Source organism: Loxodonta africana, chromosome 2, assembly GCF_030014295.1.
Source record: "Loxodonta africana isolate mLoxAfr1 chromosome 2, mLoxAfr1.hap2, whole genome shotgun sequence".
In the NCBI taxonomy this organism is placed as follows: Eukaryota; Metazoa; Chordata; class Mammalia; order Proboscidea; family Elephantidae; genus Loxodonta; species Loxodonta africana.
The window spans coordinates 1,159,731-1,296,877 of NC_087343.1; the positions used below are offsets into that span (position 1 = coordinate 1,159,731).

General features: G+C 54.8%; 1 protein-coding gene and 1 long non-coding RNA gene across 10 annotated transcripts; one reads left to right on the forward strand and one right to left on the reverse strand.

The window, feature by feature from the left end:
• Positions 1–2,941: 2,941 nt before the first annotated feature.
• Positions 2,942–78,959, reverse strand: SLC12A7 (solute carrier family 12 member 7). Of its 9 annotated transcripts, none has more exons than XM_064270358.1 (26): positions 78,771–78,959; positions 45,821–45,945; positions 45,235–45,357; positions 43,595–43,741; positions 43,303–43,335; positions 41,410–41,464; positions 38,678–38,808; positions 36,906–37,147; positions 35,566–35,777; positions 34,556–34,723; positions 33,778–33,876; positions 32,360–32,417; positions 31,347–31,521; positions 30,452–30,570; positions 30,161–30,259; positions 29,349–29,468; positions 27,575–27,679; positions 26,366–26,534; positions 23,285–23,480; positions 22,897–23,066; positions 21,888–22,019; positions 15,699–15,806; positions 12,806–12,984; positions 12,120–12,134; positions 5,773–5,906; positions 2,942–4,844 (listed from the first exon to the last, which is right to left on the reverse strand). In XM_064270358.1, exons 1-26 carry the CDS (start codon positions 78,922–78,924, stop codon positions 4,753–4,755), a joined length of 3,360 nt encoding a protein of 1,119 aa, XP_064126428.1. In that variant the 5' UTR covers positions 78,925–78,959; the 3' UTR covers positions 2,942–4,752. The 9 variants fall into 9 exon arrangements, with proteins under 9 accessions (XP_064126428.1, XP_064126421.1, XP_064126440.1 ...); XM_064270351.1 differs by having other exon boundaries at positions 45,821–45,948; XM_064270370.1 differs by lacking the exon at positions 43,303–43,335 and having other exon boundaries at positions 45,821–45,948.
• A 21,193-nt stretch (positions 78,960–100,152) lies between these two features.
• On the forward strand, positions 100,153–115,236 carry LOC111749945 (uncharacterized). The gene is made up of 3 exons (XR_010318247.1): positions 100,153–101,132; positions 112,265–112,416; positions 113,502–115,236. It is a non-coding gene; the product is annotated as an uncharacterized LOC111749945 (long non-coding RNA).
• The last annotated feature ends 21,911 nt before the right edge of the window (positions 115,237–137,147 follow it).

A 137,147-nucleotide genomic window follows, 5' to 3' on the forward strand; every position in this document is an offset into this window, starting at 1 on the left:
AAAAGAGGTCAGATGCTGCTGCCACGTCATTCTTACAGTTTGTCAATTTTGTTGATCTTTTCAAAGACGCAACTTTTGGTTTTGTTGATTTTCTCTGTTGTTTTTCTATCCTGTATTTCATTTATTTCTACTCTGTTGTTGTTAGGTGCCGTTGAGTCAGTTCCAACTCATACTGACCCTATGTACAACAGAACGAAACACTGCCCAGTCCTGTGGATCCTCACAATCATTGTTATGCTTGAGCCCATTGTTGCAGCCACTATCAGTCCATCTCATCGAGGGTCTTCCTCTTTTTCAATGACCCTCTACCTTACCAAGCATGATGTCCTTCTCCAGGGACTGATCCCTCCTGATAACATGTCCGACGTATGTGAGACAGAGTCTTGCCATCCTTGCTTCTAAAGAGAATTCTGACTGTGCTTCTTTCAAGACAGATTTGTTTGTTCTTTTGGCAGTCCATGGTATATTCAATATCCTTTGCCAACATCATAATTCAACGTTGTCCATTCTTCTTTGGTCTTCCTTACTCATTGTCCAGCTTTTGCATGCATATGAGGTGATTGAAAACACCATGGCTTGGGTCAGGCACAGTTTAGTCTTCAAGGTGACACCTTTGCTTTTTAACACTTTAAAGAGGTCTTTTGCAGCAGATTTACCCAATGCAATGCATCATTTGATTTCTTGACTGCTGCTTCCATGGGTGTTAATTGTGGACCCAAGTAAAATGAAATCCTTGACAACTTCATTTTTTTTTTCGTTTATCATGATGTTGCTTATTGGTCCAGTTGTGCAGATTTTGTTTTATGTTGAGGCGTAATCCATACTGAAGACTTTAGTCTGTGATCTTCATCACTAAGTGCTTTGAGTTCTCTTCACTTTCAGAAAACTCCAGTCTTTATTATTTCCATCTTTTTCCTTGTTTTGCCTCCAGTTTGCTTTTCTTTTTCAAGTTTTTTGAGGTGGGATATTAAGTTGTAGGGTTCTTTGTTTTTAATATAGGCATTTACAGCTATAATTTTCCCTCTGAGCACAGCATTAGCTGCTTCCCGTAAGTTTTGGTATGCTGTTTCCATTTTCATTCATCTCAAAGTATTTTCTGACTTTACTTATAATTTATCCTTTGACACATTGGTTATTTAGGAGTGTGTTAATTTCCACGTTTATGAACTCCCCAAATTTCCTTGATGTTGATTACTAATTTAATCCCGTTGTGACTGTAAAACATACTTTGCATGATTTCTATCCTTTTAAATGTATTGAGGCTTATTCTATGGCCTAATATATGATCTATCCTGGAGAATGTTCCAAGTGCACTTGAGAATGTTCTGCTGTTGTTGGGTGGAGTGTTCTACAGATGTTTGTTAGGTTTAGCTGGTTTAGTGTTGTTTAAGTCTTCTAGTTTCCTGTTGATCTGCCTAGTTGATCTATCCATTAGTGAAAATGGAGTATTGAAATTCCCAAGTATTATTGTAGAATTATTTCTCCCTTAAATTGTCAGTGTTTGCCTCATGTATTTGAGGGCTCTGTTGTTAGGAGCATATGTGTTTATAATTGTTATGTCTTCCTGATGGACTGAACCTTTTATTTTTATAAAATGATTTTGTCTCTAGTAACAGTTTTTGTCTTACATGGTAGCTTTCTAACGCCATTGTTTTCAGGCCCATCCTGTCTCTCCCACTAGGTCTTTGAGGTCATACCTGTGACCACAGGCCCACTGTAGGACTCTACATCTATATCAAAGACCACATCTCTGCCACACTCACCAACAGCAGCTTGAAACCAGGGCTTCAGGATCCTCTGAAGTCACACTGGTCCCTGGAATTGGGTGTATTTAGCCCTGCCAGGTGGTAGACTCAGAACAATATCCACCTAGAGCTGGGATGTCAGGCTTCCCCAGCAAGGTTCTGGGGAGAGTAAGGGGAAGTGATGGCCCCAAGTCTGTGGAGTTCTGTGCTGCAGCCCTAGGACCCACAACCCAGGAAAGGAGCCCTAAGGGAGGACCTGGGTAGTGGTAAGGGTGTGGAGGGGCGAGAAGGATGCCCCCATAAAACTTCTCTTAATCTAAAAGGGTTTAAAGTGTGAGTCTGCAAGTGCATGTGTGGTTCTCAGGCTTTAATTAAGACATGCTGTTCCGAATCCTTGAGGGAAAGCAGGGCCCTCGTGGTCTCCTCGTGGCATCAGGAGAGCCCTAGGGTGACAGGGCAGAGCAGCGGGACAAAGCAACAATAGGAGGTCCCCTCTAATGATAGGTTCCTTTGGTGCTTCCACCCTTACATAATATAAATCACAGATTACATCACTTCAGCCAACAGTAGTATGAAGCGATTATGCTGCAATCTACACACGGGGGTGTTATAAATTGTGTTCCCCCAAAACGTGTCAGAATCCTAATCCCTGCACCTGTGGATGTGATCCTGTTTGGAAATAGGGATTTATTTTGTTACGTTAATGAGGGCATGCCAGAGTAGGGTGGGTCCTAAACCTAACCACTACTGAGTTATAAAAACACCAGACTAAACACCAGACTAGACACACACGGGGCGGGGGGGGGCGGGTGGGAGGGAGATAGATGCCGTGTGAGGATTGTCAACAGCCAAGAGACCCCGAGGATCACCCAGGCTACCAGTGAGGCAGGAATGGACACAGCCGAGGCCCTGGTTTGGACTTTTAGTCTCCAGAACTATGAGAAAATAAGCTCTTGTTCTTTAAAGCCACCCATTTGTGGTATTTTGGGTCAGGTGGCAATAGAAAACTAAAACACAGGGTACAGGACAGATTCCTGTTGCTTAAGGAACCTTTTGTTTTGTTTTTATTTTTTCACTTCTCTTACCCAATTCACACAATGATTCTGTAGCCATCTGAGCTGTAGCTGAACAGACCCGAAAGAAACTCAAGAGGGAATTTCTATGCTGAATGAGGCACACTGTATTCTTCAACATACTCAGGCTTCATACAGTTTTATTCTTCAACTAAAAAAATCATACAAAGACAAAGACCCTATAAAAGGAAAACATGGAATCAATCTTGAATGGCTGAGGTGACTGGTTACAAAACGGTTTTCAATGTACAAAGAACCCACAGTGCTTGCACATGCAAAGAACTGCAAAGCAGTGCAGGCCCAGCCACGTGTAGTCACACATGGTGTGGAGCGCTCAGATTCAGCCTAACTGTGCCCACGTGTCAGGATAGCTAATCAGTCTTGTGAACAGGATTCATGACAGGAGAAGCCCCGTCACTGGAGCTACTTTCCTAAAAGCTGGTGCTAACGCTGCACGCTACGGGGTTTGTGCTTAGATGCTCTCCTCTTGGCACCCGACCCTCACGGGGTGGCCAGCCCAGACACAGGAGGGAACATGTGAGAGGTACATTCACTGCTCAGCTCCTGCTGAGATGCCCGGCCAGCCGTGGGGTCTGCCCACACTCCAGCATCACTCCCCCAGCCGGGAGCCCCGTAATGTGCTCCTCGCAGCCTCTCCTCTGCCCTTCTGCAGCTTCTTCAGTTGCCCAGGACTGCTGTCCTGGGGGGTGGATGCTCTGCCTGAACCCCTGCTCAGCTCCTCAGAAAGGTCTGGAAGCACGGGTTTAGCCCTTGCCTGACCTACATCCAGGGGGCAGCCGATGCGGTGGGCCCCGTTTGTAGCAACAATCTCTATGGATGACTTAGTTATCACTGACACTCCCCCCCGGATGTTTAAATAAATAAATAAGTCATACAGAAAGGGGACTTAATGACTGCAGACATCTAGTCTGCAGCTGACTGACCTAGACAGCAGGAAGGCTGAAGGTGAAGTGCACACTTGACCCACACCAGAGCCTAAGACACAGCCATTCCACGTCTGCGAGGTGTGCATGGAGGAGAGCTAGACACAGACCCCATGAGCACCCAGGGCTGGGCTGCGTGTGTGGAGACACCTGCGGATACACAAATGGTGTAGAAGCACCCCCTCACTCCGGCTGGGGCAGGGTGTCGGATCCCCAGGGGAGCAGAGTGTTCGGGGCTGAGGGGGTCATCCCACCACCATGTCCACGAGGAAATACTTGCCGTTTCTTACAGGATGTGCTCTGGGTCCAGCACCTTCCCCTCCATTCGGGTTTTCAAATGGGAAAGAGCCCATGCATAGCAGACGGCCTGGCTATGGTGCAGGCAGAGCCCACAGACGTTCCCACAGCAGAGCCCAGACTGGACAGGAAGGCGTCCAGAACAAGTGGCCCCCCGCCCCCATGCTCTAGAACAAGTGGGCTGGCCCAGGAGTGCCTCTCCTGCATGGAGGGTGTAGTCTGTGAGCAAGGATGTCCCAAGGAGGGTGCGCTGACCCCGCAGCCCAGCCGGGGACAGCTCGCTGCTGTCACGGACGGAAACAAAGGGGGCATTCAGAGGGACAGGGCTGCGTGGGACTGAGGGACCTGTTCAGAGCCTCAACCACGGCAGCTGCTTCAACTTCAGTGAGTGAGCCTGACTGCTCCGGGAGGACATGCTGCCCCTTGAGCACTCTGGGCTGGGTGAGATGGAAATGGGACCAAAACAACCACATGGCCCAGCCAAGGGAGGTTCAGTTCTGGGATGGTGCAACTGTGCGGGCTTGGTGGTGCCACCCATCCTCTGCACTGTGGTCAGTGGGGTCTGGAAGCCCCCTGGTGAGGGACAGCAGAGCTCAGGAAATGCTTTGGTGGGAGCCAGGCTAGGTGGTCAGTGTCGTCCGGGGAGATAGGGCTGCTGCCCGTCCCTCCACACCCACACCCTGCACCCATGAGTTAGGAGTAGATGGTGATGACCTCCCGGCCGCCACCCCGGACCAGGAGGACACGATTCAGGCCCTCAGTCAAGACCTCGAGGAACTCCATGTCTGGGTGAAAGTTAAGGCATAGCTGCTCCACATGGGGGTGGGGGAATGGGGGGGACCCACAGGGGAGTGAGGACAACAGTCGGGGACCATCTGGGAAGACCATCTATGGAGATTGTCCAGGAAAACCCTCTGGGGAGACTGACCATGGATACCATCCAGGGAAACCCTTTGGAGAGACCATCTTGGGGAACCCTCTTGGGGGACTGGCCAAGGGAGGGAGAGCTACCCTTACCCCTACCCTGGGCACCCTGCCTGCTCTGACACACAGCCTGAGGCCAGGCTTGGGAGGCCAAGCTGTCCCCACCCGGGCTAAGGCTGCTATGAGGGGTGTCACCACTGGCCCTCAGGCATTAGTGGGTGACTATCCCATTGCAGCCCCACTACCGTCCTTCACCCCTGGCTCCTCCATGCTCTTTCCTGAAGGCAGCCAGGTCCCCAAGGCCCCCCGACATGGGCCTACTCCCTCCTCCAACCTGAGTGTTTCCGCCACCTCCTTCACCCCCACCCCAATGCTGACACCCCAAGTTACCTGTGGGCCATCCCCCAGAACCTGCCAAGCTCAACCCTGGCGCTCCAAAAGTCAACATCCTGTCTCCAAACACCAAGATGGGGAACCCTCCCCCACTCCTAGGATCTCATTCTAACCAGACACGTGGGGCCAGGCAGTCAGCAGGGACAGGGTCCCACCCCACCTCCCCCACACCTGTCTTCCCATCTCCCCCCATGTCTGTGGAAGTGGGTGCTACGACCACACAGCCTGGCCACAGCTGGCCTTGTCCCCCTCATCCTGAATCTCCTCATGCCCGTTCCAGCTCTGGGGTCCCCATCTGAGCACAGAAACCTGAGTTCGGAGCCACTCACCCACCCACCCCAGGGGAACGGGAAGCAGAGCCACGCTTACAGGGGCACAGCAACACCAGAAAGATACAGTTCTCGTCACCCTGCCGGTTCTTAGGGGGTCCTGGCATGTTGAGTAGCACCAGCTGGGCGTCCTGGGACTTGTTGAGGACGACCTCGTTGAGCTTCACAGCCGTGTGCATCCTCCTGACGTTAGACTGGTTCCTGCGGGAAGGGACACGTGTCACTGGGGCACCACGCTCAACAGGCACACGTGACCACCAGCACCACGCTTACTGGCCACGCTCAGTGGGCACACACGACCAGCGCCACGCTCAGTGGGCACACACGACCAGCGCCACGCTCAGTGGGCACACACGACCAGCGCCACGCTCAGTGGGCACACACGACCAGCGCCACGCTCAGTGGGCACACACGACCAGCGCCACGCTCGCGCTGGCACACACGACCAGCGCCACGCTCAGTGGGCACACACGACCAGCGCCACGCTCAGTGGGCACACACGACCAGCGCCACGCTCACGCTGGCACACACGACCAGCGCCACGCTCGCGCTGGCACACACGACCAGCGCCACGCTCGCGCTGGCACACACGACCAGCGCCACGCTCAGTGGGCACACACGACCAGCGCCACGCTCAGTGGGCACACACGACCAGTGCCACGCTCATGCTGGCACACGACCAGCGCCACGCTCGTGCTGGCACACACGACCAGCGTGACACTCAATGGGCACACACAACCAGCACCACACTCAATGGGTACACACAACCAGAACCTCACTCACTGGTACACATGACCAGCACCACACTCACACTGGCACACACGACCAGCACCACGCTCACAGGCACACACGACCAGCACCATGCTCACAGACACACATGACCAGCACCATGCTCACACCAGCACCATGCTCCTGCCGGCACTGGACTCATGCCAGCACCCTTGACGAGCACCCACTCACAAGGGCACTGTGCTGACACCATACCTGTGCTAATACCACACACTTTCCACCCTGCACACACTAACACCATGTTTACTACCACCGCATGTTCTAACACCACCCACGTGCCAATACCCTGCACACCAGTGCTGTGTGCTCCAACACCGTGCTCACTAACACCACGCACTAACAGCACACACTAACACCACATGTTCTAACACCACCCCGCGTGCCACTACCCTGCACACCAATGCTGTGTGCTCCAACACCGTGCTCACTAACACCACGCACTAACAGCACACACTAACACCACGTGTGCTACCACATGTTCTACCACCCGCATGCCAATACCCTGCACACCAATGCTGTGTGCTCCAACACCGTGCTCACTAACACCACGCACTAACAGCACACACTAACACCACGTGTGCTACCACCGCATGTTCTAACACCACCCGCGTGCCAATACCCTGCACACCAATGCTGTGTGCTCCAACACCGTGCTCACTAACACCACGCACTAACAGCACACACTAACACCACGTGTGCTACCACCACATGTTCTAACACCACCCGCGTGCCAATAACCTGCACACCAATGCTGTGTGCTCCAACACCATGCTCACTAACACCACGCACTAACAGCACACACTAACGCCACGTGTGTGCTAACACCGCATGTTCTAACACCACCCGCGTGCCAATACCCTGCACACCAATGCTGTGTGCTCCAACGCCACATTCACTAACATTACACACTAACACACACTAACTCCATGTGTGTGCTAACACATGTTCTAACACCACCCGCGTGCCAATACCCTGCACACCAATGCTGTGTGCTCCAACACCGTGCTCACTAACACCACGCACTAACAGCACACACTAACACCATGTGTGCTACCACATGTTCTACCACCCGCATGCCAATACCCTGCACACCAATGCTGTGTGCTCCAACACCGTGCTCACTAACACCACGCACTAACAGCACACACTAACACCACGTGTGCTACCACCGCATGTTCTAACACCACCCGCGTGCCAATACCCTGCACACCAATGCTGTGTGCTCCAACACCGTGCTCACTAACACCACGCACTAACAGCACACACTAACACCACGTGTGCTACCACCACATGTTCTAACACCACCCGCGTGCCAATACCCTGCACACCAATGCTGTGTGCTCCAACACCGTGCTCACTAACACCACGCACTAACAGCACACACTAACACCACGTGTGTGCTAACACCACATGTTCTAACACCACCCGCGTGCCAATACCCTGCACACCAATGCTGTGTGCTCCAACACCGTGCTCACTAACACCACGCACTAACAGCACACACTAACACCACGTGTGCTACCACCACATGTTCTAACACCACCCGCGTGCCAATAACCTGCACACCAATGCTGTGTGCTCCAACACCGTGCTCACTAACACCACGCACTAACAGCACACACTAACACCACGTGTGCTACCACCACATGTTCTAACACCACCCGCGTGCCAATACCCTGCACACCAATGCTGTGTGCTCCAACACCGTGCTCACTAACACCACGCACTAACAGCACACACTAACGCCACGTGTGTGCTAACACCACATGTTCTAACACCACCCGCGTGCCAATACCCTGCACACCAATGCTGTGTGCTCCAACACCGTGCTCACTAACACCACGCACTAACAGCACACACTAACGCCACGTGTGTGCTAACACCGCATGTTCTAACACCACCCGCGTGCCAATACCCTGCACACCAATGCTGTGTGCTCCAACGCCACATTCACTAACATTACACACTAACACACACTAACTCCATGTGTGTGCTAACACATGTTCTAACACCACCCGCGTGCCAATACCCTGCACACCAATGCTGTGTGCTCCAACACCGTGCTCACTAACACCACGCACTAACAGCACACACTAACACCATGTGTGCTACCACATGTTCTACCACCCGCATGCCAATACCCTGCACACCAATGCTGTGTGCTCCAACACCGTGCTCACTAACACCACGCACTAACAGCACACACTAACACCACGTGTGCTACCACCGCATGTTCTAACACCACCCGCGTGCCAATACCCTGCACACCAATGCTGTGTGCTCCAACACCGTGCTCACTAACACCACGCACTAACAGCACACACTAACACCACGTGTGCTACCACCACATGTTCTAACACCACCCGCGTGCCAATACCCTGCACACCAATGCTGTGTGCTCCAACACCGTGCTCACTAACACCACGCACTAACAGCACACACTAACACCACGTGTGTGCTAACACCACATGTTCTAACACCACCCGCGTGCCAATACCCTGCACACCAATGCTGTGTGCTCCAACACCGTGCTCACTAACACCACGCACTAACAGCACACACTAACACCACGTGTGCTACCACCACATGTTCTAACACCACCCGCGTGCCAATAACCTGCACACCGATGCTGTGTGCTCCAACACCGTGCTCACTAACACCACGCACTAACAGCACACACTAACACCACGTGTGCTACCACCACATGTTCTAACACCACCCGCGTGCCAATACCCTGCACACCAATGCTGTGTGCTCCAACACCGTGCTCACTAACACCACGCACTAACAGCACACACTAACACCACGTGTGTGCTAACACCACATGTTCTAACACCACCCGCGTGCCAATACCCTGCACACCAATGCTGTGTGCTCCAACACCGTGCTCACTAACACCACGCACTAACAGCACACACTAACACCACGTGTGCTACCACCACATGTTCTAACACCACCCGCGTGCCAATACCCTGCACACCAATGCTGTGTGCTCCAACACCGTGCTCACTAACACCACGCACTAACAGCACACACTAACGCCACGTGTGTGCTAACACCACATGTTCTAACACCACCCGCGTGCCAATACCCTGCACACCAATGCTGTGTGCTCCAACACCGTGCTCACTAACACCACGCACTAACAGCACACACTAACGCCACGTGTGTGCTAACACCACATGTTCTAACACCACCCGCGTGCCAATACCCTGCACACCAATGCTGTGTGCTCCAACGCCACATTCACTAACATCACACACTAACACACACTAACTCCATGTGTGTGCTAACACATGTTCTAACACCACCCGCGTGCCAATACCCTGCACACTAATGCTGTGTGCTCCAACACCGTGCTCACTAACAACACGCATTAACAGCACACACTAACGCCAAGTGTGTGCTAACACCACCCGCATGCCAATACCCTGCACACTAATGCTGTGTGCTCCAACACCGTGTTCACTAACACCACACACTAACAGCACACACTAATGCCAAGTGTGTGCTAACACATGTTCTAATACCACCCGCGTGCCAATACCCTGCACACTAATGCTGTGTGCTCCAACACCGTGTTCACTAACACCACACACTAACAGCACACACTAATGCCAAGTGTGTGCTAACACATGTTCTAACACCACCCGCGTGCCAATACCCTGTACACCAATGCTGTGTGCTCCAACGCCACGTTCACTAACACCAAGCACTAACAGCACACACTAATGCCAAGTGTGTGCTAACACATGTTCTAATACCACCCACGTGCCAATACCCTGGACACTAATGCTGTGTGCTCCAACACCATGTTCACTAACACCACACTCTCTCTAACCACCACGTGCCCTAATCAGTGCTAACGAGCACAGGCGGTACCCTAACCTGACCGAATCCCGCGCTCATCTGTTAAAAGGGCTGTGCAAAAACAAGTCAGAATTCAAATGGACTCCCCAGCCCCGAAGACCCACAGAGCCACAGCTTTGCATGCCACTTCACGGGCAGGCCAGGGACCATCTATCTGGCAGTGAAAAGACCGTCAACAGTTTAGCATCTAGAATTGTCACAGCTGCCAGCGTCTACATAGCAGGTCTCCCACAGGCAGACGGGGCTTCCAGGCGGGTGCAGCACCCTGCATCTCCCAACCACTTGCCCGTGGTCACTTGTCCAGCCAGGCCCACACTGAGGCACCAATGCTCCAAGCAGCACACGGGGTCAGGCCCAGAGCGGCCAGCATCCTCCTGCATGAGAATGCCCCAGCACACCCTGAGTCTCAGGTCACACGCCCCACAGAGCCCCGGCCAGTTCACAGAGCTGCAGCCCCACTCACTGCCCTAGGGGAGGTCACCTGTGGTCAGGACAAGCAGGAAGGGGGGACAGACAGACAGATGCCATGGCACACAGGTCAGGGAGAGGGCAGCAGGAAGCCCCAAGCTCACCCTCTGATCAGCTCCATTCTTAAGTCAACTAAATCTGACGATAACCCCCAATTACCCAGGAAAGGCAGGAAAGGTGCCCTGTTTTCTCCTCCAGTTTAGTCTGGTAAGAGGGCAGCTGGGGCCTGGGTCCCCACAGCCGCGGCCAAGCACCTCACATGTGAGAGCCAGGCATGGGGCCTGGGTGAGACCACAAAACAATACGCTGGGACAAACACAACTCTTGAAAAGTGTGTGTGTGATACAAAGGCTCTGTCGGGACCCAGAGAGGGAGAGGCTCACCTACAACTTTAAAGCCAGAGGTTTGGGTCTAGACAGACTCTGGGTTCTGAGACAGCACCCCCGGAGCACAGCCCGAGGCCGCCAGCAGCCCCCTGAGCCCAGAAAGCAGAGAATCCAGGCACTCATTCCCAGACAGCCAGGTCTACGAGCCACGAGACAAGGAAGACATCTGCAAACATGGCGTGTCTGTGGAGAAGAGCTTACGAAACAGGCTCCTCTTTGTGTCCCTGCCCCGTGAGGGGCACAGCCCAGATTGGGGTAGTGGGGGAGACAAAGGGACAGAGACAGGGACAGGAACTGCCTCTAACAATGGCAGGGCCTCCCAGAGACACTCCCTCTTCCCTGCCCAGGCCTGGCACACGTGACCCCCTGGCCATGACTCCCCTCCTGGTGATCCCACTGACCAAGTGACTCCCCCAGCTGTGTGACCCCCTGGCTGTGACTCCCCCGGCCACGGACCTGCTGGCGCTGACCCCCACAAGGAGCTCAGACCCAAGCCACCTCCTGCTTGGGCCCAACCTCACAGGAATCCACACCTTTTCACAGAGTCTAAGAAAGCACAGTGTCCCAGAGGACAGGGCTTCGCAGGAGACGGTGGCACTGCCGAACCAGGCCTCGAGTCAGCTCAGAACGAGGCGTCCCCCAGGACTAAACGCTTCTGCTCTAAGGGGTGCGACGGATGGGCTAGCACGCACAGAAGCGCAGGGCCCCCCAGCAGAGGTGGATGCCAGGGTGTTCCGAGAACACTCTGGGTGGGGGGTGAGCACACGGCACACTGACACGGCAGCACGGTGGCGGGCGCTCCGCCAGGCTCACAGACATGCGCACACAGGCACACACACGCAGTCACAGGAAGCATGCAGGAGCAGGTAGGAGACAGGCACGGGAAAAGCAAGTGACTTACAGGTTTCCCCATTCACTAGGCGGGAGGAGAAAAGAACAGAGAGCATGTCACTGAGGAAGCACGTGGCATCTTGAACCACTGTGGGGTGCCCGCTGCCCTCTGTGACCCCGCAGGGGCCCCTCCGCACAGGCTCTCACCCACAGACTGAGGAAGCCCCCCAGCCCTCCCAGATATCCTGGCTAATGTGATGGCAGGTCTCTCGGGCCACCCCAGGGGGCGAGCCAAGAAGGTGTGTGATGCGTGATTGAGCGGGACCCCTGCAGCCTCGTCTACATGCCCCTGTGGGGTCCCTGGTGGTCTCCAGGTCCTTGACACCAAGTCAGCAGGGGATTGGGAAGCCTGCATAACCAGTGGTCCGCACTGAGTCCTACATCCACCTAGCAGCCCTAGGATCCTCAGTGCCACCATGTGGAGAGGGAGCCAAGTCAACGAGGGGATGAGGAAGCCTGGAGTATTGGGGGTCAGTGCTGGGGCCCTATGTCCACCTACAGCCTGGCTCTCAAGATGGGACAGCATCTCACCATCAACTACTGTAGACTCACCAACAAAACAGAGGGGAACCACCTGGTGGGACCTGACCACTGCTGCCGGCTCTGGGGCCAGTGTGACCCAGGGTGCACGCCTGTGGCTCTCTAGGGGCGCGGGTGTGTCCATTAATCCCCCTATAACACCCAACCAGCACTCACGGCTTCAGGCTGAAGATGTCCTTGAAGCCCCCCACGCTAGCATCCTTGACCTTGTGCTTCTCGGACACTAGCTTCTCCTTGGTCCAGGTCATCTGCACCCTGTCTGGCGTGGGTGGGGCTTGGGTCTTGGCGGCCACCGCAGAGTGGGATGCTGTATTCCGGTCGTGAATGAGCTGGGCCTGGTAAGGACAAGCGGCCATGGGAGGGAGTCAATGCAGGCAGCACCCCCAAATTTAGCACACTGGCCCTTCCCCCCAACTACCTCCCTGTGCAGAAAGTGACAGGCCAGCAGGCGTGAGAGGCCGCTGGCTGCAGAGCCCAGGGCCCATCTGTGTCCTCCACCTGTTCCTGCTTCTCCTCACCCAGGTGCTCAGGAAAGAACACACAAGGCATTCCAGCTACAGAAAGCCCCAGGGAAAGGGCCCAGAGCCAGAAACGGTGTGAGCACCTGACACATCATCTCTCAAAGGTCTCTGCACTGGCAGCAGCAAGATCAACCTGCCACATAAAACCCAGGCCAGCCTGCCCACCGACCCATTCGGCCACTCACTCACCCACTCGTTCTACCTTACTCACGCACTCTCTCTCACTCACTCACTCACTCACTCACTCGTCTCACATTCTCTCTCACTCACCCACTTGTTCTACCTTGTCTCACTCTCTGTCTCACACTTTCCCTCCCTCTCACTCACTCACTCTCTCTCTCACTCACACTCACTCTTATTCTCACACTCACACTTACTCATTGTCTCACTCACACTCAGTCTCACTCTCACTCTCTCACTCTCACACTCTCTCTCTCACTCTCACTCACACTCATTGTCTCACACTCTCAGTCTCTCTCACTCAGTCTCTCACTCTCATACTGTCTCACTCTCACTCATACTCATTTTCTCACACTCTCAGTCTCACTCTCACTCACAGTCTCTCACTCTCACACTGTCTCTTACTCTCACTCTCACACTGTCTCTCACTCTCACACTGTCTCTCACTCTCACACACACTCACTCATTGTCTCACAGTCTCAGTCTCTCACTCTCACTCACTCTCAGTCTCTCACTCTCACACTCTTACTCTCACTCTCACACTCACTGTCACTCACAGTCTCTCACTCTCACTCACTCTCTCACTCAGTCACTGCTCATTCATTCACTCATTCCCTGAGCAGGAGGCAAGCCCATGTTGGGCGTGCAGTAAGCGCCATGGAGAGCACAAACATCTGGGATGGGGCCGGTGGGCATTATACAGGCAATAAGGAAGCTGAATGCAGGGAGGGCGGGATCCCGTCAATGAGAGTCAGAGGGGGAGAGGTAGTGGGTACTCTGGCCACCATCGTCCCTCCTGGAAGGCACTGCCCCCATCCCCTGCACCCACAGGGCAGCAGCCTCACTAGCACTCTCTGCTACTGACAGTGGCAGCGTGAGGTCCAGACCAAAGTGTCCTCGTGATCCTCTATACGACAGACCCCACCTGCACTCACTGCTTCCAACGATGTCTCCGCCTCCTGCACTGTGTGGGTGCAGGTGTCTCCCTCCCCTGCACCTTTCTCCTGCTCGTTCTTGAGTACATCGGAGGGTCTGCAGACTTCTCCCCCCTGCCCCCGGTACCTCTCATTCTTGGACAAACTGTACATGGTGTACACTGGGGGTCTGCAGGTGTTCTTGCCCTGCCACACCTCTCATTCTTAGACACCCTATACATGGTGCACACTGGGGGTCTGCAGGCCCCCCCACACCTCTCCTTCTTAGACACCCTGGACATGGTGCACACTGGGGGTCTGCAGGTGTCCCTCCCCACACTTCTTCTTAGACACCCTGTACATGGTGCACACCGGGGGTCTGCAGCCCCCCACCTCCCCTTCTTAGACACCCTGTACACGGTGCACACTGGGGGTCTGCAGGCCCCCCCCACCTCTCCTTCTTAGACACCCTGTACATGGTGCACACTGGGGATCTGCAGGTGTCCCTCCCCACACTTCTCGTTCTTAGACACCCTGTACATGGTGCACATTGGGGGTCTACAGGCCCCCCCCCACTTCTCGTTCTTAGACACCCTGTACATGGTGCACACTGGGGGTCTACAGGCCCCCCCACACCTCTCCTTCTTAGACACCCTGGACATGGTGCACACTGGGGGTCTGCAGGTGTCCCTCCCCACACTTCTTCTTAGACACCCTGTACATGGTGCACACCGGGGGTCTGCAGCCCCCCACCTCCCCTTCTTAGACACCCTGTACATGGTGCACACTGGGGGTCTGCAGGCCCCCCCCACCTCTCCTTCTTAGACACCCTGTACATGGTGCACACTGGGGATCTGCAGGTGTCCCTCCCCACACTTCTCGTTCTTAGACACCCTGTACATGGTGCACATTGGGGGTCTACAGGCCCCCCCCCACTTCTCGTTCTTAGACACCCTGTACATGGTGCACACTGGGGGTCTACAGGCCCCCCCACACCTCTCCTTCTTAGACACCCTGTACATGGTGCACACTGGGAGTCTGTAGCCCCCCACCAACACCTCTCCTTCTTAGGCATGCTGTACATGGTGCATGCACACTGGGGGTCTGCAGGCCCCCCCACCTCTCCTTCTTAGACACCCTGGACATGGTACACACTGGGGGTCTGCAGATGTCCCCCTCCCCCCACACCTCTCCTTAGACACCCTGGACATCTGCAGGTGTCCCCCCTCCCACACCTCTCCTTCTTAGACACCCTGGACATGGTGCACACTGGGAGTCTACAGGTGTCCTCCCCCCACACCTCTCGTTCCCGTTCGTTCTTGGACATGGTGCACACTGGGCGTCTGCAAGTGTCCCCCTCCCCCCACACCTCTCCTTCTTAGACATCCTGGACATGGTGCACACTGGGCGTCTGCAGGCGTCCTCCCCCCACACCTCTCGTTCCCGTTCGTTCTTGGACAGCTGCATCTGTTTCAGCATCTGGGACCTCTGCTCCATCATCAGCGTCTTTTCGTAGGTGAACGCAGAAATGTCGTTTTCAACCTAGAATGTTCCAAAGCAGAGAAGTGAACATCACATTTCCCGTTCCATTCCTGTAAGGCCCTGGACAATATGAAGTATCCATGTGACCCTGGGGGCTTCTCCAGCCTTGCCCCTGCCTGTGAGTCTTCCTCGGGGCCTTTCACAGCTCTCAGCACCAGGACCGCCCATCTGGGAGGGTAAGGAAGCGTAAACGAGTGTGTGTGGAACACACAGAGGCATAAGTGACAGTGTGGTGTGTGTAGGAGGGCAAGAGTGTGCATGTGGGAGTGTGTGAGTGAGCATGTGGGTGTGTGTGGGAGGTAAAAGTGTGTGAGAGTGAATACATGAGTGAGTGTGGGAACGCCAAAGTGTGAGCATGACCCCACTTTGGTGAGTGGCATTTGGGGTCTTCAACACTAGCAAGCGGCCATCTAAGATGCATCAATTGGTCTCAACCCACTTGGAGCAAAGGAGAATGAAGAACACCAAAGACACAAGGAAAACATGAGCCTAAGAGACAGAAAGAGCCACATAAACCAGAGACTCCATCAGCCTGAGACCAGGAGAGCTAGGTGGTGCCCAACTACCACCAATGACTGCCCTGACAGGGAACACAAGAGAGGATCCCTGATGGAGCAGGAGGACCGTGGGACGCAGATCCCAAATTCTCGTAAAAAGACCAGACTTAACGGTCTGACTGAGACTAGAGGGACCCCGGAGGTCATGGTTTCCGGACTCTCTGTTAGCCCCAGACTGGAACCATTCCCAAAGCCAGCTCTTCAGACAGGGATTGGACTGGACTATAAGACAGAAAATGATACTGATGAGGAGTGAGCTTCTTGGCTCAAGTAGACACATGAGAGGAGATGAGAAGGCAGAGCGGGACAGGAGCTGGCTGAATGGATTGGGAATACAGGGTGGAGAGGAGGAGTGTGCTGTCAAATTGTAGGGAGAGCAACTAGGCTCACATAACAATGTGTGTATAAGTTTTTGTATGAGACTGACTTTATTCGTAAACTTTCACTTAAAACACAATAAATAAAAGAAGTGTGAGCATATGTGTGAGTAAGTGCAGGTGTGTCTAGGAGGGTAAGAGCAAGTGAGTGAGCATGTGGGTGCGAATGTGTGAGTAGATGTGTGTGAGCGGGTGTGTAAGCATGTGTGAGAATGTGAGTGTGAGCATGTGTGTGGGCAAATGTGAGTGTGGTTGAGAGTGTATGGTACTGAATAAAGAATGTAAGTATCTGTGTGTGTGTTGGAGGGTGTGGGCGTGTGTGTGAGCATGTGGGTGGGCAAACATCGGACTAAGGGAGCAACAAGCACAACTAAACACACTCTGCTCCCCGCCCAGGTCATCCTCCCCAGAACCCACAGACAGTAACTCACAGATGTCCCTTGAGGAGAAAACACTCTGACTGTGGACTGTGATGGACCGTGAGCTAACCCAGCAAAAGAATATGGAAGGAACACACAGAGTCACTGTATATTTTTTGGCCAACATTCAACCACTTCAGGAGGTAGCATATGATTAGGAGCGGATAGTACTGAAGGAAGAAGTCCAAGCCACGCTGAAGGCATTGGAGAAAAACAAGCATCCAGGAATTGATGGAATACCAATTGAAATGCTTCAACAAACAGATGTAATGCTGAAAGTGCTTACTCAGCTAAGTCCAGAAATTTGGAAGACAACTGCCTGACCAACCAACTGGAAGAGATCCATATTCATGCCCATGCCAAAGAAAGGTGATCCAACAGAATGCAGAAATTATCGAACAATATCATTACTATCACACGCAAGTAAAATTCTGCTGAATAATTTAAAAACAGCTGTAGCCATACATCAACGGAACAACATACAACTTCCAGAAGTTCAAGCTGGATTTGGAATGAGACATGGAATGAGGGATACCATTGCTGATGTCAGATGGATCTTGGCCAAAAGCAGAGAATACTAGAAAGATGTTTACCTATGTTTTATCAATTATGTGAAGGCATTCGGCTCTGTGGATCATAACAAATTATGGATAACGGTGAGAAGGATGGGAATTCTAGAACATTGTGCTCATGCAGAACTTGTACATGGATCAAGAGGCAGTTGTTCAGACAGAACAAGGGGATATTGCACGATTTGAAATTAGAAAAGGTGTGCATCAGAGTTGCATCCTTTCACCATACATATTCAATCGATCTGAGAAGCTGGACTATATGAACAATAACAGAGCATCAGAATTGGAGGAAGGCTTATTTAACAACCTGCGTTATGCAAATGACACAACCTTGATTGCTTTAAAGTGAAGAGGATTTGAAGCATTTACTGATGAAGATCAAAGACTATATAACCTTCAGTATGGATTGCACCTCAACATAAAGAAAACAAAAATCCTCACAACTGGACCAATGAGCAACATCATGATAAATGGAGAAAAGATTGAAGTCGTCAAGGATTCCATTTTACTTGGATCCACAATCAACACCCACGGAAGCAGGAGTCGAGAAATCAAAAGATGTATTACATTGGGCAAATCTGTTGCAAAAGAGCTCTTTAAAGTATTAAAAAGCAAAGATGTCACTTTGAGGACTAAGGTGCACCTGAGCCAAGCCATGGTATTTTCAATCACATCATATGCATGTGAAAGCTGGACAATGAAAAAGGAAGAGCGAAGACGAATTGATGCATTTGAACTGTGGTGCTGGCAAAGAATATTGAATATACCATGGACTGCCAGAAGAACTAACAAATCTGTCTTGGAGGAAGTACAGCCAATGTTCCTTAGAAGCGAGGATGGCGAGACTTCATCTTGCTTACTTTGGACGTGTCATCAGGAGGGACCCATCCCTGGAAAAGGACATCATGCTTTGTCATGGATTGAATTGTGTCCCCCAAAAATATGTGTCAACTTGGTTAGGCCACAATGCCCAGTATTATGTGGTTGTCCTCCGTTTTGTGATTGGTGTAATTTTCCTCTGTGTTGTAAATCCTAACCTGCCTGTGGTTAACGAGGCGAGATTAGATTACGTTGAAGAGAACTAGAGTGGGATGTAACATCCCTGATCCAATGTAAAGGGAGTTTCCCTGGGGTGTGGCCTGCACCACTTTTTATGGAGATAAAAGGAAAGGGAGCAGACAGTGGGGAATCCCACACTACAAAGAAAGCAGTGCTGGGAGCAGAGCGCATCCTTTGGACTCGGGGTTTCCTGCGCGGAAAAGCTCCTAGACCAGGGGAAGAAGGTGACAAGGACCTTCCTCCAGAGCCGACAGATGGAAAGCCTTTCCCTGGAGCTGATGCCCTGAATCTGGACTTCTAGCCCATTAGACTCTGAGAAAATAAATTTCTCTTTGTTAAAGCCATCCACTTGTGGTATTTCTGTCATAGCAGCACTAGATGAGTCAGACATGCTTGGTAAAGCAGAGGATCAGGGAAAAAGGGAGAGACTCTCAATGTGATGGACTGACACAGCGGCTGCACAACATGCTCAGACATACCTACAATTGTGCAGATGGTGCAAGGCCGAGCAATGATTTGTTCTGTTTTACTTAAGGTCACTATGAGTCAGAGTCGACCCGAGGACACCTAACAACACCACAATCCCATCATGTGAAGAAAAGGATATCCTCATTTCTAACCTGAAGTCATTTCATGCCTCTCCCTGCCCCTCACAGTCCAGTGCCCCCGCTCTCCACAGGGCTCTGATCCTCCTGCAGACTGGACTTTGGGCCACGTTAACACCCTGGCCGTGGCTCCCCTGACCACTGGAGCTGATGGCCAGGCCAGCCTTACCCGAGGACCAACACCCCAACAATGGGCAAGAGGGACAGGTGGAGCGAGGACCCCGCTGAAGGGCCCCAGTTCCACCTCCATTCAGGTCTGGTGTGAACCAGAAGGAAGACCCCTACTTGCTTCTCCCCGGGTGGGGTCTGATCTCATGGGGAAACCAGCTGGCACCCAAAGGCAGGGCTGTGCCAAGGGGTCAGCTCTCCTCCTGGGAGGAGATTTAATTCTGGCCCTAATGCCATGCATTTATTTCTCATTAGACCTACTTTACAACCCTTGAAATCAAGGAGAGCCATACATTTAGTCGCTTTATTGGCACCAACTATCAATGTGAAAAATTAAATAAGACCAGGGGCTTTGAAAGATAATAACATAATGACTATAAAATTGTGATACTGCCCCACAGCTTCCTGAAAATGTGGTCTTGCTGTTTGAGGCCCTTCCCTCAGTGGACGGCACGATTGCTTGCCATGTGATTTCCGTCTCCTTTGGAAGACGGGGTGCTGCGAAAAGCCCCTGAGCACTGGGGGGAAGGGCCAGTCATGCTGGTGGCTCCTTGCGTTGGACATGGGGCCGAGACATCTACGACACTTGTCTGCATCATGTCACCATTTCCAAAGTTATTTCTGTAACTTGGAAGTAATGTCACCAAGAAAATCATCAAAACCAACAATGTCCCCAGGGTGAGCTGCAGAGTGAGGCCCCCACAACCAGGAGCACGGGGGCAAATTTATAGTCTTCAAATGGCAAAGGTATGTCCCCCCAAGACACCAAACTCTAGGACCACAGAGGGACACAAAGCCCCCCAGGCAGAGCTCCCAGCGAACAAAGCTGGGACAATTTGAGCAACAAAATACCTAACATACAACCCAAGGTAGAAAATAAATACCCAGGAATCCATACTAATATATATAGGTAAACAGGGAGAAGAGACAAATCTGGCCTCTAGAAGGATTCCCGCCATCCACGTAGACACTGTCCCTCGCGGAGGTGGTGCTGACCCTCTCCCACCTCGAGCATGGGCTGCACTTGGTGACACTTCCACAGAGTGTGGGAAAGAAACGGAGTGAGTTCACAGCATCGACACCCCCTTAACCCCATGGGCACAGGTAGCACCAGCTGTGATGAGCTGATAGCCCTGATATGATGAGATGAGAAGGGAACCTACCCTCTGGGGTCTTCTTCCCACAAACCCACAATCCCAGTCTACCCCTACTATGGATTGAATGGGATCCCCAAAAAGATATCTTGAAGTCCTAACCCTTGTATCTGGGAAGGTGACCTTGTTTGGAGACAGGGTCTTTGAAGATGTTATCAGTTAACATGAGGTCACATTGGAGTAGGTGGGTCCTAATCCCATATGAGTGATGTCCTTATGAAAGAGACAAGACAGACAGACACATGGAGGAAAGACGGCCACGTGAGGATGGGTTTACTTTGCAGCTGCAAGCCCAGGAACACTGGGACCACCAGAAGCCGGGAAGGACAAGGAAGGATTTCCCCAAGGGCCATCTGAGAGAACCTGGCGCTGCATGGATTTCTGGCGTCCAGACTGAGACAATAAATTTCTGTTGTGTAATCCACCCAGTGTGCGGTGTTTTGTGATGGCGGCCCCAGGGATCTAAGGCAACCCACGGGAAAAGCATCAGGCAAACCTAAACTGAGACATTCTGCAAAATTACCTGACCTCAAAACTGTCAAGGTCAACAAAAGAAGAGGAAGTCAGAGAAGCTGTCACAGCCAGGGGGCCTGAGGAGACAGCGTGGCCCCAGTGGGATCCTGGAGGATGGACCTGGGGAGGCCGGGCGGTACACTGAGTCTCAGCGTGGTGGGCGGCTATGACTCAGGCTGGCCTCGGGTCATGACAAGCCTACCACAGTCACACACAGCGTCACCACTGGGGCGCTCTCGGTACTACCTCTCCGACTTTTCTATAAACCTAACACTTCCCAAACACACCCCCAAATCCACTGCCCTCAAGTTGATTCTGACTCATAGCAACCCTGTAGGATTTTCAAGGAGCAGCTGATGGATTTGAACTGTCAGCCTTTCAGATGGCAGCTGATCTCTTGACCACTGTGCCACCAGGGCTCCAAAATATGTCCCTGAGGGTGGGGTGGGGAATGGTTGAGCACTCGACTGCTAGCCAAAACACTGGCAGTTTGAACCCACCCAGTGGTAACTTGGAAGGCAGGCCTAGTGATTTGCTTCCGAAAGGTCATAGCCTGGAAAGCCTTACAGAGCAGTTCTACTCAGCACACGTGGGGTCGCCACAACACACCACTCACAAACATAAAGCGTTTTAGGAAGAAACCACCAGGGCTCTCACCATCTCGACCACCTCCACCTCGGCACTGATGCGTAGGTGGTATAGGAACATCTGTAAGTCCTTCTTCATCTGGATGCTGTTGTCGTCCACCTGGGCCACCGTGAAGATGCGCATGCGGCACTTCCTCCAAACCTGGGGGGAGGAGGGGCTGCAGCTGGTACCCTCAGGCCTCGGGCAGGCCCCCTCGGGCCTCGGGCCTCGGGCAGGCCCCCCCGGCCTCGGGCAGGCCCCCTCGGGCCTCGGGCCTCGGGCAGGTCCCCCCGGCCTCGGGTCTCGGGCCTCGGGCAGGCCTCAGGCAGGCCCCCTGATGTGCAGACATGTGCCCGGGACAGCCTCCCCCTGTAAGTCACAAGTGAGCACCCTGACTCCTGCTCCCCTTTGCTTCCCACCCCACTGCCCCCGCCAGCCCCTTGTGAGACTGATGTCCCCATATACACAGATGTCCCCTTGTGACACAAATCCCGTGTGATACAGACCCGTGTGACACAAACATGTCACAGGCTCCCCCATATGACAAACTCCCCATGTGACAGACCCCCTGTGATGCAGACTCTCCCCGCGTGACACAGACTCCCCCATGTGACAGACCCCCAGGTGACAGAATCCTCATGTGACAGATGCCCCCCCATTTAAGACATCCCCTGTGTGACACAGACCCCCATGACACAAACCCCCCATGTGACTCAGACCCCAGTGTGACTCAGACCCTCATGTGACTCAGATCCCCCATGTGACCCCCGTGTGGCAGACCCCCATGTGGCAGACCCCCGTGTGACTCAGACCCTGTGTGACTCAGACCCCCATGTGAATCAGATCCCCCATGTGACCCCCATGTGACAGACCCGTGTGGCAGACCCCCATGTGGCAGACCCCCGTGTGACTCAGACCCCCGTGTGGCTGACCCCGTGTGGCAGACCCCGTGTGGCTGACCCCGTGTGGCTGACCCCGTGTGGCAGACCCAAGTGTGGCTGACCCCCGTATGGCTGACCCCCGTGTGGCTGACCCCCACCTTGTGCTGGTGCAGCAGGAAGGGCAGCAGCATGAGCATGCCCCCATCGTGCACGACCCACCACACGTCGATGTTCCCGTCGCTGAAGCGCTCATGGTTCTGTGGGAACAGGTCCACATTCTTGGCCACCAGCAGGGCCTGGTGAGCTGCTGTTGTATCCCGGACAGTGTCTGTGGAGAGAGGGTGGCGCCGGCGTGTCACCAGGCAGACATAGCACAGTGCACGTAATGCACAAAGTCCTACAGAGCCCTCCCGGGGTGGGTGCTGAGGGTCCACCCACGCCACCAGCCCCTCGCCACCCAGAGGGAGACGCACTGTAGGCTTTGTCCCTCAGGCTGCCCCCACCTCAGAACCCCATGCATCTGGACAGCCATAGGGCCTCACCCACCGACAAAGTTCTTCCAGGACAAGTGGTTGTCTGCTTGCTTCCAGGACTCGGGCCAGGCCATCAGCACTGTGTTGTGCTTCATGCCCCCGAGCCCAGCTGACTGGATCAGGTGTGATGTGCCGTCCCGCAGACTGGAGGACACCACCAGCTGGCAGAAGCCCTTGGTCTTCTCCACGCCCATCAGGGATCGGATGTTCTGTAGGAGACATAGGGGGGTCAGCAGCGGGCACACGTCCTAGCACCCACCGCAAGGGGCCCAGGAGGCAGCATGGTGGAGCCACACACCATAGCCCATACCGAGAGTAAGGCAACCCAAAGATCCACAAAAAGCTGCAAGAGGTAATACAGGGTATTAGATCAACACACAGAAACCAGTTGTGTTTCTATACACCAGCAATGAATCACCTGAAAGGAAATTAGAAGACAATTCCATTTACACATCTAAAAGAATAAAATACTCAAATAAATTTAACCAGGGAAGTGAAAGACTTTTACATCAAAACCTGTAAAACATAGCTGAAACAAAATCAAAAGAGACCTAAACAAATGGAAAGACATTCTATGTTCCTGTTTGTTGTTAGATGCTGTCAAGTTGGCTACAACACATAGTGACATTATATACAACAGAAAGAAACGTTGCTTGGTCCTGTGCCATCTTCGTGATCATTGGTATCCTGGAGTCCACTGTGGCAACCACTGTCAATCTATCTCCTTGAGGGTTTGCCTTGTTTTCGTTGACCATCTACTTTACCAAACATGATGTCCTTTTCTAGCGATAAGTATTTCCTGATGACGTGTTCTTAGTCATCTACTGCTGCTATAACAGAATAGCACATGTGGATGGCTTTAACAAACAGAAGTTTATTCTCTCACAGTCTAGTAGGCTACAAATCCAAATTCAGGGTGCCAGCTCCAGGGGAAGGCTTCTTCTCTCTGTTGGCTCTGGAGGAAGGTCCTTGTCATCCATCTTCTCCTGGTCTAGGAGCTTCTCTGTGTAGGAACCCCAGGTCCAAAGGACATGCTCTGCTCCTGGCACTGCTTTCTTGGTGGTATGAGGTCCCCCCTCCTCTCTGCTCTCTTCCCTTTATCTCTTGTAATAGAAAAGGTAATGTAGGCCACACCCCAGGGAAACTCCCTTTACACTGGATCAGGGATGTGACCAGGGTAAGAGTGTTACATCTCACCCTAATCCTCTGTAACATAATCTAATCTTGCACCATTAACCACAGGCAGAGATTAGGATTTACAACACATAGGAAAATTACATCAATCACAAAATGGGAGGATGACCACACAATACTGATAATCATGGCCTAACCAAGTTGACACATATTTTGGGGGGACACAATTCAATCCATAGCACATGTCGAAAGTAAGTAAGTCAAAGTCTCACCATCCTTGCTTCTAAGGAACATTCTGGCTGTACTTCCTCCAAGACTGATTTGTTCGTTCTTCTGGTGGTCCACATTATATTCAATACTCTTCACCAACACTACAACTTGAATGTATCAATTTTTCTTCTATCTTCCTTTTTTAATTGTACAGCTTTCACATGCATATGAGGTGACTAAAAAGACCATGGCTTGGGTCAGGCACACCTTAGTCATTAAAGTGACATCTTAGAAGACTTACTGTTGTTAAGATGTCAATACTACTCAAAGCCACCTACCGATTCAACACAACCCTTACCAAAATTCCAATGGCCTTCTTTGCAGAAATGGAAAAGTCAATCCTCAAACTCATGAAATTGTAAGGGGCCCAAACAGCCAAAACAATCTTGAAAAAGAACAAAGTAGGAGGACTCACACTCCCTGATTTCAAAACTTTCTACAAAGCTACAATAATCAAAACAGTCTGGTACTGGTATAAAGATAGATATACAAATGAATGGAATAGTACTGAAAATTCAGAAGTAAACTCACATATCTAAGGTGCAATCGGTTTTTGATAAGGGGGCCAAATCCATCCAATGGGGAAAGAATGACCTCTTCAACAAATGGTGCTGAGACAACTGGATCTCCACATGGATCCCTACCTCACACCACAGACAAAAATTAACTAAAAATTGACCAATGGTCTAAATATAAGAGCTAAAACCATAACATACTCAGAAGAAAACATAGGGGATGAATTTTTATGACCTCGGATTAGGCAACGGCTTCTTAGACTTGAGACCAAAAGCACAAGCAACAAAGAAAAAAGATAGACAAAGTGGTTTTCACCAAAATTAAAACCTTTCGTGCAATGGACATTATCAAGAATGTGAAAAGACAACTTACAGAGAAAGTATTTGAAAACCATAATATCCAGAATATATAAAGAACTCCTACAACTTAACAAGGAGACAGACAACGCAATCAAAAAACGGGTAGAGGACTTGAACAGATATTTCACCCAAGAAGAAATACAAATGGCCAACAAACTTGTGAAAACATGCTCAACAGCTTCAGTCACTGTCATCGTCCCTGTTAGGTGCCTTCGAGTGGTTCCAACTCATAGCACCCTGTGTACAGCAGAAGGGGACACTGCCTAGTCCTGCGCCACCGTCACAATTGTTGCTGTGTGCGGCTGCTGTGTCAGTCCATCTTGTCGAGGGTCTTCCTCTTTTTCGCTGATCCTCTACCAAGCACGATGTCCTGGGACTGGGCCCCCCGTGACAGCATGTCTAAAGTCCGTGACACGAAGTCCCTCTGTTCTCGCTTGCAAAGAGCATTTTGGTGGTACATAGTCCAGGCAGATTTGTTAGTTATTAGGAAAATGCAAACCAAAACCACAGTTAGATACCACCTCACCCTCACTAGGATGGCCATGATTAAAAAAGCAGAAAATAAATGTTAGCGAGAACGTAGAGAAATCAGAACCCTCATCTATTGCTGGTGGGGTTGTAAAATGGTGCAGCTACTTGAACGTGCTCAACATCAGTGAATCATATGCTTAAAAATGGTTAAGATCGCAAACTTCAATATGTATGTGTGCATGTTCTTGACACATTCAAGTTGGAAAGCATGTGAGTTTGACTCCCTTGTGCAAACCACATGGGAAAACGGCCCAGCTGCTCGCCCCCCACCTCCCCCCACTGACCTCCTCGGCACACTGGGCCTCAGCACGCTTGTCCAGGTAGGTGCCCTCCAACACAGAGCCCACAATCGTCAGGCCCTTGCCGGCCTTCAGCTGGGTGGTGAAGGAGAGCAACCGCGGGTGCTTCACGGCCTGCTCTGCATCCAGGTTCAGCATCACAAGCACCTGGGGCCTGCAAGATGGCATGGGGTGGTTAGGACGGAGCGGTCAGCACGGGACAGCCAGCACAGAGCGGTCAGCACAGGGCGGCCAGCACAGAGTGGTCAGCATGGAGCAGTCAGTATGTGGCAGCTAGCACGGAGCAGTCAGCATGGGGTGGCCAGCACAGAGCAGTCAGCACAGAGTGGTCAGCACGGAGCAGTCAGCATGGGGCGGTCAGCACAGGGCAGTCAGCACAGAGCAGTCAGCATGGGGTGGCCAGCACAGAGTGGTCAGCATGGGGTGGCCAGCATGGGGCAGCCAGCACAGAGTGGTCAGCACAGGGCAGCCAGCACAGAGCAGTCAGCACGGGCCGGCACTGAGCGGTCAGCATGGGGACGGCCGGCATGGAGCAGTCAGCACAGGGCGGTCAGCATGGGGCAGCCAGCACAGAGTGGTTAGCACAGGGCAGCCAGCAGTGGTCAGCATGGGGCAGCCAGCACAGAGTGGTCAGCACAGGGCAGCCAGCACAAAGAGGCTGGCATGGGGTGGTCTGCACAGGGTAGCCAGCATGAAGTGGTCAGCATGAGGGTAGTAAGGACAGGGTGGTCAGCATGGGCGGCATCATGCCTGCATGCTCGCAATGGTGGGCAGCCAGCATGGAGCTGTGCCCGGGGGAGCCTGTGCAGGTATAGCGGTGACCCCAGCCATAGGGCATGTGGACCTGGAGGCTATCTATGCAGTGGTCGGCCCACATGCAGTATCCACAGAGGATCCCGAATTTGCCCGCTCACCGGGAGGGCACTGCCCAGTTGGGGGGCTGGAACCTTGGGGCCGTGCCCTCTGCCAAGCTCCTGGTGCCTGGCCACTCAGACACTGGTCATGCTTGGACCCCTGACCATAAGGGGTAAAGAGCCCAGAGGAAGGGTGTGGGGCCAAGTTCCCCAAGCAGCTTCTTAATAAAACGTGCCGATGGCTTCTCCAACCAGAGGCCAATGTCAGAAACTGCCATTTGCACATTTAAGGACACCAGTCGGGTCTTGGTCAACACAGGCACCCCGTGGCCACACTCACCTCCAGTTCTTAGTGTGGGGGGGGCCATGTTCCACACGGAGCAGTGCATAGCGGGCAGCGTTCAGAGAAAGGCCCCGAATGCCATCGCCCCACTCCTTCTCTGCCCTGCAAGGGGAACATCAGCGAGCTCCCACCCCAGACAGGGCACAGACCCCCACACAGGCCATGGAGCACCACACAGGACATGGAACACCACACAGGCTATAAAATACCACACAGGCCATGGAGCACCACACAGGCTACCAAACACCACACAGGCCATGGAGCACCACACAGGCCATGGAGCACCACACAGGCTACGAACCACCACACAGGATGCAGACCACCACACAGGACCCAGACCCCCACACAGGACGCAGACCACCACACAGGTCCCAGACCCCCACACAGGACATGGAGCGCCACACAGGACATGGAACACCACACGGGCTACGAAACGCCACACAGGCCATGGAGCACCACACAGGACATGGAACACCACACAGGACATGGAGCGCCACACAGGACATGGAATACCACACGGGCTACGAAACGCCACACAGGCCATGGAGCACCACACAGGTCATGGAACACCACACAGGCTACAGACCACCACACAGGCCATGGAACACCACACAGGACACCATGCAGGTCCCAGGCTGAGCTGGGTACTGCGGGTTTTCGTGATTTGTACATCAACACCTCCACAACAAGCTGTCTCATGGGTCTGTACCACTTCTGTGACAGCAGCACTTAAGTGACAGTGCCAGCAGGAATGGTGAGTCATGGGGTGGTGGGGACCACCCTGGCTGGGCTGGACAAGCCGCCTCCCCATCCCAACCCCGCAACCCATGAGGACAGGGCTCAGGTGGGGCACCTTGCCCATGTCCAGCACTCCCTCCCCATTAGGACAGGGCTCGGCTGGGCAGCTCACTCTGTCCCAGTGCCCCCACCCCCCACCTGTGAGGATGGGGCTGGCTGGGCAGCTCACCCCATCCCAGTGCCCCCACCCGTGAGGACAGGGCTGACTAGGCATTCACCCCACCCCAGTGCCCCTGCCCCCCACCCGTGACCATGGGGCTGACTGGGCACTCACTCCACCCCAGTGCCCCCACCCCCCACCTGTGACCGTGGGGCTGACTGGGCACTCACCCCACCCCAGTGCCCCCACCCGTGACCATGGGGCCGACTGGGCAGCTCACCCCACCCCAGTGCCCCCACCCCCCACCTGTGACCGTGGGGCTGACTGGGCACTCACCCCACGCCAGTCCCCCATCCGTGACCCTGGGGCCGGCTGGGCACTCACCCCACCCCAGTCCCCCACCCGTGACCATGGGGCCGGCTGGGCACTCACCCCACTCCAGTGCCCCACCCGTGACCATGAGGCCGGCTGGGCAGCTCACCCCACCCCAGTGCCCCCACCCGTGACCGTGGGGCCGACTGTGCAGCTCACCCCACCCCAGTGCCCCCACCTGTGACCATGGGGCCGGCTGGGCACTCACCCCACCCCAGTCCCCCACCCGTGACCATGGGGCCGGCTGGGCACTCACCCCACCCCAGTCCCCCACCCGTGACCCATGGGGCCGGCTGGGCACTCACCCCACCCCAGTCCCCCACCCGTGACCATGGGGCCGGCTGGGCACTCACCCCACCCCAGTGCCCCACCCGTGACCGTGAGGCCGGCTGGGCAGCTCACCCCACCCCAGTGCCCCCACCCGTGACCGTGGGGCCGGCTGGGCAGCTCACCCCACCCCAGTGCCCCCACCCGTGACCGTGGGGCCGGCTGGGCACTCACCCGCGATACTCGATGTACTTGTAGATGAGGCCGGCGATGAGCATGGCACAGAGGGCGTAGTACCAGGAGCAGATGAACATCAGGGCGAGGCACAGGCTCATCCCCAGGAAAGAGAGTGTCCTGGCGGGGAAGTGCGTGATCCCGCTGCACCCCCACCCACCCCCTCCCAGGCTGTACCCGCAGCTGCCAAGGCGGGGACGAGATGAAGACCCCGAGAACACACCCACCCTGTCTGCCAGCTCTGAGCCGGCGCCACGGGCCTCTTCCATGCCTTTACCACTGCCGACCCAGGCTGCGGTCAAGACGGCCCCTGCCCTCCACCCCCACGCCATGTCCGTGCACATACCCCACAGTCCCCCCCACCCAGTGCCCACTCCTGAGAAGGGTCTCCAGGGACCATGAGACCAAGCTGCCCAGAGCACTGTTCTCTCCTGGTGGAACAACCTTGAGGGGGCTCTCCATGTCCGGTTTGAGCACCAGCATTTGTGGGCTCAGGGGCCAGGCAGACATTCACACCTGTGAGCCCCAGCCCTTGCTTCCCACAAGAACAGGTAGAACCTCCAGACAGTCTGTCTGGAAAGGACTCAAGGGTCACTGTCCTCTGCCCTCTTGCCCAGGACAAGTCCCCCAGACTCTGGGGTGGCATGTGACGTGTGATATGAGGGGCAGGTGTGCATGACAGGAGCCACCCAGGATGTCACCAGGGACTGCACGCCTCGCCCAGAGGTCACAGGTGTGTGTGTGTACCGCGCCATCACTGGGGGTCGGGGCAGCCAAGCCCTGCGTCGTGCCCGCACCCAAGGCATCCATACCAGTGGTAGTACTTGAAGCGTGGACGCCAGTTGGGGGTACGTAGCAGGGTCTGCACGGCACAGGCCAGGTTCACGAACATGTAACACATGAGGAAGAACCTGGGGGCACAGATGTGCGTGAGCAGGGCGGGGCCCATGCCAGTACCAAAGGAGGGGTCCCAGACATGCTGGGTGGTCCTGCCCCTCCCCCTCCCTGGCCCAGCCACCTGCCCCTCCTGGCTGTCCCCAGGACCTGCACAACAATCTCCTCGTCCCCCAGCCCCCAACCCGCACCTGGGCCCTCGCACTCACATGGACAGGATGGGCGCCACGCTGTCCAGTGAAGCAATGAGGATGCCAATCTCACAAATGAGGGCGGTCAGCAGCAGGGCCCAGGTGGGCTCCCCATTGGCCTTCCCATGGCCGAACACCTACAGAAGGCTGGGTGAGCCAGCACAGGCCGGGGCCATCCCAGAGAGCACAGGGGAAGCACCCCCGTCCAGGATGGGGACGAACGGCCAGTCAGGGTCACCCTCAAGACGTCATAACAACGTAAGACAGAAACCGATACTTCAAGAAAATGTGAGCTACAGGGTGACTTTTATAAAATAAAAGGCAGGAACGACCACCATACACACCACGACTTCACCCAGCCAGGGCTGGGAAGAGAGCCTGAAGCAGAGACCCCCGCATCTTCCCGATGGAGCAAAGCACAAGGGTGGTGGGGAGCTGTCCGGCACCACCCACCCTTTGCCTCGGTTTCCTTGACCACAAATGACAGTGGCTGCATAGGCTCACCACTGAGAGGTGACCCTGCTCGCCCTCCCTGCTCGCTGCCCCAACCCCTTCTCGATGGCCCCGCCCTGGCCCCGCTGGATTTGCATAGTAACAGCACCCCAGATGCTTCCAGGGCTTTCCAAACCAGCACCAGAGGTCGAGGGCCATCCCGTGGCCGTCGAGGGCCATCCCGTGGCCGTCGAGGGCCATCCCGTGGCCGTCGAGGGCCATCCCGTGGCCGTCGAGGGCCATCCCGTGGCCGTGGCAGGCAGAGGGGGCAGCTGAGATCTTATCCATCGTCTTCCCGGCCTGCTAATCAGGCCACACGGTGCAACCCTCCCAGACCGCACCCCACAGCCACCTCCGGGAAACCAGCCCCGATCCTCTGACCCTAGGTCCTCCTGGAGCCTGTCCCACAGCTCACACCCACCTGCAGGAAGGGGATGATACCGTCACGGGCAATGGCCTGCAGCAGGCGTGGGGCCCCCGTCAGGCTCTGCAGGCCGGCGCCACAGGTAGAGAAAAAGGAGCCGATGACAATGACCCAGGGCGACGGCCAGGCCAGCATGCCGATGACCAGCTTGCCCTGCAGGGCCTCCCCAAACCTGCAGGCAGGTGACAGGTGGTCAGTGACAGCAGGATCAGCAGGTCTGAGCACCGGGTTCGGCTGCGTGGACGCAGCTCCTCAGGGGGAACAAGGGTGCCACGCTGGCCCACAAGGGCTCTGCTGAGCAGCCCATCCCACAGCCACCAGGATGCTCCCCCCAGCCTCAACTACATAGCTGACCCAGCCCTTCATCCCAGGCAGTGCAAAGGCCGGCCCCACTGCAGTATGTGGCACATTCCAGCCTTATTATGCCTCAGGGAGACTGGTGCCCAAGCCCTTGCGACCCCTTTAGAGGGGGGACCAGTCAGATACAACCCCTCTGTAACTCTCTAGAACCTTCCTGTCCCCTTTGAGCCCCTGCCTGCTCCCTACCCCACTCTGTGCCATCCTTGCCCACGGAGGTCTCAGTCTGTCTGCAGAGTGAGGCCACCAGAGTGGTCAGCTTGGTGCCCTGCCTCGGTGTCCACTCACTGGGCAGGGGACACCAGAGATACCCCATCTGCCTCCAGTTCTCAGAGCAGGCAGGGCACCAGAGGCAGAGCAGAGACCCTGGGACCCCACCCTGACTGGGGCCAGGAGGGGGGCGCAAGGAAGGGTACAGGATGGAGACCCCACCCTGCCACCCAGTGCCCTGCATACAGACCCCTCAGCACCTTCTAAAGGGCACACAGTGGGCCAAGGAAACATCGGATTTGCCTCCGGGGGACAGGAAGGGTCATGCTGGGATTTAAAATGGAAAAGGCAGTCCTGTCCTGGGATGTAACCACAAAGAAAAGGTGGGGAGGGGGGAATACACACCCTCATCAAGGGTTTCTAGAAGGTGGAAATGGACATACTTATCTCGCAGGACCACGCCTTCAATGCACGCCCCGAACAGCACTACACAGGACAGGTCTGGGCTCTCGTGAAGGAAGGAAGGAGACACTGTCTGTGGGTGTACAGGGGGTCACAGAGCACACAGACCCCCCACCCCGGTGCACTGCACGTCCTGTCCCAGGATGCCATGCTCACTGTCTGTCCTGACCCACAGAACAGGACCTGTGGTGTGGCCATAGCGAGGACCAGGCAGGACAGACAGACCACCATTTCCAAGGAAGCGAGTGCCACAGGGAAACGCAAACACCAGTGACCCTGTGTGATGTAACCAATTGTGACCGTGTGCATGTGTGTGCGTGAGTGTGCGTGTGTATAAAACCAAAATCTAAACTCTGCCATTAGTTCTGACTCATGACGGCCCCATGTGTTACAGGGTAGAATTGCCCCACAGGGTTTTCTTGGCTGTGATCCTCATGCAATCAGGTCGCCAGGCCTTCCTTCCACGGAGCCGCTTCGCTGGGTGGCTTAGATCCATCAACCCTCACGTTAGCAGATGAGTGCAAACCACCCAGGGACACAGATACACATACGTTATACAGAACATGCAGCTATGTTCTACACATAACATGATTATCTATTACATGTCATAACGTGGTGTGCCCTTGCCCTCCTGTCCCAGGATGAGTCTCTCAGACTCCAGGCTGGCAGGTTGTACACACATATACGCAGTAAAACCTGCGAAAGCCGGAACCTATCAGAAAAGGAAAACACAAATATTTTCCAGTAAAATTACTGTTAGAAAAGTGGTAAGACTACACCCTGTCAAAGGCGGAGCACTTGAGAGATACTGAAAAGCAAAGCAGTCCCGACGAGTTCCAGCTCTCACAGGTCACTGTACATGCAATAACCAATTGTGAAGAAAGGTTAGGAGTCAAGCTCAGTATCTTCCGCATTTTAACTGTTCGCATCACATGCGGGCCCAACCAAATTTTCAAGGAAAAAAATACATGTGGAATACTGTAATGGTGAACATAGGACATGAAACACTTGTTAAAACATAAAGAGTGAACCCCAACGTAAACTAGGGACTTTAGTTAGTAACAACGTATCGTTATCAGTTCCCCACTTTTACCAAACGCCTCACAGGAATCCTAGGCGTTAATGGGAGAAACTGCAGGAGCTGGTGGGTGTGTGAGAACTCTACTACCTGGGTAATTTTTCTGTAAACCTCACCCTGCTCTAGATACAGAATCTATTCAAAATAACACACACTGAGGTCAGACATGGCCGGAAGAGGCAGAGCTAAGCAACGGTGCTAATGGCAACGTGTGAGACCTCAGGCAGCATCCCTCCCCATAGTGCCCCCCTTGTTCCTGCCCCCTCCCCTGCCCTCCGCCCCTGATCCCTTGCCCGTGCCCCCTCGCTGCTGCAAGGATACATATGAAGGATGTGGTCGCAATGGCCAGGATGGTGCCTGTGGGGATAGACTTCTGAGCATCCCTGAGGTCCCCAGAGCGGTTCGAGCCTGCCATGATACCTATGGGACAGACAGTCAGCCAGCACAGCGCTCGCAAACCTAGGGCCACATGGGTTTCCAGAGAACGCTGTCCTACTGGTCAAGGCTGTGTGGGCAGAGCTACATGAAGCAGCGGGTGGCACGTGTCAGCAAGTCCCTGCCACAGTCACAGGTGACTCATGACAACAAGGTGCATGCGGGTGAGCCTACCCACAAAGCTGCTCCTAACCCGCCTCCCTGTACCCCATCAGAACCCACACGGGATGCAGAGACTCCGACTTCTCTCTCTTGAGCGAAATAGTAAAGAAAAAAGGGAACAGTGATGGGAGTGAATGCTAGAGCCAAGGGAGACAGAGAGAGACAGAAAGACACACAGAGAGAGAATACAGAGAGAACACAGAGCTAAAGAGACAGACAGAGAGGAACGAAGAGAGACACAGAGACAAAAGTAGTGAGACACACAGAGAGATACAGAGAGAACACAGAGACAGAGGAAGAAAGAGACACAAAAACAGAAGTACTGAGAGGCAGACACAGACACACAGAGACACAGAGAGAACAGGGACAGAGAGACACAGAGATACAGAGAGAACATAGAGACAGAGAGACACAGAGAGAACACAGAGACAGAGAGACACACAGGGAGATACAGAGAGAACAGACAGAGAGAGGGCGGGCGACTCGTGGAATCCCGGCTCACCGGTCACGGAGGGGAAGTAGATGCCGACCAGCAATGTGAAGTGGGTCATGATGTCGGTGAGCACGTAGGGCAAGCTGCTGGCCCTGGCCTCGCTGGACACAGAGACCGAGGGCATGCCCTTCTTCTCCACAAAGGAGCCCTTGTCCACGTACGTGCTCCACAGGTTATCTGTCAGGAACACAGCACCCAGGACCCTCCTCATGGCCCAGAACCTTCCTTCAAGGCTCCTTCTGCCCAGGTCCCCCCACGGGCCCACTGCATATCCCCATGTGAGCCCACCACAGACCCCCAGGTCACCCCACAGGCCCACCGCACATCCCCGTGTGAGCCCACCACAGACCCCCAGGTCCCCCCACAGGCCCACTGCACATCCCCGTGTGAGCCCACCACAGACCCCCAGGTCTCCCCACAGGCCCACCGCACATCCCCGTGTGAGCCCACCACAGACCCCCAGATCCCCCCACAAGCCCACTGCACATCCCCGTGTGAGCCCACCACAGACCCCCAGATCCCCTCACAAGCCCACTGCATATCCCCTGTGAGCACACCACAGACACCCTAGGACTCTCCATGGGCCCACTGCCCCCCATGAGCCCCACATGGGCCCTCCAAAGCTCCCCATGGGCCCCCCAGGTTCCTGGCTGCAGCTGCAGAAGTTGGGGGGAGCCTCCCGGAGTTTGGTAGAAGTACGGGCTCCCCAGGGACTCGGCCAGGCAAGAGGGAACCAGGCCCTAAGGACATTCTTGACAATGCACACCCAGGCCAGGGTCTCAGTGTCTCTGATGGCCCATGTGCCCACCTTCCCGTCCTGAGCCACATTCAAGACCCCCAACAGCCCTCAGGACCTACCCCCACCCCTCCCAACTCGCAGTGTCACCGATGCCCCCGCCCACCCTGATGGCCCTGCCCCCCACCACAAGGCTCATGCGAGGCCCCAGAATGCTGGCCCTCCTGGCTCACAGTGTCCTGACAGCCCTCACACCCCCCATAAGGCCCCACTGGCACCTCACCCAGGACAACGCCACTGGCCACGCCCGGGATGCCTTGGATGATGGTCAGGTTGTTCTGGATGAAGTACTCATCACAGCTGGCACTGGGCATAGAGCCATTGCAGAAGAGGCCCCAGAGGGCTGTGGTCGCAGTGCTGTTGAGGCCACCATGCACCTTGGCACAGACGTCGAAGCTGAGCCAGGACAGCGTGCGGTTCCCAAGGAGGCAGACCCTGGGGCAACAGGACACATTTCCCACTGCCCGAAACAGGCTATCATTCACAGGGTTACTTTGACCACTGCTGCCTCACCTGAGCCCAAAACCACGCACCTGCTCTCACCCGACCCCACAGTCAAGCAGCTACTCTCACCTGATGTCCACGACCACACACCTGCTGTCACCTAACCCCAAAACCACACACCTGTCACCTGACCTCCACCACCACACACCTGCTCTCACCCGACCTCCACAACCACACACCTGCTGTCACCTGACCCCACAACCACACACCTGCTGTCACCTGATCCCATAACCACGCACCTGCTGTCACCTGACCCCCCATGACCACACACCTACTCTCGCCTGACCCCTACGACCACAGACCTGCTGTCACCTGGCCCCACGACCACATACTCTCCCCTGACCCCACCATCACACGCCTGCTCACCTGACCCCCACAGCCACACACCTGCCGTCACTTGACCCCCGCAACCATGCAACTGCTGTCACCTGACCCCTCCTATGACCATGCACCTGCTGTCACCTGACCCCCATGACCACGTACCTGCTCTCACCTGACCCCCACAGCCACGTACCTGCTCTCACGTGACCCCCACGACCACGTACCTGCTCTCACCTGACCCTCACGACCATGCACCTGCTCACCTGACCCCCACAACTACACACCTGCTCTCACCTGACCCCCACGACCATGCACTTGCTCTCACCTGACCCCCACAACTATGCACTTGCTCTCACCTGACCCCCACGACCATGCACCTGCTCTCACCTGACCCCTACAACCACGCACCTGCTCTCACCTGAGCCCCAGGACAACCCCATCAGGGGCTGACGAGAGCAGTGAGGCTCAGAGAGGGCAGGTGACCCACCCAGGCCACACAGCTAGCAGCAGCGGCACAGCAGGTGGGTTTCCAGTGAAGCCAAGGCCCCCACTCCATGTGTGCTGCCCTCTTGAGCAGCGCAGGGACCCTAGCCTCAACACAAAGCCTGAGGTTACAGGAAGGAAGGGAGGGAGGGGGCAGCATGGAAGGACTTTGGCTGCCACCCCGCCCATGCATGGGGTCTTGGGACCCCCACGCTCTCAGCGAGCACCCCCAGGGGGCAGCACACAGGGACTCACGGGATGTCAGGTGGGTCGAAGGCGGTCTTGATGACACCGGCGTAGATGGCCAAGATGGAGAGAACCACACAGGCAAGGAAGACTAGAGCCAGCTTGTTGACATACTTGACGCCCACGAAGACCACCGTGGCCATGAGGACCAGCGTGCATGAACCATAGACACGCATGTTGTGAAGCATGGCGGCTGCCTCCCCGCCCGCCATGTCCGCCAGGAAGACGGCTGCATTCGGGGAGATGTAGGTCTGGGGGGTGCAGGGTGGGGCTGTGAGGGGGCTGCCTGCACCACTGACTTTCCACCAAAGGGTACGGGGGGGGCAGGGCTGTGAGGAGGCCCCTACTCCTTAACTTTCCACCGAGGGTACTGTGGGGTCCTTCTCTGATGGTCTACCTACGAGTATTGTCTGCCACTTCCAGGGCTCCCAGCACCCCAACATTGGTCACGGGTCAATTCGAGGGCAGAGAAGGAGCTAAGATGCATGCTACAGACCCTGGCACTAAAACGGGGACCAACTTCAGAGCACACCATCCACTGTTTTCTCATTTTAAAAACCCACTTTTCTCCTTACCAGGTTTAGTTCAGAGTCAGCCCCAGTGCAGCCAGAGAAGCACACTGAGGGACACTGCAGGGACCCTACTCTGGCTGTTCACATGCCATGCTAAGCATGAGGCCCAGGAGGGGACCTGTGACACGGTCATCAAAGACTGACCACAGAGGACCAAGAGAACGGCTCTGCTCACACTCCAGGGCTGGAAAGCTGTGAGCAGATGGGCAGAAGACTCCAGATACAAGCGGAAGTACGTAGCGGGGAGGCAGCAAGGCCAGGGAACTGTGAGGGCAGGCGGGCACAGCCCAGGGAGGCGTGAGACAGCCGTCCCATGGAGTGCCCTCAGTCCTGGGGGGCATGACTTCCCGAGGCTTCCTCCCTGGGCTGACCACCCAAGCTGGTGTGGGACTGTGCCTGCAGGACCCTGGAGCCCTCTAACTGCTGACCACACCGCTGAGGGTCTGACATGCCAAGTTTCAGGGGAACCTTCTTCATGGAGGGACCCTGAATACTCGTCAGCAGACAGGGTGCCAAGCACCAGAAGAACGTTTCACAAGAGGCACCGACCTGCCCCAGGCTCTTGGAGGTGGCCCCTGGGCAGCTCCATAGCCCAGTCTGCTCCAATGGGCTTGCTCAGTGCTGGCCCTCACCTCACCTGGGGACACGAGGCACACACCATGGTGCCTGCCCCTGCCATCTGCAGTCTGTGGGACACTGCGGCCAGACTGCTCGGGTACAGATAAACAGGGGACAACACAGAAGGGCCCAGAACCCCAGCTGCAGCCCCCAGCTGCCTAGAGGTCTGTTTTGTGTCAGCCCTGCCTCCAGGGACAGCTCAGACCCTGGAGGCTGAGAGAACGTGGCGCCTACAGCTCCGACCTGCCGCCCGGCCACAGCCTTGCAGACAGATGTCTACTTCTGAGCCTGTGCACAGACCCCGAGAGGCAGCCAAGCAGGGCATGCGGGGAGGGCCAGTGATGGGCTGAGGTCAGGACTGCCAGACATTCCAGCCAAACCCCAAAGCCAAGGAGGTGGACGCTGCTGCCTCTGCAGAGGGCCCCACACCACAGGTGTCTGGAGGGATGGGAGGCTCAGGGTGCACCCTGTGCCAGTGGGGAGCATCCAGGGCCTCCTTTCCATGGACAGAAAGCTACTTTTAGGATCCCCTGTCAACAGCCTGGGGACCCCGGGCCAGGCAAGGGAAATGCCCCAGCATTGCAGACTCACCAGAAATATCTCAATGGTCCCCAAAATGTACATGGCTCCCGCGAACGTGGTGCCCAAGTAGAAGCAGAGCCCCACGGCCCCTCCAAACTCGGGCCCCAGAGACCGGGAGATCATGTAGTACGAGCCTCCCGCTGTGAAAACAGAACAAGACAGGTTAGGGATGCGCAGTTCTCATGTGCTCAGAACTCACAGGACAGGCGAGCAGCTCAAACACAGGGGGGTACCCCCGCAGGACCACCACCTCCCCCAACCCCTGAAATGGGCTGAGGATATGCTTGGCAGATCTGGATTCCGACGCATCTTTAAATCCTGTGTCTACACTGAGGGCTCAAAGCAGGCACCCTCATTAGGAATGCATACACGCAGAGAGCCGTGTGGCGGGGAATCCTCATGCGGCCCCAAGAGAGTCTGCAGGGTCAGACCGACCAGCACCCCATGCTCAGCTGGTCTGGTGTGCATGGCCGGGCGCACGAGGACCCCCGGACTCCAGAGGCAGAGCCAGCCTCCTGAAACATACATTAAGGAGGCTGGTCTCCCATCCTCTCTTTCAAGGAACTCACACCAGCAAATGCCTTCCCTCCACCCTGGGGGCTGTCCACACCAGCAAATACAGACATTACTTTGTTGCAAAGTCCATAAAAAAAAGAAAAGCCCAAATAGCCACGATTTCATGGGCTCTAATTCTGCAGAAGGATGTTTACATGTGTTTTATTGACTATGCAAAGGCATTCGACTGTGTGGATCATAACAAATTACGGATAACACTGCGAAGAACGGGAATTTCAAAACACTTAATTGTGCTCATGAGGAACCTTTACATAGATCAAGAGGCAGTTGTTCGGACAGAACAAGGGGATATTGATTGGCTAAAAGTCAGGAAAGGTGTGCGTCAGGGCTGTACCCTTTTACCATATCTATTTAATCTGTATGCTGAGCAAATAATCCGAGAAACTGGATTATATGAAGAAGAACAGGGCGTTGGAGGAAGGATTGGAGGAAGACTCATTAACAACCTGCGTTATGCAGATGACACAACCCTGCTTGCTGAAAGTGAAGAGGACTTGAAGCACTTACTAATGAAGGTCAAAGACCACAGCCTTCAGTATGGATTGCACCTCAACATAAAGAAAACAAAAATCCTCACAACTGGACCAATAAGCAACATCATGATAAGGGGAGAAAAGACGGAAGTTGTCAAGGATATTATTTCACTGGGATCCACAATCAACAGCCACGGAAGCAGCAGTCAAGAAATCAAAAGAAGCATTGCATTGGGTAAACCTGCTGCAAAGGGCCTCTTTAAAGTGTTGAAGAGCAAAGATGTCACCTTGAAGACTAAGGTGCGCCTGACCCAAGCCATGGTATTTTCAATCGCATCATATGCATGTGAAAGCTGGACAATGAATAAGGAAGACCGAAGAAGAATTGATGCCTTTGAATTGTGGTGTTGGTGAAGAATTTTGAATATACCGTGGACTGCCAAAAGAATGAACAAATCTGTCTTAGAAGAAGTACAACCAGAATGCTCCTTAGAGGCAAGGGTGGCGAGACTTTATCTTACATAGTTTGGACATGTTGTCAGGAGGGATCAGTCCCTGGAGAAGGACATCATGCTTGGCAAAGTACAGGGTCAGCAGAAAAGAGGAAGACCCTCAAGGAGGTGGATCGACACAGTGGCTGCAACAGTGGGCTCAGGCATAACGATGATCGTAAGGATGGCGCAGGACTGGGCAGTGTTTCGTTCTGTTGTGCATGGAGCCACTATAAGTTGGAGCAGACTCGACGGCACCTAACAACAACAAATTCTGTGGGGCAGCCTACTCTGTCCTGTAGGGTCCGTATGAGTCAGAATTGACCAGCAATGGGTTTGGCTTTTGGCTTTTTAATGCCAGAGCCAGCCCACCAGAGAACAAGTCCCAGAGGCCTCCCCGATGCCTGGGCAGCTCCCTCCCCATTTTATCTCGCCCTCCCCAGGCAGCCCTCTCCCCCTCAGTCACTCGGATTGCGAGGCAGCTACTGCCCACTGTGGCTTTTCAATGAGTCTCAAAAGTGACTCGATTCACAAGGAGAAGGATGGCTCCGTGGGGATTAATGTCCAGTCAAAAATAAGCAAGGACTCAGGATGGAGTGCCAGTCCCTGCCAGGCGAGAAAGTACCTTGATGGCCTTTTACCAAGGTCTCATTCTAACAAGACCGCAATTTCAGAGCAGCGTCCAAGTGCAGGGAGGGCCACGGGATCATGGGGCCGATGGGAGTGCTGTGAAAAGGATCACGTGGGCACAGGAGGCTGAGGGCACTAGCACCCCACATGGGCCCCCTGCACCCTTCATGGGCAGTGTCAGAGGCTGTCAGGCAGCAGACTCAGGATTGAGGGTCATCTGGCTGGAAAGACAGTGCCCGATGATAAGGAGACATTCAACATAGGGGCAAATTTAGGTGAAAGGGGAAACTGGGAACAGGGCCTGCTTTCCAGCCTCACCTGAGCGAGGGACTCCTGTGCCCCCACGCAATGGCTTAATGTCAAGGTCATCACCATGGCAAAAGGGTACTACAGTGGGCACCCCAGGAAAGCCCAGGCAAGCACCAACACAGAGTGAAGGCCACAGGTGAGCAACCACCCTTACCTGGACAGCCCTCACCTAGACCACCTTTACCTAGGACTGCCCTTACCTGGGACTAGCCTTACCTAGGACTGCCCTTGCCTAGACCACCCGTACCCCAACCGCCCTTACCTGGGACCACACCATTGGTGGCGATGGCACTCATTGAGATGGCGGTCAGCATGGTCTGTGGAAAAATAGGCTGCACTTTAGAAGAAAAGATCCACATCCTGGAGGCTAGCACACACTTGAGGGGCCACTCGGGGCCCACCCCAGCTACAAAACAGGCTGTTGACCTCAGAAGAGCCACTGGGTGACCAGAGCTGGGGAACTGAGAACTCTCAGGGCAGCTACCCCTAGGCTCGCCATCCTTTCCCACAAGATTGCAATATTGTACCCCTGCAGGTCCCAGAACCCACTCAGCTCCTGTGAGACCCACAACACTACATCCCTACAGATCCCAGAACCCATTCAGCTCCTGTGAGACCCACAATACTACATCCCTACAGATCCCAGAACCCATTCAGCTCCTGTGAGACCCACAAGGTTGCACCCCTGCAGGACCTGGAACCCATTCAGCTCCAGTGAGACCCATAACACTGCACCCCTACAGGACCTGGAACCCATTCAACTCCTGTGAGACCCACAACACTGCACCTCTGCAGGACCTGGGACCCATTCAGCTCCAGTGAGACCCATAACACTGCACCCCTGCAGGCCCTAGAACCCACTCAGCCCCTGTGAGACCCACAACGCTGGCCAGCCCGAAACACTCACTTTCATCCAAGTGCCCACTGCCCTCCCTGTGGTGCTGGGGGGACCAGTCTAGGTGCCTGCCCTCCGGTGAGGTACAAGGGGGGGCCACCTAAGTACAAGAGGGTGCCATTCACCTCCTCAAACACCCCTGCAGAGATCTGCAGCCAGTCTGGGTATGCAGCCCCTGACATCTGGCACGACACGTTAAAATGCATTTCTGCAGAGATGGTTACAATAAAAGCTCTTGACTAATCCACAATCCGGTTTAATTAGTCAAAAGTTAACAAAAAAAAAAAGTCAGGGCCTAGTGTGGGCTTTTTTCCTTCGATCAGAAGCAGCCCATGGGGCGGAAGGGAGGGAGAGGGGTATTCACTAATTAGATAGGAGACAAGAACTATTTTAGGCAAAGGGAAAGACAACACCAAAACGAAAAGCAAAGACGTTTCCTGAATAAACCGAACACTTCAATGGCCAGAGTAGCAGGGGTAGGAGTTTGGGGACCATGGTTTCAGGGGACATCTAGGTCAACTGGCATAATAAAACCTATTAAGAAAACATTTTGGGTCCCACTTTAGTGAGTGGGGTCTGGGGTCTTAAATGCTAGCAAGCGGCCATCTAAGATGCATCAACTGGTCTCAACTCACCTGGAGCAAAGGAGAATGAAGAACACCAAAGACACAAGGTAATTATGAGCCCAAGAAACAGAAAGGGCCACATAAACCAGAGACTACAGCAGCCTGAGACCAGAAGAACTAGATGGTGCCCGGATACAACCAATGACTGTCCTGACAGGGAACACAACAGAGAACCCCTGAGGGAGCAGGAGAGCAGTGGGATGCAGACCTCAAATTCTCATAAAAAGACCAGACTTAATGGTCTGACTGAGACTAGAGGGATCCCAGAGGTCATGCCCCCCGGACCGTCTGTTAGCCCAAGACTGGAACCATTCCCAAAGCCAACTCTTCAGACAGGGATTGGACTGGACTGTAAGACAGGAAATGATACTGGTGAGGAGTGAGCTTCTTGGCTCAAGTAGACACATGAGACTATGTGTTCAGCTCCTGTCTGGAGAGGAGATGAGAAGGCAGAGGGGAACAGGAGCTGACTGAATGGGCACAGAAGTAGAGGGTGGACAGGAGTGTGCTGTCTCAGTGGGGGAGAGCAACTAGGGTCACATAACAATATGTGTATAAGTTTTTGTACGAGAGACTAACTTGATTTGTAAACTTTCACTTGAAGCACAATAAAAATAAAAGAAGCAGCTCCCACCTGGTCCCAGTGAGCGTGGCATCCATGTGCCACCTGGGGGGAGGGGGTTGCAGTCAGCTCCTGCCCCCTGGCCCTAGCCACCTGCCCCCTCACCCCCCACCCCCAGTTCCCTGCTCCGCCTGCCCCCCCGCCTCCCCACCCCTCTGTCCCGTGTTCCCCCAGCCCTCAATCCCCAGTCCCCTGTCACCCCGGCCCCCTGCCCTCAGCCCCCAGTCACCCTGGCCCCCACCCCCCGCCTCCACCCCCAGCCTTGGCCCCCAGCCCCCAGCCCCCCGCCCCCACCCCCACTGACACAGCTGCAGCACAGGGACACAATGAGCAGGGACTCGAGCACGCCGGCTACCCCGACGATCCAGGTCAGACGTAGGAAGAGGATGACACCCAGGATGTTCTGCAGGCAGGGCAGGTAGACGCCAATGAACGTGCCCATGTGCGGGGCCTGTAACAGAGAGGGAGCTGGGCTCGCGGAGACTCCAGTACCCCAGGGGCCAGACCCCTCATCGGGAGCAGTGAAAGGGCAACAGGAATGGGAGGATGTGGGGAGAGAGCACCAGGACCCCCACAGATCAGCAAGGTGGTTTCAGAAGACCATGTTCCAGACACATGGGGGCACAGTGGGCCGGGCGCCAACCGCCACCAGGGGCAGGGCGCCGACCGCCACCAGGGGCAGGGCGCCGACCGCCACCAGGGGCAGGGCGCCGACCGCCACCAGGGGCAGGGCGCCGACCGCCACCAGGGGCAGGGCGCCGACCGCCACCAGGGGCAGGGCGCCGACCGCCACCAGGGGCAGGGCGCCGACCGCCACCAGGGGCAGGGCGCTAGCCACCAGGAGCAGGGCACCAACCACCACCAGGGGCAGGGCGCCGACCGCCACCAGGGGCAGGGCGCCGACCGCCACCAGGGGCAGGGCGCCGACCGCCACCAGGGGCAGGGCGCCGACCGCCACCAGGGGCAGGGCGCTAGCCACCAGGAGCAGGGGTGCCTCGCCAGAATAGGAACAGGAGGCCGCCCCGCCATGCCCTCCCAACCAGAGGAGGGCAACTCAGGGTCAAAGGGAGACAAAGGTGAAGGGTAAGAGGAAAGCCCCGCCACTCAGAGCAACTGTGGCTCAGGGTTCTAGAGCCTTCCAGACACCACAGAGGGTACACGAGGGGCAGAGGGGAGGGGAGGCTGAAATACAGCCCTTAACATCAGTACCTGGCACAGGCTACAATGCCACAAACACAACAGGGGGCCACGAGGGATGCCACCCGAGTCCAGGGAAGATGGGCCACCACGAGGGATGCCACCCGAGTTCAGGGAAGATGGGCCACCACGAGGGATGCCACCCGAGCTCAGGGAAGATGGGCCACCACGAGGGATGCCACCCGAGCTCAGGGAAGATGGGCCACCACGAGGGATGCCACCCGAGTTCAGGGAAGATGGGCCACCACGAGGGATGCCACCCGAGTTCAGGGAAGATGGGCCACGGCTGTTTCCCTTGCTGAAGGCCCCAGACATTGGGCTTGGACCCACCCGTCCATCCAATCACACCAGGGGCCACAGTCCCAGGCAAGAGGGACACATGCCTCCCTCTCAACACCAAGGACCCACAGTCCTGGGACGTGGGTCCCCCTGAGGGGCCATGAAGCGGAGGGTAGAGGGTTAGGAAATGAGGTGCCCCCCAGCCCTGTGGGAGGACCAAGGGGTCAACTCAACTCTGACCCCTGAGACAGAGGTCTGAGTCAGGGAGAGAGTCTACACGTTTGCACTGACCTCTTGGTCCATGGCAGCCTGAGACAGGGGTCTGCACATGTTTGCTCTGACCTGAGACAGTGTCCTGAGACAGGGGTCTGCACACATTTGCTCTGACCTCCTGGTCCACGGTGGCCGTGGCAGCCAGGAGGCGCAGGTGCTGGCCCCGCCCTGTGGGAGGGCCCAGATGGGTGGTACCTTGACCTCCCTGCGCCGGCGGTCCTCATCCTCCTCATGCTCCACCACGCCCTGGCTCAGGTTGGTGTAGTTGGCCAGCTTGTTGAGCAGCGACGACACCATGGGGTTGCTGTCCATCTCCTCCTGTGTGGGGACAGGGACACTGACCACTGACAGCCAAGGGACAGTCACCCTGATCCCCAACATCAACTCTCCAGATCCACTGGGACCTCCGCCTAGCAGTGCTCCCTGCTTGTGACCATGTTAGAGAAAACCACTGGAGCCCTGGCTGCAGTCCCGAAGGTACGGGTGCTGGGCACTCAACCAGCAGGCTCAGCATTGGAGGTCAGAGGTCAGAGCTCCCAGGGGCTCCTCAAGGCTGGCGCATCCTTAGGCCAAGGGGCCCCCAGAAGGAGGTGCTGAGAGTAGGTGGCCACAGAGTGTACCGGTGCAGGACGGGCCCCCAGCCGCCAGCAGGACGGGAACCCCCAGCCGGCCAGCGCGGTCTGCCTGTGGCCACAGCCTCACTCGCTACCCTCAGTTCACCACATGGAGAAGTCGTGGTCACGCTCCCTCACTTTCCTAAATCTGGGAGGAAATACATTACCTCAAAAAGGGCCATGTTCTTTCCTTCAAAGTTCTCCTGCGCCATGTTCTTTCCTTCGAAGACACTGTCCCGCTCCACCTCCACATTGTTAATGAAAGGGCTGCTTTCCCTGGGAGTCCCATCTCCTGCTGGGAGAACAATGTGAGGTCAGCAGCAGCAGAAGAGGCTGGAAAGAAGCAAAGGCCGACGATGGGACTCAGGGAAGCAGCGCCGTCTAGGAAGCATGTCGGCCAGGCAGGGCCCGCACACCAGCCTCACCTCTGGGCCTTGCTTCAGTGGGGACTCGGCACCCAGCAGCCCCTCATTGTCAGGGAGCTCCCCACACTCCCAGCACCTCTTTTCAAGGCACATCAGATACACAGCCGGCCTGTGCCAGGTACGCAGTCAACTCTTGGTGGTCGTGTTCCATAAAATTGCAGGGAACATGGAATCAGGGAACACCGAGCCGTCGCTCAGGGAAAATACAGGGTCAGGTGCCAACGAGCCACTGGTCCCCACGATCAGGGCACAGGCACACATTACATGTAAAGACCCCTCACGGAATACGTGCTGTTGGTTCATCAGTGCTGAACTCAAGACCAACAGCACCAGAACTGCCTGGACAAAGCTGACCTCACACCGCATTTTCTCCCTGAAGTACATCACAGTCTTCTCACACTTAGGAACCCCAGGCAGCACTTCAGCACCATGCTGGGGGCACTGAAGACGCGAGACCACCAACAAAAAGCACAAACGTGAAAAACGAGGCACTAAGTAGACAGTGAAAGGGCCCTGTCTGCAGGATGAGAGGCGGGTCCTCAGCTGGGAGAGCGCACAGACAACTTGAATTTGCTCTGCTCTGCACAGGTCTGGGAGATCGACCACGACAGCCCTGAGTTTTGATTCCGGGGTCAGTTAGATTTTAGCAAGTAGACTAATTTGCAAATACGGAATCAGGAATATTGAGGGTCTGAAACATCCGGAAGCCGCTCCCCGCAACAGCATCTGAGAGACTCGAGTTCCTCGGCTTCAAAAGCCTCTGACCCAACCACAAAATCGTGAAAACCTCCTCCTTCCACAGGGGTGCACTGGCATGACCTGGGAGAGCTGGCTTCCCAGAAGGCTGAGACAGGGAAGGAGCCGGCACCCAACAACCGCTGGTGTCTGAGGCCGCAGCCTGCCTTCTCCAACCACACAAAGCCTGAGCTCCTGCAGATAAGGAACTCCTCCTGGAGCCAGGCTGGAGCAGAGGCCTGTGTCAGCCGGCTGGAAAGCCTCCCTCCCAAGACCCCGTGTCCCTGATGCACACCCCAGCCACGGCACAGGCTCACGCCCCAACGTCTGAGGTCCACACGCACAGGTGCACATGGTTCACACGGAGCCTACCGTGTCCTGCTGGACAGCAGGGACGCGCCACAGGGGCCACTGCCACCTGATGGCTGAGGGCGAGGGACCAGAAGGGGGGCTGAGGGGCTCCACTGTGTGGGCCCGAAGCACCAGCTCCTTCCTCAGTGGGTCCCAGGGATATGCAGCCCTGGAGGTGCCCCCGGAGCAGGGGCCTAACTGCAGCTCCCACCCAGAGGGCAGAACCCAGACTCACTTTGGTCCCCCCACATGTGAAATGGGGTGCAGGCCCAAGGTGCATCGGGGCCTCACAGAGCACTTACATGTGCCACACCCTGGCGCCCTCAATAGACATGGGCGAGCACCAGGGTCTCACCTCATTCACCCAGAAGTGCAGGGGAGGGTGGAGTCGGAGAGTCAGCCACCTCCCACCAACCCCACTACCCATCCCAGTGAGCACTGGAGGCCTGACCCTGGGGCTGGGCATGAACCCAGGTCCCCTCTGCTCCCCCACCATAGCAGGCTGGCCCTGTCCCATGCCCCCCATCCACAGCCCCCAGGACTTGTGCCATTCCCCAAGACACCCAGGGTCCTCTCCCCAACACTAGAGGCTGTGGGTGACTGGAAGCAATTCTGCACAAAGGCCTCATCACTCCGGCTCCTCCTACATGGAAAGGGCCAGGCAGCTGCCCCAGGGGCTGTGTCCCAGGGGTCTGAGGAGGGCCAGCCCTGGAGAAAGACGAACTTGGAGCCGCCCCCTCCCCCAAGGCTCAAGGGCCTCTTCTCCTTGAAACCAAAACTACAACTGCGCAATCAGAAACACAACTCGACTTCAAAACAGAAACTCGGTCGGACACAGAAAACGTCTGTGGATGAAACTGAGAGGCCGTATCCCGGAACCGGCCACACCCTGGGGCCCCGGTGCCCGCGGGTGGGAAGGCTGGGCCACTCTGGGGGCACCCATGATCTGACCCCACAATGGCAGGAATCCCACGGCCAAGCGCCTGGAAACCACTTGCTTGCAACAGCGGGGATGAGGGCGTCCCAGGGTGTGACATCGGTGCCACTCCACAGCAACACGGCTGGAGGGCCACCTGCTGCCCACCTCACCGAGGGGATGAGGGCGTCCCAGGGTGTGACATCGGTGCCACTCCACAGCAACACGGCTGGATGGCCACCTGCTGCCCACCTCACCGAGGGGATGAGGGCGTCCCAGGGTGTGACATCGGTGCCACTCCACAGCAACATGGCTGGATGGCCACCTGCGGCCCACCTCACCGAGGGGATGAGGGCGTCCAGGGTGTGACATCGGTGCCACTCCACAGCAACACGGCTGGATGGCCACCTGCTGCCCACCTCACCGAGGGGATGAGGGCGTCCAGGGTGTGACATCGGTGCCACTCCACAGCAACACGGCTGGAGGGCCACCTGCTGCCCACCTCACCGAGGGGATGAGGGCGTCCCAGGGTGTGACATCGGTGCCACTCCACAGCAACATGGCTGGATGGCCACCTGCGGCCCACCTCACCGAGGGGATGAGGGCGTCCAGGGTGTGACATCGGTGCCACTCCACAGCAACATGGCTGGATGGCCACCTGTGGCCCACCTCACCGAGGGGATGAGGGCGTCCAGGGTGTGACATCGGTGCCACTCCACAGCAACATGGCTGGATGGCCACCTGCGGCCCACCTCACCGAGGGGATGAGGGCGTCCAGGGTGTGACATCGGTGCCACTCCACAGCAACACGGCTGGAGGGCCACCTGCTGCCCACCTCACCGAGGGGATGAGGGCGTCCAGGGTGTGACATCGGTGCCACTCCACAGCAACACGGCTGGATGGCCACCTGCTGCCCACCTCACCGAGGGGATGAGGGCGTCCCAGGGTGTGACATCGGTGCCACTCCACAGCAACATGGCTGGATGGCCACCTGCGGCCCACCTCACCGAGGGGATGAGGGCGTCCAGGGTGTGACGTCGGTGCCACTCCACAGCAACACGGCTGGATGGCCACCTGCTGCCCACCTCACCGAGGGGATGAGGGCGTCCCAGGGTGTGACATCGGTGCCACTCCACAGCAACACGGCTGGATGGCCACCTGCTGCCCACCTCACCGAGGGGATGAGGGCGTCCCAGGGTGTGACATCGGTGCCACTCCACAGCAACACGGCTGGAGGGCCACCTGCTGCCCACCTCACCGAGGGGATGAGGGCGTCCCAGGGTGTGACATCGGTGCCACTCCACAGCAACACGGCTGGATGGCCACCTGCTGCCCACCTCACCGAGGGGATGAGGGCGTCCCAGGGTGTGACATCGGTGCCACTCCACAGCAACACGGCTGGATGGCCACCTGCTGCCCACCTCACCGAGGGGATGAGGGCGTCCCAGGGTGTGACATCTGTGCCACTCCACAGCAACACGGCTGGAGGGCCACCTGCTGCCCACCTCACCGAGGGGATGAGGGCGTCCCAGGGTGTGACATCGGTGCCACTCCACAGCAACACGGCTGGATGGCCACCTGCTGCCCACCTCACCGAGGGGATGAGGGCGTCCCAGGGTGTGACATCGGTGCCACTCCACAGCAACATGGCTGGATGGCCACCTGCTGCCCACCTCACCGAGGGGATGAGGGCGTCCCAGGGTGTTACGTCGGTGCCACTCCACAGCAACATGGCTGGATGGCCACCTGCTGCCCACCTCACCGAGGGCACACCCGACACGCAGAAATCGCACAGCGTCCTCGTAACATGTCCAGGAGAACTGCGCGAGGGGTGGGGAGGATGAGGCCGGGACGGCTAGAGGACATGGGTGCCCCCAGACCTGGGGGCAGCGATGGGGGTCTCAGGCCACCATGCAGCACCTGTATAAGGGCTGGACAACGGCCAGCAGCCAGGCTGTCCGATGCAGGGATTTGGTCACTGCATGAGACACGCTCTACGGCTGACACAGAGACGTCCAAGCTACAAACAGCCAGCCAGCTACAAGGCAGCACGCGTGACAGGACTTTTGTTGTTAAACGTGCGTGTAAACAAGACACGAGCTAAGGGAACGCCTGAAAGAGTGAGACAGGACAGGAAACGGTCATCTCCGGGGCTGTGGCCATGCCGCAGGCTGTCTTCTCGTTGTTGTTTCATTCTCTTCAGTTACCTATTCTGGAAAAGGTCCCAGGGAAAGGGCTGTAAGGCTGGCACCTTCAGCTCAGGAAGCTGCTCCCTTCCAGCTCCCACAAATGTCACACGCTTTCCAGAACCTTCTGAGGGTGTAGATCTCAAAAGGCTGAGAAATGACCTACTGGCCGCCCACATCTCCCAGCAACTCCTGGGACGAGGCTACACAGGAGAGCTGTGTTGTCTTCAGGTAGCCTAGAGCTTCCTGCTTCCCGAATCCTGACAGATCAGGGTCGCCTCGTTGGGCAATTCTGCATCAGCTCTGACCTCAACCCAAATGTGGAGTGTGACGGCACCAACAGAGGTGCTTAGCAACATCTGGACCGCAGGCGGGTGGGGATGCCACACGGCTGGTCGGTGGGGGGACCACAGCTTCTGTCAGGACAGCCACCTGGCCCAGGCCCCTCACATGACTAACCTCAGCCGTAGCGTGGCCTGGTGTGAAGGGACACGGAGTACTCGGCCCAAAGGCCAGGTGTGAGCTCACTCTGACCCCAAGAGCATGGCAGCTAAAGCCTCCCATGTTGCAGATATAGCTCAGGGTGAACCCACTTGTCAGGGCCCAAGTCTAGAAAGTTCCGAGAAAGGCATCGCCCGTGTCAGCAACACCTCAGGGATCCAGCACCCAAGATGCTTCCTTCCAACAAAGCCCTCGGTTCCCTCCATCCCCCAGACCCCTCCCCACTTCACAGACCCAAACCCCCACTTATCTGAGGGAGAGAGGGCACCATCCACTCAGTGGTCAAACCGTGGAAGGTGCCAGCCCAGCAACTCCCACCCACGGCCGCCAGGGGACACACCCAGCAGTCACTCAGCCCTGTGGCCCTCCTCCTGCAGCCACCCTCTGCCCTGTGGACGTGCGACTCAGGGTCCCCACAGCTCAGCCAGGCAACCACTGGCCCTGGTCCTGTCTCAGATGACTTGCAGAATCCCACTGAGTGTGGGGACCAGGGCAGGGAAGCTGGGAAAACGTCCCCTCACAGGCTCTGCTTGGTGCCACAGCTCTGGGGCCTGTGACTCAGCAATAACTCAGGAGCTGCTTCTGGCTCTGAAGCCCAACCCCTCCACTTTGGAGCCACAGACGCCTCCTGAACCTCCAGACGGACCTCCAGACGGCCCACACACCAGCAGACAGGGCCCACAGTGGGCTGAAGTGTCCCCCACAATATGTACTGAAGCCCCTGCCCCCCTCCTGTGACTGTGATCCTGTCTGGACCCAGGGTTTTTGTTATGTTAGTGAAGGTGGGTCCTAAACCTAAACCCTTCCCAGTGTGTCCTCCGAAGAGCAGAGCAGGCACACCTAGGGAGGGCCAGGGAGGGTGCAGCCAAGGGGCCCCACTCAGCTCCCAACCTGAGGAAGCACACGCCTGGTCTATAGGGTGCCACCTTGTGGTGTTGTTTGTGGCAGCACCAGGAGCCTAAAGGCCGAATCTGCAACCCTGCACCACCCCGTGACCCCCGCCACCAGGGGGTACCTTCCTCCAACCCTATGGCTGACACTCAGGGTAGCAGGAGGCCAGCCAAGCCTGGGTAACAAGGCTCCGAGGTTGGAGGGTGGCCCCAGAGGAGCAGGGCAGAGAGCCAGAGCCAGAGCCAGGGACAGAGGGACACCAAGCCTGAGGGCATCTACCCACGGCCTCCCAGCTGGACCCCAGCAGGTTCCAAGGGCCCTCCTGTCCCCAGCAGAGATCCTCCATTATCCCTGTGCCCTCCGCCTCCACTCCTCAGGACAGTTGGGCCAGTCACCTGGCCCGCAGGGACATGGCATGGGCACCGTCAGGGATACCTCAGACCCCTCCGCCCTCGGCTACTGACTTCCAGGACCATCACTTTGCCCAGCCACACCTTTGTCCAGCCACACCTTCTTGGGTCACTCATGCCCAGCACTGCTCACAGGGCATGTCCTCCAAGGCTTGCAGCAGAGGGTTCAGGGGACAGGGCGTCCATCGCTGGGTGAAGGCACCTCGCCTCCTGGGTGGACCCCAACACGGGGAGGAGGTGAAGGTGGAGGCAAGCAGGAGGTGCTCAGGAGTGGAGGGGATGGGCCAGCCTAAAGGGGCTCCTGGAACTGCCCATACCTGGAACAACCTGAGTGTTGTGATGGCAGCAAAGAATTACAGCCTGCTGCATGAAGTAGGAACCCTGGTGGCTCAGTGGTTAAGAGCTTGGCTTCTAATCAAAAGGTCAGCAGTTCGAATCCACCAGCCGCTCTTTGGAAACCCTATGGAGCAGTTCTACTCTGTCCTATAGGGTCAAGAATCGACTCAATGGCAACGAATTTTTGTGGGTATGAAGTAGAGGTCCCTGGTGGTGTAAACGGTTTGTGCTTGACAACTAACCTAACGATTGTCAGTTCAAACCCACCCAGTGGCACTGCCATAGACAGGCCTGGCAATCTGGTTCCGTAAAGATTATAGCCAAGAAAACCCTATGGGCACAGTTCTACTCTGATATACATGGGGTCACCGTGAGTTGGAATCGACTTGATGGGTACCACTATGAAGAACCCAGAAGTCCACTGGGATAAGAAGTGAGTGCGTGGGAGGAAGGGCCCCTCCTCACTGATGGACCCTGTGGAACCCTGACCATCACTGCTCTGGGCAAGAGCATGCGTGTGAAATGCGGGGGTCTCGGGGCTCTTCCCCAGGAGGTCTGGTGGACACCACCTGCACAGAGGGCAGCCCGAGTCTCAGCACACCCGTGGCACGGCCCCTCAGGAGGAGACCCACATGCTGCATCCAATCACAAGGACGCTCCAGACAAACCTACCAGGGGGCAGCCCACGGGATGACCACTCTGCACACATGCTGATGTCACTAAAGACAAAGGCAGCCAAGGACACTCCAGACACAAGGGACAGAGAAAGCTCATGAACGCAGCATGTGAGCCAAAGCTGCCTTCACAAGGAATGTGATGGTGGCTGGCGGAATCCGAATCAGATCTTCAGAGTAGACGGCAGGATGCAGCAATTCACCCCGATGCTGTGGTTATGCTGCGGAGAGATGAGTGGAGACCCGCCCGTGTCTTTGTGAGATAACGCCCTACAGAGGGTCTCACCGTGCTGCGTGTCTCCAACAGGAAGTGTGTGTGCACGCGCGCACTTGTGAGAAAGAGAGAGCAAGCAGATGTGGTAAAGTGCTAACATTTGGGCAGTTTAGGCAAAAGGTAAATGGAAAGTTTTTGGACTCTTCTTGCAACTTTTCCACAAGTCTGAAGTTATGCCAAAATAAAGTTAAAAGAAAAATAACAAACGCATTCAGGTAAAGAGGAAGGGCATATAGTAGAAATGTTTACTTAAATTGTTAAATTTTCGAAGCTTGCCGGTGTCCTTTCGAGATGACACCTCAGTCAACCCCATTCCTACTGCTCCATGTATCGGGGGGACTCCTGCCCAGGGCCCTTTCTCCCGGAATAACCGTCAGTCTCTTAAACGCAACGATTAGCAGTTACTGATGAGTGTTTCCAGGTAAAGGTAAAATGAAGACAGCCAGTCTTAGACAAAGCAAACCCTGGCCAGGCCCCAGAGCCAGCCTGGGTCACCAGCACTGACCACCAGAGAAAGGAGTCCAGGCACAGCCTGGGGGTCTCCAACCTTGAACTGGCCAACTGCCCTTCAGAAGGAAGGAGACAAAACATGAGGGTCTCATAGCTCCCTTCCAGGCTCTAACCCTGCAGCACAACCTTGGACCTGGTCACCCAGCTTCTCATCTCCCAAAGGGACATGTGCTGCTCAGAGGCTGTTGTCTGAATCACAGCACTTGCCCACAGGCCACCCACCCAGCTACCACCCCAGCTACAGTCCTTCTGGGAAGCACAGTCCTACATGTTACACTCTTAGCAGCAAAGCGAAGCCATCTCTTGCCAGTAACCTGGTTTATCTTAAACTTCTCCCCGCTGCACAGGTAGAGACAATGTGCACACAGCAACTTCATTTACTTGATCCAAGGAAACAACACAGATATCTGTCCTGTAGCATCCAAAACTCATGAAGCAAGGACACAGATGCCGTCACCCCAGACCAGGAGATCGACAGCTCCACCTTCCTGACCTGGTGAGGGACACCTAATACATCACCTGACAAATGGACCCAAAGGAAACAAAGATGGACAAGGAGGCTGACCAAGCGCTACCTGGGGGAGCTGAGAAGAAAAACAGACAAAAACTAGAAACAACTTATCCAGGTTAGATGGATATTTAGTACAGTGCTGAGAAGATCGAGAAATTTGGAAAAAATCCAGGGGCGTAAGCACCGTAAGAATAAAGACCAGTATCAGATAGCTAGTCCGACCCACGGAGGGCAGAAGCTTGTCCGTCACGGGCAAACGAAACATGTGCCGCCCCACGAGGAAGATGCTGGGTGAGTTTCAGGACTTATTACCGTTTGGTTTCATCACACTGCTTATCAAAGCGGAGGAGTCCAGGAAATCGGGAAAACAGACAAAGGGGCACCAACACCCACCATTGGCATTTAGTAAACACTTCCAATCTGGGAGCTGCTAGGAATACCCTGCTCACGAAGAACCATGAGCACGAGCTCCTATCATCACAGGCCCGTCATGAACCCTTCACAAGGACACATTTTCCTCCCATGTTCTGAGAAAAGGGTTTACACTTAGTCCCTAATCACTCCTGAGCTGAGCTTTCGAATGCTGTCATTTAGTCCCTCATCAGCGCTGAGCTGGACTCTTGAATGCTGTCAGGGCCTCAGACAGGCAGCCCCGTGGGGGGACCTGGGAGCATTTCCGAGATGGGAGTCAGGGCGGAACCCCAGAAACAGATTAATGTGGGAATGGGGCTTCATCAGAGTGCTGGCCAGAAGTCAGCGTCTGTGGGCGCCCACCTCAAGCCCAACACCCCAAAGTCGGTTGGGTTACGCTGTGGGCAGGCAGCCTGTCTCCACAGTAAGTATCTGACTTAGCTCCCTATTTCTCCTCAGTGCTACTGAATTTGGGGGACTCTCACTAAAAATCAAATGCTTCTACCTGAGACCCACCCCAGTGCCCTTGAGTCGATTCCGACTCATAGCTACCCTATAGGACAGAGTAGAACTGCCCCATAGAGTTTCCAAGGAGCACCTGCCGGATTCGATCTACCTGAGACAGTCACCTGCATTTCCATAAAATGGAACACCTGGACGAGTTCCTCGTTTTAACATTGCTCTAATTACTTTTAACTCCAAACACACTCCAATGCCAGGTTCTACTTTTTAAGGAGGGCCATGGGACAACTGAGGTTTGAACAAGGAAAGCCTTGATTTAAAACGTGCCCAGGTTGGGATTCGGGAAACCAGGCCGCCCCACCAGACCCTTTCACACACAGGGTCCCACAGCCGAGCTGCTCACTGCTGGGGCTGCCCTGAACCAAGCATTGGATGGAAGATCCTTCTCACCCCCCGACCAAGGCTCCCTGCGGAACGTCCTGAGGCCTGGTTCTCCTCTTGCTGAGCCCCACCTGGGCCACTGCAAAGCCTCACCTGGGCTCATGCCCCCCTCAAGGGTCTGCTGGCTCATGGCCACTGGGGGGCTGAGGGCTGAGGACACAGCTAAGCAGGAGTCCTGGTGGGCAAGTGCAGGGGAGGCCACAGCTCTGCCCCCAGGGTGCCCCCTCAGCCTCCTTCCAGTCTCACAGTCCCAGAAGGCCTGGTGGGGTGTTGGCACTCTGCGGTGAGGCCTCTGCTGGCCTGGATGAAGGAGAGGACGGTGCTCAGCAGTGGGAGGGGCAGCCCAGATAAGATGTCACCACCACAGCCAGGAGCCTGGACCAGCACACCTGCTGGCCCAGCAGGAGTACCTGCTGGGGCAGAGACAGGCCTGGTGGGGCGGGGAGACAGGACCAGGACACCTGGTCACCAGGAGAGACAACAGACAGAAGCACCTGCTGGGGCAGAGACAGTCCCCGTGGCGGTGGGAGTAGACTGGGGGGAGGGAACAGGCCAGGGGAGGGCAGGTGGGGGAGAAGCAAGGTGGTGGGTAGGCAGGGCGGGGGGCGGGGAGGGACAGGCCAGGGGGAAGGGCAGGCAGGGGGAAGTAGGCTGAGATGGAGGGACAGTCGGGAAGGGGCAGGTGGGGGGGTGGAAGGCCAGGCTGGGTGGAGGGGTAAGCCTGGGGGGAAGGCAAGAGGAGAGGGGAGGAGTGGTTGGGGGGGCGAGGAGTGGTGGGGTGGGCATTGAGCTGGCCGGGCAACAGTTAATCTGCTCTGATGGAGGGACTGGATCCGCCTGCCCAAGGTCAGACACTGATGCAGAGACACAGCAAGAGAACACAGGTGAACCCCAGCACAACCCCACCTGCCAATCCCGTGGGGTGAACCCCAGCATGACCCCACCTGTCAGGTGAACCCCAGCACAACCTCACCTGCCAACCCCTCAGGGTGAACCCCGTTATGACCCCACCTGCCAGGTGAACCCCATTAAGACCTCACCTGCCAGGTGAACCCCAGCACAACCCCACCTGCCAATCCCAGCTCCCCGACCCCCTCCAGGATGCACTGACTTCTGACTCGCCTCCCATCCAAGGCTGTATGCCGCACAGCTCAACTCAGGCTTGAAAACCATTTCTAGCCCTGTGCACTGTGTTACAAACGCAGTCACTGCACGCAGGTTCCAGGTCAGCGACGCTGGTCTGAGAGGCCCAGTTAGCAGCCCCCTAATGCACGCCTTTGCCACATTTAATGAAAACCCAGTGAAGCAACTGTGTCCAAACCACTCCCTCCTGGCTGCTCTGGTGGGGGTCACCTCCCCACTCTCCCAGGCGCTACACACTTACACTGCTCATAGGTAAACCATAGAGAGGTCGGTGGTGCTCCCCTGGTGTTCCTAAGGTCTGGGACACTGAGCCTTGAAGAAGCACACACACACACACACACAGGTAAACAAGCATACGCACACACATGCATCCCCTGCACAACAGGGTGGAAGATCTCCACGACACCGCTCGGTGGCCTCCATGCATGACCTGGGAGTACTGAATGAAGAATGATGCTTTCACAAAACAAACAGTTCACGGGGACAATGCAAACAGTGTGCTATGGACTGAATCACATCCCACAAAAGATCCACTGCCATCCAGACCCCCGTCCCTATTGGAAATAAAAGACCCTAAGTTAACATGGCTTCCTCTTTTCCGCTGACCTTCTACTTTACCAAACATGATGCCCTTCTCCAGAGACTGATCCCTCCTGACAACATATCTAAAGTATGTAAGACACAATCTCACCACCCCTGCGGAAAAGAGGACGACCATCAATGAGGAGGACTGACACAGTGGCTACAATAATGGGCCCAAGCATAACAACGATTGTAAGGATGGCTCAGGACCCAGCAGTGTTTCCTTCTGCTATGCACAGGGTACCTATGACTCGGAACCAACTCAACGGCACCTAACAGCAACAACTTAACATGTGCTCACTCATCTATGGCAAGAAATTTTAAAGACAGCTACCTGGGCAACTGACTGGAAGAGATCCATATTTATCCCTATTCCAAAGAAAGGTGATCTAACGAATGCAGAAATTGTCGAACAATATCATTAATATCACACACAAAGTAAAATTTGGCTGAAGACCATTCAAAAACGGCTGAAGCAGTATATCAACAGAGAACTGCCAGAAATTCAGGCCTGTTTCAGAAGAGGACGTGGAACCAGGGATATCATTGCTGATGTCAGATGAATCCTGGCTGAAAGAAGAGAATACCAGAAGGATGTTCACTGGTGTTTTATTGACTATGCAAAGGCATTCAACTGGATCATAAAAAATTATGGATAACACTGCAAAAAATGGGACTTCCAGAACCTTTAACCGTGTTCATGAGGACCCTTTACATAGATCAAGAGGCAGTCGCTGGACAGGAAAAACCAGATACTGCATGGTTTAAAGTCAGGAAAGGTGTGCATCAGGGTTGTATCCCTTCACCATACCTATTCGATCTGTATGCTGACCAAATAATCCGAGAAGCTGGACTATATGAAGAAGAACAGGGCATCAGGATTGGAGGAAGACTCATTAACAACCTGCATTATGCAGATAACATAACCTTGCTTGCTGCAAGTGAAGAGGACTTGAAGCTCTTAATGATGAAGATCAAAGACCACAGCCTTCAGTATGGATTGCACCTCAACGTAAAGAAAACAAAAATCCTCACAACTGGACCAATTAGCAACATCATGATAAACAGAGAAAAGACTGACGTTGTCAAGGATTTCATTTTACTTGGATCCACAATCAACACCCATGGAAGCAGGAGTCGAGAAATAAAACACATTGCATTGAGCAAATCTGCTGCAAAGGACATCTTTAAAGTCTTGAAAAGCAAAGATGTCACCTTGAAGACTAAGGTGCACCTGACCCAAGCCATGGTATTTTCAATCACATCATGTGCATGTGAAAGCTGGACCATGAATAAGGAAGACCAAAGCTGAGGAATAATTGACACCTTTGAATTGTGGTATTGGAGAAGGATATCAAATATACCAGGGACTGAAATGAACAAATCTCTCTTGGAAGAAGTATAGCTAGAATGCTGTTTAGAAGCAAGGATGGCGAGACTAAGTCTCGCATAGTTTGTACGTGTTATCAGGAGGGAGCAGTCCCTGGAGAAGGACAACATGCTTGGTAAAGAGCGCAAGCAAAAAAAGAGGAAGACCCTCAATGAGATGGGTTGACACAGTGGCTGCAACGAAGGGCTCAAGCATAACGACTGTGAGGATGGCGCAGGACCGGGCAGCGTTTCGTTCTGTTGCACATAGGGTCGCTATGACTTGGAACTGAGAAGACAGCACCTAACAACAACAAGATGTTAACACGAGAAGTCCCTGGGTAGTACAAACAATGAACACGCTCAGTGGTTAATCAAAAGGTTGGGGGTCCAGTTCACCCAGGGTGCCTCAGAAGAAAGGCCTGGCTGTTTCCAAAAAATCAGCCACCAGAAACCCTATGGAGCACACTTCTACTCTGACACACACAGGGTTACCCTGAGTCAGGGTCAACTTGGTCAAGTTAACATGAGGTCATACTGGAGCAGGCTGGGTCCTAAACCCATATAAACGGTGTCCTTTTAAAGCAGAAGAGACATAGAGACCCACAAAGCCCAGTCGGAGTTCTGCTGCAGCAATGAGCCTGGGGCCACCAGAAGCTGAGACAAGAAAGGACCTTCTCCCGGAGCAAACAGAGAAAACCGGCTCTGCGGACACCCTGATCTCAGGTTCCCAATCTCCAAAACTGCGAAAATAAATATCTCCCATTTTAAGGCCTCAGGACACCAATCCAGGGCATAACAGCCTCCAGGTGCAAGCCAACGCGAGTGCCCAGTGGCTGCCTCCACCCGATGCCCCTGGTGGTGCCATGGACACCACAGTCTGGGTCAGAACACAGCCAAGAAGGCTGCTCGGGGCCAAGGAGGCACCAATCGCAGGAGGCGGCACAAGCACACATGCTGAGGAGGGGGTGGCCATGGGCAGCAAGGGCCCAAGAAGTACATCCCAACCTGAGGGGCTGCGGGGCTGTGACTCCCAGAACCACTTCTGCTAGTTGTTGTTGTTAGGTGCCGTCGAGTCGGTTCCAACTCATAGCGACCCTATGCACAACAGAACGAACCACTGCCAGGTCCTGAGCCATCCTTATAATCGTTGCTGTGCTTGAGCTCATTGTTGCCGCCACTGTATCAATCCACCTCGTTGAGGGTCTTCCTCTTTTCCACTGACCCTGTACTCTGCCCAGCATGATGTCCTTCTCCAGGGACTGATCCCTTCTGACGTGTCCAAAGTATGTAAGACGCAGTCTCGCCATCCTTGCTTCTAAGGAGCATTCTGGTTATACTTCTTCCAAGACAGATTTGTTCGTTCTTTTGGCAGTCCATGGTATATACAACATTCTTCGCCGACACCACAACCCAAAGGCGTCAATTCTTCTTCGGTCTTCCTTATTCATTGTCCAGCTTTCACATGCATATGATGTGATTGAAAATACCATGGCTTGGGTCAGGCACACCTTAGTTTTCAAGGTGACATCTTTGCTCTTCAACACTTTAAAGAGGTCCTTTGCAGCAGATTTGCTCAATGCAATGCGTCTTTTGATTTCTTGACTGCTGCTTCCATGGCTGTTGATTGTGGATCCAAGCAAAATGAAATCCTTGGCAACTTCAGTCTTTTCTCTGTTTATCATGATGTTGCTCATTGGTCCACTTGTGAGGATTTTTGTTTTCTTTATGTAGAGGTGTAATCCATACTGAAGGCTGTAGTCTTTGATCTTCATTAGTAAGTGCTTCAAGTCCTCTTTACTTTCAGCAAGCAAGGTTGTGTCATTTGCATAATGCAGGTTGTTAGTGGGTCTTCCTCCAATCCTGATGCCCCATTCTTCATATAGTCCAGCTTCTCGGATTATTTGGTCAGCATACAGATCGAATAGGTATGGTGAAAGGATACAACCCTGATGCACACCTTTCCTGACTTTAAACCATGCAGTATCCCCTTGTTCTGTACGAACAACTGCCTCTTGATCTATGTAAAGACTCCTCATGAGCACAATTAAGTGTTCTGGAATTCCCATTCTTCACAGTGTTATCCATAGTTTGTTATGATCCACACAGTCGAATGCCTTAGCATAGTCAATAAAACACAGGTAAACATCCTTCTGGTATTCTCTGCTTTCAGCCAGGATTCATCTGACATCAGCAATGATATCCCTGGTTCCACGTCCTCTTCTGAAACTGGCCTGAATTTCTGGCAATTACCTGTCGATATACTGCTGCAGCCGTTTTTGAATGGTCTTCAGCAGAATTTTGCTTGTGTGTGATATTAATAATATTGTTCTATAATTTCCACATTTGGTTGGATCACCTTTCTTGGGAATAGGCATAAATATGAACTTCTTCCAGTCAGTTGGCCAGGAAGCTGTCTTCCATATTTCTTGGCATAGACCAGTGAGCACCTCCAGCACTGCATCTGTTTGTTGAAACATCTCAATTGATATTCCATCAATTCCTGGAAACTTGTTTTTCACCAATGCCTTCAGAGCAGCTTGGACTTCTTCCTTCACTACCATCGATCCCTGATCATATGCCACCTCTTGAAATGCTTGAATATTGACTAATTCTTTTTGGTATAATGACTCTGTGTATTCCTTCCATCTTCTTTTGATGCTTCCTGCATCGTTTAATATTTTCCCCATGGAATCCTTCACTATTGCCAACTCGGGACTTGAATTTTTTCTTCAATTCTTTCAGCTTGAGAAACGCTGAGGGTGTTCTTCCCTTTTGGTTTTCCATCTCCAGCTCTTTGCACAAGTCATTATAATACTTTGCCTTCTCTAGACACCCTTTGAAATCTTCTGTTCAGTTCTTTTACTTCATCAATTCTTCCTTTTCCTTTAGCTGCTCGATGTTCGAGAGCAAGTTTCAGAGTCTCCTCTGACATCCATCTTGGTCTTTTCTTTCTTTCCTGTCTTTTCAGTGACCTCTTGCTTTCTTCATGGATGATGTCCTTGATGTCATTCCACAACTCATCTGGTCTTCAGTCACTAGTGTTCAATGCATCAAATCTGTTCTTCAGTTGGTCTCTAAATTCAGGTGGAATATACTCAAGGTCATATTTTGGCTCTCATGGACTTGCTCTGATTTTCTTCAGTTTCAGCATGAACTTGCATATGAGCAATTGATGGTCTGTTCCACAGTTGGCCCCTGGCCTTGTTGTGACTGATGATATTGAGCTTTTCCATCATCTCTTTCCACAGATGTAGTCAATTTGATTTCTGTGTGTTCCATCTGGCGAGATCCATGTGTATAGTCGCCGTTTATGTTGGTGAAAGAAGGTATTTGCAATGAAGAAGTCGTTGGTCTTGCAAAATTCTATCATTCGATCTCCAGCATTGTTTCTATCACCAAGGCCATATTTTTCAATTACTGATCCTTCTTTGTTTCCAACTTTCACATTCCAATCACCAGTAATTATCAATATATCTTGATTGCATGTTTGATCAATTTCAGGCTGCAGCAGCTGATAAAAAGCTTCTATTTCTTCATCTTTGGCTCTAGTGGTTGGTGCGTAAATTTGAATAATAGTCGTATTAACTGGTCTTCCTTGTAGGCGTATGGATATTATCCTATCACTGACAGCGTTATACTTCAGGATGCATCTTGAAATGTTCTTTTTGATGATGAATGCAACACCATTCCTCTTCAAGTTGTCATTCCCAGCATAGTAGACGACATGATTGTCTGATTCAAAATGGCCAATACCAGTCCATTTCAGCTCACTAATGCCTAGAATATCGATGTTAATGCGTTCCATTTCATTTTTGATGATTTCTAATTTTCCTAGATTCATACTTCGTACATTCTGCTAGAGGAAGGGGTTAAACGGGAGGGAGGCCGGCATTTCCACTCAAGACCAAGGAAGGCCGGCAGCCTCCAGAGCCATCGGTCACAGAACGATCCCAGAGAATGGTGCCTCGTCAGGGCAGCATTCAAGCCAGGGCAGAAGGAAGTCAGGAGAAGCATCACAGTGGGGCCTAGTCACAACAGGGGGCTCCCAAGCCCAGCTCTGGATCTCCCGAGAGTTGAGAGACAACAAAGTTCATAACATCTTAAAGCACACACAAGAGTCCCTGGGTGGTACAAACAGTGCTAACCAAAAAGTTGGATGTTCGAGTCCACCCAGAGGTGCCTTGAAAGAAAGACCTGGCAATCTACTTCCCAAAAAATCAACCACTGAAAACTGTATGGAGCAGGGGTCTACTCTGACACACACGGGGGCCCATGAGTTGGGATGGACTCGATGGCAACAGGTTAAGGCTGCACAATTACACTAAAAGCACAAGGAAGGATTCAAACAACACCATGGAACATGAACCTCAATCCTATAATGCCACCGTGTTGTGCAAGTAGGGGCCACAGAAATGGAGCTGAGTCCCCAGAAGGTTCTCTGAAGGCACTACTCTACTTCACACCAAGACTGGCACCATGGGTTTGCTTTATCCTGAGTAAAACCAACTAATCAAGTTTTAAAACTATGATCTTTCAACAAGTCTACAGGACCGAGTAGAACGGCCCCACAGGTTTCCAAAGAGCAGCTGACGGATTTGAACTGCTGACCTTTTGGTTAGCAGCCAAGCTCTTAACCGCTGCACCACCAGGGCTCCTCAATAAGTCTACCTATTGCCATTGAGTAGATTCCGACTCATGGCGACCCTATAGGACAGAGTAGAACTGCCCCATAGGATTTCCAAGGAGTGGCTAGTGGATTCAAACTGCTGACCTTTTGGTTAGCAGTAGAGCTCTTAACCGCTGAGCCACCAGGGCTCCCACAAGTCTAGGATGGAACAAATCAGGCAGAGAGCTTCATCCCTCCCTCATCAGAAGACACCGAGGCGGGGGGACCCGGGTCCCCAGGTGGATGCACCTGCTGAAACTGCCGTAGGACAGCTGAGCCCTGGCACTTCGGTTTGGAAGACAAGGATTGGAAGGTGCCCGAGGATCCCGGCGACCAAAGTGGAATTTCCCTTTAAAACGGAGTGAATGGAAGAGTCTCATCTGTGGAAACCACCACGAAACCAGGCTGTCCCTAGCCTGTGGCTTCGGGAGGACAGGCCCGTGTGTTTTCTGTGTTGGCTAATGAAGCAGATGCTGAAAGAGCCCTAGATAAAATCACAGCAGGAGAGCTCACACAGGTGGTGTCTTCTGCAGAAACAGTCCTTCGTGATTTAAAAACCAGCAGGAACTCAGCGAGAGCCACCGGAAAAAGGCACAGTCAGCCACTGCTTGGATTGGCGCCGGCCACCTCTGCCCTTTGAAGGGACGCTCACGCCAGACTGCTGCTTTTCTGCCGCAGAGCAGGCACTTCTGCGATTGCTCTTTTGAGACTTTTAGGATTCACATGTAATGACCACAGCAGCCCCAGGCCAGTCATTGGCCTTCTAGAACCTTCCGCCCCGCCTCCTTCACCTTTACCTGCCTTCCTCCGTAGCACACCTACAGGCATGTAACTAAAAGCAAAAACGTTACCAATTCCCTACTATCCAATGTTTCAAGAGCAATGTGACTGTTTCCAACGTCTGAGCAGTAAAAACAGAACGGCAGTGCCAGGTTACAGCACTGAATAAAAACAGCCCGTGAGAACTCCTAGGCTACAACAATGTCGGGGGGAGGGGGTTTGAGAGTGGGTGGCCTCAATGACTCACCTCCAGGAACAAAGTCACTTCCCAGTGGGAAGCCTGGCACACGTCCTGGGCCGGGTGACCAAGGTCCACATCAGGAGTGATCCCACGTTCCAGGGGTGAACACACAGCATTTTTAGGGCAGTGAAACTATTCCGCACGATGTTGTAATGGTGGACATGTGACAAGATGCCTCTGTCAAAACCCACAGGACTGTTGTAGGCACAGAGTGAAGCCAGTGTAAGCCGTGGGCTCTAGCTGGCAACAACTTATCAGTAAGTGTTCATCAGTTGTGACAAACGTACTGCAGGAATGCAAAATGTTACCAGTAGAAGAAGCTGTGAGCACAGGAGCTCACTGCACCTTCTGTGCAATGTTTCTGTAAGCCGACAGCTGCTCCAAGGAGCCCTGGTGGCGCGATGGTTAACCACGATGGTTAACCACTCGCTGCTAGCCGAAAGGCTGTCAGTTCTAACCCACCCAGCAGCTCCTCAGGAGAAAGACATGCGATCTGCTCTTGTAAAGATTACAGCCTCAGCCCCGCTATGAGACAGTTCTACTCTGTCCTGTAGGATCGCTATGAGTCAGAATCACCTCAATGGCACAGGACAACACAGCTGCTCCAAAAAATAGTCTTTTTTGAGAGAAGAGAGTGGTGCTCCGCCGTCTGCCAGTAACAGGCTTCCGTTTCTCTCAGTCAGCCCAGGACGCTGCCGTTCTTCTCCATAAACGACCCTCCACCCCCAACCCCAAGCACCTTTCCAGTCTTAGGGGCTCCACCACACCTCCCTCTGCACCCGCTCCCTGTCAGACCCCAGAGAGGTCGCTGGGACCCCAAGTTGCCCCTTCGCGCCTCTCCCCACTGCAACAGCCCCTACTGGCCACACCAGCACACTCTGCCCTGCTGTGAGGAACTTCAGCACACGGGCTTGCACGCCTCAGAAACAGCCCCACACAGCTGCCCTCAGAGGCCCTGGCTTCTCGACCGGGCCCTGCAGTCACGCCGGACCCCCCATGAAGACTGCTGCGTCTGGTCAGCAGCCCCTCACAAGGTTCTCCTATGAAGGAGCCCGGTGGCTTGTGCTAGGGCCCTGCCTCACCCCAGTCCTTTGCCCATACAGACGGTGGTGGGCAGCACTGGGTGCCAAAAGGCCCTCAGACTCAGGACTGCCAGGTAAGCCACACATCTTTCATTTTTACCTGGATATTAGGAAAAATTCCAAACACCTGTGAACCCCATGCCCCACCCCTGGAGTCCCTTCGTTCCTGGCCTGAATAGTGTCCCCTAAAAAGATCTGTTCAAGTCGTCACCCCAGTTCCTGTGAACATGACCTTGTTTGGAAACAGGGTCTTTGAGATGTTATCAGTTAATGTGAGGTCACAGAGAGAGAGAGACAGAGGAATAGCCAAGTGACACTGCAGCTGGAGGCCAAGGAGCCTGGAAGCCACGAGAAGCTGAGATAGGAAAGCTGCTCCCCCAGAGCCTCCTGAGGGAGCACAGCCCTGCTGACACCCTGACCTCAGACTCCCACCTCCAGAACTAAGAGACAATACATTTCTGTTGCCATAAGCCTCCCCTGACTGTGTGGTACTTTGCCCTGGCAGTCCCAGGAATCAGACACTTGGTGACATCCAGCATCGCCTGTCCCTCCACGGCAGACATCTTTCTGAGGGCCATAGCCGGCACACACACCCCTCCCCCTCCCCCTCAGCAGGTGCTGCTCCCGGTGCCACTGTCTGAACAGGTTTAACTTTGGCATAAACTTTACACAATGATATGCACATGGCTGAGCTCTGATGACGCACACACCTGCGCGCCTGAAGCCATCGAGAGGGTGCCTGGCAGCCAGCCCACACCTGTCCACCTGAACCCACACCTGTGCACCTGAAGACAGAGCCCAGCCACCAGCCCACACCTGTGTACCTGAACCCATATAGACAATGGCCAGCCACCAGCACACACCTGTGTATCTGAACCTCCTACACAGAGCCCGGCCTCTGGCCCACACCTGTGTACCTGAACGCATGGAGATGGAGCCCGGATTCCAGCCTGGGCCTCTAGCCTGGATGTCCCTCTCTCCTTCCCAGCAGCTCCACCTCCATGCCCAGAGCAAGCCCGGTCTCAGGTTTCACCCAGATTCGATTTTCCTGCATCTCATTTTTGACCCCGTCTTTCTGGCTCCTAGCACCTCGGTGCAAAGCAATGTAACCCAGACATCTGTGAGCATGGAATCACAAGCCTGGAGTGCTGTCCAGATGGGGAGCAGCCCCTCTCAAGTGCCTCACTCAGGACCCCTCTGCTGCGCCAGGGACAAAGCAGGTTACAGACAGACCAGCGTGCGTGCCTAGAAGTGTACACGGACCCGTCCACAGCAAGTGCCCAGAGGCCCCAGACGGGTAGGTGTCGCCTGGCAGGATGAGGAGTGGCCTCCCCCACCGAGACGCCGAGTCAAGTTCGCGCCCTGGGATGGAGTCGCTGGCATGGAGCCAGACAGCCCAGTCCCCGGTTCCCAGTCTCCGTCTCCTGGTCTCCCATTCCTGGCCATCTGGTCAGACCCCTCCTCCTGCCAGGTCCCTGCAGGGCCAGTCTCCAAGGGAGAAGTCCCCACAGCCCCCCAGTTCCCCTCAGCCACCCTTTCCCCCATCCTCCTCGAATTAGAGGGCTGCTTTAGGAGCTCCCATCTGTCTCGGCCAATCTCCTCTCCTGAGTGTGGTTGACACATCCCTCCCTCCCTGTCCCTGGGGCCAGGACTGGAGACGAGATTTTATGAGTTTTTATGACGTTCCTAGGGAATGGCTCCAAAGGTCCGAGCAGGGCGTGACCTCAGGCTCAGAGTCCAGAAACGTCCCTGGGGGTCCCTGGCTCCGTGTCTGCCCAGCTTATCAGCACGAGAGCCACAGACCTGGTCACACGGGGCCCCGCCCAAGGCACTCGGACAGGCCTAGGGTTGCTGAGAGCACCCAGGGACCCTGCCTCATGGACAACCTTTACCCTGGAGGGGTCACCTACAGGAGAAGGGACTGCTTGCTGCCTCATGGTCGAGAAGTTTCCAGCACACCAAGTAAGCTCCAGACCCCGGAGGGCTCCATAGACCCCACCTCATGGGCGGCTGTGCTCTTTGAATCTGTGAAGCTGGAATGTGGTGTTTGGGCTCCAGACCCTGAAGGTCAGCAAATGCAAAATCATGCCCCTTCACCCCTGGCCTTTGACCTGGCCCTCTGTGTGTGCGGCTTCACACCCTGATGGCAGCTGCACTCCAAAAAGTCGAGGTCAGCTGCGAAACACTGAGGCTTGAGGCTGGGGGCTCTCATTCTTCGACAGCCACTCTCTGCAGACACAGAGGGAACATTGAGCCAGAAGCAGCCCACCGCCCCCAGCTGGCATGGCATTTTCCTCCCAGCATTCTTTTCTGAAGCTTTCAGAAGGACCGGCCTTGGTGTTTTAAGAGGAGACAGATGGGCCTGTGGCATGGGGATGTGGGCCCGTGCCTGCCCCGCAGACGCCCCCAAGAGCGCAGACATATGGGCTCCCTGCCCCACACCCCAGCATGGCTGGTTCAGCCCTCCTTGCAAGGAAGGCGAGGACGCAGACACCTCCTGCCCAGGGTGCCATGCGTGGTGCACGTCTCCGAGACAGCAAATTGAACTCCCCTCCCTGCACAGCACCTTCTACTGCCCCACCCGTGACCCACCAACACCAGAGCACCTGGGCTGCCACATCCAGGGGGCACAGGTGCCAGGGGCCCGGTGCCAGCAGAGGCCCGTGGACGGTGCCTGGTGCAGGGACAGCACTGTGCAGACAGAAGCTCAGACATCCCCACACGAGAACCCCCTCCTCCAGGTGACACCCACAAACCCAGCGTCTGCAGCCTCAGAGCCCATATCCTCCGAGAACAGCACGTCCCAACTGGAGAGGCAGATGGGCCCAACATGCCCCTCCACGCCCCACTTTAGGGACAAAGCACAATTCTGGGAGGAACAGAAGGGCCAGTCCCTCTTGCTATACAGGCATGAGCCATACCAGTCGCTCAGCCAGATGAGTGGGCCTTCCAGGGGCAGGAGGGCTTGCTGAGCACCCCAAGGCAGCACCACCAACCCTGCACACCCCCACACCTCCAGTCTCCCACACGTCAGCGCCTACTGCCCACACTCAGTGAGAGGGAGGATGCCTGGAGGACAATGTAGAGCCTTCCAGAGACTGGGGCCTCAGGAGGATTGAGGCAAGGCCCCTGGTGCTGTAGGGAACTGAAACACAACAAGCTCCGGCCATCGGCACAAAGCCCCGACCATCGGCACAAAGCCCCGACCATCGGCACAAAGCCCTGGCCGTCGACACAAAACCCCGGCCGTCGGCACAAAGCCCTGATCAACAGCAAAGCCCCGGCCGTCGGCACAAAGCCCCGGCCGTCGGCACAAAGCCCTGATCAACAGCAAAGCCCCGGCCATCGGCACAAAGCCCCGGCCATCGGCACAAAGCCTTGATCAACAGCAAAGCCCCGGCCATCGGCACAAAACCCCGGCCATCGGCACAAAGCCCCGACCGTCGGCACAAAGCCCTGATCGACAGCAAAGCCCCGGCCGTTGGCACAAAGCCCCGGCCGTCGGCACAAAGCCCTGACCATCAACACAAGCCCCTGACCATCAGCAAAGCCCTGACCACCAGCGTACGTCTGAACCACCTGAGCCATGGTCTCCTGGCCCCTGGCTCTGCACTCCAAGCTCACCACCTGTGCCAGCAACTCAGAAGGCACTGGAGCTCTGCTGCTTGTCAGTGTGAGGCAGGTGGGTCAGCTTTCTGAGCAGGAGCTAAAGGCGCAGCTTCCCATGCATCTCCCCGCTCTTCAGAGGCGGACCTGCGCTCAACCTCAGCCGGCGGTCCCATTGCCTGAGCTGTCCCCGAGACGGCCACCTGACAGCAACCACGCAGGAGCACAGGGTCGCCTGCACCAGGAAACTGCCATGGAGAAGGGGCACAGAGGCAGGGGAGGAGGCTGATGGCTGCACGCCATAAATGACCCAACACGGGGTCACCACGGGGCAGAGTCTACACCACCGCAGTTAGTACCCAGGTCCCTCCCTGGGAGGCTCAAACTGTACGCTCTCGAACACTGATCCACCCAGCGGCACCTTGGCAGAAAGGCTGGCAATCTGCTTCCGAAAACATTACAGCCAAGAAAATCCTCTGGAGAAACTCTGTTCTGTGACACGCGGGGTCCATAACTCAGAAACGACTTGACAGCAGCAGGTCAGTCCTGGGTCATAACCTAGACTACGCAGTCAGTAAACAGGACCCAAGCTGGTATAAATGACTGAGTACATGAATAATCAGGGGAGGAGAGATGAAGCTCCCCTGCAGAAGACTCCAAGCAATCCATACAGACCCTCAGCTCTCCAGTTTCTCCCAGCCCACAGATAGTGACTTGCTTCCTGAGAGTGCAGTGGACAGGGGGGCACCCTACCTCAGCTAGGCAAGGGGGGGCACTCCACAGTGGAAAGGCCTGGAGAACCCCACCTCAGCCAGGTGATGGGGGCACCCCCCAGTGGACACCTGGAGGACCCCACCTCAGCCAGGTGATGGGGGACACCTCATAGGGGATACCTGGAGAACCCCACCTCAGCCAGGTGATGGGGGACACCTCACAGTGGAGACCTGGGGGACCCCACCTCAGCCAGGTGATGGGGGCACCCCACAGTGGACACCTGCAGAACCCCACCTCAGCCAGGGGTGATAGGGGACACCTCACAGTAGAGACCTGAAGAACCCCACCTTAGCTAGGCGATGGAGGACACCTCACAGTAGAGACCTGGAGAACCCCACCTCAGCCAGGCAATGGGGCCAACATCGTCAGGAACAGGCCACGCTGACAGCATATTCCCAGATGTGATGTGACAAGAAGGGCACCCCTCACCTGAGGCCATCCTCCCAAAGCCGCAGCCCCCGCCTAACCATGAGGAAAATTGCAGACACACCTCCTACAAATACCTGGCCAGCACCTCTCAAACTGGGCAGCCATCAAAAAATGAGGGCATCTGAGGCCCTGCCACAGCCCAGAGGGGCCTGGGAGACTGACGACTAGATGGGAACGTAGAGTCCTGGATGGGGTCCTGGGACAGGAGAGGGTGTTAGAGGAAACCACAGGCTCTGAGAGAGGATGAGGGCTAGTCAACGACACGGCACGGACTCTGGTTTACCGACTGGGACAAGGGGGCCTCGCTGACGCAACAGTGGACTGGGTGCGGGTACGGATATGGGAACTGAAACTGTCCTAAAAATACAGTATGTTGACAAACCACGTGGCTGTAAACACAGTGCACAGGGTGTGGCTGGGAGCCACTGTGTGGTCCCCAGTCACCGTGGTCACCAGGAGCGGGGCCTCCAGCCACCTTCTGGCCCCTAAGCACTGCCACTCTGTCTCCATGGTGCTGTCTTTGGCCAGCTTCTCCTCTGGCAGCCTTTGTCCCCTAAACAGCCTGACACGCCTTCACAGCCATTCTGCAGTCTGGGTCCCAGCACTGCCCGGCCCTGCTAGACAAGAACATGACTGCCGCAGAGACGATGGGTTTAAAGACACCCAGAAGAGGTGTTCCCAGGCTGCCAGGGGACCCCATGCCACTGCAGGAAGGCCGCGTCCACGCTCACCTCGAGCCCACCACTTGAGCTGCGGGGGAGGGGGGCACTCACACCATCTGAGGACCAAGTGAGGCGCCCCGCTGCCGGCTGGGACACACATGCTGGGCACACGCTGAACCTGACCACGGGACCGCTGACCCTTGGAGCCCTTGGAAGGCAGGCTTCATGATGTCAGCAAGGGCAGCAGGAAGACCCCTGGGGCGTGTCACGGAGAGAACAGGGCTCGTCCCACACCACTAGGGGAGTCTTTCCCTCACAATCTGGGCACAGGCCACCTCAACCATGTTAATCTCGTTTAAACTCAGACTCATTGGAGTCTAGAAACAAGGAAAGTCCCAAGGGAACATCCTGCCTCTATGTCCAGAGGCCCCGGCGCAAACATCAGCAGTAAACAAGGAAGTGGCCCTCAGAAAGTCCCCAGCAAGCCAGGGCAGTATGTCCACCACTGGCCGGAGGAATCCGGAGACCCACCCTAACATGAGAGGAACCCAGGAGCTGGGCTGCGGGATGTCCTCCCCTGGGACTGCTGTCGGCAGGTCACGTGGCCTGTGCTGTCCTGGCCCTATCCCCTGGACACAAAAGACAGGAATCTCACCCCACACGTCCTGGGAGAACAGAGGCTCACAAGGTGGCTGGGGCAGGTGCCCACGATGGAGCCCACGCTGGGGGCAAATGTAGGGTGGGGTAGGGCTATGGGGCACACGCCTGCCCACCCACCCAGACTAGGGGCATCTGGGACCCCCCACCCATGGGACCAGCTCATGTCACTGACACAGGCAGAATCAGAGCTGTGGCCAAGGCCCCATAAAGGGAGGGAAACCCAAGAACCAGGCACTCACTCGTGACGCCACTCAATCTCTCCCTCGAGACGGCCAAGGGGAGCCTGAGCTGCAGCTGGCTGGAGATAAGACAGGGCCCTGTGTCTGCGGCCACAAAGAGAGACTTCAGGAAACCCAAGTGAAGACCGCTCATAGGGTCACGTCACTCTGAAGGCGACGCTCAGGCGAGGTGAGGTCACCCAGACCTGAAACTGGGTCAGGGGTCAGCTGCCAGTGCCTGCAGAACACGCCACACAGCAAGGCTCCCACGGGCTCCCATCACCGAGTCCCCTCATGTCGCACATGCGCATCAGTCCCTGCTGTTGGCTGGTGTTAACATGCAAGTGTGTGTACGGACCACTGTGCGTGTGTGTGTACGGACCAGTGTGCACGTGTGCGGGTGTGTGTACGGACCACTGTGTGTGTGTGTGTGTGTGTGTGTACGGACCAGTGTGCACGTGTGTGGGTGTATGTACGGACCAGTGTGCATGTGTGTGGGTGTGTGTACTGACCAGTGTGCATGTGAGTGTGTATGCTGACAAGTGTGCATGTGTGTGCTGACCAGAGTGCATGTATGCAGGTGTGTGCTGACCAGTGCGCATGCGTGTGCTGACCAGTGTGCGTGTGTGCAGGTGTGTATGCTGACGAGTATGCATGTGTGTGCTGACCAGTGTGCATATATGCAGGTGTGCATGCTGATGAGTGTGCATGTGTATGCTGACCAGTGTGCATGTATGCAGCTGTGCGTGCTGACAAGAGTACGGCAGAAGCACCTGCCCATCTGTGCACGCCAGGACAGAGCCACAGACTCCAGGATGGAGCCTGTCCCGGCACAGCTCCAGCACCAAGCCTGCCTGCCCCCTCCTAAATACCAACACAGACGCAACTGACACGCAGGGGCCCCTCGGCAACAGGTGCTTTGTGCGGGATCCTCTTGAAGACCCCCAAAGCATGGGAGTTTAACAGCCGACTCCCAGTGGAGCACCACCCCCTCACACAGGACTCACCCAGCTCTCCCTGCCCGCCCTGACTGCTTCCTTCCAACAGAAACTGCCCGAGAGAGGAAGCCATACCAGGCGGGCGGGAGGCCACGTGGCCACGTCTCCGCAGGCACCCTGAGGCCCCAGCCGCACGAATCACAGCGTCACCATATCACAGGGCCACGGCCACACTGCCCTGGCCATGGGAACCCAGCCCATAGGACCACTCACCAGCGCTCTGTGCCTGGGGCTCAAGGTCACGTGCAACACCAGAGGCCATGGACAGGGGGCCCAGGCTCGGAATGGCTGGCAGCCAGGGCCACATGCTCCAGGAGGTTTGGGCTTATCAGCGCAGACCAGGCCCCCTCTCCTGTGGAGTCCCCCCATCACAAAGGAACAGTGTTAACTCTTTCAGTTCTTCTCTCTGGCCCATAGCCCTGTCCGGTCTCTGAGACAGGAGACAAGCCTCCTCACACCATCCCTGCAGGGGACACAGCCAGCTCGCCCAGGTCCCTCCCCACAGTCCACAGACCAGCCCCGCCCTACTGCCCCAGATGGACACTGCAGCTTGACCCCAGTGGGCTCAGGCATGGTCACCACAGCTCGGCTTTGCTGAGACCCTGGACAGTCAACACAGCCCCCCACCCACTGGGGCCCAAGGACTTCGTGGAGCTCCCTCTTGAGGCCCCCAGGCACCTCCTCGCCCCCCAGTGACAGCCCATTCCCAACCCCGGTGCTGACCAACCACTTCTAGGAGCCTCCATCACAAGCTCAGCTAACCGCGCACACAGAGATAAAATGTGTCATTCAGGGTCAGTTACATGGAGACAAAGACCCAGAACTCAGTGGAGCCCATGCAGGGAGGTCAGTGCCACAGGGCAGGGTAGTCTGGAGCTAGAAGGCATGTGTGACCTCATCCAGCACCACGTGCCCACCTCCACGTGGGCCAGACATCCTCAGAGGTCCTGCCTTTCCCGCCCCTACCAGATACTGGATCCCACGGTAGCCAGAACCAACCAGGCGCGGAGGTGGGGGGGATGCAGCAATGACTTCAGCAGGCCCCCGTCTCCCAGCCACGGAGCTGACAGCACAGGTGAGTGGCCGCACCAGGTCCTTGCCACCACCTCCCCGTGAGAGCCCAGGGGGCAGAGGACCCCACGGTACCAGCCACTGGCCCAACCACCACCCAGTGGCCCCATCGCATCACGCCTGTCTTGGGCCCAGGTCACCATACAAGCCTCGGTGTTTCACAATCAGGAGGAGAGGGGTCTGCAGACAGCTCCGCCCTCATTCACACTCCCGAGGCTGGCAACATGCAGGGCATGGGCCGAGAGGTGCACCCCCCCCCAAGCCACAGTCCTGCCTTCCAGAGCTTGGAGGACCCCAGGTCAAGTTGGGGAGGCTAGGTCTGAGAGACTGGTGGTCGGATGGCCAGTGGCATCTGCTTGGGACTCCAGGGGCACTGCTGCCTGGGCCAGACCATCGCCGCTGCCCAGCCAGAGCCCCAGGGCTGCGTGACCACCACTGCCTGGGTCAGCCTCACAGCCTTCCCACAGGCACCTCCCATCCACCCGTCTTCCAGAAGACCCCATGGAGCTGGGCACAGGAGGAACTGGCTCCTTGCCCTGATCAAAGGGCCCATGAGCTGGGAAAGGGGTTTCAGACCCAGAACAATGATAGGCCCATCACGTCCTCCACCGCCACAGAGGATGCAGGAACCTTCCTCATGAGGAGGGGGCACCCCAGTACCCCAATGTTGTGTGGCCACCTGCGGGCGACTGGCAAGCTCTCTCTGAATCCCCCAGTACATGTATATGTGCACACACACATTATATGCATACATGTGCACTCACACACACACAGATGTATGTATGCATGTGTATGGGTGCACATCACACACATACACGTGCACATACGTGCAAACATGCACATACATGTGTTCACACAAGCACGCATACATGCACATGCACATGCACGTGCTCACACAAGCATGTGCATGTGTGCATGCATACATACACGCATGTACTTGTACACATGCACCCTCACAGCTGCACACACATGAACATGTATGCACACACATGAACCTGTATGCACACACAGGCTCAGCAAGACCATCTAAACTCATCACGTGATGTGTAACCAGAGGATCTGCCCCCGAGGACAGCAGGGACCCTAAGGGGTGCAGGAGAAGCTAGACAGGGCCTGGGGTCCCAGCTCACAGTGGCCTCAACCCTGCTCTCTGGTGCCTTTGAAATCTGAACTTGGTGCACCCCATGCATATCCTGTGACCCCCTCTCCCTCAACATGCACTGAAACCTTCCTAATTGACCTCCAGGATCCTAGCCTCTGCAGAGGGCAGGTCAAACAGGAGCAGCCAGGAGCCCGAGAGCCTGCGTGCAGCGCCTGCCCTGCCTCCAGGGTCTTTTGCACCTGGATGACGTGATATGTCCTTTTCCTCCCAAAACCTGTGATCGGAGCTGTCCTCTCCACGTCCTTACTCCGTGGACACAGCTAGGTGATGCTTCCCTTGTCTCAGTTCTTAATGACACTGCTCCCTGGGACCCCAGGCCCCAGCAGTGTCCCCGAGATGAGCCCAAGAGCAGTGCCACCCTGTCCGAGCCCCCACGCCTGCGGTAAGCTCGCTGGGGTCTGCGGCCCAAGTCATGGTTCCCGCAGCCCCCTGCCTGCTCAAGCTGTGGCCCCCTACCCAGCCTGCTCCTGCACACCCACCAGGGACAAAATGACGCCCCCCGGGAATGTCTGTCAGCTCGTCTGGAGACACAGGTCATCAACACGTGCTAAACCACAGGCACCAAATCAGAGCAGGAATGAGCTGCCTCTGAAAAGAGGAACAGAGTCAGAAGGACAGCAGCCCGTCAAGAGGAGCTGAAAGGCAACTCATGGCAAGTTCCATGCGAGGAACAAAGGGTCACAGTGGAGCAGCGGGCAAGGGACCAGGGACAGCCTGGGTCCAGGTGACAGCAACTGCCGCCCATCAAACCTCTCCCAGGGGCATGGGTCCTCCAAACAGTGGTGGGCCTGGGCCGGAAAGCAGTACCTTCAGACACAAGGATCGCGGGGCAGAGGGGACAGGCCGGCCCTCCCCCCAGTCCTTGTGTGGTTTCATGTAAGACTGCCCAAGGCCTCCAGGCACCACCCCACGACCTGGGGGACGAATACCCTGACCACAGTGCAGGAAGAGTGAGGCTAACCCAGGTCAGCTAGCCTGTGCTCTGAAGTCAAAACCATCCACACATGCAACATAATTGTCTTCCTCGCCTCCCCCTTTCTGTAAAGCAGGTCCACCTGCTGAAGGCAGTTTATACACTTAGAACGTATCAGGGAGCAGGCAGAAATAGAACGAGCCTGTCCTTCGTGGGGAAATGAGAAACTTCTTCACATCAAAACAAGTCTTCCACACCAGAAATGCTGAAGGCGTGATGGCCCGGGGTGGGTGAAGGGAACCCAGCTCCCCAGCCCCCAGTAAAGACAACCTCCAGTCATTCAGAGAGCACATCACTGGCGCCCCAGGCCCCCAGGGAGAGTGGCGGGAAAGCCCATCCCTGAGTCGTCTGAGGGGGAAGCTAAGATGCACAAATCAACATTCACCTTGGCCTTGCCCTTCCTGCCGATCAATTTCCACTGCTTTGGGAGGAAAGGGGAAACCGCCAAGGCAGGCCCAGGCACTCAAGGAGGCAGACACACGGTGCCCGGGGTCACAGGCACAGCCCGCCATGCAGAGCCAGGACCCCATGGCAGGGACAGCTCAAGGTTAGTGCTCAGCCAGCATCATGCTGCCCAGTCACAGTGCCCTTGAGGCCCCCATGGCAAGGGCTGGAGAACCCACTGTGTGTGATCGCAGTCTCCCGTGGAGACCCTTGCACTGAAAACAGGGAGGGCTCTGGGGAGGGCTCCGCTAACGGGCACTCCAGTACCTTCCAGCTCCAGGTCGTGGAGGGACCTTGCCACGCCACCACCAGTCCGGGCAAACCCGAGGGCTGCCTCGATAAGCTCTGGTCAGCCTGGGGTGGGCCTCACAGGGGCGCCTGCCCCTCTGGCTGTCCCATCCTCCCCACACCACGTGAGAAGGAGCATCTTGGCCTCACCCCAGAGGCTGTGAGTGGCCCAGGTGCTTCTGAGGACCCCTGGGCTAGGGTTTCCCAAACTCACTTTACCCACAACATCTCTGAGAGGAAGGCCTCCCAGGTCCCAGCCACCCAGGCTCCCAGAGGGTTCAGCTGATCCGCAATAGAGTCAGGAATCTATTTCAGTGCGGCCAGATTTTCTGGGTCAGGTGGTATGGAAACTGGCCCTCGAATGCTCAACATGAACCTCTGTGCAATGCGGACCCCACACAACATGGACCTCAGCCTATCCTGGGTGGGAGCTGAGGAGACTGAGGCTGAGAAGGCAGACCCTCTCAGAAAGAGGGAGGACAGGCCAAGGCACCAACCTGCCCTTGGAAGTCATAGCCCTCCTCGCCCTGGCCACAGTGCTCAGCTGGCCAGCTGCCCACCGTCTGAGGCCCAGCACTGCTTCTGAGCTTGGTGGCTCCAGAGAGAGGAAGAGCGGGCAGGAGGAAACAGTCTCCAGCTGAAGACCGGTAGCAAGCTAACCAGCTGCCTAAGGCGGAGCAACAGGCAGGAGGCTGGGCCTGGACAGGTGTCCCCAGGCTCCTCTAGGAACCACAACCAGGCTGCACCACTGAGCAGATGACAAGGTGCTGGCTCTGCTGCCTCAGTTTACCTGTGCAAAACACTCCTGTTGGTGGCCTGTCCCTGACCATCCAAGGAGAGGGGAGAGTCCCACCTGCCACCTTCATGTGCAGGAAAGCCGGGCTGACCCCTCACCCACAGGAAGGGACGCCAAAAGGGGCATTCTCACCAGCGTTCCCAGTCTCCCTGAACTGCCCACAGGTGTCCTTGGCTCTGCCTGCGAGGGCCACAGGCTACAACGACCTGCACCCCTGCTTCAGAAGGACCCATCACCTGTGACCCTGCCCCCTTCCTGTCATGCTGGGGCCGGGAGCCACACAGGCAGTGTCCAAGTGTCCTCTGGGCACCCCAGTGCAATGCAGGGTGGCTACGTTTCATTATCTGGAAGTCTCTCCTCCACGCACCCCACGCTAGCCTACCACGCTCATGTACCCTGCCAGGAAGGGCCCTCAGCACCCTGAACAGCACAGAGAACAAGCAGCTCGTGCAAGGACCCACCCACCAACAAAGGAAGACTGGGATGGGGGATGGAGGAATGGGCCCCCGAGGCCCACTGCACCCGACCCTGCCCTGGGGCTGTCGTTCTGTGTAAGCCTGGAGGGTCAGACTGTCCAAGGTCAGGCCATGGGGAATGGGACTCCAGCCAGCGCTTATCGGGCCCTTTGCTCACTGCAGAGGACAGAGCTCAGGCCCCCTGGGAGGAAACAGGAAGAGCCGGCAAGGGTCTCCGCGGCGCCCCACCGGGGGGGTGCTTATGGGCGGTAGAGCCCCCTCACCTGGGGAGTCTCTACAGCTGCCCCCCAACGTGCGTCACAGACCCTCCCCCACACCGAGTCGTGCCACAGAAAGTGCCCCTGGGGGTCGCCCATCGCGCAGAGGCTGGGTGCGGCAGAGGGGAGCGAGAGGAGCAGCCCACAACCGTTGAGGGGCACTACTGGGGGGGCCCGTGCCGGCAGGGGGTGCAGGGGAGAGGGCTGGGAGGTGGGGGGCCTTCAGGAGTCCCGGGTGGAGGGAAACTACGGGGGAGGAGCAGGGGGAAGCGAGGAGAACCGACGGGGGGAGACTGGAAGTGAAGGGACGGGAGCCAGCAGCCCCGCAGCGCCCCTCGCCGCCTCGCTCCCCTCGGTCCGCCCCGCCTGCGTCTGCAGGTGCGCCTCCCGCCGCCAGCGCTCACCCGGGCCGGGGCTCGGGCAGTCGGGCTCGGGCCCCGCGCGGCCCTCGGGGCAGCCCTGCGCCTCCGGCTGCCCGGCCGCCTGGTCCCCGCCGTCCTGGGCCTGCGCCGCGTCGGCCCGCGCCTCCACCGGCACCACGGTGAAGTTGGTGGGCATGGCGGTCGCCGGCGCCTCTGCGCTCCCGTCCGCCGGCCCGCGCGCGCGACCGCTCCCGGGGCCCCGGTGACCCCGCCCCGGACGGCGACCCGCCCCCAGACCCGCCCCCGGGTCGACCCCGCCCGCAGGCCGGCCCCGCCTCCCGCTCCGGACAGATCCCGGAAAGACCCCGCCCCCGCCCGGACCAACCGACCCCGCCCGGGTCCAGGTGACGCACCTGCCCACCGCCAGCCCTGCGTCCCCAGGAAAGTTTCCCCGGCCGCGCTGAGCCTCCCGGCCCCCAGGCCTGCGCGAGCGGGACCCCCCATCCCAGCCTGGTCCCGCTGCGGGGAGTCGACCCCACAGTGCCCCCTTTCCTGCACTGCCCGTCCCCCTCTCGTCAGGGCAGTCCCCCTCCCCCTGCGTTGTCCCTCACCCCGCAGGAGGCATCACCCCCCTCCACACACACACACACTTCCCACCCCTGTGCAGAGGGCGCCGCGTTCCCGCACTATCCGAGGCCCACCCCGCGGGGCAGTAACCCCCGTCCTCACCCTCGGTCCAACGGGCCAGCGAAGGAGAGGGGAGAGGAGCGCCTGAACACTTGTTCACAGGGAACATAAGCCGGCACCAAGTCCTGGGCTGTTACTTGACCAGGGCACTGTCTGGGGCAGCCCATGCCAGATAGGCGCAGACACCCCCAGACTGTGGACCTGACACCCTGGGAATGATCAGGGCCCTCATTAGAGAAGGCAAGGGATGCTCAGCCGGGGGACTCAGGTGTGGCTCCTGTCTTCACCAGCCTGGTGGGTCCCCTAAGGAATAACACAAAGGACTAGGGGCAGCCACATGTCCACCAACAAAGAATTGGTCTAAAAAGTTAACCTAAAGCCACAGAGTCACCCCAAAACCGTTTTGCAACCATAAGGTAGAAACTAGGTGTTGTGAGCCAGAATGGCCACAATATATCACAAAGTGAAAAACAAAAACTGAATGGCCTAATCCTATTTAAAAACGCGTGTGTGTTTCTATAGGCTGAGGAGGCGGCTGGGGGTCTGAGTTCCTCTGGGCTGTGGGAAATCAGGGCTCCTCTTTTTCTGTGCACTGTAAACACCAATCTCAGAAAGCCTATTTCCAAGGAGAGACAAGAGAATAGCCTTAGGGTGGCCAGTTCCACCCTCTGTCCCTGCTGGGAGAAAGCAGGTGTTACAGAAGCCAGAGGCCTGGGCAGCTCTGGAAAGTTCCCTGGCCCCGCCCCTCACCCACACCCCAACACCAGCCAGCTGCAGAAGGTCATCCACACTCTTGCCCCCACCTTCCCCCTCCACCTCGCACCATGGCAGGGTTGGGTGTGGACAGGGACAGGAGTGGCCAGTGGGTGCTCAAGAGGGTCTGTCATGAAGGTAGGGGCCGAAGGCGGTTCTGGAGGTCTTCAGCCGCCTCTCCAGGGTCAGCAGGGATGGAAGAAGTGGGAAAGCCCCCCGCACACACACACACCTAGGATAAAACTGTTTTCCCGTGCTCTTCCCAGGGAGAGACCGGCTTTGTTGACATGATCAGAGCCTTGCTCTGGGTAACCAAGGAGTGTGGGTGCTGGGGGGCGGAATTTATTACCCTGGTTGCCACATGGAGAGCTGGGGAGGTGCATCTGTGAACTCAGCACTGACGGCCAGGGCTGGCCTGGATGGTCCAGGGCCCGGTCTCCGCTTCACCCAGTTGTGTTGTAACCCCAGGAGATCATCCGTGGGCCCAACCCCTTCATTTTACAGGTAAGAAAACTGAGGCCCAGGAGATACAGGTCACTTGGCAGGTGTTATGGATTGAAAAAGAGGAAGACCCTCAAGGAGATGGATTGACACAGTGGCTGCGACAATGGTCTAAAACACAGCAATGAGTGTGAGGATGGCTCAGGACCAGGCAGTGTTTCATCCTGTTGTGTGTAGGGTCGCTATGAGCCAGAACTGACTTTTTTTTTTTTTTTTTTTAACAAAAACAGCATGAATTGTGTCCCCCCAAAGTACATGTTGAAATCCCAATCCCTCTCCGTGTGCACGTGGCCCGGTTGGGAAACAGAGTTCTCTTTTGTTACGTTAATGAGGTCCTCGGAATGGCTCCTTATAAAGTGAGCAGAATAGCCACACAGAGAGACAGGCTGTCAAGGGGAAGTTAGATGCTATGTGAAAGCATTCCCAGGACTGCAGATGAGGAGGGACTGTCCCCTAGAACCAGTGCCCTGATTTGGACATCTAGCCTCCAGAACTGTGAGACAATGAATTCTTGTCCTTTAGAGCCACCCACTCCTGGTATTTGTGTTTCAGCAGCCCTCGGGAACGAAGGCAGCAGTTGAGAGCTTTGTCCGGCTCTCAACAGGAAAGTCCACCTTCTCAGCCGTTACAAAACCTTCCTGTTGACAACAACCAAAGACTGTGGTCGGTCCTCCAACCTTTCAGGTGTAAGAGCCAGCTGTGTACTGTTCGGGGGCACTGAGTGTCTGTTAAGGGTGATAGAAAAACCTGGAAAGGAATAGTGGCTGTGCTTGCCTAGCATGGGGAATGTCACTGAGTCGCACAAGTGAAGAATGTTCAAATGGCAAATGTCTTGTTATATAGATACTTGTCGTTAGTTCCTGTCTTTTCCAACTCATGGCTACCACAATTTAAAAAAAAAAAAAAATCAGTTGTTGTGCTCATGTAAATTGTAGATGAGACCTGGGGTGGGAGCAGAGCTGCTTGTTTTTCTAAGTTTAGTTTAGTGAGTTATTATAAGATCAACACCCTGTAACCACTGTCTCTCAAAAGCAAGAGCTGCCAGCCCCCAGAAACCCCAGCATGAGCCCAGACCCAGTCCCAGCCCCACTCCTCCCCCCAAAAGCAACGCTTCTTCTGACACATACAACCACTTCCTTCCATTTCTTTATGTTTTTTTCCATCCGGAGTACACCCATATACACCATAGCTGGGGTTTTGCCCATTTTTCAATGTCATGTCTTCTCCATCTCTTTATCTACAGCCTCCCCTCAACCCTTCCTCTCCTTTACAAGGTATCTGCAGCCTCCTGGGGCCTATTTGGATACAATCTATCTGTTGCAGGATGGAGCCTCCAAGGCTCTGGATACAGGCTCCCACGCTCTGGGTTTGCTGATGCCAAGCTCCTGCCAGCAGAGCATACTCCTCCTGCCTGTTTCCTGGGAACGGGCACCTGGAGCCAGAAGCCTGATGGGGTTCAGGCTCAGTTGTCACAACACTCTTAGGGGTGGTGTGTTCTTTCAATGGGATGCAAACATCTGGTTGCCACTCTTTTTGTGATATTAGCAGCCGTTAGTGCTCATGTCTAGATTTATTGATTCAGCCAAAGATGTAGAGTTGACCCTGGCTCACAATGATCCCATGTGTGTCAGAGTAGAGCTATGCTCCCAGGGTTTTCAATGGCTGATTTTTAGGAGATCAGCAGACCTTTCTTCTAAGGCACCTCTGGGTGGACTCAAACCGCCAACCTTCCCAGTTAGCAGCCAAGCTTGTTAACTGTTTCCTCAACCAGGGGCTCCTTATCAATTCATCAGGGTGTGCAAAATAGTGGTTTCCTAAGGCATCATTTGCCTGCCATTAACTCACTGGAGTAATTTTCCATGGGCAGCTTCCTTGCCCAGAGTTTGGCTACTGAAGGTGCACTTCCTGCAGGTAAACCCTTGCTGCATCTCCCTTGCCCAGTGCTGTTGATTCCAACTCATAGGGACCCTGCAGAACAGAGCAGAACTGCCCATAGGGTTTCCAAGGCTGTAAATCTTTACGGAAACTGACTGCCACATCTTTCTCCTATGGAGGGAGTGGCTGGTAAGTTCAAACTACCAGCCTTTCAGTTAGCAGCCAAGAGCTTAACCACCATGCCACCAAGGCTCCTCCTGCATCTCCCTGACTGAGCCGTTTTCAAGGTAGCAAATCGGTTTGCTATCATGCTCCAAAGGTTTTTTAAATGTCCTTATAAGCTGGTGGACTTAAACAGATGTGGTGGGCTTCAATCAGTGCCGTCATCATCCTTTTGGAAGTTAGTTGTCAACTGAGCCCCACGCCCTCAACAGACCCTTGTCAGCTCCAACAGCAGCTCTGTGGTGTGGCACCACACGCTGGGCAAGCTGGGCGCTGGGGTGGCCAGTGGACACAGTCACCGCTCCGCAGGCAGATTCGCCCATGGCCCCTGCTGCACTCCGCCACTCTGAAGTGGAAGTTCCAGTCACTCTAGCAGGACGGCTGGAGGACATGTGTGCCCACTAGGGCCTTCTCCTCTGAGTCACAAACATACCGCCTTGGGGTCCTCCATTCCGCACAGGCCTCGGAGGGATGACCCTTCTCCTGAGTCCTCGGGACTAGACGTTCAGTGAATGTGCACACAGGGTTGCCAGGCCTTCAGGGCGTCAGGAAGCCGGCAAAGGGAGTGGCTACACTGTTCTTGGTGTGAACGTGTTTCTGGCATTGGGGCAGCAGGGAAGGGGCTGTGCTGGAAGGGGCACTGGAAACATCTTTCTGAAAGCTCCCTGGTTTGTCCTCAGGCAGCCCAGCCAGCCTGGGAAAGGGAAGAGGACTCTGTTGCTGGACCCCATGACCCTGAGTGAGGAGGAGAGGTGGGGGGAGGAAAGGAGGAGGAAGAGGAAGAGGGAAGAGAGGGAGGAAAGGGGAGGAGGGGAGAAGAAGCCAGGAGAAAGGGGGAGAGAGGAAGAGGAGGGAAGAAAGAGGAAGGGGAAAGGAGGAGGAGGGGAGGAGAAGCCCATGAGGGGTAGGGGAAGAGGAAGGGGAGTGAAGAAGGGAGGAGGAAGGGAAGAAGGAGCGGGGGAGGGAGGGGTAAGGGAAGTTAGTTACCCAGGGCTAATGTTATTATAAAATGAAGGTGCGGTGGCCTCTCCGGGCAGGATGGGGTGGGGGACAGCAGGGCACAGGCCCTTCACCTCCGTGAGCTGATCTGTCTGGGCCTCTGTCACCCTGCAGGTCCCGGGCAACCTCCCCCCCATCTGAGGTGGGGGCTCTGGGAGACTCTCAGAGAAGACTGCCCAGGGACAGCACCGAAGGTCCCTGCCACCACCTGAAGCAAATCAGCAAGGGGTACAGCAGAAGGGATGGCAGGCATCTCCCAGGTTCTCCCCCTACAGGCCGTCTGTCCTGGGGGCACCTCCCTCTGAGGACAGCCGGACAGGCCACCTCTCCAGGATTTGAAGAGGTTGTCGGAAGAACAAGCAAACAGAAACCTGGATGAAAGGGCTAGAGAGATGTGATGACAGCACGCCAGCACTCCCCAACGGGCATGCATCCCCGAATCAGAAGAAAACTGAAGCAGCGCAGGTCCCCCCTTTCCTCTGAAGTCTGCACCATCCACACAGCGTATTAGCCTTCTAGTTCTGGCTTTGACTCCCCAGTCACTTCTTTCCAAATAAAGCTTTGACAGATGTTCACGGTGCAGCCCAGTAAGAAAGCGCAGGGTCCAGAGCAACTTGGCCTGGCCCTCAGAGTCCAGACCCCAAGGCTGGGCTTACGGCTGCCACGGCCCCTTCCAGGCACAGCGGTGAGTGAGGCCACCATCTCACTCAGTTCATACAAATCTGAGAGTGGACAGTAAGCCAGGCAACCCAGTGAGGATGCCAGCCCAGCCCTGGCAACATGCAGAAAAGGGGTTCAGGTGGGTGTCAGAGCTGTATTAGGGACCAGACAAACCCCAGAGAAGCCAGGAGGAGGCTGGGCGGGGTGCTGGGCCCCTCTCCCCCACATGGCCTGGGGCTCTGGGGGGCCTGAGCCCTGGGACAAGCTGGGCCCCTCTCCCCCACATAGCCTGGGGGGCCTGAACCCTGAGACAGGCTTGGCAGAGCTGGGAGGTGCCCCTCCTGCCCCTGAATGGTTCTGGTGATGTTGGCCAGGCCGGGGACCTCAGAGCCCTGCATACAAGACCAGCAGGAAGCTCCACAGGGATATGTAAAACCCCAAGTCTTCCCTGGGGGGCACAGCCTCTGCCAGGGTGGGAGGGTCAGGTGGGCTGGGACCCTGAGCCCCTTGAACAACAGAGATAAGAAGACCTCTACATTGAGAAATCTTTTAGAGCAACCTGGGAACATCATGGAGAACTTTCTAGAAGCTTACAGAGAAGTAAGACAGGCCGCCTCCAAGGAACAGCAACCAGACCGACCGAGTAGAACGTTCCACGGCAGAAATGGGCTCAAGAAGCAGCTGGGGTGTTGTCACAAGAAATGCTGAAGGAAAATAAAGTGAACTTGAAAAAACTACCAGTTAAAATGAGGGCCAAGTCAAGCTATTCTTGGGCATGAAGATGAAACGGGTCCAGGAGAAGGACAAAATACAGCTCAAAGGCCAGAAAAGCCTTAGCCAGGCCTATGGTGAACTGAGGGACTCAAGCAACACCAAACTGCTGTCCTTAAAGTGACTGAGCTAAAACCCAAAGATATCAACCTTATTTTTGTTTGTTTTGCCAAGGTGGGAAAGAGGACTTGCTTACAGGAAGACAGGGCTAGATGAGCCTGGAAGCCCACGGGCAGGTCTTCGGGCATAGCTAGAAGCAGCCACCTCCCTCCCAGCCTGGGAGGGAGATGGCTGCCCTTGGGTGATCACAGGCATCCATTTAAACAACTATTTAAAAAAAGATAAGGAACCTGCACAGTTACCAGTGACAAGCACAGGAGACCTTCCTGAGTATGAGGGGATGTTCTGGTGACTGCATTTGGGGGGGAGGGGCTGCCATGCAGGGAACAGGGACTCAGCATTGAACAATTTATCGAGGCACAAGGACCCTGACTCACTTCTGAACACCAAAGTCTGCTGCAGAAAAATTCAGTCTACCGAACACAGAACCTCTTACATGCGACAGCACACACAGGGTTAAGTAAGTACGACTTGGGGAATCCTAGGGTGTTCTCTTACCTGGACTACCTAGGATGTCATGGGAGCATGGAGGAGGCACCCAGGCAGCAGGGGCAGTGATTTGAAAGCATGCAGGGGGCCTGGGACTCAGCTGTAGGTTAAAGGTTCTGGACTCTTTTTCCTGAACCCTGCCTACCTCCTCTGGGATAGGTTTCCCGCCCAGCTTGCTGAGCTTGGGAGCCCACGGGAGGCCACGGGACCGTGGCTGAAGCCCCGACGCCCACCTGTGGGGGCTCCACAGCCTCCCCCAGATGCCCCCAAGGAGACAGCCCAGGAGTGCATGCTTCTGCTTGGCGATGCAGGAGGGGGTGTATTTAGCCCCTTTGGAAATGCCTGAAGTCACCCTAGCCACCAGCGAGGGCTCTCCATCCACTTCTGTCCATGCATGGCCACCACACAGCCATCCCAGGGGTTGTGCATGGCCTCCCGCTGGCGATAGTGTCCCAGGGCAGGCCCTGAGGAACAGCCCTGACCATCAGGGCAAAGCTTAGAGAAACCTGGGTAATCAGCCACCACGCCTCCAAGTACTCCCCACCACACAGCCCCATGGGTGTCTGTACCCTCCCCACGCTCTCATCCTCTCCCCTCCTCATACTTATCCCCCACTCCTCCACCTTCCTGCCAACCCCGCACTCCCACCTCCCTTGGCTCCTACCCACCCCAACCCTGGCTCAAGAAGACTCAGTGTGGAGGCAGCTCAGGAAGCCCCCCACCCCAGGCTACATTTCTGGGTGTAGGCTAGGAGCACCCTGCTCTATCTTGGCCTTCTCACCAGAGTTTCAGGGATCAGCCAGCCAGGCTGCCCTGTTGTGGTGGGGGGGGAGGCAGCAGGGAGTGGAGTGGCTGGCTTTGGGCAGGGCCTGACATCCCTCAGGCCTCACTGATCTTTGCACTTGGTTCCTTCTCCAGAATCCTGTTCACCAGCCTAATGTATACCAGGTTTTTCCCAGCCACTCAGGCCCCCAAAGAAGGTTCAGAAGTAACCCTCAGATTTCAGTGAAGTTCTGGTGCCTACAGGGGCCTTTCTGCCCAGCTGATGGACGGCTGGGTCCCCTGTTTCTCCCTCAGAATGCAGCAGAGCCCACCTGGGGCTGAGGTGAGCCCAGCCCAAACCAGCAGGCCCAGCCCAGACCTCCGTGAGTGGCCCCCCAGCTAGGCGGTGCCTGGTATGAGTAAAATACCCACCACCACCATCACCTCCACCAACACTATCATCGCCACCAGCATCATCACTGCCACCACCATCACCCCTACCATCATCATCATCATCACCTCCACCATCATCACCACCACCACCACCATCACCTCCACCAACATTGTCAGCATCACCACCATCATCACCACTACCACCACCATCACAATTATCATCACCATCACCACCTCCACCATCACCACCTCCACCATCACCACCACCATCATCACCACCACCACCATCACCTCCACCAACATTGTCAGCATCACCACCATCATCACTACCACCACCATCACAATTATCATCACCATCACCACCTCCACCATCACCACCTCCACCATCACCACCACCATCATCACCACCACCACCATCAACTCCACCAACATTGTCAGCATCACCACCATCATCACCACTACCACCACCATCACAATTATCATCACCATCACCACCTCCACCATCACCACCTCCACCATCACCACCACCATCATCACCACCACCACCATCACCTCCACCAACATTGTCAGCATCACCACCATCATCACCACTACCACCACCATCACAATTATCATCACCATCACCACCTCCACCATCACCACCACCACCACCATCACCTCCACCAACATTGTCAGCATCACCACCATCATCACCACTACCACCACCATCACCTCCACCACCATCACCATTATCATCGCCACCACCACCATCACCACCACCACCACCATCACCATGACCATTAGCATCGCCACCACCACCACCATGACCACCACCACCATCACCATTATCATCGCCACCACCACCACCATCACCACCACCACCATCACCACCTCCACCATCACCACCTCCACCATCACCACCACCATCACCACCACCATCACCACCACAACCACCACCACAACCACCACCACAACCACCACCACCATCACCACCACCATCATCACCACCTCCACCATCATCACCACCATCACCATTATCATCACCACCACCAACACCATCAGCATCATCATCACCACCATCATTATCAACCACCACCACCATCACCACCACCACCACCATCACCATGACCACCACCACCATCACCATTATCATCGCCACCACCACCATCATCACCACCTCCACCATCACCACCACCATCATCACCACCTCCACCATCACCACCACCATCATCACCACCTCCATCATCACCACCGCCATCACCACCATCACCACCAGGAGCTGTCTAGTAGATCGTGACTCATGGCGGCCCTCTATCTCAGAGTAGAGGTTTGCTCCATGGGATTTTCAATGGCTGATTTTTCAGAAGTAGATTGCTAGGCCTTGCTTCCAAGGTGCAAGGACTCGAAACTCCAACACTTTGGTTAGAAGCTGAACACATTCACTGTTTGTACCACCCAGATCACACTCAGAAAATAATGGCTGCCTCAAAAAGCACTGTTAGCAAAAGATAAACGAGAATAACAACAACAAAATAAACTGGTAAACTGCTCTTAATTAAAACTAAATACTTCAGTTTGTCAAAAGATATTTGCTGCATTTATAACTACCACAGGCCTTGTATTCCAGTGTCTCAACCCCATCCTACAAATCAACAAGAAAAAGCTAAAACCAGGAGAAAGGGTGCAGACTCTTCACGGAGCAGGCTGTCCAGGTGCGGCTCACACAATCCTGCATCCACCAGGCGCACCTGAAAAGCACAGGAGACACTGCTAAACACCAGCCAGAGCACCTGCAAGTAACCAGCTGGAAAGACAGCACCAAGGGTGCTGGTGAGGATGTGGAGCCACCGGAACGCCCCTGCTGCTGCTGCTGATGGGTGTGGACGGTGCCTCCACTCTGGAGAAGTTGCCAGGAGCCTCTCAAACTCAGCATGTGTCTCCCTTATGACCCAGTAACTCCCCTCCCAACAAGATGTTTGTTCAGATGCCAAATACATGCCCAAGGATGTTTCCAGAAGCAGGCTCCTATCAGCCCAGAATGGAACCAACCCAACATCCATCCTGGTGGTGGTTGTTGCTGCTATTGTTAGTTGCTATCTAGTTGGCTCTGATTCATGGCAACCTATGTATAACAAAACAAAATGTTGCCCTGTCCTATGCCATCGTCATAATCCTCGGCAGATTTTCCACAGTGATGGAAGGAGAGCTGCTCTTCACGGCCATGTGGGCAACCTCACAGACCCAGTGTGGGTGCAAGTACCATGTGTTTCTTAGGGCATGAAGTCCAGCCAGTTGGCAGTTACCTGGGGCAGAAGGAGTGCCTGGGGTGTGACTCTGGGGCATTGCAGTGCAGTGAGCTCCTTAATATGACCCTTCTAGCCATAGTCTTTGTGACTCCCACACAAAGATGGGGAGGGACTATGCAAATAAGGCACTTATGGCCCACCAAGGGGATTGGACATCTTGCTGCTGATGCAAATAAGGTGCATGGCACCCATGTGGGGGCTGGTACCATGCAAATGAGGTGGATGAAGCTCTAACGAGGGGACTGGTCAGTTTTGCCATTCCTGTAGGCTTAAAATGAGTCATCCTAGAGGCAGAAAGACCTACCACCAAGAAAGAGGAGCTGGGAGCAAAGCGGGTCCTTTGGTTCCAAGGTTCCTGTGCTGAGAACCTCCTAGACCCAGGAGACAGAGCTGCAACACCAGAGATAGTGAGAAGCTATGGCAGAGAAATGGCAGCAGCAGAACCAGGAGCCTGGCACAAGATGGTATGGTGGGCTTCCCAGCCCACAGAGAGAAGCAGATACAGTGGGTGTGCCAACTCACAATGCAAAGCTCCCCGGCAGAGTGGGATGCCTCCAGGCATTTACTGGCAGAGCTAAAGAGCTCTGTAACTCTTTTCCAAGCAGGGCAGAGGCTGGGCCAAGGGGCCAAGGGGCTGAGGGCCAGAGAGAGACCTGCCTGTAGGCACAGCTGAGAAGAAGCTGTCCTGATTGAAGAGCTGTATCCTGAGTTGTTCCTGATCCTGAATTGTAACCTATTACTTCTCTCCCACCCACTGCCGTTGAGTTGATTCGGACTCATAGCGACCCTATAGGACAGAGTAGAACTACACCATAGAGTTTCCAAGGAGCACCTGGTGGATTCAAACTGGTGACCTCTTGGTTAGCAGCCATAGCACTTAACCACTACGCCACCAAGTTTTCCTAATAAACCCAATAATCGTGAGTATAGTCGGTGAGTTCTGTGTGGCCATTGCAATGAATTATCCAACCCAACAGAGGGACAGCTGGTATCAGAGTTGGTAAAAAGGCTGGAGAAAGGAGGTGTGTTTGACATCCACCTCATAAAAATCAGCTTTGGGCTTATCTTGATTCTTCTTCCCCCTTGTGAAGTTAGAGGAGGTCAGATGCCCCCACCAGCATGCCATTTTACAAGTGTGAAGCCAAAAGCTGAGCCCAGCAATTAGCCAGGCAGAAGGGGTACCTGGGGTGGGACCAGGCTGGGCTTTGACCTGCAAGGCTAGAGCACACACATACATGTGCACAGAACTCACTCATTTAAAAAACAGCACCCGTCAGAGAAAACAGAAAACAGGCGTGGCTCACAGCACACCTCCAAAACAGTGGAGCCCACGCAGGCTGCCCTGTGCTCCCGCAGCTTGTTTCCCGTTTCGAAGGACGCAGCCGTGTTGGCCTGGCTCCTGGTGCATCTCTGCTGCTCCTGAGTGTCCTGCTGTGTGCCCCACCCCTCGTCTTCCTGGCAGTGGGGGAACCAGGGCTATTTCTATCTTGCTGTCTATAAACACGGAAAGGGCAGCCAGCAGACATTTGTTCAGTCACAAAGTGGTCTGAGCACAAAAGAGTCTAATCTGTAAACGCAGCCCTGACAAAAAGGCCTGCATTCTGCAGGTTGAATTCCTGAGTTGGTTCCTGGACAGTGACGTGTCCAACCCAGGAGGTCTCCCTGGGGGAGGCCTGCTGGGGGCAAACAGAAGACAGCAGGAGTATGGATCCCTCCTCTCGTCCCTTCTCTCCTGGGGTCACAGCCTCTGCGAGGGGCAAAGGCAGTGCCGAAGACCTCTCAGCAGGATCGTTTCCCCCAAAGCCCTGTGTATGCAGCCGCAGCGGGCTGGGTGGGAGGCCTGCCCAGGCCAAAGCACAGGGAACACAGCAGATTCTGTCTCAGGGGAGCAGGACTGGCCACCACCAACCCTCACACCTGTCTGCCCTGGTTCACATCTCCTCCCTTCTTGGGCTCACTGTGCTGTGTGTGCCAAACTACTCAGGACCCTAAATCCAGACCCCAGGACCCAACATGGAGCCCAAGACCCACCAATGTAGAGCCTAGAACCCCACCCAGGCACAAAGTCAAGATTCCCAGCATGGAGCCAGGGACCCCCAACATGGAGCTGGGACCCCAGCATGCATCTAGGACCCCCAACATGGAGCCAAGACCCCCAACCAGAGCCAGCATCCCTGATATGGAGCTGGGACCCCCAACATGAGGCTGGGACTCCCAACACAGAGCCAGGATCCCAAGGCAGAGCTGGGATCCCCAGCGTGGAGCCTGGGACCCCAAACATGGAGCTGTAGCCCCGACACACAGCCAGGACCCCCGATGCAGAGCTCAAGGCAGGACCAGTACCTCAGGGCCTATGACGGCTGCCTCATATCTTCTGGGCCACTGGCGCTCCTCAGCTCTGGGATACTAGAGGGACACTTGCCAGGGCCAGCTCTCCCCTTCTGTTTCCCGAGGTCTGTGGGGCTGTCCGCCGCCCCCCACTGCCCCCTGCCCTCTTCTGGGTGTCAGCCCATCCTGTCTCTGTATCGCCCTTACTTGGTTTCTTAGAAACGAGAGCTGCATCGACCTGTCCTTGCTCTTTTGAGCAAAAACAGTATCATACTTGGTAAAACAAAAAGTCACAAGGACAACTTAACACTGCAACTGAAGGATGCAAGTCAGCTCCAAATCCCCAGGACTTCAGTGGGCCCTTCCCCTCTGGGCCTCAGTGGCAGGCACCTCTGGGAACCCAGCTGCCCCCTCCCCAAGATGGTGGAGGAAGAGATTTCAAGGCGGAGAGGCTTCACACCTGCCAGGTGTGGATCTCCAACATTGTCTTCACAGACACCAGTGAGGGAGGACAAAGCCTCGCCTCCACGCAGGGCTGCTGCAGCCGGAGCCACCTCCACAAGTGTTCACGTGTCCATGGACAGCTCCCTCCCCCACGCTCTGAAGGCTTTCGGGGAAGGTCCTTTCTTTTCTCTCCAGGCTCCTGGTAGTGGCCCCAGGCATTCCTCGCTTGCGCTGCAGTGTCTCTCCTTCCACAAGGGCACCACTCAGAGGGATTTGGGCCTACCCCACCCAACAATAACTACCCCAGCAGGACCTCACGTTAGCAGGTTACATGGTCAAAGATCCTGTTTCCAAACAAGGTCACTTTGAGAGGTGCATCTCTTTTGGGGGACAGGATTCCATCATAACCCCCGGGGGAGCTCCCAGGCCAGACGCACACTCCATCTCAGCTTTCACAGATTCTGCCAAACAGCTTCCCGAACCACACGAGCCTCTTAAGCTTTGAACTTCAAATTTTGCAAACTGAACCAGAACCTCTTTTTCTTGACTTTCGTCTCTATTCCATAAAGAGAAGTGAGAAGGGGAAATAGGTTTGATTTGATTCAGGAGATAATATTGGGGCCACTATTCTCTGTCCTAGAACGTGACCCAGCTGGCGCTGAGCTCACAAGGACACACCAGCTGGGCCTGAGGTATAAACACGATAGCTAGGACAATCCTGGAAAACATCTTCTAGGGAAGCTGTCTGATAAACAAGTCATAAAACAGCACAAAGACCCACATACCTTCTCCGTTAGCACTGAGCGAGGAGCAAGATTTCAGGACCAGTGAACACCCTGCTAACTGTTGTTAGCAAAACCCTGTGCCAATGATTGTTAAGAAAGATGATTCAAAATGTAGAATCACGGTGATTTACCAGTTTCTAGCCAATCTGGGAAAAGGTGAAGCTTTCAGTGGTTTTGCCCATTTGTAATGTTAACACATACTGATGATTTGGTAACAATTCCTGGACCCTGGCAGCATGTGTGTCCTTTTCCTACTTTTGCCTCTTTGAATATCTGCTGAATAAAACCTTTCTTTCTGCTTCACTCAACTTGATGATGTTTTTACCCTAAAACAGACTGACAAAATCTCCATTAGGTAACTATCTCTTGGTTTAATTTCCTCATTCAAACCTAAATATTTGGCTTGAATCACATGACAGAAGTCAGACTAAGAAGCTATTAAAGTCCACTGCTATCTGTAGAGAACCACTCTTTTGTGAAAATGCTGCAAGTCATCAATTTCTATTTTCTCTGGGCCCATACCCCCTCACTTTACCCGTTGCCATCGAGTCAGTTCCAACTCACAGCGACCCTACAGGACAGAGTAGAACTGCCACATAGGGTTTCCAAGGAGCGGCTGGTAGATTCGAACTGCCAACCTTTTGGTTAGCAGCTGAGGTCTTAACCACTGCGCCACCAGGGCTCCTTTCTCAGGGCAATGAGTTAAAAACACATTTTAAAAATAAGCCCGCCTGGCTACTGCAATAGGTGTCATAACTCAAAATTCACCACCAATACAAGGTCAATCTGCCCCAAGTTTAATGGGTTGTTTCCTTCTTAAGAGACAAACCTCACAGGTCAAAAATATTTAATACAAAGATGCTGATGAGTAAAAAGAAAGAAAAATAATGATTAAAAAAAACCCCAAGGTCAACGAATTAACCACAAGCAGTTGCCATCAAGCCAGCTCCAACCCGTGGTGACCCCACGTGTGTTAGAGTAGAGCTGTGCTCCACGGGGTCTTCCACGGCTGATTTTCCACACATGGATAGCCAGGCCTTTCTTCCAACGGTTGCTATGTGTCGGTCTTTCTTCCCAGGCATCTCTGGGTGGACTTGAACTTCCAACCTTTGAGTAGCAGCCGAGCATGTTAACCGTTTGCACCACCCAGGGATTTCCAGAGCCAACTGTCTAATTGCCAGACTCCGTATCTGAGGTGAAAAGGTGTGTAGGTTAGAAAAGGGAAGAGACGTGAGGCCTCCACTCTGGAAGGACGTGACCGCGGGCCTGCAGGGATGCAGCAGGGACGGAGACCAGAAAACGCGGGGAAGAGACGTGAGGCCTCCACTCTGGCAGGACGTGACCGCGGGCCTGCAGGGATGCAGCAGGGACGGAGACCAGAAAACGCGGGGAAGAGACGTGAGGCCTCCACTCTGGCAGGACGTGACCGCGGGCCTGCAGGGATGCAGCAGGGACGGAGACCAGAAAACGCGGGGAAGAGACGTGAGGCCTCCACTCTGGCAGGACGTGACCGCGGGCCTGCAGGGATGCAGCAGGGACGGAGACCAGAAAACGCGGGATGACATCTTTAACGTGCTGAAGGAAACAGTCATGCTCTCCACACCAGCAAACACGTTCACACAAACGAAAGCAAAATAAAGACATTTCCAGATAAGCGAAGGCTGGGAGGGGTCATCCCAAGCACAAAGCAAATGATTTCCCATGGAAGTGTGGAAACACAGGAAGGACATATATATGGGGGAGTCCACGAGAACGGGGACTGCATCAGACAGCAATGATAACACAGTGTGGGGTTTCAATATATAAAACCTGAAATATCTGTAGAATTAAAATACACAGCAACAACAGCATAAGAGATGGGGTGGGGTGGTGTTAGAATTAGTGTTTTACGGCCCTTGAATTGTTTAGAAGGAAGTCCCTGGGTGGTGGTAACAGTTCCCGAGCATGGCTGTTCGAGTCTACCCAGAGATGCCTCAGAAGAAAGGGCTGGCAATCTACTTCCAAAACATCAGCTACTGAGAACCCCAAGGCGCACACCCCACTCCGACACACACGGGGCTGCCGCGAGTCGAGCAAACAGCAGCCGGTCTAATGGGGGTAACATTCTGTTTTATATCTGGGTGGTGGTTCCACGATCACTTTTTGATTATTCAAGAAACAGTAAACTTAGGATTTGTGTACTTTTGGCTCTCCGGGTTGTATTAGTACAAGTTTACTCAGGAAGGAGACGGTGTCCCTGAGGAAGATGCCGTGCGGGTGGAGGCTGGAAGGCCCGCCTGCTCCCACAGCCCCCAGCTTCAGCTGCCAGTGCTGCCGCCACGACATCAAACGCGTCGTCGCGGTTTGGCAGGAGGCCAGCTTTAAACTCGTCTCTAGTAAAACCAAGGTCACCGCCAGCCTGTTTGACAGATAATCTCTCTTAGTTGTTTGGAAGCAAAGAAATAAAATCTAAATAACGGAGCTATTACGGAAACAGGCAGGCCTGGCTCCAAGCTCAGCTCATCTCTCTGAGGGCACAGGGGATCCGGCATGCAGGAACCAGGGCAGCTAAGCGCTGCCACCAACCATCCGGCCTGGGGGCTGGGGAGGTCTCGTTAGCAGCGGGATCCGATAGGGAGCCAGGGCACGGTGCTGGTTTCTTTCTGCTGTGGTTATTACAATCCTGCGTGTGCCCTCATCTTATCAATGGAAGGTTCTAGAATTAACTTTCTGGGGTGCAGGAAGCGTGTCTTGCCCTCTGTAGCATTTCCAGTGTCTGACAGGGGCCCATGGGGGCTCGACAAATATCGCTAAATAAAGAGCAGGCCCCACCAGGTGTGCACATGGGGTTTATAAGGGTGGCTGGGGTGGGACATCAACCCCACTTGGCTGGGCTGAGCATGCGTATGCGAGTGTGGGTGTGTGAATGGACGTCTGTGAGTGTGTGAGAACACGACTGTGTGTGTGACTCTGTGTTATTGTGTCTGAATTTAAGTTTTGTAGGAATACTCCAGATTGAGGCACCTGGCTGGAACAGGATAGCTAATCCCAGTTTGAATCAAACTCGTATTGTTAACTAGACTCCACTTTGAATCAGACTTCAGCTGACAGAAGAATTAGGCCTCTGGGCTCCTGAGAACGTAGCCACGGCTCCCCCAACCCTTAGGGCTCTTAGCTAACAAGGGTGGGGTGGAACGCTGATGATGAGGGAGATTATGGTGTTGATGGTCTCTCCTGCCCCTCCCCTCTTACTGATGGTCTACCTCCCTGCTCAGCTTCCCTGTTTTACCCCGGCAAAGGCTTACCGCCCCCTCAGGGTGTTGGAGCACTTGGGAGATTCCTCTCTGCCCTGTGTTTCGCCAATTCAGGACCCTCGATAAATCTCTTTGCTTTTTACTTTTAACAGATTCAGAGATTTTACTCTTTGATAAAGTGTATGTGTGTAGATGCGAGTATATGTGTGTTATCGTGTATATGTGTGTATGTTTATGAGTGTGTGTGATTGTGTATGTACACATGTACCTATGTGAGAGTGAACATGCTAGTGTGTGTGTGTTTTATTACGTGTGTGTGTGTGTGTGAGAGAGAGAGAGAGAGAGAGAAAGAGCAAGTCATAGGGGTACACAAGGGCTTCACCATAATTCACACAACCATTCAGGGAGACATCTTGACTGAACAGTAAATCACTCCATGAAAAGCACAATTAAAACTATTTGGCTAGGCAACCAAAGCAGCGATGAACTTGGCCGTTCTTGTCTCAGGAGGGGCTGGGTGGTTTTGTTCTATGCCACAAATTGCCACTCCAGGCTGGTTTAGCACCTAAAAGGGAGTGTTCATCATGAAAAGGGGTGGACGAGACACCATCAGCTAGCTCCTGTACCCTTGGAGGGAAGGAGAGAGGGGTGTGAGGGGGACCTCGAGACGCAGGGGCACGCAGGTGAGGTGGTAAACAGGAGGGGCCGCAGCTGCTACAGGAGAAGTTTCCAGAAGGGCAGGGTGGAACATGGAATGGAGAGGAGCAGCTGGGGGGAGGGAAAAAGCCGAGACGGGCAGAGATTCAATAAAGGCCCAGTTGGGACTCCAACTTCCGGTAGTCAGTCTGTAGGACCAGGAGGAGGGAGAATCCTGACCATCACCTTGTCCACTCAGCTCACCACTCACGGGCCACCTGCGGCTCCCGAGGGCCCCGGCTCCCTCCTGGAGATCAGGGGAAGTCCTTGCAGCGGGTCCATTAATGTCCTCCAAGACTGACATCCCCTGGAACCTCAGATAGTGACCTTACTTAGAAATAGAGTCTTGGCTGGTGTGGCTGAGTCAGGGATCCAGGTGAGGCAGTCACATGGATTGTCACCTGGATTGAGAGGTGGCAGGTGCGACTGAGTCAGGGATCCAGAGGAGGCAGTCGCCTGGTTTGGCAGGTGGCAGGTGTGACTGAGTCAGGGATACAAAGGAGGAAGTCACCTGGACTGGCAAAGCCTCGTGTCTGTACAAGAGGAGGACAGGACACACTAGACCCATCCAGAGGGGCAGGCATGTGAAGGTAGGGCGGAGACGAAGTGATGCGGCCAGCAGCCAGAGAATGCCTGGAGCCACCCAGATACAAGGAAGGACCTCCCCCAGGGATCTAAGGGAGCCTGGTCCCACAGACCCCTTGATTTTAGACTCCCAGTCTCCATAACTCTAAGAGAACAAATCTCCGTGGATCAGGGCCACCCTGTTTGCAGTGCTTTGTTATGGAGCCCCGGGGTACCCATACAGTCCTCCAGAACCCATAGCCTCCTGAGCCTAGGACAAGATGCAGAGCACCAGGCTGGGACCTAGGGCAGGGGACAGCTCCACCCACCCACAGAGTGTGGGGCACTGCCTGCTTAGAGGAGGCAGCAGGGGGCTGTGCCAGGGACGGAAGATCCTTAAACACGGGGGGCGGGGCTGCTGTCACCCAAACAGACCCCCTACCCATTAGCAGTCACTTCCCGCCCCCCCAGGCCACAACCACCCGCTGAGCTCTGTGTCTATAGGTGGGATCTCCAGTTTTTAAAGGCTAGTGATTTCTCTGCTTTTAAAGCCTGTGCAGTTCCGTAGGAGGGGGTTTGTCACTACTGCTCCCAAACCGTGAAAGCCGGGGTGGGGAGTGGGGGGCGAGGGAAGGAGAAGAGGGTAGAGTCTCGGGGAGTCTGGAATCCCCCACAAGGGCTGGGGTTGGCAGTGCGGGGTCAACCTGAGGCCCAGGCCCCTTGCTCCTCTCTGCGCCTCCGGCCCTTGGGTGATATGAGACCCCCACCCAGGCGGAACCACGAGTGTCCCAGGCCCCAGCGGGAGAGGGGGTGGTGGCCTCGGCTGCCTGGCTGGCACCTCGATCTTGGCTGGCCCTCGACTGTGACTGGGCGAACTTGGGTGTGTTGGGCCTGGGCTCCCAAAGCCACACAGCAACATCGGAACACCCTGGCCTCCCCACAAGCACGTGTTGTTTCCAGGAGGAAGTGCCAGCACCCCTCTGTCGGAACATAATTTCTGGACGTGGTGAAACAGGAAAAAACGAAGATCCCGGAGCTGATGCAGTCAGAAGCACCACGCCGCCCCACTTCAACACGGCATTGTCCCCAGCCCCGAAAGGCAGTGATTCAGAGGGGAAGGCGCCGCCGCTGTCGTCAGAGGAAACTGAACAGCCCATTGTCCCGAGGACTGCTGAATGGCTACCCGATGCTGCAGCTGGACGTCTGCCGCCTGGGGTCAGACTGAGGAAACGGCCTCACTCTAGAGCCCTTCTCCATCCTACCCTACCTCAGCCCCTTCCGGGAGCATTTAGAAGTCATGCTGAAAGTCGCATGCGCTGAACGTTTGGTTCACAAGACTTGTCTGTAGTGCGGCCTTCCCTTGCCCCAGAAGATGACTTCCCTGACCACCCAGGGCCCTCCAGAAACGAGGACTTGCTTTCCAGGGGACAGAGGACCCCACCTGTGGGGGACCTTCAAGGAGCTGCCTGCCTGCCAACACACACCTCCCGAGGGCCTAGCAGATGGAGCACTTCAAGACATTGGGGCAGCCTTATGAGAGTCACGCCCTGAACCCCAACACAGGTGAGAGGATACAGGTACCAGTGTATCTTGAGACAGGCACCCACTTATCTATGTTCTCCCCACCCTCCCAGAGTCTGAAGTGCGGGACCAGGGAATGCGTGCAAGGCCCCAGTGCCCATCCAGGAGGGCCAATGGGTGCCCCCGATCTGTGGCTCCAGCCACTCTCCCACTCTTGGTCAGTCTGGCAGGGTGGAGGAAGGGGGCCCGTTGTGGACACCCCTGCCTATTCAGAGGGAGGGACAGGGAGTTTCCCAAGGGCACACCTGGGCAGGTGCAGGAAGCCCTCCCTACAGGGCCTTCCACTAAAACAGGGAGATCTGGCAGGCTGGGAGGGGCCGAGCTGGAGGCCCCCTTTCCAGGACAAAGCAGGAGACAGGAAGACTCAGGGGGAGAAGAGGGCAAGGGGGACCAGGGGAGAAGGAGGGAGACAGTGAAGAGGGAGGCTGGAGGAGAAAACGGGGGAAGAGGACAGCAGGAGGGGGGCGGGGAGGAGGAGAAGGGGGATAGGGAGGGAGGAGAGGGGAAAGAGGGGGGATGGAAGAGGTGGGGAACCATCCGGAGCGGGGAGGCAGAGGCAGGAGCTGACTCGGAAAGGCTCCGCCTCCTTCCCCAGGGGAGCAGCCTGGCCGGTGTGCGGGGTGGGGGGCAGAGGGGAGGAGGTGGGGTGATGAAGGGGCGGCAACGGAGAGCAGCCCTGAGAGGTCCCCACTGGAATATGACCCGTGGGCATTTTGTGGGGCCGGTTGGAGGGTCGGCAGGAAAGCAGGGAGTGGCCCCCCGGGAATGAGGGCCGAAGCTGGGCTGGAATCATCTAGACACCCTCCCCAGCAAGCCCTCCCAGCAGGATCAGGGAGGGGCGAGGGGATCACTGGAGCAAGTCTGACTTGACCCTGGACCCGTGACCCTGGACCTGTGACCCTGAACCTGCGCCGGGTCACTGGGGAGTCACGCCCAGGTGAAATCCTCCGGCCTTTAGCCCTACCGCCCGCGGACGTACTTCAGGGCCCCCACTGGGCCGCCCCAGACCCCGCCTATGCCCCGCCCCGAGGCCCCGCCCACCCGAGGCCCCGCCCCGAGGCTTCGCCCCGCCCAGGCCCCTCCCCGTTCCCCAGAGGCCCCGCCCACCCGAGGCCCCGCCCCGAGGCTCCTCCCCGCTCTCCAGAGGCCCGCCCACCCGAGGCCCCTCCCCGTACTCCTCCCCGCTCTCCAGAGACCCCGCCCCCCGGCGCTGCGGCCCTCCCGCGCCCCCTGCCGGCCGCCTGTCGGCATCGGTGGAGGGGTCCCAGGGCCGGGATGTCGCCCTTCGCATGACTGATGGCCCCACCGGACGTCTCCGCGCCCACAGCCTGCGCACTGGTTCCTGCGGGCGCCCGCGGCTGCGAGGTTTGAGGAAGGGGCGCCCGCCGCAGGGCCTTGTTCGCCGGGGAAGTGGGGCCGGGACGTGGGGACGCACCTGGTGCAGGCGGTCATCGTGGGCCCCAACAGCCCTGGCGGCCTCCTCGCAGCGCCGAGGCACGGGGGCCACCACAGGCCCCGGGGACAGCAGCGGAGGGGGCGGCCGGTGGCCGGCCTTCCCGAGCCCTCTAAAGCTGCATAGTGTTGGGAGCTTGGCCTCACCTGGAGCCAGGTGCCCAGGTGGGGCCAATCCACAGGCACCTCCCAGGGCCGCCCAGAGTCGCACTCAGGGATAGGCAGCTGCGCAGTGCGCTCCTACCCCGAAGTCCTTGTCGGTGAGGTCCCCAGCCCTTCATCCACCACCTGTCCCGAGCTCCCCTCCAGCCCCTCGGTGAGGGTTCAGTGAAGCCCTGGGCTTCCCCATTTGTGTAGGCCTCACTCACCACCCTTTTTCACTATTTCTGTTTCATTTGTAAACTAAAACCAAGGCTGTTTCTCTCAGGTTTGAGTGCATTCCTCCCTCCCTTTCCCTTCCACAGAGAGCGGGTCCCCCATCCCACCTGGCCTCTGGGTCAGCCCCCTGTCCCCCATCCCGCTTGGCCTCTGGGTCAGCCCCCTGTCCACCATCCTGCCTGGCCTCTGGGTCAGCCTCCTGTCCCCCTACCCCCCATCCCACCTGGTCTCTGGGTCAGGCCCTGTCCCAGTGTCCTGGCCCCCACCTCCCTGCCTGCTTCGCCCCTTCCCGTTCAGTGTGCCCCAGGCTTCCTTTCTCCTAGGGACAGCTCCCCAAGATGGCACGGTCATCAGTGTCCTGAAATGTCACTGTGATGGCATCCACAGTCAAAACGGCCCCCACTCAACATCATCAGGAAGATGCCAGTGAGTACCCCAACGAGACACCACCTCATGCCACTAGGATGGCAGTGATCAGAAAAACGGGGAATATAGGGGGTTGTAGAGACACTGAAACCCTCACTCATTGCTAGTGGGGTCGTAAAATGGTGCAGCTGCTGTGGAAAACAGTCCGGTGGTTTTTGAAAAGGTCAAACCTAGAGCTACCATAAAAAAACCCAGCAACTCCACTCCTGGGTAAACGCCCCAAAGAACTAAAAGAAGGAATTCAAACAGATACCTGCATACCAATGCTCACTGTAGCTCTATTCACATTAGCCAAAAGTGGGAACAGCCCAAGTGCTCATCCACAGTGGATAAACACAATGTGGTCCACCCACACCATGGGATATTATTACTCAGTCACATAGAAAAATGAAGTTCTGATACGTACCATGACAAAGATGGACCCTGAACACATTGTGTTGAGCGAAATAAGTCAGACACAAGAGGACAAACACTGTATGATACCCCTTACATAAAACATCTAGAACAGGAAAATGTATAGAGACCTCATTGTTTGGGAAACACTGAGCTTCAGCTCAGGGTAATGGGAAAAGGTGGAAACGGACAGTGGTGAGGGTTGCCCAACGTGGTGAACACAACTAATGTCACTCAACTGTGTGTGTGAAGATTGCTGAAGCTGCGAGCGTTTGGTTACGTACATGTTTACCGCAATAAAAACAACAAACAGAAGCTGTGCTTTCAGCTGGGGTTGGACTCAATAATGCCGTGTGTACCATTTTCACTGGAAACCCTGGTGGCACAGTGGTTAAGAACTCAGGCTGCTCACCAAAAGGTTGGCAGTTAGAATCCACCAGCTGCTCCTTGGAAACCCTGTGGGGCAGTTCTCAGTCCTACAGGGTCGCTGTGAGTCGGAATCGACTCAGCAGCAACAGGTTACAGTTATCATGCATCTTCTGTGCTTTTTCCTTTTTCATGGAATCTCATGGAATTTTAATAATTGGAATTTGTGGCTGTACTAAAGACTGAAAATACGTCCGGGTTTAAATACAATATTTTGTACATCTCAACTATTTATAATAAAAACAAACTGAAATAAAGAGGGCGAGAAGGAGGTTCTGCCCACAGCCCAAAAGGGAGCCAGACGAAACGCAGGTCACACAGTTAACCCTGAACTTCACATAGGTGAGCAATAATGTTCCAGGTAGTGTGCTGCAAACAGTGCTTGTACTAAAAATCATCTGTTGTTTGTCGAAACTCATTTATCTGAAACTCGACTGGGCATGTTGTATTTCTCTCCACTAAGCCTGGCACCGATGCCAGCAGCTATGTGCGTGTGGACAAAGGTGTGGCTGACCTTCTCAGTGGGTCCACCCTGCGTGTCAAGACCCAGGGATGGAGGGTTCTTAAGTGCAATGGGACACGGTTCTCTACCCTCCCCTCTCCTCCCTACAGTCCTGGGGGAGCCCCTGAGAAGACGGCGGGGCTCAGCTCTGGCCTGAATAATTAGCCAGGTTTTTGTTGTTTTTAGTTAACAGGGCCTAAAGCAAGAACTGCCAGGGATGCAGCAAAAGCCTCCAGGGCCAGCTCCACTGGCAGGGGGTTCGGGACTCCCACAACAGCCACCTTGGCAATCAGCTGGCAGGTCTGGGCCCGCTGGTGGACACCCCCATGGAGGTCACTCAGTGTTCACTGAAGCCGCGAGCTGGACACTGCCTCTTGGTGAGCAGCTCCATCTGCATAGGTTTTAGTTTCCACGTGGGGAATTCCACTGTGGAAACCAGGCTCCCCCGCAGCTTACTTTCTCAGTAACCCAGGAGGTGTGTCGCCCTGATCAGCTAGCCAAGCAGAACGAGGGAGCTGGAGCCTGGAGCCAGAGGTGGGAGTGGGCTTGTCCTGACTGTGTGGCCTCAGGGAAGCTCTTCCTCTTGAACATCAGAGCACCTTGTGCAGTTGGAGAGAGAGTAGACAGTGTTCCCAGACCTGCTCAGTCACTGCATCATATGTGGTCACCAGGACACAGGATGGCCGCCCCAGGTTCCGAGTCTGGGATGCCAGCCTCCACCTCAAAAGCTGCCGACCCAAGTCCGATGTTCTAGGAGGCCTGGACAACCTTATTCCCTTCTAGTTGTACAGTCATGTGACTCCAGGTTGCCCAGATGTTTCTAGAGTGTGAGGTCTCCAGCACTATGCTAACCGCAGGTGCAGAGGGGCTCAGGGTGCACAGGAGGAATCTGCGGGGGGCTGCGGGGGGGCTGCCGGAAGCCTAGGGGACCTCACACAGTTGTAGCTCAGCATCCCCAGGCCCTTCCTGGGACAGTGCCCTTCATGTCAGCACCCCCAGGACCTTTCCTGGGAGGTGCAGCAGCCAAGAAGCCACAGGACTCAGTCCAGGAAATTAAAGTGAAGCCGTCTGCATCTCCGCCCTCCCATGATCTCTGTTTCCCCGTGGCGAGCCCAGCTAAGCTTCCTCTGCTTTCTGTTTCACTTGGCTCAGCCATGAATTCCCGAAAGTCTTCCATCCTGGATCGTGACCCCATGACGCTCTGGCACCTCTACTCTCAGAATGGGATTTTCTCTGAGCTCACAGCCTGGTTTCCCCCACCCTTTGCTAATCCGGCAGTTTGCTGAACCTCCGTGGGCCCCGCTTCCTCAATCGCCAGAGCTTCCGCAGAACCAAAGGCTGGGCCAGGGCTCCCCTCCCAGGGACTCAAAGCATAGGCCCAGGTCTAACACATACACACACCCCACACATACATACACACACATGCACACACACATACACGCACACATATATATACACACACACAAAGCACTGGGGACTGTAGTGACAGGACCCTGCTCCTCGTCCATCCACGCTGGTCTGCACCCTGAGACCACAGATGACAAGAGAACTCGGACCCACAAGCTGCAGTGGCCAGGCCGGGGGCCAAACCACATCTCACAGCACCCGGCACAGATGGCCAGGACCTGGTCAGTGACCGTAGATAGCTTCCTTGATTCTTGCCTCCACTTCTGACTCAGGACCAGCCAGAGGGACCAGAGATGCCTGACCATTCATGCAGGACCTGCCTCTGACTGCCGCCTGCTTCCCTGCATGGCCTCGTCAGGGCACCTGAAGCCCCTCCGCTTTCCCCGTGAGCCTCCCCGCTCCCACCTGCTTACGCGACTCTGCCAGATGCAGTGAGGGGCCGGAGCCCTTGCTGGAGTGGTTCGGAGTCCTTAGTTCCCGCTGTTCCTGTGGGGGATCTGTGTTTATTCCTAAAGCCCATCTAACTACAGTGCGAGGGTTAATTGTATGTGTCAGCTGGCTATGGTTCCCAGTGGTTTGGCCAAATACTAGTTGTTCTACAATGTAGTGTCATGTACTGTACTGTAATCACCTTCCATGTTGTTGCTGTTGTTAGAATGCCATCGAGTCAGTTACAACTCATAGCGACCCCATGTACAAAAGACCCAAACACTGCCCAGTCCCGCACCATCCTCACAATCCTTGTTATGCTTGAGCCCACTGTTGCAGCCACTGTGTCAATCCATCCCTTGGAGGGTCTTCCTCTTTTTCACTGACCCTCTACTTTACCAAGCATGATGTCCTTCTCCAGGAACTGATCCCTCCTGATAATATGTCCAAAGTCTGTGAGACATACTCTCGTCAACCTTGCTTCTAAGGAACATTCTGGTTGTACTTCTTCCAAGACATATTTGTTGGTTCTTTTGGCAGTCCATGATATATTCAATATTCCTTGCCAACACCACAATTCAAAGGCATTAATTCTTCTGTCTTCCATATTCATCGTCCAGCTTTTGTGTGCATATGAGGCAATTGAAAAACCATGGCTTGGGTCAGGTGCACCTTAGTCTTCAAGGTGACGTCTTTGCTTTTCAACCCTTTAAAGAGGTCCTTTGCAGCAGATTTGCCCAATGCAATGCATCTTTTGATTTCTTGACTGCTGCTTCCATGGATGTTGATTGTAGATCCAAGTAAAACGAAATCCTTGACAGCTTCAACCTTTTCTGTTTATCATGATGTTGCTCATTGGTCCAGTTGTGAGGATTTTTGTTTTCTTTATGTTGAGGTGTAATCCATACTGAAGGCTATGGTCTTTGATCTTCATCAGTAAGTGCTTCAAGTCCTCTTCACTTTCAGCAAACAAGGTTGTGTAATCTGTGTATCGCAGGTTATTAATGAGTTTTCCTCCAATCCTGATGCCCCGTTCTTCTTCATATAGTCCAGCTTCTTGGATTATTTGCTCAGGATACAGATTGAATAGGTATGGTGAAAGGATACAACCTTGAAGCTCACCTTTCCTGACTTTAAACCATGCAGTATCCCCTTGTTTTGTTTGAATGACTGCCTCTTGATCCATGTAAAGGTTCTTCATTAGCACAATTAAGTGTTCTGGAATTCCCATTCTTCGCAATGTTATGCATAGTTTGTTATGATCCACACAGTCGAATGCCTTTGCAGAATCAATAAAACACAGGTAAACATCTTTCTCGTAGTCTCTGCTTTCAGCTGGGATCCATCTGACATCAGCAATGATATTCCTGGTTTCATGTCCTCTTCTGAATCCTGCTTGAATTTCTGGCAGTTCCCTGTGGATATACTGCTGCAGCCGCTCTTGAATGACTTTCAGCAAAATTTTACTTGTGGGTGTTAGTAATGATATTGTTCGATAATTTCCACATTCGGTTGGATCACCTCTCGTGGGAATAGGCATAAATATGAATGTCTTCCAGTCAGTTAGCCAGGTAGCTGTCTTCCAAATTTCTTGGCATAAACGAGTGAGCACTTCCAGCGCTGCATCCTTTTGTTGAAACATCTCAATTGGCATTTCATCAATTCTTGGAGCCTTGTTTTTTGTCAACACTTCAGTGCAGCTTGGACTTCTTCCCTCAGTACCCTTGGCTCCTGATCGTATGCTGACTGCTGAAATGGCTGGATGTCCACAAATTCTTTCTGGTGCGATGACTCTGCGTGTTCCTTCCATCTTCTTTTGATGCTTCCTGTGTCGTTTAATATTCTCCCTGTAGAATCCTTCACTATTGCAACTTGAAGCTTGAAGTTTTTCTTCAGTTCTTTCAGCTTGAGAAATGCCAAGTGTGTTCTTCCTTTTTGGTTTTCTACCTCCAGGTCTTTCCACAAGTCACTATAATACTTTACTTCGTCTTCTCGAACCACCCTTTGAAATCTTCTGTTCAACTCTTACTTCATCATTTCTTCCTTTCACTTTAGCTACTTGACATTCAAGAGCAAGTTTCAGTCTCTTCTGACACCCATTTTGATCTTTTCTTTCTTCCTTGTCTTTTTAATGACCTCTTGCTTTCTTCATGTATGATGTCCTTGATGTCATTCCATAACTGGTCTGGTCTTCAATCATTCGTGGTCAGTGCATCAAATCTATTCTTGAGAGGGTCTCTAAATTCAGGTGGGATATACTCAAGGTTGTACTTTGTCTCTTGTGGAGTTATTCTAATTTTCTTCAGTTTCACTTGAACTTACATAGGAGCAATTGATGGTCTGTTCCACAGTTGGCCCCTGGCCTTGTTCTGACTGATGATATTGAGCTTTTCCATCGTCTGTTCCCACAGATGTAGTCAATTTGATTCCTGTGTATTCCATCTGGCAAGGCCCACGTGTATAGTCAACATTTATGTTGTTGAAAAAATGGTATTTGCAATGCAGAAGTCGTTGGTCTTGCAAAATTCTAACACGTGATCTCGGGTGTTGTTTCTATCACCAAGGCCATATTTTCCAATTACTGATCCTTCTTCTTTGTTCCCAACTTTCGAATTCCAATCACCAGTAATTATCAATGCATCCTGATAATCAATCCGCAGTTGAAATGGAAGTTCCTTAAGGTGTGGTCTTCCTCCAGACTGTAAGTAGATACTCTGGCAGAACGCTCTCTCTCCACTCAGCACTCTTCCCGTGACCTGACCAACGAATCTTGGGACAAAAGCCTGCAGGAGTCTCCAACCTGCCGCCTGACCTACGGGTTTTGGGCTTGCCAGGCCACACAACTGCATGAACCAAACCTTCAAGATTTACCTCAAGGAATTGGCTCACACAATTGTGGGGGCCCTGGTGGCCCAGTGGTTAAAGCAATGGACTGCTAACTGGAAGGTCGGCAGTTCAAAACCACCAGAGGCTCCAAAGGAGAAAGATGTGGAAGTCTGCTTTTGTACAGATTTATAGCCTTGGAAACCCTATGGGGTTGCTGGGTCATCATTGACTCGACTGCAGTCGGTATATATATATATATCTTACTGGTTCTGTTTCTCTAGAGAACCCTAAGACACATGACAACATGTGCTGCCCCAGGCTTAAAAACACCCTTTGTCTTAAATTAAATCTTGAGAGGAGAGCAGAGCCCTTTTTGCCCTCATGCTCAGAAAAAGGCAGATGTGCTTAGAAAGGCACAGTTAGGTTACAGGTTGGCTGCATGCTGAGCTGACCTTCGTATGCAAAGTCATCGATCAGGCAGAGGGTGCAGAGGCAGCATCCCTCCACTTCTTCTCCTGATGTTGCAGTCACCATGCCCCAGGTCCCTGGGGTGCCCTGGTGAAACATTCACCCAAAGCTGGGATTCAGAGTCATGGCTGGGCCTCCCACCGAGGCAACCAGAGAGCAAAGTTCAAAGTGTGGCTTCTCAAGCACAATGCAGGCATCGTGCAGGCACCAGGGCATGCAGGGACCCCTCCTTGCCCCCGATTGTATGACATCGTCCCTGGTGCATGCATGCGGTGGATCTCCTGGGCTGATGTTCACACTAGACCCAGTTAAGGGCATCATGGGTGGGGGCTTGGGGAAGACACCCAAAAGCCCTGAGGGGGTCTGCCCGGAGGGGCTGTGGCCCCACAGGGGAACATGGTTGGGGGGGTCCACCTGAAGAGTCACTGAGGGTGACCTGAGGAGCCTGCTTGTTGGAGTCTGGTACGGTTCTATTCCAGGCCCAGCGGGTTCCTGCCTGGGCCCCAGTGCACAGCTCCGCCTGCCCCCCAGCAGGGCTGGGTCAGGAGATGGATCGGGGTCCGGTTCTGCTCCAGGCCCATGTGTCACTGTGAGCACCTCCCCACAGCAAGGCCATCAGGAGAGGGCACTGGGTCAGGGTCCATCCTTCTCTCTCCAACTTCAGGGAGGCAGGAGGAGTGCGTGGTTTGCGTTCGGGAGTTCTTGGGGGAAGCCAGAAGTTTGAGTCCAGGGCACTCAGTGTGTCAGCAGGCCGTGCTCTCTCCACAGACTCCAGGGGAGGAGTCTTCCTTGTCTCTCCAGCTTCTGGTGGGCCCGGGCATTCCTTAGCTTGTGGCTGCATCTCCCCAGTCTCTGCTCTGTCTTCACATGGCCTCTCCTCTGCACCCCTGAGGGCCTCAAATCTCCCTCTTCTCTCTCTTATAAGGACCTATGTCATTGGTTCAGGGCTCACCTGAATAACCCTGGGTGATCTCCCATCTTAATCACACCTGCAACTTAATCACACCTGCAAACACCCTTTTTCCAAATAAGGTCACATCACAGGTTCCGGGGTTCAGGTTGTGGATGTATTTTTACAGGCTCCAGGAGTGAGGTCGGGAATATATTTTGGGGGCCACCATTTGGCCCCCACCAGCCTCCAAACTAAAACAGGACTGAGGTCCAAACCCAGAAGTTCCTGGGCCCCAGAGGAGGAGTCCGAGGGTCCCCACTGCCCCTCCCTCCCTGCCATCCACACAAAAGGGAGTGTGGTCACAGGGGAGATGTGGGCACTGGGGACGTGGTCATGGGGGGACGAGGGCATGAGGGACGAGGGCATGGGGGATGTGGGCACAGGGGACATGGATGGGCATGGGGGGACGAGGACACAGGGGATGCAGACACAGGGAATGAGGGCATGGGGGACATGGTCGTGGGGGGATGAGGGCATGGGGGGACATGGGCAGGGGGGATGTGGGCACAGGGGACTTGGGCACTAGCGTGGTAGGCGAGTCCAAGGCAACTCTGCACCTCATTTATCACGCCCGCTGCAGCGGGGTGCTCCCTTCCAGCCCACAACAGTGTCTGGTGCTAAGATGTGGCATGATGACCCTGACTCTGACGCTGCCCCACTGTGCCTTGTCCCCAGGACTGCCAGACAGCTGAGGGGGCCATTGCAGTCCCCACTGTAAAGTGGCTGCCTGCGTACATAGGAGGCCCCTCAGCTCAAACCTGGGGGGCCTCGGGATGCCAGGCAGGCCCATCGCAGGACTCCCGGCAGCCCTTTGAGCTGACCTACTTTCCCCTCACGGGGCCCACTGTTCTGGCTACCACCTGGGAAGAAGGGGTGCATCCCTGCCACCTCTGCCAAAGCTGGGGGGTGGAGGATGGTCACTGGGCCAGTGATAGCCACCTGGGGAAGGTGACCCACACCCACACCCAGCACAGGGCTTCAGGAGGAAAGCTGGAGAGAACACACCACCCCAGGGCTCAGCAGCATACCATGGAGGGGCCCCAGCCAAAGAGCACAGTGGGCGGGGCACAGGGATGGCGATGTGTGGTATTTGGGACCCCAGGCCTTGCCCCCAGCAGTGATGGTTCTGGCAGATGTTATGGCACCTGGAAGCCCTGTCCAGTTGGCTGGTGGTCCTGGGAGGCATGGGCCCAGGGTCAGGGGCATTGGCCGGTTCACAGGCTTGCTTGGCCCCTAGTGAGCCCTAATCCAGTAGGCGACCCTTTGCCCTCCCCACCAAGCCAGCTTGTCTTTGGGGGGCAGCATGTTATTTTAAGTTAGTGTTGTGGGATGAATTATGTCCCCCCAAAGTATGTGTCATAAATCCTAATCTCTGTGCCTGTGGTTATAATCCCATTTGGGAATGGTTTGTCTTTGTATGTTAATGAGACAGGATTAGCATCAGGTGTGTCTTGAGTCAGTCTCTTTTGAGATATAAAAGATTAAACAAGTGAGCAGAGCAGGGATGAGGGAAGACTGATCCCAAGACACACGAAGATCACACAGGAGCAGATGTTCAAAAAGACAAGGACCTTCCTCCAGAGCCCACAGAGAGAAAAAGCCTTCACCTAGAGCCGGGACCCTGAATTCCAACTTCTAGCCTCCTAAACTGTGAGAGAATAAATTTGTTTGTTAGAAAGCCACCCACTTGTGGTGTTTCTGTCATAGCAGCACTAGAGAACTAACACCATGTTTTCACGGCTCCCAGTCCTGCCCTGAGGGGGCCACATCCAACTGCTTTCAGAAGACTTGGGGCGGGGGTTGTTAGGTGCCATCGAGTTGGTTCCGACTCATAGCGACCCTATGCACAACAGAAGGAAGCACTGCCTGGTCCTGCACCATCCTCACAGTCCTTGTTATGCTTGAGCCCATTGTTGTAGCCACTGTGACAATCCATCTCTGTGAGGGCCTTCCTCTTTTCCACTGACCCTGTACTCTGCCAAGCATGATGTCCTTCTCCAAGGATTGATCCTTCCTAACAACATGTCCAAAGTACGTGAGACGCAGTCTCGCCATCCTTGCTTCTAAGGAACATTCTGGTTGTACTTCTTCCAAGAAAGGTTTGTTGGTTCTTTTGGCAGTCCAAGGTATATTCAATATTCTTCGCCAACACCACAATTCACAGGTGTCAACTCTTCTTTGGTCTTCCTTATTCATTGTCCAGCTTTCACATTCATATGATGCGATTGAAAATACCATGGCTAGGGCCAGGCGCACCTTAGTCTTCAAGGTGACATCTTTGCTTTACAACACTTTAAAGAGGTCCTTTGCAGCAGATTTACCCAGTGCAATGCGCCTTTTGATTTCTTGACTGCTGCTTCCATGGATGTTGATAGTGGATCCAAGAAAAATGAAATCCTTAACAACTTCAATCTTTTCTCCATTTATCATGATGTTGCTCATTGGTCCAGTTGTGAGGATTTTTGTTTTCTTTATGTTGAGATGTAATCCATACCGAAGGCTGTGGTCTTTGGTTTTCATCTGTGTTTCCAGTCCTCTTCGCTTTCAGCAAGCAGGTTGTGTCATCTGCGTAACGCAGGTTGTTAATCCTGATGCCCTGTTCTTCTTCATATAGTCCAGCTTCTTGGATTCTTTGCTCAGCATACAGATTGAATAGGTATTGTGACAGGATATAACCCTGACGCACACGTTTCCTGACTTTAAACCAATCAGTATCCCCTTGTTCTGTCTGAACAACTAACTGTTGATCTATGTAAAGGTTCCTCATGAGCACAATTAAGTGTTCTGGAATTCCCATTCTTCGCAATGTTACCCATAGTTTGTTATGATCCACACAGTTGAATGCCTTTGCATAGTCAATAAAACACAGGTAAACATCCTTCTGGTATTCTCTGCTTTCAGCCAGGATCCATCTGACATCAGCAATGATATCCCTGGTATGAGGGGGTAGAGGAGGCATATTTGAAGTGGCAGGGGGTGGGGGCTTTGTCCACATCTTGACCATGGGGCTTCTGACCACCAGACTCAACAAGACCTCTGTGGTCACAATTGCTGGAACGTGCTGCCCCCGCCCCTGCCGCCTACCCCCTGTGGGAGCATCTGTGTGTCAGCACTGGGAAGGCACCAGCTTTCAGCCCAAGGTGTGCCAAAGGACCCCACCCCAGGCCACCTCTTCTTTGCACCATTTTGCACACCTGAAAGCAAGAGGAGGGCACTATAATTGTGGGGATGGGGGCCTGAGGCCAGGCACACTCCCAGCGGCTAGACTCCTGGTGGGTTGGAGCCCTGCATGGGAGCGTGCGGCACACTGCAGGGAGTGCACTGTGGGGGTCCGGGGCTCTAACGTTGTGGGGGTTCAAGCTGCAGGGGGTACACTGTGGGGTGTGCTCACTGTGGGGTGCAGGGTCTTGGAGGGCACACACTCCAGGGGGCAGGGCATACCATGGGAGGTTCTGGGGTGCTCCCTTCCATGGGGCACACGAAGGGCCTATCCATGGAATGCAGCAGCCCCTGGAGCCCCCAGCCATGGATCCACCCCCACTCCCCTGCAGGCATCCTTAGCGCTGTGTGAGTCTGTGGTACCAGCACCTCGGGACAGTTCTGACCAATGTCTCCAAACCCAGAACATCTGTGTCTTGGATTGCCCCCAAGTCCATGAAAAGCCATGGGTCTGGTTGGTAAGGAGTACATACAGCTCCTGCCAAGGGCTGTGGATCCATCTCCTTCCAGGGGTCCCACTGAGGGGTTCAGAGACAGCATGCCTGCCCGGCCTGGAGGTCCCCTCCCCTGGAATGCTGCACAGCCTCATTCTGCACCAGCTGTCCCATCGGGAAGAGAAAACCATGGTTGCCGGGCAACGTGAGGTGATGCCTGGAGACGAGGTACCCAGAACCCCTCGGGGGAGGCACAGGTGGCCAGCACGGGGGGTGGTGGCTCATGACTGGGGTGGGGCTCCCCAGGGACAGGGCTCTGGGCCTGGTCCCTTCCTTACTGTGTTCCCAGACCTTGCCATCAGGCACGGTTGCCCCTGGGCACATGTGGCCATCCGAGTTTACATTTAAGTGAGTTAAATGAAATCCATTAAAAATCCAGGTCCTCAGTGGCGCCAACAACAGGTCCAGTGCTCAGAGCCACTTGTGGCCTGTTATGGGTTGAATTCTGCCCCCCCGCAAAAGATGCATTCCAGTCCTTAGCCCGTCCAAGCAAAGGTGGCCTTGTGTGGAGGGATACATGTCTGGCCTTATGTGGAGCGATACATGCCATAGGTTAAGCCAGAATGGAGCAAGGTGGGTCCCAGTCCCTTCTGAGTGACAGAGTCACACAAGAAAGACAACATGTGAGGACTGTCTACAAGCTGAGGAATGTCAAGGATCGCCTGGAGCTACAGACAAAGGAGGGCCCCTCCCCTAGGGCCTACGCCCTGATTTGAATTTCTGGCCTCCAAAACTGTGAGAAGATAAATCCCTGTTCTTTAAAGCCACGCACTCTGTGGTATTTTCTCTCTCTGTGGGACCAGGCAGGTAGAGACCCTTCACGCAGAGATGGGTGGGCCGTGCTGGTCCAGCCAACAGGATCGGCAAGGGTCCAGAGAAGGAATAAATGCGTGGATGAACGAATGGATGAGTGAGCTCAGAACAAATGGCCTCTGGTACTCTTCGAAGAGAGAGAAACAAACCACTTCCAATTCACCACATTTCCCAATAGCAGCAAACGAGCACATCTGCTCTTGGGGCCTGGTCCTCGGCACAGACCCTCGCTCTCCCTTTCCAGGGAGACACTGGGAACATGGTACTGGAGAGGTTCTCATCCATGTGCCCATTGTGATGGTCACAGGGCCACAGGAACGTTCCTCATGGCCAGAGCCCACAAGACGCCAGGCAGCACGCCACCTCAGGGCCCCCAGGGTGAAAAGCTAGTCTCCCTCTGCCCAGAAGCTGAGTGAGACTTGGACACGATCTCTCCACAGATGCAAGACTACACAGGCATCGTGCCCAAAGGTCAAACACCAGCTGCACCACAGGGCCCCACACAGCCACTGTGGGTGGCTGCATGTATGTGTATATCTACATGTGGGTCTGTGCGCATCTGCGTGTATGTGTATGCATGTGTATATCTGCATATATGTGTGTCATGGATTGAACTATGTCCCCCCCAAAATGTGTGTATTAACTTGATTAGGCCATGATTCCCAGTATTATGTGGTTATCCACCATTTTGTGATTGTAATTTTATGTTAAAGAGGATTAAGGCGAGATGTAACACCCTTACCAGATCATATCCCTGATCCAAAGTAAAGGGAGTTTCCCTGGGGTATGGCCTGCACCACCTTTTATCTCACAAGACATAAAAGGAAAGGGAAGCTAGCAGAGGGGGGGACCTCAGGACCTCATACCACCAAGAAAGAAGCACCGGGAGTAGAGCACGTCCTTTGGACCCAGGGTTCCTGTGCAGAGATGCTCCCAGACCAAGGGAAGACTGATGACAAGGACTTTCCTCCAGAACCAACAGAGAGAGAAAGCCTTCCCCTGGAGCTGGCACCCTGAATTCAGACTTCTAGCCTACTGGACTGTGAGAGAATAAACTTCTCTTTGTTAAAGCCATCCGCTTGTGGTATTTCTGTCATAGCAGCACTAGATAATGAAGACAATATGTGTATATATGTGTGTCATGGATTGTGTCCCCCAAAAATATGTGTGTCAATTTGGCTAGGCCATGATTCCCAGTATTGTGTGATTGTCCACCATTTTGTCATCTAATGTGATTTTCCTGTGTTGTAAATCCTATCACCACCACGTTAATGAGATGGAGTAGCGGCAGTTATGTTGATGAGATCTACAAGACTAGATTTTGTCTTAAGTCAATCTCTTTTGAGATATAAAAAAGCAGGCAGATGAGACATGGGGAACCTCATACCACCAAGAAAGCAGCGCCAGGAGCAGAGCACATCCTTCGGAACCGAGGTTCCTGTGAGGAGAAGCTCCTCGACCAAGGGAAGATTGATGACAAGGACCTTCCTCCAGAGCTGACAGAGAAAGAAAGCCCTCTCCTGGAGCTGGCGCCCTGAATCCGGGCTACTAGCCTACAAAACTGTGAGAGAATAAATTTTCCTTTGTTAAAGCCACCCACTCGTGGTATTTCTGTTGTAGCGGCCCTATGACTAAGACAATGTGTGTATATGTGCATATGTGTATGCACGTGTTTGTGTGCACGTGTGTCTGCGTGAGTGCACGTGCATGCAACATATATGTGCATGTACATGTGTGTATGTATGTGTCTGCGTGTGTGTCTGTGTGAGTATGTGTGTGCATGTGTATGTGTGTGAGTGGGCACGTGTGTATTGTGTACATGTGCCCATGTGTAGGTGTATGCGTGCGTCTGTGAGTATGTGTGTCTGTGCATTAGTGTATGTGTATGAGTGTATGCGTATATGCACGCCTGCATGTATCTGCACACACGTGTGTGGGTGTACGTGTATATGTGTGCATGTGTGTACTTGTGTGTACGCATGCACACACACATGCAGACACCATTAAAGGAGGTGCTCACAACTGCTACCTGAGTCCTTATTCTTCTAGCCTGTCCACATTTCCCTAACTGTGTGTGATGCGCATCACTGCCCAGCCTGTCACCATGTTGTTGCAGCTTTTTCAGGGCACTTGAGCCCCAGGAGCCCACAGGCCTGCACAGCCTCAATGGGGTGGCGTCAGGGATGGGGCTGCTACAGGAGACAGCCCCTGTATCCCCAGCCAGTGGGTGCAGTGTGGGGTGAGACCCACTCAGGAAAGCCAAAGTTCTTGCTCCTGGGGAGGGGTGGAGGCAGAGCACCCTTTTCTACGTCATGGGGACCTGCCCCACGCTGAGGACGGAGGAGGCCAGCAGGCAGCCTTCCTCTCCACAATGTCCATAATGGCAGCCACAGCGGGGCAAGGAACCCCGGCTAGCCTCAGCCCTCCCTAGACAGTGGGTCGGTGGGCACAGGAGTCGCCAGGGACAGCCTTGGATAGGCTCTGTCCATCCATCTGGGCAACCTTTGGGACAGTGGACACTCCCTCCACCTGGTGTTTACGGGGAAGGGGAATAGAGGCAGGAGGCCTGGGGCCCTGGCTGGGGACCCACCTGCCATGGTCACCCCCAGCTCTGAGGTCTGCTCTGACCATCACCCCTTCTTGGAGCTGAAGGCAGGAAGCTAGGACCAGCAGCCCAGGCTCTCCCTGCACTCCAGGAAGGGGTCACAAAGGAAGTCATTGGGAACAGGAAAGGCCCTGGCCAAAAATATCTCCTCCTAGCAGCCTGGCATCACACCTGCTGAGAGTAATTTAGAAAGAAAAGGGCCCAGCTGGAATGGGGGGGGAGCCAACACAGAGGTGGGAATTGATTCGCTCAGATTGGCCTCTGGAAAACAGAGGGAACAGGACCTGGGCGTGGGGGCGGGGACCTGCCTTCCCTCCAGGCCCTTCTGCTCCTTCCCACCTGTTTTCTTTATCTTGTGCTGCTAGTCACTGTTCTACATCCATGGCACACCTCAATACCCCCGAGGGGAGGGAGGCAGGGAGGGGGCCAGGCAGCAGGAGGGGGTCCTGGCAGAGCAGGGGCCCAGAGGCAGAAGACAAATCTCCACCACACCCTGCAGCCCAGGTGGCTCCTGAGCTTCCTCTCACATCAGAGGTTCTCTCACTTTGAGGGGTTCTCTCACTTTGGGGGGTCCTCTCACCTGGGGGAGGTCCTCTCACCTCAGGAGGTCCTTTCACCTCAGGGGTCCTCTCACTTTGGGGGTCCATTCACCTCAGGGGAAATCCTGGTGGTGTAGTGGGTAAGAGCTAAGGTCAGCAGTTTGAATCCACCAGGTGCTCCTCAGAAACCCTATGGGGCAGTTTTACTCTGTCCTATAGGTTTGCTATGAGTCGGAATTGACTTAATGGCAACGGGTGGGGTTGTCACCTCAGAGGTCCTCTCACCCAGGTGGTGGGACCAGCCCCCCCAGGATTCACACTCACGTGCTGAGTGGGCAAGCACAGTTCACTTTGAGTGTTAAGTTCTTTATTTAAAGAAAATTCAGGAATATAAAGGGCATCGACACCCATGTCCCCCAGTGGAAAAAAGGAGCTGAACTAAGCATTAAATAGCAGACAAAAGGGACAGTTACGGGCAAGCGGGTGTGTCCTTTTAGGCTGAGTTAGAAATCCCCGACAGGAGCTTGTCCGGGGCAGGCCTGTACTGAGGACCTGAAGGCTTACAGATTAACATACAGCCGGGCCCATAAAATATTTAAGCAGAAGGAAAACAGTCTGCTCGGCGGCAGCAGGTTCTCAGACACCAGAGCTGACGGGGCCCCAGTGGGGAACCTGACCTGCACAGCCCTGGGGGAGGCAGGGGCCCCATAGACCATTCCCCACCACCAAGGACGTCTACCTGACCCTGCAGACACGTCTGGACAAGGCCGTCACTGGTGCAGACACTCACTGACAGCCATGGAAAATGCAGGCGTGCACTCTGGGCGGGGCACTGGCTCTCCTGGGCACTGACAGGGCAGAGGGCAAGACGTGGGGCCGAGGGGACAAAACACCGGGACCGGTCTCACTTCAGTGGCCAACCTGGTGTCCAGCCAGAGGCTGAACCAGCAGCATGACTGTGCCCAGAGGCAGGAAAACCAGCACATACAATAGACACACAGACACACAGGCATGCAAACAGACACACGGACATACCACAACATACACAAACACATACAAACAAAACAGACACATAATACAAACAGACACACAAATACAGATACACTTGGGCTGTGGACATCAGCTCTCAGAGAAGGGTATACAACAGACCCTCAGAAGCGGGCTGTGGTCGTCACACGGGGAAGGGTCGATAGCCGACCCTCACGTGAGGGCTGTGATCGTCATGTGGGGAAGGGTCTATAGTGGAGCCTCACACGCGTGCTGTGGTCATCATGTGGGGAAACGTCTGCACAGTGGACGCTCACACGTGGGCTGTGGTTCTCAAGTGGGGAAGGCTCTGCACAGTGGACCCTCACACGTGGGCTGTTGTCCTCACGTTGGGAAGGGTCTGTATAGCAGACCCTCAAGTGAGGACTGTGATCGTCATGTGGGGAAGGGTCTATAGTGGACCCTCACATATGGGCTGTAGTCATCACGTGGGGAAATGTCTGCACAGTGGGCCCTCACATGTGGGCTGTGGTCCTCACATGGGGAAGGGTCTGCACAGTGGACCCTCACACACGGGCTGTGGTCGTCACGTGGGGAAGGGTCTATAGTGGACCCTCACAAGAGGGCTGTGGTTGTCAGGCGTGGGGAAGGGTCTGCATAGTGTTGCAACCTGGGCACACTGTGAGTTCTGAGGACTAGGAAGTCCACCCCTCCGGCCACACGCCTGGGTGTACAGGGCACCGGGAACAAATCAGCCTCCCGGGGCTCCCAGTGAAGTCTGTTTGTTTTTTTAAGCTTAGTTCACATGGTCTTAACAGCCTATCAAATAATAAGTCTCTTGTTTGCATACAGCAGCCGACACACCACTCGACCGGTGCCTGGGAGAGTGCCTTCTCTGTACCTGCCACAGGATGGGCCTAAGTGTCTCTGGCAGGAGGCTGCCAGTACAGCGGGTGCCAAGGACATGGCTGGCAAGGGACAAGGGACATGGCTTCCACATCCTGAGGGCTGGAGTGCAGGAGGGACACACTGAGGCTGTTCTTCCCCACCCTGGGGTGGTACAGGGGTCACTGGGGAGGGAGTAAGGGAAGGAGGGAGGAAGGAGGGCAGACGGAGGGAAGAAAGGAAAGGAGGAGGGAGGGAGGAGGAGCAGAAGGAGGGAGGGAGGGAGGGAGGAAGGATAAAAGGAGGGAGGGAGAGAGGGAGGGAGGGCCTAGCCCAGGCGGCTGTGTCCACCGGGCCTTCCAGTCTCAGGGCCTTTGACCCACAAGAAGTGGAAAAGGTGGGTGTGGACATCTAGGAGGCAGGGTCACCCACCTGCCACACCCAGAACTCTGGTGCTATGCCCTCCTCTGAGTCAGTGTGAGACAGCAGTACTGACAGAGGGTGCAAGGCAAGGCAGGGCCTGAGCTGACACCTGGCACCAGAGCCTCCCCCACAGCCAGCGCGTAGGGCACTGAGGGTGGGGGAGGTAGGGAAGCGGGGAGGGGCAAGGAAGGGGTATAAGGCACGGGGAGGAGCCTGGAGTGGGGTGTGCTGAGCCCTTCCGTGTGCAGGACTGCAACCCCAGACCCCGAGCCCCTAAGACAAGGCGACTGCTAGGCACCCGCCTCCCAGCTCAGACGAGGCCCGGGAGAGTGGCAAGCCCCCATCAGTGCACATGCTAATGTGCAGGGGGCCTGTGTGGAGCCCCCGACCACCACTGCAGACCCACGGTCACCAGAGCACTGCACCTCACTGCCGTCCTCCATCCTGACGCACCTGCTCTTGTTTCCACCCTCTCTCCTTCCCCCAGAGCTCGCTCTGCAGAGCCCACAGACCTTGGGGTTCTCCTAACTGATGGTGGGGCACCATCACCTCACAGGGGAGTCCACAGAAACACATCCCTGGTGAGCAAGCACAGCAGCCGATGCCCCGCCAGTCCTGTGGCTGGGGGTCAGAGAGAACCCCGCACACCTGGGAGAGCTTGGGGGCAGCTCCCCTGAGGGCAGAGATGCAGCCTCCACAGTCAGACCACACGTACCCCTGGAGGGCGAGGGCACAGGACCCAAGACCAGCCGACACCCAGAAGGCCACCTGTCCCCTATCCTGTCCCTGCAGCACGCATCCACGCCTGTCCAGAGTTCAGGGCCAAATCAGTTTGAGACATGCAACACACACACACCTTGGGCGTCTGCACCACAAACACACACACACAGAGAACCAACCCTCATAAACACACAGATACACACGCAGTCTTCATACACGCACAGGCACACATAGACACACACAGAACGCTTACGCACAGACACACACGTACACTCAAACAACACACACACAACCCTCATACACACACACAATCCTCATACACACATATGTACACTCAGACAACACAGATACACACAACCCTCAAACACACACAGACAACCCTATAGACACACAGAGAAACAGATAACACAGACACCCCTCATATGCACAGACACACACAACCCTCAAACACTCACACACACACACACACACACACACACACACACACACACACACACTCCACCACCTTGGAGTGCCAGGCCCATGCAGATGCTGCTCAGATTTCACAGTGGCGTGGAGATCCCATGTAAGCCAACACTGGGCCTGAGTGAAAATCATCTAAAGTCTCCACGTTCCCAGGCTTGTGTTCAAGGTGCTTGGCAGCCACCCAGGACAGGGGCTTCCCGTGCATGGAAACCCCACACCAGGCCTTTCTGCTTAGGAAGCCCACTCTTCCCAGCTGGCTCCACCCAGAGCTCTCCAACCCTTCAGACCCGGTGGAGGCACTTGTGCGGAAAGTCCAGTGGAGGCCTTGGTCATCTGCCCAGGGGCATTTGAGGCTGAACCTCAAGACCCTGGGCCTGGCCTGTCAGCCTTGCTCTCCCCTGCACTGCAATCAGAATGCAGGAGGCATTAAGAACACCCCATAATCTGAGGTGGGAACACACATTTGGACTTGGGGGTCAAACCCACTCTCTGGACCTGCAAGCTGGTGGGAACCAGCTTCGCCTCCATCCTCCTTCCTTCCTGGGGGTGGCGGAGCTTCTTATTCCCAGGAGGCAGCACCCTGAAGCCAGGATGGGCTCTGCCCCCCAGGTGTCCTGTGCCCTCTGACCTGAGGGGCCTCAGGAGGGCCCAGCTGTGCCCTCCACCTGCTGAAGGAGCCTCCTCAAGGACCAGCCACACATGGGCACTGTACTGGGGGGCCTCAGACCACACCTGGCAGGGGATTCACAGACCTGGGCTGTGGGGGGTCCAGCCCCTGGAGGACCCCACCTGTGTGAGCAGCTGTCCATATCCCCAAAGGTGGCACAGCTGTGGCCAGTGAGAGGGGATACCGAGGCTCCTCACCCTCATGGCAGAGGGGAGGGGCCAGGGCCCTTAGACCTCGGAGGGAGGCGGGGGACTTTGCGGAAAGGGCTCGAAACGCTACGAGGACCAGGCCTGTGAAGTGACCAGTCTCAACTCCTCAGCCCCAAGTCATGCTTCTGTCGCGCTGGCAGCAGGAGCCACCAGGCCTTTCCCCCCTTGACCGAGGTGGCTCGGCTCAGACGCTCTGCGCCCCCCACCTTGACAGAGGTGGCTCAGACCCTCCGCGCCCCACCTTGACCGAGGTGGCTCAGACGCTCTGCGCTCCCCCTTGATCGAGGTGGCTCAGAAGTTTCGCGCCCCCCCTTGACCGAGGTGGCTCAGACGCTCCGCGCCCCCCCTTGACCGAGGTGGCTCAGACGCTCCGCGTCCCCCTTTGACCGATGTGGCTCAGACGCTCCGCGCCCCCCCTTTGACCGAGGTGGCTCAGACGCTCTGCGCCCCCCCTTGACCGAGGTGGCTCGGCTCAGACGCTCCGCGTCCCAGGGCCGAGGCGGTCAGGGGCCCCGCCGGGAGGGTCGCCGGCTCACCCCCGCGGACAGCGCCCGTCGCGCGGGCCCCGACGGCCGCCAGACGCGAGTGGCCCTCGGGGACGGCGGCCCGGACCTCCGCAGTGCGCCCCAGGCCGCGCGCCCCGAGGGCCAGGTCCCCCGCTGGCTACACCCCGCGGCCCCCGCACCTACCGTAGCGGCTGGGCTCACGGCAGTAGCGCAGGATGGGCAGCGCGTCTTCCCGCGGCGGCTCGGTCTCCCGCCCGGGACTGTCCTCGGGCCCCGCGCCCCTCGGCTCGCCCGCCGCGGGCGTCACCACGAAGCGGTGGGACATCTGGACGGCCGCTCCGACCCCGGCGCCGCGGTGGCTGCGGGATGCTGGCTGAGCCGCCGGGCTGCGAGGGCGGGGCGTGGCCTCGAGGGGGCGGGGGCTCCGAGAGGGGTGGGGCTCCGGGAGGGGAGGGGCTCCGGGAGGGGCCGGGCCGGGCCGGGGCGTGGTCGGGGACCGGGACGCCCTGGCAAAGGGGCCGGCGGAGAGGTGCCCTGGGCGCACAGGCGCGGCCTGGGCCGGGGTGGGAGCAAGGACCGGGGCGCGGGCGGCGGGAACGGCTCGCCCCAGACCTTCTCTAGGTCCCTGCCGGCTGAGGCAGAAGCCTGGCTTCAAAGCCCGTCGGGTCCGTCCGGAACAGCACGGCTGCGGGGTCGCTCTATGGCACCTTGGAACCCCCGGAGGCCGGGGCCGGGGCAGCCGAGCCAGGCCGGGGGGACGGGAGCTGGGTCAGCCCGCACTCGGGCGCCGCCAGGGTCTCGCTCTGATCCTGGGAAGGGGCAGCGACGGCCCGCCGCGAGCGCCCGGAGGCGACCACCGGGACCACCCAGGAGGCCGCCGGGGCCGGTGCCAGCGATTCCGGGAGTGCGCGGGGCGAGTGGGCACAGCACCGTTGGGCTTGGGGAGCCCTGGCCTGGCATGCCACCCTGCTCCCATCTCCTGGCCACAGAGTTTGGCCACTGCGTCGAGGGAGCCATACCACAGCCTCTCTGCCTTGGGAGGAACGTACCTGGAAGACAGACTCAAAGGCGTCAGGAGGGGCTGGGACCAGTGGACAAACAGAAATCTGGGGAGAGCCACCCACTCCGGATACTCTGCTCCCCAAAACACACAACCACAGGTAGCTTCCAATTCGATTTTTCCTTACGTCTTACAATTTTATTGTTGAAAGAGAATATTAGCCATATTGCCATCACTCTACATTTAGTTATTATATAGCACTTCACAACATTCATTCAACAAATATCAACTAGCACCCACAAGCCCTGGAGATGAAATAGGAGACAAAACTCCCTGCCTCTTTGAAGTGTACCTTCTAGAGGGGAGACAAGGCAAAGACATGAGGAAGACAGGGGTAAGAACTCTTATTAAGAGGTGAACAAGGAAAGGGTCTGGGAGGGGTGAGATTTAAAACAGGGTGTCAGGGAAGGCTCTAGGAGAAGGTGACATTTGAAAACGACTTAAAGAAAGTCAATAGTCAGCTGTGCATAACTCCTACTCACACACTGACCTCATGACCCATGACGGCTACTCCTGGTCTAGCCATTACATCTATATTTCAGTGGTGGACAGGAAACAGGGGAAGGGGAGTGCCTTAGCTATCTAGTGCTGCTATAACAGAAATACCACCAGTGGATGGCTTTAACAGACAGAAGTTTATTCTCTCAAGTCTAGGAGCCTAGAAATCCGAAGTCAGTGCCCCGCTGCCACAGGAAGTCTTTCTCTCCCTGTCGGCTCTGGAGGAAGGTCTTTGTCATCAATCTTCCCCTGGTCTAGGAGCTTCTCAGCACAGGAACCCCAGGTCCAAAAATATGTGCTCTGCTCCCAGCTGTGCCGCTTAGGTTCCCCTGTCTCTCTATTTGTTTCTCTCTTTTATATCTCTAAAGAGACTACCTCAAGACACAAGCTAATCTTGTAGATTGAGTCCCATCTCATTAACATAACTGCCTCTAATCCTACCTCATTAACATCATGGAGAGTAGGATTTATAGCACACAGGAAAATCACATCACTTGACGAATGGTAGATAATCACACAATACTGGGAATCATGACCTAGTCAATTTGACACACATTTTTTTTTTATTGTGCTTTAAGTGGAAGTTTACAAGTCCAGTCAGCATCCCATACAAAAATTTATATACACCTTGCTATATATATATATTTTTTTATATATTCCTGATTGCTCTCCCCCTAATGAGACACCACACTCCTTCTCTCCACCGTGTATTCCTGAGTCCATTCAGCTAACTTCTGTTCCCTTCTGCCTTCTCATCTCTCCTCCAGACAGGAGCTGCCCACTTAGTCTCATGTGTCTATTTAAGCCAAGAAGCTCACTCCTCACTAGTATCATTTTCTATCCCATAGTCCAGTCCAATCCCTGTCTGAAGAGTTGGGTTTGGGAATGGTTCCAGTCTTGGGCTAACAGAAGGCCTGGGGACCATGACCGCCGGGATTCCTCTAGTCTCAGTCAGACCATTAATCCTGGTCTTTTTATGAGAATTTGGGGTCTGCATCCCACTGCTCTCCTGCTCCCTCAGGAGTTCTCTGTTGTGTTCCCTGTCAGGGCAGTCATCAGTTGTAGCCAGGCACCATCTAGTTCTTCTGGTCTCAGGCTGATGTAGTCTCTGATTTTTGTGGCCCTTCCTGTCTCTTGGGCTCATAATTACCTTGTGTTTTTGGTGTTCTTCATTCTCCTTTGCTCCAGGTGGGCATCTTAGATGGCCACTTCCTAGTGTTTCAGATCCCAGACACCACTCACCAAAGTGGGATGCAGAATGTTTTCTTAATAGGTTTCATTACACCAGTTGACCTAGATGTCCTCTGAAACCATGGTCCCCAAACTCTCACCCCTGCTACTCTGGCCTTCGAAGGAAGGTTTATTCAGGAAACTTCTTTGCTTTTGGTTTAGACCAGTTGTGCTGACCTTTCCTGTATTGTGTGTTGTCTTTCCCTTCACCTATAATAGTTCTTATCCACTATCTAGTTAGTGAATACCTCTTTCCATCCCTCCCTCCCTCCCCACTCTCATAACCATCAAAAAATTTTTTCTTCTCTGTTTAAACTATTTCTTGAGTTCTACAATAGTGTTCTCATGCAATATTTGTCCTTTCGCAACTGACTAATCTCACTCAACATAATGTCTCCCAGGTTCCTCCATGTTATGAAATGTTTCACGGATTCATCATTGTTCTTTATCGATGCATAGTATTCCATTGTGTGAATATTACCATAACTTATTTATCTATTCATCCATCGATGGGCACCTTGGTTGCTTCCATCTTTTTGCTATTGTAAAACAGTGCTGCAGTGAACATGGATGTACATAGATCTGTTCGTGTAAAGGCTCTCATTTCTCTAGGATATATTCCAAGGAGTGGAATTGCTGGATTGTATGGTAGTTCTATTTCTAACTTTTTAAGGAAGCATCAAATCGATTTCCAAAGTGGTTGTACCATTTTACATTCCCACCAGCAGTATATAAGTGTTCCAGTATGTCCACAACCTCTCCAAAATTTATTATTTTGTGACAAACATTTTTGGGGAACACAATTCAATCTATAACATCCCACCCTTTGGCCTCCCCAAATTCATATTCTTGCTACATTTAAAACATATTCACCCCCATCATATCATAGCAAAAGTCTTAAATCAACTCCAAGTCCAAAATCCAAAAATTCCTCTTCATCTGTGAAATTGAGAATACAAGTTATCTGCTCCCAAAGTACAATGGTAGAAAAAGCAGAAGCTAGACATTTCCATTACAAACGGGAGAAATTGGAGGGAAAGAAGGAATAACAGACACCAAACAATTCAGCAGAACACATTACCTTAGCTTTCAAGGCTTAAAAATAATCCTCTGTTCTCTGAGACCATTTAGACAATGGCCCTGCTCTCCAGACTCTTGGCGTTGGCCACACTCTCCAGATTCTGAGTGGAGACCCCTAGGCCCTGGCCTTCAGCTCTGCCTTCTAGGACCACTGGAAAGGCAACTCTGCTCCCTCACATTTGCATGGCCCCATTCTCCTAGTCCATCTGAGTGGGGACCCTACCCCCTCAGCCCTGGAAGTTCCACTTCTTCTAACCCACCCCCTCAGCTTCTGGTAGCAGATCCGGCCCCATCCCTTTGGCACTGGAGTATTGCAGCCCCACGCTTCAGAATCAAGTTGGTGAAGATCTGACTCTTTGAAATCTGGAAGGCTCTGGCCTCACCCTTTGAAACTCTGAAGGCCACGGCTCCACTCTGAGACCCCAGAGGTCGTGGCACTACTCTTTGAGACTGAGGTAGCTCTGTTTCCTATGTTCCTTGTCTCTTCAGCTTCTGCTACCTGGTTCCTTGGGCTCTCTGCCCCTTGGAACATCACTGGGGCAACTGTTGCAAAGTTCTTTAGCTCCATTGATAAGTGCCTGGAGACGCCTTACTCTGCCAGTAAACTTCAGCCAGAAGGCACTCAGCTCTCTTGCTCTGTGGGTCAGTTCCAGCGTTATCTGGCACTGGTCTCCTGGTTCTACTGCTGCCATTTCTCTGCTGCTGCTGCTTGTCGTCTGCACCATCTCCAATGTAACAGCTCTCCTCACTTCCTTCTGAGTCCTCACCAGAATTGTCTTTGATGTCATAATTACACCAACAGTCTCTTCAAGACAATCTAAGCTTTTACTATTAGGCACTTTAAAACTCTTCCAGCCTCTATCCATTCACAGTTTCAAAACCGCTTCCACATTTTAGGTATCTGTTAGAGTAGCACCCCACTCCTGGTACCAAAAGAGCAGCACCCCACTCCTGGAACCAAATTCTGTCTTAGTTATCAGTGCTGCTATAACAGAAATACCACAAGTGGATGGCTTTACAAAGAGAAATGTATTCTCTCATAGTCTAGGAGGCTAGAAGTACGAATTCAGGGTGACAGCACTGGGGGAAGTTTTTCTCTCTCTGTCCACTCTGGACGAAAGTCCTTGTTATCAATCTTGCCTTGGTCTAGGAGCTTCTCAGCACAGAACCCTGGGTCCAAAAGATGCACTCCCCTCCCAGGGGTGCTTTCTTGATGGCAAGAGTTTCCCCCATCTCTCTGCTTGTTTCTCTCTTTTATATCTGAAAAGGCATTGACTCAAGATAAACCTAATCTCATAGATTGAGTCCCACCTCATCAACATAACTGCCTCTAATCCTGCCTCATTAACATCGTGTTGTTGTCAGGTGCTGTCCAGTCAGTTCTGACTCATAGCGACCCTATGTACAACAGTACCAACACTGCTTGGTCCTGTGCCATCCTTGTGATCATTGTTGTGCTTGTGCCCATTGTTGCAGCCACTGTGTCAATCCATCTCATTGAGGGTCTTCCTCTTCTTCACTGATGTAAAGTCCTTCTCCAGGGATGGATTCCTCCTGATAACATGTCCAAAGTATGTGAGACATAGCCTCGCCATCTTTGCTTTTAATGAGCATTCTGGCTGTACTTCTTCCAAGACAGATTTGTTCATTCTTTTGGCAGTCCATGGTATATTCAATATTCTTCTCCAATACCATAATTCAAAAGCATCAATTCTTCTTCCATCTTCCTCATTCATTGCCCAGCTTTTGCATGCATATGAGATGATTAGCATCATAGAGGTAAGATTTATAACACATAGGAAAATCACATCATATGACAAAATGGCTGACAGTCACACAATACTGGAAATCATGGCATAGTCAAATTGACACACATTTTGGGGGGACACAATTCAGTCCATAACAAGTAAGTAGTTACCTTCACCACCCTCTAAGAGCATGACACACAGCACACACAGCACCTTTGCTTAATCCATTAGCCAGGACTTAGCCACGCCTGCCCGTGAAGGGGCTGGGAAGTGTCCCCCGCTAATGTTTGGGGGCTTGGTAAGTGAGGAGGAGCAGGGGGTTAGGTATTGGGACACACCTAGCACAGGAGGAAAGATCCAGGGTTCAGTTTTGGATGATGAGGGATGCACACTGGATTTTTTTACTTAAAGGTCATTGGTGATCTTGACAAAAGTTTCATTGGCCTCATGGTGGGGCGGAGACATGTGGGTGGGCAGAGCCCATGTTTATGGGCCATTACTGGGAGAAGCTGACTCTGAGGGGAGCCAGGGAGACTGCCATAGCTGCATGGGCATGGTGTAGAGAAGGGCTTTGCTACGCTGCAGATTGGATGGATAGATAGATGGACAAAGGCTGGAGAAGGGGAAGCCCAGAGGAGAAACACTGGGTGATGGGGAGGCTACTCTGTGAAGCCTCTTGAGGACAAGAAGGTGTCAGTGGGCACATGAAGGACACTGTAGACCAGGCCTGGGAGAGCCACCAGCACATAGGGGAAGCACAGCCAGACTGAACAGGGTTCCCTACGCTGAGTTTGGATTTGCCCTTCAGCTCTGGAAGCCACAGCATCTTTTATGAGGGCGACTGCAGCCCCAAGGGGAACTGGGGACTTGGAAAAGAGGGTCAGACCCATGGGCCAGGGCATGGAGAGAGGGCATGTTCAGTACCCAGAGAGCCCACGTGGGTAAGGAGCATATTTAAATACCCTGGAGAAATTAGGTGGGAGAGGGGCTCTGAGGTAGGGAGGGGGCCCCTAGCTCCCCAGCTTGAGGCCCAATTGCTCTCCCTTCTGTCCTGCTGTAGCTGGCTCACTGACTTGGTTCACAAGGCCACAATCAGAGCCAGTCAGGCACACAGATGGTTGGGCACTGCAGCCACTTTGTGCTGGGCCAAGAGCCACAGAGCCTCTGTGAACACTGAATACACTGAATTTGCTGTAGATCTGATTTTTTCCAGTGCTCCTTTGCGGGCACAACTGTCTACGCATGTCCACACCTGTCAACCCCATCCACACCTGTACATACGTTTCCCCACACCTGTTCATATCTCATACCTATTCACTCATGTCCACACCTGTCCATGCATGTCCATGCTTTTCCACACTTGTCCACCCCATCCACACCCATCCATGTATGTCCACACCTGTCTACCCCATCCACACCTGTCCACACCTTTCCACGCCTGTTCACATCTCATACTTGTCCATGCATATCCACACCTGTCCACCCATTCATACCTGTCCATGCCTTTCCACACATGTTCATATCTCATACCTGTCTATGCCTGTCCACACCTGCCACCCATCCACACCTGTCCAACCTTATCCACACCTGTCCACACCTGCCCACAACTGTCCATGCCTGTCCATACCTGTCTACATCTCCTTGTTGCTGTCTACACCTGTTCATACCTGTCTACACATTCTTACACAACCTTCCCAGGCTCTTCCAGGGAGGAAGACAGTTCTCTACAATCCCTCAGTTCCCCCTGCCATATTGGAGATGGCAGCCCTGTCACCCCCCTTCATTCTTCAATATTTTCTGGCCCATTGATTTTTTCTTTTCCTGGATGAATTTTGGCATTGTTTTGGAAAGTTCCTCCCAAGTACATCTATGTTTTGATTGAAAAGGCATTAAACACATAAATTAATTTTCCAAGAACTGGCGTCTTCACAGTGTTGAATCTACGTGCAGGCCTCACACTGTTTCTGTCAAGTTTATTAACATTTATTCACATTTTGTTACTACTGCAATAGATCTTTCAACTATGCTGGTATGTAAAAACAAAAGAAAACATTATTGACATCTGTGTATTTCTTTTATAACCTGCCACCTTACAGAGTCCAAATTCTATTGTTCAAATGATGTTTTTCTAGTTCAACCTCTGGAGTTTTGCAAGGACTCTTATTGCCTATAAATAATGATTACTTTGTCTTTCTCCATTGCTTTTATCTCTTCTGTTGTCTTTTATCCCATGAGTTCTTGTATTTGAATTTGCTAGACATTCTAGGGCAATATTAACTATCATATCTGCCAATGTTTCTTCATGGTTAGCAAGGGCGTGTGGGAGAGGGAAGTGAGAAGTTATTGCTTAATGGCGCTGCGTTTCTGTTTGGGGTGATGAAAGCTTTGGAAACGGATAGTGGTAATGGTTGCATGAGATGCTGAATGTAATTAATGTCATTGAATTGTGCACATAAAAATGGTTGAAATGGAAAATGTTGTTATACCTATTTCACCATAATAAAATTTAAATATATAGAGAGCTCTTTGTGTGGTCTAGACCAGAATCGACTGGCCCCAGGGTCTCACAGTGAATCAGGATGCTAAACAAAGATTGGTGGCGGGGTGTTGTTCTTGATCTGCTGCACTGCACAGAGGGCCTCAGTGGTCCTGGGCAGGCCCTGGAATCAGACAGACCTGGTAGTATCCAGGTTCCTACCCCTGCCACTGGTGTGCAGTGTCACCTTGGCTGTCCATCCACCCATCTAATCATCCAGCCACTCATCCAGTCACCCATCCACCTATCCACTATCCAGCCATCTGCCTTCCATCACTCATCTATACATTTATTATCCACTCACCATCCATCCATCCTCCACCCACCATGCATTCACCATTCATCTATCCATCCGTCCAATCATCCATTCACTATCCCTCCACCGACTACCCATTCATCCATCTAAACACCCACCATCCATCCATCCATCCATTTGTCCATCCATTCATCCACCCACCCACCTATTCATCCATCCATCCACCCACCATCTATCCATCCAATCATCCATCCATGCATCCATCATCCATCCATCCTGCCCCACCCACCCACCCATCCATCCATCCAGTCCCCTTTTGTGCGTCCCCATCTCTGTATCTGTCTTCTCAAGATCCTATTCAGGAGAGATTAGAATTTGGACTCACCCTAGTCTGGCATGACCACATTAACTTAATTATGTTAATATTCAGATAACATCTGCAGAGAAAAACCCTATTTCCACAAACATGGGTATGTTCACAGGTACTTAAGGATCTCTTTTGGGGGGACATGATGCAGTCTCCAGCACCACCTCCATAAGAGCTCTGATGTGAGGTGGCTGGCATCCTGACTGAGACAGGGTGCTGTGCTGTGCCTGACACATGTCAGCAGTCAGGCTTGCCTTTCTTCCCTGGAGACTGGGTCCAGGAGACTGGTTGGGGCTCTGGGGGAGTTTGTGGAATGGGAAGGGGGATTCTGGACTTCAGTCCAGGGCAGAATCCACCAATCATCAAAGAGCCAGTGGGAGCCCAGGGGGAGCCTCCAGGGGCCCCATAGTGAGCCTTCCCTCTCATCCCATAGAGATGAGGGCAGACCCATGTACACAGCAAGGCTGGGGGCAGAGGTTTCCAGCCCCTCCCCTGCCTCTGCACCATGAAGGTGGTGATGGGGAGGTGGGTGAGGGAGCAGGGCTAGAACACATCACAGGGCCAAAGGCCAAGGGACAGGGAGGGGCCAGGGTCCCAGAAATGAGCATGGTGGCAGTCCTTGGACAGGGCTGTGGTGGAGGACCCTGAGACTGGGGGTACCAGGCATGCATGAGGCAGGGAGGGGAGGGCCCCGGGGGGGGTCACAGGGGAGCTCCAGGTCCTCAGTGTCCTCCGGGCCTTCCAGTCCCATCACTGCAGCTTGGGGACCCCAAGGGCCAGATTATCAAAAACCAAGCATGGGCCAAGACTCACTGAGCCTCCTCACCAGCCACTGTTGCCATGCCAGTGCCCTTCCCTGCCCCACTGCGATGGACTCTTGGGCCATGCAACCCTGTATGCTGTGGCCAGTGCCCCAGCCCCCCCCTCCAGCCTGGCTCCCTTGCGAAGGTCTGGTGTCTGGGGCTGGTTCCCCACCCTCTTGAGCAAGGGGGTACTGGAGACCGATCATGAGGTCCCAGGCTGCCCAGAGGGGTCCCCAAGACTTTTGGGCAATGCAGTGTGGGGGGTGGCTGCAGCCTTTACCCAGGTCAGCGTTGCCTCCTTGTTGGGCTCAATTATGCTGCCAGCAGATGCCGGCTGAGCCCACCCAGCGGTCCGGCCTGGGGTACAGGCCGGGCAGTGGGCCTTCTCGGGGCCCCAGACCCACATTCGGCCACCCACTGAGGCCAGACCCCCCCCCCCACGTTCTGGGCTCAGGCCCTGGCTCTTTGCTTTCACCAGTCCCTCTCCAGCATCTGTTCCGTGACTTTGCCCCCCTCCACGCGCACCTATGGGCCTTGTTCCTCCCACCCACCCTCCAAAGCCTCTGCTCCAAGCCCTTAACTCCTGGTCCCTGGTTCCCAGGCCCAGGGCATTGGAACATCCCCAGCTGGGCCCCACAGTGGGTTGGGAGGTCTGGGCACCCCAGGAGCCAGAGCTGGGTCCTCCTTCTGCCCCCCACCAGTCTGACCCCTTTGCCCCAACATTGGGCACCGGATCACTGGGTCCACCCCCTTCCGCTGAACTGGTGACTCGCCTTGCTGCATGGTCCACCCTTTAGGATCGGGCAAGTGATGGAGACACTGCCACGGGTACCTGTTCCGTCTGGTTTCTGGAAGGAGCGTGAGGACACAGGTGTGCACGGAGAAGACCTCGCGGGGGGACCAGAGGGCGCAGAAGACCTGCAAACTTAAGCTCAGCGTTGATGGAGAGGACGAGAATGTTGTCAGGATGCAGAACTGCCACCTCCATGATGCCAGTGGCATCGAGGTGACTCACCTCTGCTCCTGGGGACAGCACAAGCCTCATGCCCCCCGAGAACCCTTGGGCCAGGGGGAAGGCACCAGCTGCCCAGGAGAGGTCAGGGGCCGAAGTGTTGGCAGACAGAAGGGTTACAGGGAGCCAACCCGAGGATGGGGAGAGCAGCCTTCTGGCTGAGTGTCTCTCCAGGATGGGCGGAAAGAGAGGGAGCCATCCACTCCACTGCCCTCCTGCTTGCTTTCTTCTGGAAGGCTGGTTGATGCTGCCCCATGACCTCCACCCACTGACCTCCACCCCTGCTGACCTCTGCCCACACTGAACTGTGCCCACTGACCTTCGACCCCACTGACCTCTGCCCACTGACAGCCACCCACTGACCCCCGCCCCTTCAGGCACTGTAAGAAGCAAGGCCTTTATTTTCAGATACTTGCAGCAGGTGGGGAGGGCAGCCAGGAGGAGGGCAGAGACAGCCCTGGTGGACACTCCTGGGGCAAGGCTGGGTCACGGGGACAGGGACAAGGTGCCCCCTGCAGGCTGGGTCACAGCAACAGGGACAAGGTGCTTCCTGAGGGCTGGGGCCTGGCTCAGAGAAGGGGAAAAGGTGATCCCACCAGCTCCGGAGCTCCATTCCACTAACAGTCATCAGATGACTCATGGCCCCTGTGATGTGGATGTTAGACCTCAGATCGGAGTGTGCTGGGGAGCAGCCCCCTGCTCTCTCCCTCCCTGTGCCCCTAGCCTCCGAGAGGGGGGACCCTGGTGCTTCTCAGGAGGTGTCTCCTCCTCCTACCCCCTCTCCTCTGCTTGGAGCCAGCCTGGCCCTTGAAAGCCACTCCAGATCCCAAGGTCAGATGCAAACTGCCCCCCAGGCCACCTGGACCACCCCCCCCTCCGGAGCTGTTAAAAGCCCTCAAGGGCCTGCTGGGACGATGCTGTCCCTAGCAGCTGCACAGCCTCCATGCAGAGCTGTACCTGAGGCGTGGGACACAGTTTAAGGAAGAAAATCAGAGCAGTTGAAAAGTTCAGGGGAGAACATGAAAGGAGGCTGACTGTTCTGAACACAGACAAGCCCTTCCTTCTGCATCTCCTTTCAAAACATGAATGAGCCCCTTTCAGTTTTAAAACTCACAGACAGAAAGCAGGTTAGCAAAAGCATCCTTTATCCACTCAAGAGCCTGGTGGGGGGTGCCCCTCCCCAATAAGGCAGTGAGGATGTGAGTCCTCAGGGTCCCTAAGTACAGCCCGTGTTCAACTGGAGGGGTAGGTGCCACCTTTGGGAGGGAGAGGTCAAAGACACTATAAAACCCAGCCAAACCCATGGGAAACCCTGGTGGCGTAGTGGTTAAGTGCTATGGCTGCTAACCAAAGGGTTGGCAGTTCGAATCTGCCAGGCGCTCCTTGGAAGCTCTATGGGGCAGTTCTACCCTGTCCTATAGGGTCTCTATGAGTTGGAATCGACTCGACGTCGAGTTGGTTCTGACTCAAAGCAACCTTATAGGCAGACTTTAAAACCACCACACTTCTCAACAGGCAGGAAGGGTGGTCAGCCACCACATCCCTGGCCCAGGCCGCACTTCCCAGGCTCCTCCCATGACTTCTTTATCTCCACCCCGCCCTTCATCTTGAACTGTACCTGTTCCTCTAGTTTTCACCTGTTGGTAGGCAGGCGTCACCTACCAAGCCTCTGTCACCCACGGTCTGAGAGCTGTGCTACACCTGACAGAGTTGGTATTCCATGAACACCATTTGGACGAGTGTATGGACAGGTCGGAGGGTGGCTGGATGGTGGATGGATGATTGGACGGGTACCTGTTCCTCTAGTTTTCACCTGTTGGTAGGCAGGCGTCACCTATCAAGCCTCTGTCACCCACGGTCTGAGAGCTGTGCTATGCCTGACAGAGTTGGTATTCCATGAACACCGTTTGGACGAGTGTATGGACAGGTCGGAGGGTGGCTGGATGGTGGATGGATGATTGGACGGGTAGATAGATGTGGTGAAATGAGTTTCTTCATGTGGCCTCTCGCCTTGGTTCTGTGAAATACAGAGAAAAAGGAAACAGCTTTGGAGATGTTCCCCAGAGCCCCAAAGAGTTGTTACACTTGCCCTGTTACCGTTGCCCTGGTCCTTTATTTTTGTGCAGGGAAGAAGCCAGTCCCTGACAGCAGGAAATGTCAGGTATGCAAATAGATGGAGCCACTTTCCAGGGGATTGGCAAGTTTAGTCCAGTGAAGGGATTAGTCTGTTCTTATGCAAATAAAAAAAATGCAAATAGGGTGCATAAAATCCACCTAACAGGATTGAGCCACTTATCAGAGGAACTAAAAGAGATGTAACACTTGACCAAGCAGGGCAGGGGCCAAGAGGAGGCCTGTTTCGAGGTGGCCAAGAGGGGGCTGAGAGGAGGCCTGTCCTGAGGGGGCTGAGAAGATGCCTGCATGGCTGGCTGAGAGGGAGAGAGAGAGAGAGCTGTCCTACACTGAAAAAGGGAGGTGTCTTAGTCATCTAGTGCTGCTGTAACAGAAATACCACAAGTAGATGGCTTTAACAAAGAGAAGTTTATTCTTTCGTTGTGTAGTAGACTACAAGTCCAAATTCAGGTAGTCGGCTCCAGGGGAAGGCTTTTTATCTCTCGTTGGCTCTGGAGGAAGGTCCTTGTCATCAATCTTCTCTCGGTCTGGGAGCATCTCAGCACAGGAACCTCAGGTCCAAAGGACACGCTCTGCTCCCAGTGCTGTTTTTTTTGGTGGTATGAGGTTCCCACATCTCTCTGCCCGCTTCTCTCTTTTATATTTCAAAAGAGATTGGCTTAAGACTATCTTGTAGACCTCATCAATATAACTGCCACTAATCCACATCATTTCATCATAGTGATAGGATTTATAACACACAGGGAAATCACATCAGAAGATAAAATGGTAGACAATCATACAAGGGAATCATGACCTAGCCAAGCTGACAGATATTTTGGGGGGACACAATTCAATCCATGGCAGGAGGGATGTGCTCTTCACTTTGGGGGAGCCTTCCAGACCTTTCTGTGTGCTTCTTGACATTGATCCTGTTCCTCTTATTTCCAAGTTAATCCTGATCCCATGTTACTTCCCTAATAAACCATATAACTGTATGATCTGTGAGTTCTGTGTGGTCCTTGAACACAGCAGAGAAGTAAGGGGTGCCTTGGGGAGGACGGCTGGTGTCAGAGTTGGTAAAAAGGTTGGAGAGCGGAGGTATATCTGACCACAACCTCGTAGGAATCAGCTTTCGGCTAATGCTGATGTTGATTCTCATTCTCCCTGGAGTTAGACAAGGTCTTACACTCTAGTTATCACATGACAGTGGGTGGCTGGGTGGGTGGGTGATGGATGGATAGAGGGATGAATGGATGGACAGACGGATGGATGGGTGGGTGGATGGGTGTACAAGTGGATGGATGGAGGGATGAGTGGATGGATAGAGGGATGAATGGATGGACAGACAAATGGATGGGTGGGTGGGTGAGTATACGAATGGGTGGATGGATGGATAAGTGGATGGAAGGATGGTTGGCAGGTGGATGGGTAGATGGCTGGATGGGTGGGTGGCTGGATGGGTGTATGAATGGATGGATGGATAGAGGGATGAATGGATGGACAGACGGATGGGTGGATGGATGGGTGGATAGTTGGGTGTACGAGTGGAAGGATGGATGGATGATTGGATGGGAGGATGGTTGGTGGGTGGATGGGTGGATGGCTGGATGTGTGGATGGCTGGATGGATGGGTGGATGGGTGTACAAGTGGGTGGATGGGTGGATGAGTGGATGGATGGATGGGTGATGATGGATAGAGGGATGAATGGATGGACAGATGGATGGATGGGTGGGTGGATGGGTGTACGAGTGGATGGATGGATGGATGGATGGATGGATGAGTGGATGGAAGGACGGTTGGTGGGGGGATGGGTGGATAAGTAGATGGATGGATGAATGGATGGCTGGAAGGGTGTATGAGTGGATGGATGGGTGGTTGGGTGTATGAGTGGGTGGATGGGTGGTTGGGTGTATGAGTGGGTGGATGGGTGGATGGGTGGTTGGGTGTATGAGTGGGTGGATGGGTGGTTGGGTGTATGAGTGGGTGGATGGATGGATGGATGGATGGATGGATGGATGGATGGATGGATGGATGGATGGATGGATGGATGGATGACTGGATGGACAGATGATTGGATGGATGACTAGATTGATGGATGGAGGGGTGAATGGGTGCATGGATGGATGAGTGAATGAGTTGATAGATAGGTGGATGGGTGGATGAATGGATGGATGAATGGGTGGATCGGTGTATGAGTGGATGGAGGGATGGGTGGGTGGATGAGTGGAAAGATGGGTGAGTGGGTGAATGGATGAGTTGAATGGATGGATGAGTAGTTGGATGGACAGATGGATGGATGAGTGAATAGAGGGATGGATGGGTGGGTGGATGGGTGGATGAGTGGAAGAATGGATGGATGGGTGAATGGATGGATGGTTGGATGGATGGATGGTTGAACAGAAGGATGGATGGATGAGTGGATGGATGAATGGGTGGGTAGGTGAATGAATGGATGGTTGAGCTGATGGATGAATAGATGGATGGACGAATGGGTTGACATTAGATACCAGGTTAAACCTGGCAGAATCATCTCCCCTCCACACTGAGTTGGGGAAGGTTGCTATAGGCAGTCATGGTGCCTTGGTCATGGAAAATCTTGGGTGTGATCAGAGAATGAGACAGCTCAACAAGAAGCTTTTCTACCCTATTGGGTTTTTCTTTAGAAAAACAAACAGGTAAAGTCCCAATATCCACTAATCCTAAGATATATGTTTGAATGCTTTTAAACATTTGTATTTAAACACTAAATTTGCAGAAATTCTTTTAAAAGGCCAACTGGTTTGCATTCTCCGTTAGCTGCTCTAACCACTGCTTCCTCTGCCTCTGGTTTGCTCTCAGGCATGGTAAGAACACGTGGTTCCCACGAGCCCAGCCCCACCCACCTTGGAGCCCTAGTGCCGCCTCTGTTGGGTTGCTGGGGTGGTTGGTCTGGTCTACTCGATTTGTTGGAGGTCTGTGCAGCCCCTGTGGGTAGGCAGCACCTGGAGGCACATCACCCTGTGGGTCAGCCCCTGGCCAACTCGAGTCCTGGGTCTGATTAAGACAGACATCGTGTGTGCTCTGTAGATGCAGACCCTCTGAGCTGGCTGGGCTTCTGTCTCTTTGGGTCTATAGGAACTGGGCAGTGGCCTGCATACTCTGTCCTTTTGTGAGTCTTGTTGCCCACGCTGCACAGTACCTACAGCTCTTCTCCTCCCAGTCCCGAGTGCTGAGGCATCCCAAGTTGTTGTTGTTAGGTGCCATCGAAGTCCATTCCAACTCATAGCAACCTGAGCCATCCTTAAAATTGCTGTTATGCTTGAGCTCATTGTTGCAGCCACTGTGTCAATCCACCTCGTTGAGGGTCTTCCTCTTTTCCACTGACCCTATACTTT

Bases quoted from the DNA above. Each gene is read 5' to 3' on its own strand.
- SLC12A7 (XM_064270351.1), bottom strand. From the start codon at position 78,924: ATGCCCACCAACTTCACCGTGGTGCCGGTGGAGGCGCGGGCCGACGCG. The intron at 41,465-43,302 runs GTGGGAGCTGCT...ATTTTTCCACAG, and splicing joins GCCACGCTCACTGGGACCAG to ACCATGCTGACCGCCATCTC. The intron at 37,148-38,677 runs GTGAGTCTGCAA...TGCACCCCCCAG, and splicing joins GGACCATTGAGATATTTCTG to ACCTACATCTCCCCGAATGC.